This window comes from Schistocerca serialis, chromosome 7, assembly GCF_023864345.2.
Source record: "Schistocerca serialis cubense isolate TAMUIC-IGC-003099 chromosome 7, iqSchSeri2.2, whole genome shotgun sequence".
Taxonomy (NCBI): Eukaryota; Metazoa; Arthropoda; class Insecta; order Orthoptera; family Acrididae; genus Schistocerca; species Schistocerca serialis.
This window is the reverse complement of record NC_064644.1, coordinates 134,936,387-135,080,565: the sequence shown is the minus strand read 5'-3', so window position 1 is coordinate 135,080,565 and position 144,179 is coordinate 134,936,387. Positions and strand designations below refer to the sequence as shown.

At 39.5% G+C, this 144,179-nt stretch overlaps 1 protein-coding gene across 1 annotated transcript; it reads left to right on the top strand.

The window, feature by feature from the left end:
* The first annotated feature begins 40,094 nt into the window (after window positions 1-40,094).
* Window positions 40,095-142,841, top strand: LOC126412928 (beta-1,4-glucuronyltransferase 1-like). The gene is made up of 3 exons (XM_050082817.1): window positions 40,095-40,811; window positions 83,216-83,458; window positions 142,644-142,841. The coding sequence occupies exons 1-3, from the start codon at window positions 40,095-40,097 to the stop codon at window positions 142,839-142,841; spliced, it is 1,158 nt and encodes a 385-aa protein (XP_049938774.1).
* Window positions 142,842-144,179: the final 1,338 nt, after the last annotated feature.

The following is a 144,179-nucleotide window of genomic DNA, read 5'->3' as shown; positions in this document are numbered from 1 at the left end:
GGTCGGCCTCTACGGGGTCTATCGTCTAAACAACCCGTGGCTTCGAACTTCGAAATCATTCTCGCCACAGCTGCATTTGTCAACGGACCTTTACCCGTTCTAATCCCCTTCCTATGGCGATAGGATCGTAACGCTGAACTAGCACATTCCCCATTCTGATAACACAGCTTCACTAAAAGTGCCTTTTCAGGTAACGTCAACATCCTGCGACTGCTGGCGGAAGCCACCTGATTCTCTCTCTCATTACAGCTCCTTTTATACACGATTGTCATGCGCAGTCACTGACGTTTTGCTGTCCAGCGCCATCTGTCGAACATTTTGTGAACTTTGTTTTTGTTTTGGTTCTAATAAAACCCCATGTCATTCCAAGCATGTGTGTCAATTTTTACCTCTCTATCTACATTATTCCGTGGTTTATTAAGTTTTCAAATTTTTACTGACTTTTTGATCACCCGGTATACAGTTTTGTTGGGAGCTATTTTTAATTATTTTCTTTGCACCTGCTGTTTGTTTTCTGAAGGAGTTGCGTGCCTTTTGTCTCTGGTGCTGCTCTCGAGTTGGCTGACACTGCTACGAACAGGTCATCTGCATAAGCCATCACACCTCTTACACTGTCGTCACTGTCCAGGGTATTCAGCAAGGGTTCGATTGCGATATCCCATAATATAGCTCCCCAGATCGAGCCCTATGGACATCACTTTGCTATTATCTTGACAACCTTGCTTGTACCAGCCCTCCACTTCGCCACTGTGCCTTTGCAGTAGTCGAGGAGGCTATTGTAGAGGGAAGCTGATAGCCTCATTTTCCTTAACCTGGCAAAGAGGGACGGCCTCCACAAGTTGTCAAAAGCCGTGGCTATGTCGATTAGTATGGCGGCCATGTATTTGTCGTTGATGCTATTTGTAACTGCCAGTGCTTGGTTGACGGCGTCTTCTATTGATCTACCTTCCCTAAAGCCGAATTGATGGGGCGTTAGGCCGAGGAGGTGTCTGCGCGATTGTAAACAGTCACACAGGAGCCTTTCCTGTGCCTTGCCGAGACTTGTTTAAGAGAGATCGGTCGGTACGTTTTGGGGTCTGTTGGCTCTTTGTCTTGTGGTTTCCTAATTATTACTACATTAGCAGTTTTCCAGAGTTTTGGAATTCTGCCTGTTAGTGGTGCCTCGTTGAACATGTTAGTAAGAAAAGGTGTGATTTGTGTTACTGTTTGTTTTAATGTTTCTGAAAGTATTTTGTCTGGGCCATGTGCTTTTCGGTTTTTAAGCCTGCTGATTACCGTCGCGAGTTCTGCTTGCACGAATGGCATGGTTACACTTTCACTGATCTATGGTTGCCTCATGCTCTCTCTTAGGTCAGCGTGGTGTCGCTCGTCTTGTGTGGAGTCGTCATCTGGGAGGAGCCTGTTCAGAAGATGTTCTGCAGTGCTTCTCCATCCTCTGGTCATTGTGCCGTCAGCTTGTTTTGGTGTTGACAGAACTGTCGGTGTCTTAACTCGTTCTGTTTCTATCTTGAATGGTTGTCCCCAGATGTCGTTCTGTAGCTGGGTTTTTACAAAATTGGTCCAGTAGCCTAGCTTTGTTGTCTTTAGTTGTTTTTGGTATTTTTGTTTAGCCTCGCGATACAGATCGAGTCTTATCTGTCTTTCTGAAGCTGTCTTTGCTTGTTAGTAGTACTTTCTGCTGTCCAGTGAATCCTTCCTTAGTCTTGCCAGTTCAATCGACCAGGATTGTTTTTGTCCCCACCCAGTTTTTGCCCATGGTATAGCTGCTTCCTGTGCTCTTTGTATGATATCTGTCAGTACATGCGTTTTGTAATCTATACTGCCTTGAGCAGTGTGTAATGACGACGTCTCAACAATATCTCGAACTTTTTGCCAGTCGGCTCTTCCTATGAGTAAATGCTGATGTTCATGGTCCATGTTATGTGTATTGATATATCTGTCCGTGGTTATGACGATTGCTTGTGGTCGCTGCGTTTGGCTCTATCTAATACCCTCCATGTATTGACTAGTGGAAAAGACTTTGCGTTCCCTAGAGAAAGGTCTGTGTTACTTACACCACCGGCGTCTCCGCGGTAGGTAGGTGGCTGACCCTCCCTATTCAGTATGAAGAGGTTGCAGTCATTTACCACGTCAAGCACCAGTTGCCCTCTGTTGTAGGTTCTATCTGAGTTCCACAAGGGGGATTTTGCGTTGATATCAGTTACAATGAGCAGCCTTCTTCTTTCTGAGTGTCGTTCAGTGTCTTTTATTTCGTCTAAGAAAGGTTCTATATCATAGAAGTGCTGAGCGTAAATAGACGACATGACCCATACATCCTGTCCATCTGTTATAGGGACTATCTGAAGTTTTACTGTAGCAGATAGGTTCGAAAAAGATGACTCGTTTAGAGATACGATAGTGTCAGAAATATGATTCTCTAGTGGCTGTAATCATTAAAGGACTTCATCAGATACAGTGCAGGTATGTTGTTGAATGGAAAGACTTGATTCCAAATCATAGACATCATTTCTACCGAAAGCGTATCACTAGAGATCTGAAAAGCTAGTATCATTTCTAACGATCACAATTAGCACACCACCTACTGTTCGTGATCCTTCTCAATCAATCATCGCCTATAACCCAGTTGATATATCACTGAACCTCTGACATGGCATCGAGACATAATGCATTACAAATACTGGAGAAATATCTAGTGGTGGCATTATGGAGTTGCAAACACTGGTTTCATACCACATTCCTTAGCTGAATCACTTTCTAAATTCGGTAATTTAATTACAAGGATGCACCGTCGGCGACGTGTAACCGCACTTTTGGTCTGATAATATACACTCTGACGATCACCGTCTATACTCAGTGTCGCGGTATTTGTCTGAAAAAACCACTTCATTTGGAGGTAATGCCATACCTCGATTTATAAAGCTGGTATAGCTTTTAACATGGACACTTGTGTGCACCTGTAGAACCAAGACCGCTTGTGATAGTAATATGGTCGTGTTTTTTAACTTCTAGTGGCTTGCAAGACGATTGCGTCTTTCTAAGACACAGTGCTACCACTTGCAAGAAAAGCTTATGAGATATGTCCACCCATCGCTGATTTTCGGTCAGTATTATTTCGTATCGCTAGCAATCAGTTATTGGCCTAGTATTATACTTAGTAGTAGGGGATGCGTGATAGTTTTGCCTTGAGCTCAAATTGTTCAAATGGCCCTAAGCACTAAGGGACTTAACATCTGAGGTCATCAGTCCCATAGACTTAGAACTACTTAAACATAACTAACCTAAGAACATCACACACATCCATGCTCGAGGCAGGATTCGAAACTGCGACCAACAGCAGCGTGCCTCCGGACTGAAGCGCCTAGAACCGCTCGGCCACTGCGGCCGGCTTGCCTTGACCATCAGGCTTATAAAGTATGTGTGTGTGTTCTGACATGGGCAAAGGGAATGACTAAGTCCAGTCGTATGGAAGGTATCTATTTGACATGGAATGCTGTGATAGCAAAGGGGAAAGTATGTCAAGTAATAAGAATGGTACAGATACTTCTATTTCCAGAGCCACAGCCGTCAGCAGGGTGTACTTCCGATGCTTCGCTCATTGTCGAATGTCATCCAGTTGAGACTGTGATCGTAATATTTAATTGTAAGTACAGTGATAAAATACATATGTGGCCGGTTTCCTAGAATGATTCTGTATGCGCCAGTGGCCTGTGGCGAGAATGATTCACGTTTCCGACTAACAGTAGGAGCTGTCGCAATGGGGAGGCCTACTGGGATGCAGGAATGTATCTGACTAAACCGTGTCGTCCTGTAGACGGCCGAATAGCGAACTAATACTTAGTATGTGTTGGATAGCTTTCGTGATAGCGTGGAAATTTGACGTGTGTTTGCGCTGGACCATTATTCCCTCCCATGTAAATTGTCCGCTTGACTGCTTCTAAACGTTTCACGCCTTCATTTAGGTGAGAGAACATCGATTGTGGTATGTGCATCTAGCAGGTGAAAGACGGGTGGAAGACAGGATTGCTGGTTCTCTAGACATGAGAAACACCTTAGCTGACTTTGTAAATTATAGGAATGATTTGGAATCTGTTACATCACCGACATCGGTATTCGGGAGTGCAAATATGTTTCCTCTATTTTTTTCGAGTTTTCATGTAAATATCTTCGCAGACGGGATAAGTTTCTAGTTACTCAATGGGTTACAGCACGCTCCACCTCGCTAAAGTTTATAGAGAAATAATTTCGAATCTATATCTTCGAAGTTATGTCCGCAAGCAATCGGTAGCATACTGCTAAGTGCTTGATATCGAGAAGTATCGCGTAAATGGTATAATATTCTGGCAAACCATGTGAAAATACACATGTTCTTGTAATCACAGAGTCTGGAGATGTATGTATAAAGGAAGCAAGCAAGCAAATAGGTCGGTTCCAGAAACAGTGACGCCTTTGTGCCAAGGGGAACCAACCTAGCCTTTGTACAACAGTCTTTGCAGTATATGTACGAGTGTCTGGGGTCGCTACTGCGTGTCCTATGATGGGGGACGTATAGATTCAGCACACCCATAGCCACAAGGGAATGAAACATTTTTTTTTACTTGAAAAATTATGTGCGAGGAGACATATCGAGTACATTACTCAGTATCAGACTGTGGCAGCAATCCTAATGTTTACTTGCAGTTACACTGATAGATATGTGCCTGATTCCCAATATTCTTGTGAGTCTGGAGATGGCCGTAGAAAGCATAGCACCAAGCAATCACGTCAAGACTGGAAACAGCATCTCAGCGGACGCCTTTGTTCCGATATGGGACTTGCCCATCCATTGTACACCAGTTCAGAGGGTCCGAGAAAGCTTTCGGCTTATGACGGTTTCGCTCGTGGGTCCCCTGGTTGAGTGAATAGTGAACTAATACCCAATATTAATATACTAATACTAGTGAGCTAATGCCTTCGGGACTGCATGTGTCGCGTGTATACTCTGCGGAAATTTGAGAAGATTCAATATGACGAGTGTTTACACTGGGAGTATTGATAGCATTCGAACACCTATCGCTTAGGTCCTCCTGGGGTGGGCGCTATTCACGGCAAGTTGGCCTCTCTCTGGCTGACACGCGCTTCTGCGGCTGCGGTCATGGGCTGTATTACGGGGACAGTTTCCGCCGTCGGCGCTGCGCTGCGGCACAGTGAGTCTGTGGGATGTATTTGACGATATGTAGACCACTTTTGCAGGCTTTAATTGTCAGTGCAATACGGCGATCTGTACAAAATAGAGTTTTGCCGCTGAAAGTCTCGTCTGCAGAAAAAAAACGGCGGACAATGCTCCCACACTGGCAGCAGCCGCAGTTTGATGGGTAAATTCAGTAAGAGACGGACTGTCCCATTACGATCATCATGAAGAATGCATTCGGTGTTATTCTGGCTATTTTCGTAAACAGGTCCTGTTAGGATAAGAATTTCCATACAGGCAACCAGAATTTCATTGCAGACAAGCTGAGAAATCACGAAAGTTCCTACAAAAGCGACGTTAACTGTTTCTGCAGCACTTTACTATTTCCGAGAGGTAGACTTGGCTCTTATTTACCTACACATGTGATGTCAGTATAAAGTTGAGAACCTTTTGGCTGCGCCTGTGAGGGTGATCGCTATGCGAACATCCCTCTTAGTGCTGGACCTGCAGGTCTGCGTCATTGCGCCAGCAATGGTGCCTAGGTGAACACGTATTTTGACAGGTATTTCTCAGGTGTCATGTATGGAAGGGATGCTGCCGCCTCATTCTTGCGGGACCCTAACTGACCACTACGCGTGGTTCGGCAGCCGCGTCGTCACTTCGTGGAGGCCGCCGGTGCAACCGGACTCCTGGGAGCGTGTGCGGTAGCGTCCTGCGAGGTCCAGTGGGCAGGGGATGGTGGGCGGTGCGTGCTTCGCAATCTAAAGATTTTTAACTGTGTAATTACGTATGATATGTGTTTCGTGAGGTCCTTCCCCTCCACTGCAGAGCCGCCAATTTCCAGGTAGAGGAAGGGAAGGGAAGAGGAGAGCGGGCGGGGATGAGGTGGCGAGGATGGTAATCGATTTCCTGAAAAATTCTTTAAATAAATAATCAAACTCTATTCCATACACTGCCTTGAACCCCTAAATTGTTTAAATAAACAATATTCCACACAGAGTCTAAACTGTTTAAACGATATTCCATGCGCGACTGCTACGGTCGCAGGTTCGAATCCTGCCTCGGGCATGAATGTGTGTGATGTCCTTAGGTTAGTTAGGTTTAAGTAGTTCTAAGTTCTAGGGGACTGATGACCACAGAAGTTAAGTCCCATAGTGCTCAGAGCCATTTTTGAACCATATTCCATACACAGCAATCGATTTCCAAACAAATTCCTTAACTAAATAAATAAACTATCCATACACTGCCATAAATAGCTAAACAATATTCGATACATTGACTGAATTGTTTAAACAATATTCCATACACTACAATCGAATTCCCTCCAAATGACCGATCAACTGAGTCTTTTTCATACCTATTTTCGGGAGAGAGGGCGGAAGGGGAGGGGGTTTACCAGAGGGGAGAGGATAATTAATTGATCCATTTAATTAAGTAGTCAAATTGGTTAGAGTGAGAGCGGCTATCCAGTAACTCAGGCCTGAAAGTTTACCTGTAGCAGCGTGAGGGTTAGAGGTTAGCTGAGGGGGGAGAGTAGTGGGAGGGAGTGGGGGAACAATAGGTTAAGTGCCTGTCAATGAAAAGGAAGGATCCTTTTAGCAGAACAATAGGTTAAGGACCTGTCAATCAAAGGAGAACAATAGGTTAATGACCTATCAATCAAATGAGAAGAATAGGTTTGCCCCAGATTGCATTAATGAAGCAATGTTCCAGTTGCTTTTCCTGAATGCACGCCACTGCTGTCAGCCAAACTTAACTAACTCCATCAGATAGTGTTCCTTTGAAATCAAAGCGGCCTCAATTAGAAGTGGTAATTTGATCAGCCAGATGGACCAAAGAGTGTCATCTAGCACAATGGCGGGTAAAACAGCCTCACGTAGATGGCGCCATATTTGCGAAGGAGATCTGCCACCAATCCATTCTTCGTAAATGACCTGGCGCAGCTGTTGTATAGGTGTGTTGCAGACGTCTGCTATCCGTGGGTATGACCAGATACCATGAGATCTGAGTCGGGTCTACAGACGTCTGAATCGGATCTGTACCCAGAAGCTTAAACCCGACTCAGACCCACACTATTTTGTGGTTGAGTTCATTTCCCTCTAGTCGCAAGAAGGTTTGTTAATCATTTATAACGACATTAGAAACGCACGTAACACTTGTGAATCATGAACAAATAGGTACAAAACTTGAAGCAGATACGAGAAAATATCAGTGTACTGTGCAACAGCGTAAAAGCAAACAGATTCATAGGTGTTTACATGTGATGTATTTTTTATCGAATTAGAACAAACATGCACTATTTTGTGATTTCTTTTTACTTATAGAATTGAAATTAACACACGAGAAGCTGCATCGTAACACTAAACATTTAACAATTACCTTCTATCTACGCATTGTTTAAATTACGATTTATCACGAGTGTGAAATCAGTTATCTGTATGTTTATAGTAACTGTTAATGAACAAAAGTTCATGAACATATTGAGGATTTATTCGTGATTATTTTTCCTGAATAATGTTATGTCCATACTAAATGTCCTTTCACCCACAGCACTGGTAGAAGGAATAGCAAATATATTTTTTTCTACTTGTGATAGTTTGGGAGTGTTGAGGATTTTTTCTCCATCAATCAAGGAGTCGATCGTCGTCAAAGTCTGATTTGTGAATTACTTGATACACAGACACACTGTCACTTTGTGCTTCATCAGTGTCGTACGCTCACTGTCGTGAACAGTTCTGGTCCTCTGGAATTCTCTGTTCCTTGTCTCGTCTGGTTGCTGCATTTCGACTGTACTTTGTGGAATTCTCCTACAAAGATCTTTATCAGCTGATCGTTCTTCTTCTTTTTCTGCTGGAGAGGAAGGCATTCTCATATTTCGAAAAGGGGGTGTGAGGAACGTAGCGATCTTGTGATTCATCTCAAAATTAACTTTCTGATGCATGTACTGCGAAGCTCTCGTTGCCAGTTTTTTCATCATTCCAGACTCGTCCAAACCTCTGAGAATGCCAGACAAGTAACACATTATTTTCGTGTAAAGTAGGAGGCCATTCTCTATTGTAGGACATTCCTCCTATTGCTATTTGTCTGTTTGATTGTGAAACGGTTTTAAATAACCTATCAAATTTCAGAAGAGATGCTTGTCTGTTCCATCTGCTTTTACAGACTTGTTATTTCCCTGCACCATCTCCTTAATCTGTTCGAACCGAGACAAGAGTGACTCCATGGTTATTTTTGAGTTCCAACGTGTGTCACATTCCAGGTGCAGAGACTTCTCTAATTTTGACTTCAGTCCCGCACTTTTCATACATGGTATTAAGTTTTTGTAAATCGATATTTGTTCAATCGATTCACAACGATTTTCACCCAACCAATGATATGTATCGAATGTGCGGCGTGAGACTGTCGTGCATATACTGTATTTGTGCAAGACATAACTGCCTTTCGTATTCCTTTAACGCACTCACGATATTATACTACTGATCATTACGTACACTAGCTTCGACAAGTGTTCTTCGTCCATTCTGAATGGGGTAAATTTAAGAAGCAGCTCCTGTAAAATAGCTTCTTCTGCCTTGGGCTCGTCTATAAACTTTAGAGAAAGAAGTACTCTGTTCATTAGGGAGCATTCCTCATTGATGTTATTAACTGACACTGTAATATAATGTAGTTTTCTACAATCATTTGTTCGTACGCCCGTGCTGGCTAAACACCCACCTTGTCTAGTTGCTACAACAATTTTCGGAGGGACAGTTATTCTTGCAATTTCTGCACTGTTGGGAAATTCTCGAGCAAGTGTCGTAGGGTGAGGTAGAAATTCTTTGGCGTTTATCATTCCGACAGTTGCTCCCAGGGTGACAGCCTCCAGGATGAATTTATGAATTTATTAAATCCTCGCCCCTCCAAAGATTCGCACGTCTAGTGTCATATATTGCGCAGTGGCCTTCTTGAAACGATCGCTCACGTCCAGAGGTAAAGATATAAAACTGCAAAATGTGTAAAGGGTTCAGAATATCGGCGGTATTATTCACTGAGAAATGCAAGTCTATAATGATAGACAACAAGATCAAGATAAATAAGACGAAGTCTACGACAGTATATATAATATTATTTTTACCTGTTTTTAAAATCTCTTCTTCTGTCGGTACACTCTTATCTTCGCAGAATTTTTTAGTCAACGTACCTAATCAAATTCCTATTGCCCAGTGATGACTTATGATAATATGTGCTTGCATTTCACTCACTGAACAAATCCAGGAATACTAGCGCTATTTTGATTACTCAGTACGTAAAAATTATCTCAGACTTTGCGTTTTGCTCTTGGACTTGGGTATTTGATAGGTGTTAACTCCGCCTTCATAGTACTTTCTTTTATATATCCTCCACTTGCGAAATGGATAGGCCTAATTCAGCCATTGCTTCTCAGTACAGTCCGCAGTAAAAGATACAAAATTCCAGTTCACAGCAAGCAAATAGTCAAGGAAACTCCACGAGCGCTAACACACGACTATATAATTGTCAGTTGTTGAACTCCGGGTGAAATGGGTCATCGGCACTAAGGAACATATGTCCGTTACAGACCCGGTCCGATATGCAAATACACGACATGTCCGAATAGTTAAGCAGCGTGCACACTTGTTCAACACACGTTAACAGTCGCCAGACCCTCTCCACTCAGATCCGCTTATACCCGAGAGATCCGACTCGGTGGCATGATTTCCCTTACTGGCACAGGACCTTATATATGCCTAGTCTCCTTAGATCAAGGTTTTCTTTAACAGAGGTCAGCATCGCCTGCACTCGCGCTGGAGGGCGGGAGACACATTTTATGTGATGTTCCTTGAACAGCCTGCCGATCTTCAAGGACACACCACCAACATTGGAGTAGAAAAACCACACCACCTTCGTGGAGTTCTACGTTTCTTCTGGCTGTTCTTGAGGTTTTGTGTGCAGGTCGAAATGCATTACGAATCGGTTTACCAGAGAACCCGTTTTGTACAAACACAGAGCAAAAATGGCTAAGTTCCGCCGATAAACTCCCTGAATCAGAGTTAAGTCTAGCCCTATGAACGAGAGTTCATAATACGCCAGTGCGTTGAGATGGATTATGGCAGCTCGTAGTTCGTAGATACAGGTCAGTATGACTTGTTTTACGAAATACACTGTGACCCAAGGACTCATCTTCTTTTCTGCGGACGAAGACGTCTAAGAAAGCGAGTTCTCCATTTTCCTCCACTTCCATGGTGAAGCAAATCCTCAGATGGAGGGAGTTAAGGTGTTCCAGAAATGCAGGATGTGTTGCTGTCCCATGTGGCCATAATGCAAAGCTGTCTTCTACATACGAGGGTTGGAACTTTAATAGTGGCAACTATTTATTTACAGCTTGTACAAAATAGAAACGTGTTTCAAAGTTTCACTGACCTTCAAAGTAGTCACTAGCATTGTGTATAACCCGTTGCTAGCGATGTGGAAGTCGTAGGATACTGTTAGCAATGCCAGTTGTGTTGACAGTTCGAGCGGCGCGGTCTATTGCCCGACGAATTTGTAGCAGTTCTCAAGCGAATGCCATGAAGTGTTTCCTTCAGTTTAGAAATCGAGTTGAACTCACTAGGGCTTAGGTCAGAAGAGTGCAGTAGGTGGTATAGCACTTAGCAGCCCCATCAGTCAAACGAATCAGTAACAGCTTGCACTGTACGTCCTTGGGCATTGTTCTGCAAAATGATGGTCAGGTCCTGCAGATATTGTCATCACTTCTGTCTCTAAGCTAGTCGTACGTTGTGTTCCAAAAATGAACAGGTGTCTGTTGCAAACTGAGAGATGCAGATAAAACTACGATACAAATTTGACGCTAGTTCAGAATGTTTAAAAAACAAATATGCACTTAACTCAGAACCTACCGTCCTGCGATATGCGAGTAGTGTAAATATGTCATTTTCTTCTTTAGACAAATCCACAACTGAAGACTAATGCGGCAGTCGCGGCGATTCGTCTGCGCATGCGCAACGTTCCTTGCTGTCGCCATATGGGCGTTGCTTTCAAGGTGTAGAAGGCAGAGCGACAAACCGACGCCTCTGCGTAACGTGACTCTCCCAATGGGTCGCGAACCCTGTGCAGTAAGCGTCAAATTCCTGTAACTGTTCACGCTGATTTCCAGTCTATTTGTTTACAAGAACTGTAACTTACTAGTTTTAGTTATTCTAGAAGTAATCTAATTATACAATTTATGGTACTGTGCTTCTAGACCGCTATTATCACGAATATTAATATTTTTATGTTCTCAGTAACCGGTCGTTAAATGTTCCATTTCACCTCTTTCCTGGTATCAACAAATCGTCATTGAAAACTGCACGTGATATTTCTAATCCGCATTGCCGATGCACTGCTGACACATCTAAGAACAATTACGAAGATGGTTCAAATGGCTCTGAGCACTATGGGACTTAACTTCTGAGGTCATCAGTCCTCCAGAACTTAGAACTACTTAAATCTAACTAACCTAAGGACATCGCACACATCCATGCCCGAGGCAGGATTCGAACCTGCGACCGTAGCGGTCGCGCGGTTCCAGACTGTAGCGCCTAGAAGCGCTCGGCCACTGCGGCCGGCAATTACGAAGAAATAGACAACAAAGTCTAGATACATGAATGGTGACTTAGTTCTTGAACTTAATCTTCGCACATAATCACTAATATCGTCGCACCTACTTCATTTCACAAATGAGGGAGCATCACTCTTCAGCATACAGAAATGGTAGCGCATTGTTTATATCCTTAAAAAAAATTAAATCACAGTGTTTCCTACATTCCGCCCTTATATGTTTGGCTACATATTGTCATGCTCGAAAACCAGTACGTTGACTACTCCTCTATATTACTGGGTCACAGACGTACTGCAAGTGTAGCAGCAAAAAATCTGCTTCTCTATCATGCAAATAGTTGTACGGTGCGTCGAAGAAGATATTGTTTAGGTTTTATACACAGAGATGACAAAAGTCACGGTATAGCGAGATGCATGTATACAGCTGACGGTAGCACTGCATACACAAGGTAATTGGCGGAGATGTCATTTGTAGTCAGATGATTCGTGTGAAAAGGTTCCCGATGTGATGAAGGCCGCACAACAGGGATTAACAGACTTTGAACGCAGAATGGTAGTTGCAATTAGATGCATGCGACATTCCATTTCAGAAGCCGTCAGGGAATTCAACATTCTGAGATCCACAGTTTCAAAAGTGTGTCTAAAATACCAAATTTCAGGTATTACCTCTCACCAAGGACAATGCAATGGCCGACGGTCTTCACTTAACGACCGAGAGCAACGGTGCTTGTGTACTGTCGTCAGTGCTAACAGACAAGTAACACTGCATGAAACAATCGCAGAAATCAGTGTTGGGTGTACGAGGAATTGGACGTACGAGGAATGTATCCGTTAGGACAGTGTGGCGAAATTTGGCATTAATCGGCCATGGCAGCAGGCCACCAACGCGATTGCCTTTGCTAAAAGCACGACGTCGCCTGCAGCGGCTCTCCTGGACTCGTGACCATATCGGTTCTACCACAGTCGTCTGGAAAACCAAGACCTGGTCAGTTGAGTCCCGATTTCAGGTAGTTAGAGCTGATGTCAGGGTTTGAGTCTGACGCAGACCCCACGAAGCCACGGACCCATGTTGTTAACAAGGCACTGTGCAAGTTGGTGGTGGTTCCATAATGGCATGGGCCGTGTTTACATGGAATGGACTGGATTATCTAGTCCATGTGAACCGATCTTTGACTGGAAATGGTTATGTTCGGCTACTTGGAGACCATCTGTGGCCATTCACGGACTTCATGTTCCCAGACAACGATGGAATTTTTATGGATGACAATGTACCATTTCACTGGGCGACAGTTGTTCGCGATTGGTCCCGAAGAACATTCTGTGCAATTTGAGTGAATGATCTGGCCAGCCTGCCATAGAACATTTGTGGGACATAAACGAGAGGACTTTTCGTGTAAAAAATCCTATTCTGGCAACACTTTGGCCTTTATGGACGGCTACAGAAGAGCATGGCTCAATATTTTTGCAGAGCCGTTCCAACAACTTGTTGAATCTAAGCCACGTAGAGGTGCTGCGGTACGCCGGGCAAACGGAGTACCGACATGATATTAGGAGATATCCCATGACTTTTGTCACCTCAGTGCATTATGCTCCCTTTCCACTATCGCCAGAAGACTGATTGGTTGTTTGCAGCTGTGTCCACTATTGCTAGCGTAATTTTATCTTCATTGCTTCTAATGGGGTGGTATGTAGGGTACCGTAGAATATTCGTAGATTCCGTCCTGATATCACCTGCTTCATATTTTCAAAGAATTGTTTTCGCGAGATAGAATGAAGACCTAAAACATTATGACCAATACCAGGTGAGAGACTGAAGGCCATCTGATAGCATTGTGGGCACATTATGCGGTAAGGAAAGAGACGAATGGAGAACACCTATAAACTCTAAAAAGCATTGTAAAGCGTTCCATGGGGTCTCTGTGTACGACTCCACTCCCACGTATTCCATCTTAATCAACAAACCTCTTCATGACTACCTCACCAAAGCCAGCCTCTTCGCATCCTACCTGGAAGACACTTTCACCATCCCCCATGATTCTAAAATTATTAACTTTACGGATCCCTAAGTGTATGAATGTGCAAATGTAGATATAGCATACCTCACACCAGACTTCCTGTGCTTACACAACGCTTCACAAACAGGACTAAACAAGTCAGTAATAGCTGAAGAGATTACATAAACACTCACTAAAATGGAAACACTGCTACCAGTCACGATACAGCTAACTAAAAAAAATGGTTCAAATGGCTCTGAGCACTATGGGACTCAACTGCTGAGGTCATTAGTCCCCTAGAACTTAGAACTAGTTAAACCTAACTAACCTAAGGACATCACAAACATCCATGCCCGAGGCAGGATTCGAACCTGCGACCGTAGCGGTCTTGCGGTTCCAGACTGCAGCGCCTTTAACCGCACGGCCACTTCGGCCGGCTACAGCTAACTAATGCCACGTAAAGACTAGTCCTAGAGTCTGTCACGAAACCTTGACGTCCTCCGGGATACCATCATCTACACAGGTCATCACCCAGAAATAGCCACAGTCCTTGTTTTCTTGAAACCTGATAAACTGCTTTCGCAGACGCTATCAGCCTATCAGCCTGACCTGAGTTTTTAGCAAAATCCTTGAAACCATCCTTACCCAACGAATCCATCAGCACCTTACAGCCTATCTACGCATCGCCAACATCTATTGTGGCTTTCGTCCTAACTGTTACTTACTCTCCTCATCTCCCATCAACTAAATAAAAGGCATTGCTCCTTATTTGTCTCCCTTGACACCCAGAAAGCGATTGACAGGGTGTAGCATTCTGAACTGTTCTTCAAACTACAAACCTATGCTCTCCCTGTCAACTATGTCTGCCTTACAGCTCTATTCCTTCACCACCATCCTACATTTGTCACTATCAACCCCACTTGCTCCCATATACTCTACCTTTCATGCACCTTCATGCCTTATACACTCCCCACCCCCGCAGAATTTCAATCAACTTTCACTTGCCACTTCACAAGGATTAAATCCATCCTGAGATACAGCCCTCTTTCCAACCCTAGCGCCAATGGTCCACCTCACACATGCTTAAGTTTTACTCACTCCTCCTTCGTCTCCTCCACTTCACTGACCTTTAGTCGCCACCTGCGTTTCCACAGGACCCCAGAGTCATACTCAATATGCTACTTTCAGCATTGTCATTCTCATGCTCCAGCAGCATCACCATTACACCATAGCATCATTCACATTACCATCAATGATTCTACTTTAACTGCATTGTAAAATCATGTAAGAAGCCTTAAAAATCATAAGTATTGTTCACCAATGTGTTTATTTTAAATTGAAGATCACCTATTGCCATATGTTTTTCTGTAAAAGTCAAAAATATTCTCCATCAGTGTGTTTCTTTAAACACCATTTATTGCCATCTATTATTATGTATTTTAAAACATCTTTTCAGCATGTGTTACCTTTGGCTGAAAAGCGGTTTTGTTCACTGCCAGATCACCTCTTCCTGGCGAACTGCAATAAAAAAGAACAAAAGAATGACGAATCATTTTAGCGACTATATAAGCTGCATATGAGAAAATTCACTCACAGACGTCTCTGACACGTGGCAGTTTGTTATGATCTGGAACCTGGGAATGAGGATGTCTGGAATGAAGAAGCTGGTCAGCTGCCCACTTGCTGTTGTTGTGAGCATGTATAGATAGTACTTGAAGGATGGTCAAACTACAAGTAGGAGATAAAGTGTTGGACACCCATGCCTCATCACAGAACGTGGAGGTCTGATGTTGCCTGTTGTGTAAATCACAATAGGTGGTGGTCTGTGGGCGATATGATGACAGAGTACAAAGTTGGTACAGGCACAAGTGTTTCTAAACTCGCTGTTCGCTGCACATCGTTGAACATGGGGCTCTGTAGCAGACAACAGTAGTTGTGCAGTGGTGATACAAGCACAGATAATGATCTTATGTCAAGGACTCTGATAAGACTTCCAGGGGTAGCATGTTACACCTGAGGCAATTGGGCTTGTTATCTTCAAGATCACACACCACCTGATACCCCCAGGGACCCCCTACCCCACTGCTATTCACAATTTGTTGCAATGTCACCGATTTTCTCTCACTTTTCAAGAAGATGCAGACGTAAATATTGGACTAAACAATTGGTAAACTGTGAAAAATACATACCAAGTCATTACCATGCATTATTGTGTCTGACATCACTGTATGGATGCCTTAGAGGGGTCTTGCTACAGGATTATAATACACACATAAATAACAATGGACAAATCCAAATATGTACACTCACAACACATTGCTAGATGTACCCTGTACACAGTACCTAGTGGAGGCATAGGATGGGAATAGCAGCGAAAACACTTTATTAAAAAACTAAATAAAAATCGTGATTTTCAATCCTGCTCATAACCATTGTATCTGTTTTTTATGTTGTTCCTTTGTGTGGTGTTGTTATAAACTAAACTGGTTTCCTAGTCTTACACTTTTGTGTATGTCTATGTTGAATGTGAAGCTGAACAATGCAAGTGGTGTGATTACATAAACACTATTTAATAAAAGGAGTCGACAAATGTCTGAAATTGCGTAACTGTATTGAAATTAGCAGTTAACAAAAATAATTAGGAAACCTAAAACTATACATTAAATATATGTAAGATGTTCTGTGAAATTCTGTATTGTGCAGTGCAGTGAACAGTGCTACAATGCATGATATCACAGTACGTACTCGCATTTCCAATGTACAAAACTACAGAATAAAATTTCTACTAGTAAGAAAACGGATTTTGAAAGAATTACTGTCCAAAAAGCTTCTATTAATGTACTCATACTGCCCAAATAAAATTCCAAAGAAAAAATAAGCCATACTTGAATGTAGTACAGCACTGCAAGAACAAGAATGTCTGCATAAGAAATGAAATCTGAACTTAACCTAAACTGAACCTTATAATTTTGAAATGCCATGCTTATCTTTGAAAGATCTTATTATGTCCTAACTGATGTTAAATTGGTCCTGAACAATTTTCATGGCCTATCTTATGGCAATAGAAACTTGGTACTGCTCGAAAGTGGCGAATAGTAAAAATGCACTGCAGCAGCAAACCAGCTAAAGAAAAGAAATTTTTTCCAGTGCAACACAAGGAAGAGTAACTATGCTAAGCACTTCATGCTTTACTCATTAGCAACTATGTCCCACTAAGTGCAATGTGGCGACAAATAATTGCAAAATAAAATTTTCGTGAGAAGAGGATGGTAGAACCTCGACTTGTAAATGATTAAAAAGGAAACTAGTATTCAAAACTGTATTGTGAACCTCAGTCCTTAACGATTACAATCAATTTTACAAAAATTACTTCTTATAAAAAGCATGACTGCCATGAAATTACTTAAAAGAATAGTAAAGGAGTTGTGAACCTATACCTCTGGGTGCCAGATATGTGAGCAGGTAACTTTTATTGTTCATGTCTGGGCAGTCAGACTAACAAACCCAAATCAATAAAGAAAAATCACCGAAAATTTACCTTTCACAAACTTCTCATAAATTATGTAAGAGCAACCAACACAGTGACAAAATTATCTGAAAATCTTCACAATTCTCAAATGAAGCAATACAAGATCATATTTCTGGAAAGTAACATGCTCTGCATTTGCATCTCTGTGTTCTGCTAGTTATTTCTAGACTGCTTAGCAGCATAACCAACATCCGACTCCCTCACATACTTCTCACAGAATGTTACTAGCAATGACAATACTACTTACAACGAAAGACCACATTGCTTATACACTACTCGGAACAGGGGGGGCTCCTTTATAGGTTTGCAGGTTTGCGCTCCCCCAGGAATAATTTTGTTAAACTGAGTTAACTTTATGAGCTTTCTATACAAGTGAAGAAATAGTGTGCCATTACTCTCTTTTGAAATGCCTGGGCTCTGAGTGCCGAACACAGCCGAGTGGGACGAAAATGTGCCGACTGGTCTAGGGTTACGCAAACGCAGCCTTGGGTGTCTCAGGGGTTGCGCGGAGTGCAGGGGCAATGCTTGGCAACATTGTTCTCATATGCTGGCCTTGTGTGTATAAACACCCCAAGCGAGCCACCCGGGAGTGGAGGGGGAAGCCGGGTGCGAACAGAGCAACATCGCCCCCGACGCACCGACGGGACAACATCTCTTCCCCACGCCACAAGGATGACTGTGGCTGTGGACCCGAGCCGCAAAATCACTTCAAGACACAAGTAGCGCCTACCATGACTGGACTGACGGAGCAATTTACGGCCGCAATTTGTACGCTGTGGTGACTGTTTGAAGTGCAGCCATGTAGCAACCAATGGTGGCAACACCAGCAGTTCTGATCGAGTTTGTTGTCGGTTTCCTTCGTAGTGAGGCGAAGGTATAGGAACTGCCCCGTATAATACCCTCCAAATAATTTCGTAATTAGGAAATATAAAAATAAAGCTTCTTTATCTTTTACCACAGTAAATAAATAAACAGTGCCAAAACAGTATAACGTAGCTAGGACCTCAGGCGTGATAGAGCGGGTGTTGTCAGTCGCCTGCCAGCTACCGTCCTTCCGAAGACAAATGGTTCAAATGGCTCTGAGCACTATATGACTTAACATCTGAGGTCATCAGTCCCCTAGAACTTAGAACTACTTAAACCTAACTAACCTAAGGACATCCCACACATCCATGCCCAAGGCAGGATTCAAACCTGCGACTGTACCGGTCGCGCGGTTCCAGACTGAAGCGCCTAGAACCGCTCGGCCTCACCGGCCGGCCTTCCGAAGACAACCGGCGCGCTCAGATATTCGAACTAAGTGGGATTCTCGCGTCTCCTTACCAGTTCGTGTGCAGTTGCGAGCGAAGTAAATATTTCTTGTATGTTCTGTCCGTTATTTTAACGTGTGCTTTAGAGAATTTTGGGGCAACAAATGAATACGTGAAATAATGAATCACATAATTTCCTTGCTCTATGGACCCATCAACTTACACAAGTTTGGAAAAAAAGTATAAATTGACAGATTACCTAGGCTGAGTGCTTCTTTAACAATTTCGCAGACAGTTATAAGGAAAATGTCAGTTCCAATAGAAAATTTATCTCTGAACTGTAAAGCATGAATGATTGTGTGATTGTGATTTGGAAAACGCCTTATTTTGTTCTCCTTGTTTATTGTTTGGAGGAGAACTTTCGTGAACTAAACAAGGGGTCTGTGCATTCCATACCACCGTGACAAAATTAGGAAAGACGAACCTTCTTCGATCCATGTGAATAACGTGTTGAATCTGGCAAGTCTAGGCAATGTAAATATTAGAGTATTAGAGTGTGGTAGAAAAGGTCCGTATCAATACAAAACCAAAGAGCTATCGCTAACGGGTACATAAAAACTCTAATTATTAACTGCATTCGATTTTATGGTGTTTTGGAACTTGCCCTCAGATGGTTCAAATGGTTCAAATGGCTCTGAGCACTATGGGACTTAACATCTATGGTCATCAGTCCCCTAGAACTTAGAACTACTTAAACCTAACTAACCTAAGGACAGCACACAACACCCAGCCATCACGAGGCAGAGAAAATCCCTGACCCCGCCGGGAATCGAACCCGGGAACCCGGGCGTGGGAAGCGAGAACGCTACCGCACGACCACGAGATGCGGGCGAACCCTCAGATGAAATGATGGGACTAAATCAGTTTCAAATCCTGTCATTTTTCGTGCCTTGATAAATTTTAGTGTAGAATTAGATTGGTATTGGTATTAAAATTGTATTTCGGAAAAGAAACAGTTTTCAAAGGCACCTCTAGTACTATTCGGAATAAACACTTCTAATACCTCCTCGAAGGCTGCCAAGAGAAAATCAGAAAGAAAGTTAAGCCTGTGGCGTTTTTGGCTGTAATACATGACAAAACCATCGATGTAGCCTGCTTTTTCCTGATAGTTATAGTATGTACATACATCATTACTGGAAGACTATTTGAAAGATTTTAGGACGTCATAGCTCCTGAAAAGCCTGACGTCCAGATTTTGGCAACGTACATCATAGAACAGATAAATCATCACTTGGACAATTGTCCACACAAACTAATAGCACAAGTACATGGTTTTAAAGAAAAGTTTTATAAGCCACCACAGATTCATTGTTGTACTCACCAGTTGAACCTGATTATGCTTAGATCCATTAGGATTAATAGAAATGGGCAAATATTTTTTACCAAAGTTTGACGACTTTGTAGCTCCTTTACAACAGTTCCACAAAGAACAGCAGTTTTCAAGGAAACAGTACGAAAACGGGTGCCACGTTGCTTTTCTACGCGTTGGAATTTCCAGTCAAGGGATGTCAATGTCGTTTTCGAATGTGAGGAAGATATTTAAAATGCATGAATAATATGGCCAACAGGGAAAAACTATGTAATGAAAATACATCGTATAAGTCTGCAGTTCAGCAACGCTTCCGAAGGACAATGGTTCGTTTTCTGGCTCTCGCTTTTTCATAAAATTATGTTCCATGTGGATATTTTGTATACGAGTTACAGAAAAGGGATAGTGAACTGTTATAACGACGAATAACACAATGAATGTATGGTTAAACCATTGTCCAGGAAGAGCAAGTGAAATCACAAGACCATTGACGTACTAAGCCTAGAGAACGCTGAAGTCCAAGATCCAGTATAGCATACGAATTCTAAGTCCAGAGAGCACCCAAATCAACATCGCACATCAGGTCCACCACAGCGTATCACTTCCTAATCGTGGAGTAGAACTTAGTACGATGAGAACTGACTTCTAGGCGTCAGTAGCGGCGTTACATAAGACTCCGTAGTTAATGGAACCGGCGGCTTGGGTTGCTGTGTATTCTAGGCAGCCAGTTGCTGAGTTTAATGGGTGGCCAGTTGCTGCGGTTTGAAGCGCGCAAGCGCGAAGGAGGCCCGTGATGATGCTACGCGCGCTGATAAGTGCGGCCAACGATGCGTTTCTCAGCCGCGCGTGATAATGCTCCGCTGCTCGGTGCGGAGATTAAATAATGCTGGATACCACATGACCCAACTTAAGCACGAGATCAGCTAACAGCTTTTGAGCATAAAAGTACAAACATTAGGGAGGCGTGGCCAAAAATTCTACAGATTTTCACAAGTATTATAAACAAGCGAGAACTGAAGATGTGTAATGTACTGCAGGAGGCAAAAGAAATAAAGATGTTGTAAGGTCCGAGGCGAAGGAGAGATTTAAATTCACTGGACACCTAGTTGCATAGTTGCAGCCTCTCTCTTTCTACCACAGAAATTCACCTCTTACTCTTCCAGTTTTCTCTCGGAGCTGGAACTGAACGCTATTCTCTTTTGGGAGCAAAGAAGTGTCGAACAAAACTCTCTGTTGTGTATAGAAGAGAGGAGTACAAAAAATGTGTGGAGCTTCGAGCGTGATGGAATACATTGCTCTCCATGGGACGAGAACTCGTTTTAGTATTTTCTGAGTTCAAAGAGTGATTGAAAAATTTGAAAATATGAAGGAAAGCGTAATGGGATTCCTGTGCAAATGATCACTACAAACCAAACGGCTCTATACAGTCGAATGTAGTTAACATCGGTCCTGCAGAGAAAGGTTAATAAGGCAGGCCTAGTAGTTTCTGCGTACATAGAGTTGCAGTTTATCTTAATTTCTTTTATTCTGCAAAGAAATATTTGATTCTGTGCACATGTTTTGGTGTTATTACGAGTAGATGTCTCAGGACATGAGCGAACGGTCTGTTTACATCATGGATTACCAAAAAATGAGCACTACGCTCATCTTCTGTCCGTTGTTAATTGTTTTGTTGATAAGCAATGTGCAACACGATCATTTTTGGTTACGAGCCACCACAGACTCAGAGCCACTCTGGTGTCATATATCATACCATCGAAGACTTCGGTTGAAAAAGAGTGTCCAGTATGACACATCGAATAAAAAGAGGGCTCGCATGTCTTTCACTGCATACCAATAAGCTTTTAACTTAACACTGCCCATGCGCGACGTACCTGGTGGCTGGCTGAGGATACACTGCCGCCTCTGCACGCCGTCAGCCGGTAAGCTCCTTGTCACAACTAGAAGAACTGCAGCAGACGCCATTTGCCGCCACGCCCCAACACACGGACATCAAGGAGGCATCGTACGAGAGACAAATAGTAGCTCCATGACTGTTAAAAAACGAGAGCATTTGGAGAATACCCAGAGCATCTAGATGCCCGCAGCACCCATGATTATAATTATGTCAGACGCTAACTGCTGGGAGCTGGGGCTTGACAAGACAGGCAGGACACCACCAGTTGAAACACGAAGTAGAGTAAAACCCAGTCTGCATTAGCTACTCTAATAATAACTTTTATAACATGTCTCTCTAATTTCCGAAAATTGAAATACTAGTGGGACAACAATCGACATACATGACATCCCTAAATTTACACAGAAACGTTTTACCACAACCATAAGGTATGAAAGGTGTAGCCCTAGCACGCAGTCGGCACGCAGTCGTGTCCGTACTCTTCTTTATGAGTAATTGATCGATGGCCTGGGAATGTTACTAGGTTGGATTAATAAAAGAGCTGTGCTTTTTGTCATGGGATAGTGAAATTGTAGGATGGTCAACAACAATGAGAGACGAGTTGTGCATTATGGAGAGTCGTTTGTTCAGTGTATGGATGTGTCACTGTTTATCCGTCTCTAATTTCGTACATATTTGGTGCAGACGGTCCGTTTCATTACAGATCATTCTCTGTGAGTATAGAGTTGAAATGCTGAAAGCGTTTCGACGCCATATACATTAATATCTTCTTGTTTACTTCGTTAGAAACCTCCACACCTCTCCCCATCACAGAGACATGTATGTACATCATAGTAAATAGGAAACTTTTTCGGATTTTTGACTGGCTAGTGAATAAGAGAACCAAATATTCTCATTTAAAACCTTTATTAATTTCTACATTTACACTTACATGCAGAAAACAACTCTTTCTATGTGGTAGTTTCGTATAAAAGTACAAACAATTCAGTTCTACATTAGAATCATCTAATTGTTTCTCCAGCTAGTAATTTGGCAACTACAAATAACCTACGTTCTATAATTCCATCATGGATCTAATCTTCTGTCCTGTAAAATATCTTTTACAATGAGCTTCGTTTCTTTGTACAAATCTTCTTCTAGCTGAGTCAGTAACCCCAGCATAGTAAAGCGCTAATTATGCAGGATGTCCCATAAAAGCCGGCCGCGGTGGTCTAGCGATTCTAGGTGCTCAGTCCGGAACCGCGCGACTGCTACGGTCGCAGGTTCGAATCCTGCCTCGGGCATTGATGTGTGTGATGTCCTTAGGTTAGTTAGGTTTAAGTAGTTCTAAGTTCTAGGAGACTGATGACCACAGATGTTAAGTCCCATAGTGCTCAGAGCCATTTGAACCATTTTTTGTCCCATAAAAAACACTGACAACACTTAGTATGTTACGCAGGAAGGCACACTGGTTTTCAAGAAGGAATCTATATCTACAAACACACGACAGGGGCACTGGAGAGTGTCGAAGTCTGAGAACCGTTGTGACAGTTTGTTCCGACTCGTTTTGGTCTCTTAATACAGAAGGTATGAAACCATTTAGCCATCTGTGTACTGTGGCTGAACACTCTGAGCCTAATAACATTACCGTGCATGCGCTACATTCCACCACACAGCCCTTGCGCGCATCCTACTCTGGACTTGTGTGGTGTGCCAGTGCACTAACGTTGTTGACAGCAGTGCGGCATGAACCAGTACACAGCTGCAGAAATGACCCCGGCATGGTGCTTGCATATGGCAAAGCGGATTGCAGTGAGACAGCTGCTGCAAGATTGTGTGTGGAATGTTTTCAAAGCTGAAGTACTCAACACCATTCCACGTTTTCAAACATCGAGAGACGCCTCAGGGAAGCAAGAAAGTTGTACATATGTATTTTCTGCCTGAGGTGTGTCCATTCTACAGTAAAACACAAACACTTTGCGCTTGTTAGTTGCGAGTACTGCCCCCAGTCTAATGTTTGTCCTCTGGTAGGTACTGAAACGTGATGCACGTCGTCCACTATCGGTTTGAACGCTACAGTTGCAGGGGGATATAGTAGTGGGTCAATAGGTCTCTGGCTGCACTTTTTATGTGAAACTGATATCAAATTAGTTACGCAACTTAATTAAATTGATCAATTAATTGACCCCACCAACCCTCCAGTTGAAGTCATCGGTTTTCCCCAACTGGCATATGGACCAGCACCCTCCCCCTCCATTACTGTCCCCATCCCTCCCCCTCCCTCTTCCCCACCTGCCCTACTGGCGGTAATTTCGAATTTTGATGGGAAATTCAAAATATGGTGCGAGTTTCGAAAATGGTGCGAATTGCTACATCCCAGAGCTTTCTGACGTCCCAGCCCACCCCCAACCCGGGAATTAGCGTGAAATTTGAAATGGCAATGCCCTGAACCCTGACCCTTCTGGATGGAAAGCTCAAGGGCACCCCCCTACACAGGGAAACTCTCCAGATGAAGGAGAGGTAGGTTAGGTTGTTGTACTTATTTAGGATTGGGAAACTGAAGCAAAGATCGGTCCTAATTACACAACTATATGCAGATCGCTACACAGGAAGCGCCTAAAATCGCAATACATCTCAAAAATTGTCGACGTCAGACAGTAGGTGTTACCCTGCTGGGAAAAAATTCACAATATCATTCGAAGCTAGTAGCAGATATACTCGAAATAAACTCTACATAAGATGATCCCTTAACCTACAAGCTGGCGGGAAAAAGGCTGCAGTGGAATGTATTATTTTTATTCTTGGCGGGAAATGTATTCAACTGATGAGGTGCTGGTGTAGGATAGACTGGAGTTTAATAAGTGTACTTCCTATAAGTATACAGCTGAGGACTGTGTCTATCACTGTTTGATGTTGGTGTTCACTGCAGAAGCCTCCGATTGCATTGCTCAACAAACACCCTGGTGCTCAAAATTCAAATAAATGGTGCTCTCTTTATTTCTCGACAACGTCATCCTGATCCACTGCCCTGAGAGGTCACCTTGGTACAGCTGCTGGCGGACGTGCACATTATAAGAAGAGACAGGGGAACTAACCATCACCGAAGTGTAGGACGGCCAATACACACTAGCACAGCTGATGGAAAATTCTTCACTGTTTCAGTTACACATCGAAAGTATAGTGAAAAAAAAAACAAATAAAAACAGCACTCGTAAACAACAGGCCATAATGCAACACATACACCGAGGAATGAGAAAAATCATTGTAATAACACAACTACCACAAAAACCGACACCAAAAGATCGCATCAGGAGAAGGGGGCGGCAGCTTCATATGTGTCCTCCTTGATGTGCGGTCATGGACTAACCATCTTCGAGCCAGTCTTACCTCCCCCCTACCATACCTCATCCCTCACTCTCTTCCCTGTAGGTAGGGACACAGGCCTGTTCTATATTTTGCTGGTGGTACACGTAGACATCCATTGGTGGCAGTGATATACTGTCTCCAGTCTGCGGAAATCAGTCACAGATTGACAAAAGACTCAAGAGCACGCTGTTAAACATACAGGGTGAGCACGAAGTCTTGCCCCGATTATAAACATTTGTAACAGAATAACCGTTTGACACAATGAGTTACATTTGATGCCCATACATAGGTTAGTGTTACTAGTTTTTTGTAAGACTACTTACATAAGTAAACCTCAACGTCTGCTCCCTTGGTAGCTCAGAGAATGTCGAGGCAGTATTCCAGTTCCCGTCAGGTGTTTCGTAACGTGTGTTCTGTCACAGTGCCCATAGCAACTTGTATCCCATCCTTCAGTTCGTCGACGTCAGCAACTGGTGTGTCGAAGACTCTGTCCTTGGTATAGCCCCCCCCCCCCCAAAAAAAAAAAAAGTCATGGAATGTAATGTCTGGAGAGCGGGGTGGCCAGGGTGTTGGGCCGTTCCTTCCAATCCACCGATCCGGTCATTACTCCCTCTCCAGACATTACGCCCCTTGATTTTTTTTTATGGTGCTGTATCAAGAATCAGGTCTTCGTCACACCAGTTGCTGACGTCGACGAACTGAAGGCTAGGATACAAGCTGCTGTGGGTATTGTGACAGACATATGTTACGAAACACCTGGCGGGAACTGGAATACCGCCTCGACATTCTCCGAGCTACCAAGGGAGCACACGTTAGTGTTTACTAACGTAACACTAACCTATGTAATGGCATTAAATATAAACTATTATGACAAACTCCCCTCTCGTGGAACAACAACGAAATTCTGTATAATGCTTTTTTCAAATGTCTGCTGGTTAGGAAACAGGCAGCTGCCACCACCATCCACCACCTGCCACCAACTGCCGTAACTGATAGAACAGTCTTTGGACCACTGCTGCACAACCCACCCAGCAAGCAGAGCACCTGAAAAGCCGCAGATGGAGCATCCTCTTTACTGGAGCACGAGGCGGTTCGGATGGTCAGCACGCCAGAGAACAAAGTGAGATAAATGATGGCTATAGCAACTGCGTGTTGTTTATCTAAAAGTGCAGCTGCGCCCCACTCCCCCTGCTGCGACCGATTGCTTCCGCTGACACGCATCACTCTGTGAGGGAAGACATTTCAATGTAACAGTTGTGTTTAATGTCAACGCACTTAATGTAGGTGAGCATCTATTTAAAAAAACGCAATCGCAATGACAATTTAAAAAATTCTTGTTTCCATGAGAATAGGCGCAGTCCATTTTCTTTTAGTTTTATGAACATAATCGGTATAGTTTGAGAGTAGTCCTCCGGTTCAAATTATAAATTGTCGTGCATGAGAACATTATATTCTTTTCAGACGATTGAATTATCTGTGTGGGATGGCATCTATGCAGTCATTCTTTCACGTTTGACTGCAAGGTACAGTTGGCATCTCCCTCTCTCCCTGTGCATCCTGCAATTCTGTGACATCCAACAACGTGAAGAAAAAAACTACACCACTGCCACTGAATACAGATGAACAAACTGCAGAGGTTAGAGCTCTATAGCGATTCATTTGACAGATGTATTAACTTACCTGACACCTTCTATTCATGTGCACCCTGCATAAAATTGAAAAAAACTGCCACTATTTTGCAGTGAAAACTATCGAGCGCTACAGAATGTCCTCGTCATTTCGAAACTTTCATCAAAGTAAAGAAAATCGAAAATTTAAACTAATTCTCAACGAAACATCGTATGTTAAGCGATTTCTCTCAGTTTGATGGACAAAATTATATGGTTTCATAGCGCCCCTGGCATTCAAATCAGTGTCCTTAAATAAATCGTCCAGCATGTGTGTATTACAAACATTTCAGACATGCAGAATAACATTAAAGAATACAGTCGTTAATGCTATCTGCTCACATGTCGGAAGAAAAACAATCATTTTACGTTCAGCAACAACAAGGATAAATGAAGAGGAAGTTGTTGTTTTGCTACACTATGGCAGGTCCCGTTTTGCCAATGCGATGCTACATCATGCTGGTCTTTACGGAACATAAAAAAACAAGTGATGAATGTTCCGTAACTCGCCTCTACCGACCTGTGTGTAAGGTTTCTGTCACCGAGCAGACCATCATTCGCAATAGCAGCAGATTCTTGTGTTGTAGTTTTGTAAGCAATTTGGCTACTTTATAATTAGAGGTTATGAAGTACGAAATAACATAGGACTTGTGGTAATATACACTGAAGAACCAAAGAAACTGGTACACCTGCCTAATATCTTTTAGGGCCCCCGTCAGCACGCAGAAGTGCCACAACATAATGTGGCATGGACTCGACTAATATCTGAAGTAGTGCTGGAGGGAATTGACACCATGAATCCTGCAGGGCTGTCCATAAATCTGTAAAAGTGCGAGGTGGTGGAGATCTCTTCTGAACAGCACGTTGCAAGGCATCCCAGACATGCTCAATAATGTGTACGTCTAGGGATTTTGGTAGCCAGCGGATGTGTTTTAACTCAGAAGATTGTTCCAGGACCACTCTGTAGCAATTTTGGGTGTGTTTGGTGTCGCATTGTCCTGCTGGACTTGCCGAAGACTGTTGGAATGAACAATGGACATGAATGGATGCAGGTGATCAGACAGGTTGCTTACATACATATCACCTGTCAGAGTCATATCTAGATGTATCAGGGGTCCGATATCACTCCAACTGCACATGCCCCACCTATTACAGAGCCTCCATTAGCTTGACAGTTACCTGCTGCCATGCAGGGTCCATGGATTCATAAGGTGGTCTCTATACTCGTGCACATCCATCCACTCGATACAGTTTGAATCGAGACTCGTCCAACCAGGCAACATGTTTCCAGTCATCAACAGTCCAATGTCAGTGTTGACGGGCTCAGGCGAGGTTCCAATGTTTCAAATGGCTCTAAGCACTATAGGACTTAACACCTGGGGTCATCAGTCCCCTAGACTTAGAATTACTTAAACCTAACTAACCTAAGGACATCACACACATCCATAAACCAACCAACCAACCACATCCATGCCCGAGGCAGGATTCGAACCTGCGACCGTAGCGGTCGCGCGGTTCCAGACTGTAGCGCCTAGAACCGCTCGGCCATCCGGCCGGCCGAGGAAAAAACAACATGAATATTTTCGATAGTTGATACATTGAGGTACCACCCACACCCTGCTGCATTAAAATGCACATGAAGAAACAGCTGTCTGGTGTGTGAGTGAGTACCACGATCAGTAGCCAAAGGAGATGTAACAGTCTTACTGGCATTTACAGTAGCATCTCCACCGCCGTGGCAACCTTCCTCTTGCACACATAAGTCATGATCTGATGTTACGTAGACCATCACGGAGGAATTCCAAACTGCATCAGGATCCATTGCAAATACTATGAAAGTTAGGCGGGAGTGAGAAAACTAGGATTTCATGGTCCAGCGGCTGCTCAAAAGCCACAAATCTCGCCGGTAAATGCCAAACGACGCCTCGCTTGGTATAAGCAGCGTAAACATAGGACGATGGAACATTGTAAAAACGTTGTGTGGAGTGACGAATCACGGTACACAATGTGGCGATCCGATGACAGGGTATGAGTATGGCAAATGCCCGGAGAACGTCATCTGCCAGAGTGTATAGAGCCAACAAGATAATCAGAGGCGGTGGTGTTATGCTGTGGTCGTGTTTTTCATGGAGGGAGCTTGCACCCCTTGTGCGTGGCACTATCACGACACAGGCCTCCATTGATGTTTTAAGCACCTTCTTGCCTCCCTCTGTTGAAGAGCAAATCGGGGGTGACAATTACATATTTCAACACGATCGAGTACCTGCTCACATGCACGGCCTGTGGCGGAATGGTTACACGACAATAAGATCCCTGACATGGACTGGCCTGCACAGAGTCCTGACCTGAATCCTATAGAACACCTTTGGGATGTTTTGGAACGCCGACTTCGTGCCACGCCTCACCGACCGACTTCGGTACCTCTCCTCAGTGCAGCATTCCGTGAAGAATAGGCTGTCATTCCTCAAGAAACCCTCCAGCACCTCAATGAACGTGTGCCTGCGAAAGTGAAAGCTGTCATCAAGACTAAGGGTGGACCAACACCATATTGAATTCCAGCATTGCCGATGGAGGGCTCCACGAACTTTTAAGTCATTTTCAGCCAGGTGTTCGGATACTTTTGATCACTTAGTGTATTTATGGAATGACACTGCTACGGAGAACCAACCGTAATCGGTAATATCTATATTCAACTGCATGTGTGAGAACACTGTCTTGGAGTGGGATACATACAGGGTGTTACAAAAAGGTACGGCCAAACTTTCAGGAAACATTCCTCACACACAAATAAAGAAAAGATGTTATGTGGACATATGTCCGGAAACGCTTAATTTCCATGTTAGAGCTCATTTTAGTTTCGTCAGTATGAGGCTTCATTCCAACGTGATCAAATTGTAAATTTTCACAATCAGCATGTGTGGGCTGACGAGAATCCGCACGCAATTGTGAAATCACGTCGTCAACACAGATTTTCTGTGAACGTTTGGGCAGGCATTGTTGGTGATGTCTTGATTGGGCCCCATGTTCTTCCACCTACGCTCAATGGAGCACGTTATCATGATTTCATACGGGATACTCTACCTGTGCTGCTAGAACATGTGCCTTTACAAGTACGACACAACATGGGGTTCATGCACGATGGAGCTCCTGCACATTTCAGTCGAAGTGTTCGTACGCTTCTCAACAACAGATTCGGTGACCGATGGATTGGTAGAGGCGGACCAATTCCATGGCCTCCACGCTCTCCTGACCTTAACCCTCTTGACTTTCATTTATGGGGGCATTTGAAAGCTGTTGTCTATGCAACCCCGGTACCAAATGTAGAGACTCTTGGTGCTCGTATTGTGGACGGCTGTGATACAGTGCGCCATTCTCCAGGGCTGCATCAGCGCATCAGGGATTCCATGCGGCCTTTTTTCACTCTGCCGTCCACCGAGCCACCACCATACCACTTTCAACAGAAAAGTTTAATGAGGAGATTAATTTATTTAAAACCATAGCAGTCAATAATAAATATACGCCTAACATAGTGGACGATATTCTAAAAAAGAAAACTGCAAGAACTACCACGCTCAACACCTCATGCACTGAAATTAACCCAAAAAAACGTTTTTCTATTCCTTTCATAGGACCCATTTCCTATCAGATTCAGCGCATGCTTCGCAACAAATACAACTGCAATGTTGCCTTCTCTACTAATAATAATCTAAAGAGAAACTTCATTCATAATTTGAAATCCATTCGCTCCCCTACAGAAAGTTCTGGCGTTTATAAGATCATGTACGATACCTGCTCCTCCTATTATATAGGGCAAACTGGACGTGCTTTCACCATCTGATATAAAGAACATCTTTTGAGAAATAACGGCACCAGTCCCCTAAATTCATCCTTTGCCGATCATCTCTTAATTACTGGACACGTGCCTAAAGCCATAGGCGATAACAATATTCTGCATACCGAAAACAAGGGGCGTAGGTTGGATGTCTTCAAGGAATTGGAGATTTTCAAACATCTCTCTCGTCATGATGGCCTCATTCTCAACGAACAGCTGCAGCTGCGAAATAAAAACTTTTTCGACTGTATAAAGCCATTGCTTGATCTTTGATTCAGATTTCCTCATGCAGTTTACCGAAATGTTGTTTTCCTGTCACATCTTTGCTGTTTTCTTGTATGTCATAACTAACGTTTTTTACGTTACAAAATGTACCTCTATTTAAAGCTTATAAATATGTAACTTCATCCTATTATTTTTAGTGCTTACGTTATGCCTGAATCAGCTGCATCACAATTTCATGTGTCTAATTTTGAATGTACAGTAGCCTAGTTGTTTCTGCGGCTCATAGATGGCGCTCGTAGCAACACCATGTTTACTTGCCCACACTTTCTAAAGTGGGCACCTCAGTCTTGTTGCCTTCCTTGTTCACAGTACGAGCAGCCCTTAGCGGCTCGCCATCTCACAACTATTCATGACGTCGCCTCTCCGGATTAGATCTTTTTTAATATGTGACTTGTAAGTACTGCATCTTTTCCATTCAGTACAAACTTTAATTTTATTAATGTATTATATACCTAATATGTTTTAGAACAGTTAGTCTAATTCTGAAGACGACGCTCATAGTAGCGTCGAAACCTGGTCAATTTTGACTTAATATTTGTGATCGAGGGCTTATTTGTTCTAATATAATTCTGACACGGTCACTGAACCTTAGCAGCTATGTTCGAAGTTTTAATGAGGAGGTATTGAATAGAATTGGGGAGAGGAGGAGTTTGTGGCACAACTTGACAAGAAGAAGGGACAGGTTGGTAGGACATATTCTGAGGCATCAAGGGATCACAAATTTAGCATTGGAGGGCATCGTGGAGGGTAAAAACCGTAGAGGCAGACCAAGAGATGACTACACTAAGCAGATTCAGAAGGATGTAGGTTGCAGTAAGTACTGGGAGATGAAGAAGCTTGCACAGGATAGAGTAGCATGGAGAGATGCATCAAACCAGTCAAGGACTGAAGACCACAACACAACACAGCAACACACGTATACATGTACAGACTATGCTTGCATATTACCGATCACAAAATCTCGATTTTAGCAACTTGTACGTTATTTCCGACAGTGCTACAACCCTGCAAAAAACTCTACGGTTCTGCAGGGGACGTAAGCACAATTAAATTCCTCCTGCTAAAGATGATAATATCTTTGATGCAAGCTATATTACCAATATTTCGTAATAAGATTGTCTAGGTACTCCAATAAGAACAACAAACCCAGGCATCATGATGCGCCTATTGTACCTTTTTTTATGCTCTTGAAGATCTATGATGATGGCACATGATCATCCAAATTCCGCTATTTTGTGTGCTGGTTGTCCATTCAATAGAGGGGACAGTCCTTCGTGAGTATTACTCTCAAGTACGAGATAGAACAGCACATTAGTCGGGTGGTATAAAATAGCACTGTACTTAAATGCATCCAGTCACTTACAACCATATATTCTACAGATGAAGTACATTTGTTCTATATTCTGTATGTCCATGTGTGTGTCATGGATGGCTTCCATACGTTAAATACAACTATTATACTGAAATACCTTCCCTCCAAAACAGATGGACGCCGGCGGTAGCAGTTAGTCATGGCAGGGGTAGTATAGCACAGCTGCAGTTTTAGACAGACAACACATCGCTGGCATTGTCATTTATGTCACTTTATTCTGTGGTCCGCTGATCATCTGGACCACCTCGTGCTCCACTAGCAAGCATGCTCTGACCAAGGCTTCTTGAAGGTTTTGCTTGGTGGGCAGGTTGTGCAGTGGCAGTCCAAAGAATGTGCTCTGAGTTAAGGCAATTGGTGGCCACTGGTGGATGGTGGTGGCAGCAGAAATTTGAGAAAGCATTATACAGAATTTTGCTGTTGTTCCATGGGAGGGGGGAGCAGTCTTTCCGAGAAATATGTTTAACAGCTTGCAGGAAGCGTCCTGTTCTTGAGCTTTTGTCCATCTGTGAATAATTTCTGCAGATTGGAGACAGTATATCACTGCCACCCAATAGATGTCTTCATGGACCATCAACAAAAGATAGAACAGGCCTGTATCCCTACCTACAGAGAAGAAAGTGAGGGATGAGGTGTGGTAGATGGGAGGTAAGACTGACTCGAAGCTGGTTGGTCGGTTTTGTGGTAGTTGTGTTATTACAATGATTTTTCTGTGTAATTAGAACAATGAAGCTATTCCATCCGTTGAGGTAGTGTTCATTGGCGTTCCTACATTTCAGTAATGGTTTGCTGCCCTGCCACTTCTTACAATGTGCAAGTTACTCATCAGCTACACCAATTGGACCTCTCACGGCAATGAAACACAAGGAAGTTGTCAAGATATAAAGAGAGCACCATTTATTTGAATTTTAAGCTCCAGGGTGTTTGTCGTGCAATGCAGTGGGAGGCGTCTATAGTGAACTCCAACATCAAAAGGCGATAGACACAGTCTTCAGCAGTATACTTACAGGTAATACGCTTATTAAACTCCTGTCTATCCTACACCAACATTTCGTCAGTTGAACACGTTTCCCGCAAAAAAATAGGAGAAAACCTTCCGATGCACCTTTTTTCCCGTCAACTTATCATCATACTATGTAGAGTTTATTTCGAGTACGTCCGCTTCTGGTTTCGAGTCTTATTATGAATTTTTTCCCAACAGAGTGACACCAGTAAAATGACAGCATCAATTTTTGAGTTGTGATGCGATTTTAGGCGCTCCTTGTGTAGCACTATGCATCTAGTTGTGTAATTAGGACCGATCTTTACTCAGTTTCCCACCCAAAATAAATAAAGTACAATAGCCTAATCTTCCTCTCCTGCAGTCGGACAGTTTCCCTGTGTAGTGGGGTGGATTTAGGGTTCCTGCCCAGAAGGATAATGGTTAAAGCCCCACAAAGGGCACTCCCATTTTCAATTTCGCACCAACTCCATGGTGGGGGGTGGGATGGGACGTCAGCAAAGCCTTGGGATAAAGGAAGTTCCATAATTCTTGAAATTCCCGCCATTTTTTGAATTTCCTGTCGAAATTCGGAATTCCGCCAAAATTCGAAATTCCAATAGTGTAGGTGGGGGAGGGGGAGGTGGAGGGGAGCGGAGTGGAGGAAGATGGGGTAGGGGCCCACGTGCCAGTTGAGGAAAGCTCTTGTCATCATACAGAGGTGAGTTTGGGTTATTTAATTGATCAATTTAATTAATTTGCAAAAAAAAGTTGTATTAATTTCATATGAAAAGTGCACTTGGAACCCCATTACCCCATCACTGATGTGCTGACAATGTCCAATGAGGACACAGCCAGCAGCACTCAGCAGGTGGCACAGGCGCTGCACACAGGTAAAAGTGCCATGAGGGATACTGGCCATGAACATTGGCTCCATCCATACTGCCTGCAGAAAGTCCAGGTATTATGGGAGGAGTACTATCCATGACTGGTACAGTTTGCACAGTGGTATCTACAACAATGCATACTCAAGCCAGAATTCCAGAGCAAGGTGCTATTCACGGATGAAAGCACATTTACTGGAGATGAGATATTAAACCTGCACAACATGATTCAAAATCACCAAGCCGGCCGGAGTGGCCGAGCGGTTCTAGGCGCTATAGTCTGGAACCGCACGACCGTTACAGTCCCAGATTCGAATCCTGCCTTGGGCATGGATGTGTGTGATGTCTGTAGGTTAGCTAGACTTAATTAGTTCTAAATTATGGGGGCCTGATGACCTCAGAAGTTAAGTCCCATAGTGCTCAGAGCCATTTGAACCATTTGAAACAAAATCATCAACACATGGTCGCTATTAACATCTGGGTCAGGATAATTGGTGAAAATTTCATGGGTTGTTATCTGCTGCCAAACTGACTCACAGGACTGATGTACCTCACATTCATTAGAGATGTTTTGCCTACCCTATTGGATGTAGTACCACTAAATATTTGGATGAACATATGGCTGCAACACTGCAGAACTCCAGCACTCTTTGATGTTGATGTGTGGAATCGCCTGAACGTCGCATATCGAAAACGATGGATCGGTACAGATGGACCAGTTTCATGTCCAGCACAGTGACCAGATCTGACACCTCTCGACTGTTTTCTGTGGGGTGGTATGAAGAATATGGTGTATGGAACACCAGTAACATCAGCAGAGGAGCTTATTGCTCGAGTCCATGGAGTGACTGAAATACTTCCAAGACAACCACGCTTACTGGTTCATGTGCATGTAGCGCACTGCAGCTGATGTGGGCTCTGAACTGATGTAGGAGGTACACAGTCCGAAGCTCGTTTGTAATATTGACAGTGCAATGTGTTGCTCAAGGTTTCTTGATGTAATGTGGAATGCACACCTGCCTCAGACTTCGATGCTCTACAGCGCCCAAGCCAAGCGTTTCTGGATATGGATTCTTTCTTGAAAACCGATCAGTAAGTTCATAAAGAAAGAAGGTAGACATGGTTGTGTGGAAGCACTCCACCTTGCATCACCCTGTGGTTGTGATAAAACACCTACTGTGTATACCTAGGGAGGTCACGTGTGTCAGTTGTTTCTCCATCGTGATTTACATTCTCGTAATTAGAGAGACATGAAATAAAAGTTATTATTAGAGCAGATATTGCTCTTTCCTCTGTTCAGCAATTCAACTGGTGTCGTGCAGCCCGTCTTATCAAGCCCCTGCTCCCAGCGATTAGCATCTAACGTATGATCGTGGATGCTACGGGCACATGTGGGTGTTCTGGGTATTCCCCAGCTGCTCTCTCGTTTTTTAACGATTGTGGCTCATCATTCGTCTCTCACCCATTGCCTGCATGAGGAATGGCAGTTTTTCTAGCAGTGGCAAGGCGATTACTGGCAGACAGTGTTCAGTGGTGGCAGTGTGTCCTCAGCCAGCTACCAGGTCTGTCATGCATGGATGGTTACATATGGGACTGAGACTCACAATTTTTAGTTAGCTGTTTAATAAAGTGCTTGTGTATGCTATTCTCTTCCTATGCAACTGATAATTTTTGTTTTAGCGATGTGTTGTGAATGTACTTACTCGGATTTTTCAATCAGTATTTACGAGTGTGCTATAATCTCGTAGTAGCAGACGCCTCTAAGGAATTCTCTGGTGATGTCACGCTCTAATAATGCAGGGATATGACTTAGTATGTCTTTTTCGCAGTGTGCTAATTACTAGTCTTGTGTTTACGAGTGTGTCTTCTTGCAAAGTGGGAGAAAATCAGTAACATTGCAACAAATTACAAATAGCAATGGGAGGTGGATAAATATCGGTGTGCTTGCATTAGGTAGTGTATTTGTTGTTAAGTAATGCATTGCAGAAGTAGTTTAATATTTAAAAATCGCATGTATATTTATGAATAAAGTCGAGATAACAAAAAAATAAATAATGTGATGATTATGAAGTACTAACTGTACCTGATCACATGTTGCTATGGCTTAGTCTGATAACATGGAAAAGAAAGAAAAGAGAAAGCACACATTTCTAATATGTATAGGCATTGGATATATATCCTATTCTCCTTCTCTCCCTTCTCTGTCCTGATCTCTATGTCCATTTCGTCCCTACCCTCTGACTATCTCCTCTTCCCTCCTCTCTCTGACATTGAGCCTTGTTTGTTGTTATTGCAAATTCAAAATTCTGTAGTAGTAATCTAATCATAAGCCAATAAGCCATAGATACAACTTTGTTGTTTTCTGTGAAAATCATCTACGAGGAAGAATAAAAAAAAGCACATTGTTGTGTATGCAATTTATGTCTAAAATATGTATATATCATGAGAAAGAATATATATGGGGGAAACAATTTGTCGATAACCCACAGTCGTAGGTGAAACTGGTTGTGATAAGGAAAACAAAACTGCACATTTTTACATTAGAGTACTGCACAGTATGTTCTTTCTCACGGTCTGGTTTAACAAAAAACATGTACATTGTTGTTAGAAAACATTTTGTCTATGTCTGTCTGAATGGTTAACAGAGTATGTTTAAAATTTGATGTAAAATGGTCATAAATTTTTCGTTATTTTAGCTAATTATGTTTCACTATATGTATTTTATATTTTCACATAACCTATATTCGTCCAAACGTTTATTGGAATAATATGTAAATATTTGAAATAAATCAGTCAAGTATTTTTTGAAATCTTTGGTAACAATGTTACCTCTTTCTGTATTATGTATATTTCTTATATATTACATATATTTAAAAAATTATATAGAAATTGGTCATCTGAATGTTGATTAGAGTATCACGTAAAATTTTAAGTAATTAACGATTCGAGAATTTTCGTAACAATCTTCCCACTTTATATGTTACATATATATTTATATGCTGTGTATATTAAAAATATAATATATTAAATTACATTCTATTAAAATTATAATATTAAAAATATATAGCCCCTGCCTGTTCATATGTTCGTTAGAGTATTGTGTAAAAATATACAGTAAATCAGTGAAGAATTCTGGTTAACACCGTTTGCTCTTTATATATTACACATTTATTTATAGATCACACATATTTATAGATTACATATATTTTAAAAAATATGTATATAAATACAGATGTGTATTCAAACACAACTTTGCGTCAAAATTGCAAGTCAGTCGATGGACTCCTTTTTGAGTTTTGCGAGCATGAACATACACTGACGGAAAAAAAACCACAGCACCAGGAAGGAGTGGTTCGACATCAACAAAAGTTGGTGGGCGTGTTTCTACTTTTGAAAGATGATACCTGTTCAGATTTCACGCGAATTGCGTAAGAGTGGCAGCTATGAGGATGCAAATCAGGTTTGCTTTAAATACACGTGTACATCTATATCTACATCTACGTAATTACTCTGCTATTCACAATAAAGTGCTTGGCAGAGGGTTCAATGAACCACCTTCAAGCTGTCTCTCTATCGTTCCACTCTCGAACGGCACGCGGGAAAAACGAGCACTTAAATTTTTCTGTGTGAGCCAAGATTTCTCTTATTTTATCGTGATGATCATTTCTCCTTATGTAGGTGGGTGCCAACAGAATGTTTTTGCAGTCGGCGGAGAAAACTGGTGACTGAAATTTCATGAGAAGATCCCGTCGCAACGAAAAACGCCTTTGTTTTAATGATTGCCATTCCAATTCACGTATGACGTCTGTGGCACTATCTCCCCTATTTCACGATAATACAAAACGAGCTGGCCTTCTTTGTACTTTTTCGATGTCATCCGTCAGTCCCACCTGATGCGAGTCCCACACTGCACAGCAATACTCCAGAATAGGGCGGACAAGCGTGGTGTGAGCATTCTCCTTAGTATAACGGTTGTGAGTGTTAGTTACATTTGAGATTGAACGTGGTGAGTTGATGTCAGTCAAGAATGCCCTTAAGGTGACAAAGAAGCCATTATCAACACCTCACTAAGTTGGAATGAGGTCATGTAATAGGGCTGTGAGAACTGGATGTTCCTTCTGCGATATTGTAGAAAGACTTGGCAGGAATGTGGCCATCGTACATGATTGCTGGCAGCAGTGGTCGCAGGAATGCACGGTAGCAAGAAGACTAGGCTCCAGATGGCCCTGTGACACTCCTGAGAAGGAGACCATCATGTTTGGCGTATGACTCTGGCGCATCATACTGTATCGGCAGCAGCAATTTGTGCAGCTATTGCCATCACAGTGAAATAACAAACTGTTACAAATTGGTTACATCAAGTGTTGTAACGGCGACCGACACGGTCACGGGGTAGTAGTGATGGAAACGCGGCGGGACCCACAGAGCGGCCCGCGAACAACAACGCAACGGGAGAGGACAGACACGACCAACGGAGGACGTTATGACACAACAAAAACAAACAAGAAAGTAACGAACCAAACAAGACAACCACGTCCACTGGAATAGAAACATGAAAGTCAATACGCTGTCTGAGGCCTTATGTCCTGAGACGCATGTGATGTTAGACTGCTGGCTGAGCGCAAGGCAGGCGCTCTATCGGGGGCGCCGCTATTGGCCGCTGGGCCACGTGTTCCACTGTGGCGCCCTCACACTAAATGCAGGCCAGGAGGCGCGCGCTGCCACAGCTTACGGCACAATGGTGCAGAGACCTCTATGGGTCTTCAACGTCCATGACGTCTGGCGCAGATTCAAATTCTGCGGCGCTCGGTACCAGATCAAGAACAGCTCCTAGCCAGACACCCAGTAGCATGCATTCCATTGATCCCAAACCATCGCCATTTGCGACTGAAGTCGTGTCAAACGAGAGCTCATTGGAAGAGGGAGGGGGGGCTGTTTTGTATTCTGTTGATAGGTGGTTCTGCTTGGTGCCAGTGATGTCTGTGTGTTGGTTGGAAGGAGGCCAGTTGAGGACCTGCGGCCAACCGGTCTGTGTGTTAGACACACTAGACCCGCACATGGATTTATGGTCTGGGGTGCAATTTTGTATGACAGCAGGAGCACTTCGTTGTTATCCCACACACCCTGACTGCAAATCCGTATGTCAGTATAGTGATTCGACGTGTTGTGCTGCCATTCATGAGCAGCATTCCAGGATTTTTTTCCAACAGGATAACGCTCTCCACATACAGCTGTCGCAACCCAACAGTCTCTACAGAGTATCGATATGTTTCCGAGCACATATGGGACATCACCGGATGACAACTTCAGCGTCATCCTCAAACAGTTCTAACTGGCTCTTTACTGACTGACCAAGTGTAATAGGCATGGAATTCCATTCCACAAAGTGACATCCCACATCTCTAAAACGCCATGCATGTACATTTGCATTCAGCATTCTAGCAGTTGCACCAGTTATTAATGTACCAATATTTCAGATTTGCAATAGCTTATCTCGTGCTTATGTTAATCTATGATCTTGCAATGTTAATCACTTAATTATGTTAACTAAACGAATGTATGCACTAAATATCATTACCCAGCCAGTGTGGCCGAGCGGTTCTAGGCGCTTCAGTCTGGAACCGCGCGACCTCTACGGTCGCAGCTTCGAATCCTGCCTCGGGCATGGATTTGTGTGATGTCCTTAGGTTAGTTAGGTTTAAGTAGTTCTAAGTTCTAGGGGACTGATGACCTCAGATGTTAAGTCCCATACTAGGAATATATATATATATATATATATATATATATATATATATATATCATTACTCTCCATTAGTTACTTTTTGCTGTTGAGATTTGTTTCCGTCAGTGTATATAAGTACTGTGTTGTAGCGTTACAAGTAGTATCATTTTATTGTCCGCAGATGTCGAAGAAGATAGACGAGCTAAGCGACATGCACCTGGGGGAATCAGACGTGGGGGATGCATTCCTGCCAGGTGACGGACTAGCATCGTTGGCGGATCTGATAAAATGCTACGAAAAGCCGTGGGAGCCGCGGACGCAGCAGCGCGGTAGCCACTGGGTGCTGTACAACTACGTGCGCGCCAAGAAGCGCTTCCGCTGCTGGGAGACGGTGACGCTGACGACCCACGCCGACTTCCGGCGCTTGGGCAGCCTGCGCACGCTGGTGGCGCGCTGGCGGGGGCCCGTGTCGCTCGTCCTCTTCGTGCCGCCCGGCGACTTCGGCCACGCGCTCGACGCACTCCGCTGGGCGCGCGACTGCTGGTCGCAGGTGGTGGCGTACTACGTCACGTTCCACGTGCTCTTCTCGGAGGGCGGCGTGCCCGCCTACGTGCCGTGCCCCGCGCAGGCGGCCGTCCGCGGCCTGTCGGACTGCAGCGTCGAGCCGCCCTGGCAGTCGGCACCGCCGCGCTCTGGCGGCCTCTACCCCGTGAATGTGGCGCGCAACGTGGCGCGCGAAGCGGCCACCACGCACTACGTTCTGCCTGTCGATATCGAGCTGTTCCCCAGCCCCGGCTTGCTGCCTGACTTCCTGCACATGCTGAGGCGTCACGAAGCGCCGCTTCGAAGACCCAACCCCAGAGTCTTCACCCTGCCAGTCTTCGAAATAGAGGCAGGAGCTACTCCCCCAGAAAATAAAGCTTCACTCGTGAGTTTCCTTAAGATTATTTCACTCGAGTGACTTTCATTTTGTTAAATACCTCTACATCCCACATAACAAAACAACAGAAATGCATACAAGGACGTAGTCAGGATTTTGTGTAAAGGGTGGGTGGGGTCCGATTTATACAGGGTGTTACAAAAAGGTACGGCCAAACTTTCGGGAAGCATTCCTCACACACAAATAAAGAAAAGATGTTACGTGGACATGTGTCTGTAAACGCTTAATTTCCATGTTAGAGCTCATTTTAGTTTCGTCAGTATGTACTGTTCTTCCTCGATTCACCGCCAGTTGGCCCAATTGAAAGAAGGTAATGTTGACTTCGGTGCTTGTGTTCACATGCGACTCATTGCTCTACAGTACTAGCATCAAGCACATCAGTACGTTGCATCAACAGGTTAGTGTCCATCACGAACGTGGTTTTGCAGTCAGTGCAATGTTTACAAATGCGGAGTTGGCAGATGCCCATTTGATGTATGGATTAACACGGGGCAATAGCCGTGGCGCGGTACGATTGTATCGAGACAGATTTCCAGAACGAAGGTGTCCCGACAGGAAGACGTTCGAAGCAATTGATCGGCGTCTTAGGGAGCACGGAACATTCCAGCCTATGACTTGCGACTAGGGAAGACCTAGAACGACGAGGACACCTGCAATGGACGAGGCAATTCTTCGTGCAGTTGACGATAACCCTAATGTCAGCATCAGAGAAGTTGCTGCTGTTCAAGGTAACGTTGACCACGTCACTGTATGGACAGTGTTACGGGAGAACCAGTTGTTTCCGTACCATGTACAGCGTGTGCATTCACTATTAGCAGCTGATTGGCCTCCACGGGTACACTTCTGCGAATGTTTCATCCAATAATGTGTCAATCCTCATTTCAGTGCAAATGTTCTCTTTACGGATGAGGCTTCATTCCAACGTGATCAAATTGTAAATTTTCACAACCAACATGTGTGGGTTGACGAGAATCCGCAAGCAATTGTGCAATCACGTCATCAACACAGATTTTCTGTGAACGTTTGGGCAGGCATTGTTGGTGATGTTTTGATTGGGCCCATGTTCTTCCACCTACGCTCAATGGAGCACGTTATCATGATTTCATACGGGATACTCTACCTGTGCTGCTAGAACATGTGCCTTTACAAGTACGACACAACATGGGGTTCATGCACGATGGAGCTCCTGCACATTTCAGTCGAAGTGTTCGTACGCTTCTCAACAACAGATTCGTTGGCCGATGGATTGGTAGAGGCGGACCAATTCCATGGCCTCCACGCTCTCCTGACCTCAACCCTCTTGACTTTCATTTATGGGGGCATTTGAAAGCTGTTGTCTACGCAACCCCGGTACCAAATGTAGAGACTCTTGGTGCTCGTATTGTGGACGGTTGTGATACAATGCGCCATTCTCCAGGGCTGCATCAGCGCCATCAGGGATTCCATGCGACGGAGGGTGGATGCATGTATCCTCGCTAACGGAGAACATTTTGAATATTTCCTGTAACGAAGTGTTTGAAGTCACGCTGGTACGTTCTGTTGCTGTGTGTTTCCATTCTATGATTAATGTGATTTGAAGAGAAGTAATAAAATGAGCCTAACATGGAAAGTAAGCGTTTCCGGACTCATATCCACATAACATATTTTCTTTCTTTGTGTGTGAGGAATGTTTCCTGAAAGTTTGGCCGTACCTTTTTGTAACACCCTGTATATGAGAAATACCCAAATGCACAATTAAATATTTTTTCATTTGTTAGTATGATGACTTCACTCTATTGCCAAACGAATTAAAATACAGTCTTCGATGCTAATAAACTCCCGTCGACGATATACAACATACGTTGTCGGTTAATGACGTTTATTTACAAATACGTTAGAATTGTGGCGGTTGGACTCACTGTTCCGAGGGTATTACGGATAAGTTATTTCACAGTAGAACCACAGTCAAATACTACAGTCACGACACTCTGTTACCGTTTGACAACTGGAGCGACATTAGCCCAGCAAGCGGTGAGAAAGCAGACAGTCACATGCGCCGTAAGGATACTGTTTGTATTTAATTATTTTCTGCTTAATTAAGAAAATAGTTCTTAAATTTTTGTTTCCTTGCTTCAGTAAATGACAAAGAGACATAAATTGTCCTGAAATACAAGTAAGAACAGTAGAATCACACAGACTCAGTGACATAAGCTGACTTACTCATGAAGATATAGTTACCAATAAATGTATATTAGAAGCTTATTCCGCTAAAAGCAGGGGAACATAAAAACATATTTCATGCATGAGAAGCATATATTTCTGTTGTTGCATTTTTTTACGATCTTCGGCACTTCCCTTCACACATGAAATTTTTTTATGATGTCTAAGGATTCGTTCATTCCTACGTATCATTCAAGTTCCTATTACACGAATATTTTTGAAAATGTAATTACTTTTGCTTCAAAAGCGAATGTATTGAACATTCTTGTCGTTTGTCGTTCATCTTTAGTAACAATTGTGGAATGGGTTTCTACTGTGTTAATCGGTTTCTTGTGTGTTGGGAAACAGTTTTCTTGCTTTCGACGATTTATTATCACGTTGGTGTGGTCTTCCCTTACGGGGAGGTTTACTATCTTTTGGATCAAAAAATCGATTTTTTTAAAATTGCATTTTTGGATCCATAAAAGTGTTTAGAATCCACCCCTGAAACGGTTTTTTTCGAATACGAAAAGGAAATGTTTGTTATTCGTGGCTGAGTAAAAAAATGCACCGGCCTTTTTCATGCACCAGTTTGTTCCTTACGTAGGACGAGTTATTGAACCGGTGCTTGGGAAGAAACACATACAATTCAAATGAAAGTTTGAACGCGTGTGTTTGGAAGTTAGCCCCCAAGCACTTGCATTCTGGTGCGAAGACTGTGGAGATTACGACTTTCTTGGCAGTGAGCAGCTTCAACGAAGGGTATTCAGCAATTCTGAAGACCATGACAACGATGGACGTCACCCTGGGACTCTATTCGACGCAGTTCGCCAAGCATTCCGACGACTACCGGATCCAAACGACCGAAAACCGCTTGTCACCGGCCGTGCGAGCGGCTCTGGAGCAGCGCAGGATGGCCCAGATCGAGCCGAACGCCCTCTATGAGGAAAAGGAAGGACTAGTTTATGGACCCGGAGTAGCAAATTGAACGTACGTTGCATAATATTTCATTTATATGTAGTCAAAACTTCAAACGCGTTATCTCGAAATGGGGTTCTTTTTTTTCGCACGGTATGGTGGTAACTTCAAATCTACTGATCCGATTTGCATGATTCTATGTTTCCAACGAAGCTCACTAAATTGTCTAGGAATTGTGCCGATCCATCAACTATAAATATTTTTACTTGGCTGACGAAGTCGAAAAATCAATGAAGAAAATCCTATTTTTTTTCAAATGGCCGCCATTTTGTTTCCTATGGTCCAAATAACTTAAGCGAGGTACACCTCCTAAATTAAGTTATATTTTTCGCTAATGTCAACTCAATTTTGATTTCAGACGAGCCGGCTGACCTGTGACATATCGGGCGTGGAGGTCTACATCGAAATTTTGTTTCGTTCCGACGGCGCAACCGCCTTTGCTCTTCGACATTTCCGATTGAAATATTCCAGTTTGTAGAGGAAATATCAATAAACATTTTGACCACATTTGACACTGATGTCTATAACACATCCCGAGAAAAAAAATTATCAAAGAACATGCTTTTTTCGGACCCAAGATAGTAAACCTCCCCTTAAGCTACAGTTGTGGTGGCTTATTTGATACATTACATAATGTAGGTAGTACATTCCACACAAGTTTAATACGTTCCATACTCACTGATTTGACTGAAAGTGTAGCGAACAAAACTCTGCATCGTTGGGTAGATATATGACGTCTTTCTGCAAAGGGTGAGGTCTTCTCGTGTTTACTAGCAATTTTTTGTTGTTGCAGGAAAACGACATTATTCAGTCAATGTCTGCACGATACAAGAGAATCGTATATAAACTGTCCTATAATGTAACCCTTCATATCTCATACGGCCCTTAGGAAAGTAAATAATGCTAAATGTAGGGTCATTTTTAGTTATTGTTGATTGTTATGGTACTACATACATTCCCTATTGTAAAAACTATGTTACAAATCAATATAAACGTGAGTTTTCGCGCAGCATCTCGTAGTAAAACTTGAAGACATGATATAAGTGAACCATATTTATGCACAGATACAGAGTTCAAAATGGCGATCAGTAGCCACTTTCCACTGTAAATTGCGCTGAACTAAGCATATTGTCGAAATCTTACGCAAAACAACATTAAAAATAAATAAAATCTGCACGAGAAATAAATAACTATTCCTCTAATCAAGGCAAGTACTACTACCAAAGTAACGAAAAAATATTTTTTATGTAATTGTTTCTACTGTTGTAAACTATTAAAATTTGAAGATCATAATATATCTGAAAAAATTAAAACAACTAAACTAAAGTCTATGAGTAAAAATAATTATTCTGAATATTTTTGCATACATTAAAAATATTTCATACAAAGTTCAGCCACACAATTCGTTATGTGAGGGTCTTATATATCGTTTATTTTTACATGACAAAAACGTGCAAACTGCTGTAAAGTGAGTTGACCAGTCTGGTTAAAAATACAGTGTAAGACAGAAAGAAAGAACGACGCTCCACGAAGGAATTATCCGAATGGGATGGAAATCGGCAGATAATGATGTACATGAACAGACAAATAAATCATTATAATATCAGCAAAATTTATGATTTATTCAAGAGAAAGAGCTTCACAAAATGAGCAAGTCAATAACACGTTGGTCCACCTCTGCTCTTTATGCAAATAGCTATTCGGCTTGGCATTGATTGATAGTGTTACTGGACGTCCTCCTGAGGAAGAACGTGCCAAATTCTGTGCAACTGGCGCTTTAGATCGTCAAAATCTCTATCTGGTTGGAGGGCCCTTCTTATAACGCTCCAAATGTTCTCAACTGGGGAGAGATACCGTGACCTTGCTAGCCAAGGCAGGGTTTGACAAGCATGACGACAAACAGTAGAACCTCTCACTGTATGCGGGCAGACATTATCTTGCTGAAATTTAAGCCGAGGACGGCTTGGCATGAATGGCAACAAAACGGAGCAAAGAATGTGGTCGGTGTACCGCTGTGTTGTTAGGATGCCGCGGATGACAACCAGAAGGGTGCTGCTATGAAAAGAAATGGCCCCCAACCATCACTCCTGGTTGTCAGGCCATATGGCAGGCGACAGTTAGGTTGTATCCCACCGCTATCCGAGGCGTCTCCAGACAGGTCTTCACTGGTCACTGGGGCGCAGGTCGAAGCAGAACTCAGCCAAGCCAAAGACGTGTTTGGTGATGCCACGCACAAAAAAAAAGTTCAAATGTGTGTGAAATCTTATGGGACTTAACTGCTAAGGTCATCAGTCCCTAAGCTTACACACTACTTAACCTAAATTATCCTAAGGACAAACACACACACCCATGCCCGAGGGGAGGACTCGAACCTCCGCCGTGACCAGCCGCACAGTCCATGACTGCAGCGCCTCGACCGCTCGGCTAATCACGCGCCGCGATGCAACGCACAGTTGTGGACTAACGTGTTATTGACTTGCTCAAATTGAAAAGCTCTTTCTCTTGAATAAATCATCCCATATATCTGAAATTGTTATCATTTCTTTGTCTGTACATGTAAATCACATGTAGGCCTAATGATTTCTGTCCCATTCGGATTATTCATTTCGTGGTGCGTCTTTTCTTTTGTCGTATTATGTATTCTAATATTGCACAACGAAATGAAGATATTATTTCCTTACACTATAAACGTCATATAAAATCAGAGTATTGAAGATAACATACGTCTATCAACTAAACAATCATTTGTTACGTGAAAGATGGACTTCTTAGATAATTAATTATTTAAAAATGTCTTTGCTAAAATTGAAATTTTTCACAATTTTTTAAATAACATTAAATTTGTTTTTATGCACTTATAAATACCACAGAACTTGATTTGATAACTACAGTAACAGTCTTAGTATCCCTTCTCTTGCCATGACATTTATGACATCCTCTACTGTAGAAGAAGAGGACTATGTAATGACATTAAGACTAGTTCAGTCGACCTTTCATTGATCATTGTGTTCTGCAGCTAACTCTTCACTCGTTTCGTTGTGGAAAATGATCTCTCATTGTTAGCTCGAAATTTTGATACTGGTAGGTACTCAAGTACACGCAAAACATAAAAGATATCGTGTGCTTGGACAGAACTTCTTGTCACAAACACGATAACCCAACGTAAGTTTTGTAGGGAGGAGAAACTTCAGTTGATAACACCACTTCTCACACAGTTGTGTGTACTTTGCTTCAAGTTTGGTTTGCGATACCCTATTTTCAAACTAACTTTCAATTTGGTTAGCTTATCGAAATTCATATTATGGCAGTTAATGGGTAATGTTATTTCGATTGATGATAATAATCCTTGTTTCAATGAAATTCCTGCTCCAGATTTTAAATGAATCCTTCTATTGGTGGTAAAAGTAAGCTACTGCTCTTCTATAATACGTTTCAGGAGAGGTCGTGTAGATAGTTGTCCCTTTCAGTTTGTTTCTGTACCTGTCTAGGTACATTGATAACAGATTGAAACACTTCTTTGGGTAAGACTGATGACTTTGTGAAATATCTTGTGAAATTATTTTTTATCCTGTATTTTTGTCAGCGAATAAATTGTTGATTTTATCTTATCATTTACTTTTTGAATTGCAGATAGACCATTGCAAACAAATTTCAAAAATTAACGTATTTACCGTATATCATGCAATAAACCCTTTTGGTTTATTTATTATTAAAGTCGGAATCTCCATGAAAATGCATGTTTTTGTGTGTGTTGGTTACACTTATCATTATTCATTTCTATTCATCTTCATTATCCATTTAATGTCCTAGTAATACCATACACCGAAGTTTCTCTCTGGATGTTTTGACCTTATTGGAATTAAATTAATGCATACTGCATTTTTTGATTCTTTATACTTAATATGAAATACACCAAGTTGACAAAAGTCATGGGCTATTTCCTAATATTGTATCGGACCTCCTTTTGCTTGGTGTAATGCAGCAACTCGTCGTGGAATTGACTCAAAACATCGTTGGAAGTCCCTTACAGAAATATTGAGTAATGTTGCCTCCATAGCTATCCAAAATTGCGAAAGTGTTGCCGATGTAGGATTTTTTTTTTTTTCATGAACTGAACTCTCGATTATGTCCCAAAAATGTTTGATAGAATTCATGCCGAGCGATCTGGGTGGCCTGGTGACATAGCATATTGCCATCCATAAAAATTCCATCATTGTTTGGGAACATGAAGTCCATTAATGGCTGCAAATGGTCTCCAAGTAGCCGAACATAACCATTTCCAATCAATGATCGGTTCAGCTGGACCAGAGAATCCAGTCATTCCAGGTAAACACGACCCAAACCATTATGGAGCCACCACAAGCTTGCACCATGCATTGTTACAACTTGGGCCCGTAGGTTTGAGAGGTCCGCACCTCACTCAAACTCTACCATCAGCTCTTACCAATTGAAATTGGGACTCATCTGACCAGGCCATGGTCTTCCAGTCATATAAGGTCCAACTGATATGGTCACAAGCACAGGAGAGGCACTGCAGGCGATGTCATGCTGTTAGCAAAGGCACTCGTGTCGGTCGTCTGCTGCCATAGCCCATTAACTCCAAATTTCGCAGAACTGTCCTAATTGGTACGATTGTCGTACGTCCCAAATTGATTTCTGCGTTTGTTTCACGCATTGTTGCTTGTCTGTTAGCAGTGACAGCTCTACATAAACACTGCTGCTATTGGTCGTTAAGTGAAGACTGTCAGCCATTACACTGTCTGTGGTGAGAGATAATGCCTGAAATCTGGTATTCTCACCACACTTCTGACACTGTGGATTGCGGAATGTTGTACTCCTAACGATTTCCGAAATGGAATGTCCCTTGCATCTAGCTCCAACTACCATTGTAAGGAGTGTGTCAGAATTCTCCATAACATAAAACAATAAATCCAACTTAACGCTATTCTTTGCATTGTCTAAGCACTCAGATATTGATAGTAACAATCTGAGGGCGAAACATGGGAGCGCAATTCTAAGCATTGTTGCGAGACGGGATCTGTCTGTGAGAGTGGAAGAGCAGTGTTGGTCGAGAGCTCGGAGACAGAAGACATGTCACGCTGCCCTGACGTCAGTGATGGCAGATTTTACCACCCTCATTTCATCTTACCACACTGATTTCATATATATAGCCAGGAGAGATTTAGATGGCTTAACTACGCTTTAAAATGGAGTTCAAGGTAAAATTGCCGGCCAAAGTGGACAAGCGGTTCTAGGCGCTACAGTCACAGGTTCGAGCCCTGTCTCGGGCATGGATGTGTGTGATGTCCTTAGGTTAGTTCGGTTTAAATAGTTCTAAGTTCTAGGCAACTGATGACCTCAGAAGTTAAGCCCCACAGTGCTCAGAGCCAAGATAAAATTCGCAAGCATAGCACAAAAGCAATTCCACAGTTAGGCTTGTGATCGTTAGTCCTGATGAATACAACTCGTAAGTAACCATTATTCTAGTTTTGACGCTACTAAAACCTATGTAATACTGACTTTTAAGTCTCTTTCTTGAAGGACTGACTACACTATTTTTTTTTCCTTTCCCTGAGAGCTGGACCCCCCCCCCCTTCCCCCCACCCCCCACCCCCTTGCCCTCAGGTAGGGATGCCCTAGCTCAGAAAACTTCCTTTTCGATGGGCAGAAAAGCTGTGTAAGAAACACTTGTTTTCCCATGAAAACAAAGTAGAGACTGGTTGATTGTATTCAAAGCCAGACTTTCTCAGATAACCCTCGGAAGACCAGAACCTACAACTGTGATGTGAGCACCATTCAGCAAACCAGATGTTACTAAATTTTTCGATTTGTTGGCTTGACTAGCTGATAAAAACAAATTTACCACTGACAGAATGTATAATTTTGATGAGACTAGAGGAACTGTAGTGTCAGAGCATAAGTCAAAAATCCTGTCACTAAAAGATAGTAAACAAGTTGGGGGCTTATTACCTGCTGAAAGAGGCAACATTGTAATACAACAGAAGTGTGTTTAAATTCTGATTTGTCATACAGGCCTCCTACATTGATTTTCCACAAGTTTGCACTAACGATCAGTTAATGAATGACTGTCATCCTGGAGTCTGGGCAGCATATCACCCAGATGGTTGGATACAATCAGATTTTTCTTTTCAATAGTTGAAGAAATTTGTTGACTGGAGCTGAGCAACTAAGGAGAGGCCAGTTCTTTAACTTCTCGGTGGGCATTTTTCCCACACCAAAATTAACTCATTGGCTTTGCAAGGGAAAATGTAGTAGTATTGTTGTGCTTCCCACCCCATTCCAGTCATCACTTACAGCCTCTCAATATAAGCTTTATTAAGCCTTTGAGTGTATTTTATGTCCAAAAAATTTCATGCTGTATAAGGTCAGACCCAGGCAAGAAGTTTTCAGTGACCATGATTATGTTGCACCAGAAGCTACAGACTGGTCATTAGCTGTTACAGATAATGGACTCTCAACCCCTGGCACTACAAACATCCACTACCTTTCTCCTACTTTCAACTCATCACAACCTGCTGCTGCCTCCAGCTCACTTCAGTCTGCTGCTGAATCCAATATGACTCCTCCAGATATTGATTGCCTCCAACATTCTCCAGCCTGATCTTGCAGATAAAATATTCCAGCCTGCTGCTCCAATTGAGAAACAAAAGACTGTAACCCTTTCCAAATATCCAGCACCAGAAGATGTTCTTCCGGTTCCCTCTTGTAGTGGTCTCCATTTGAAAAAGAAGATGCAAAGCGTGTCAAAACAGCAGTTTTGACTGAATCTCTTTACAGAAATGATTTATAAGAAGAAGAGAAAAAGAAATGAAGAAAATAGAAAAAGTTAAGTAAAACCTGACAAAGGGACTTGTTCCATCTAAGAAAGATGATCTTAACACTAAAAGAGCATTGTGAAAGGAGTTGTGTAATAAGGATAAAATGCAAAGAAAAGGCAATGAAACTAACAAAATAATTCAAAATGTAAGTGGTTCAATTCTTCCTATTCTGAGTATCTTTACTTGTGTACTTGTACTCACACTCTACTGAAGGATGGATTCAGTGCTGCATATGCAAAAGATGGGCTCATTGCTCCTGTGCAGAAGAAGAAGATGAAGCAGTTTGTCTTTGTGAGCTATGCGAAGACTGACCCCATCATGTCCCACTAGTAATCGCACCTTGCTCCACTAAGTGTGGCAAGAAGACAAATTCACATTTTGTTAATAAATACACTTCCATACATAATTGACCAGATGTAACAGATCTGTTTATGTCTCACTCTAAACTGCATTAGTGTATAATTACATCTTAATTTTTTCGAAAACTTCTGACTATAATTGATCACTGACTGCAAAAGCAACCTAACTCACACGGACCTAATTTTAAGAAAAGTAAGAAAAATGATATAATTACTACATGGATTGTTAGAATCACGTGAAGCTTAAACTGAAGATTAAGTAGACGTCAACAAGTTTACTGTTAATATCTCACATTAACCTGCTATGTCATTTGTATTGTAAAAGATTCTTCCATACTGCAGATTTAGGTTGCTTTTGCAACCAATGCATTTGTTGACAAATAAATTTCAAGAAATATGAAAACAATTTAACTATATTTACTTAGAAAACAGTACACTGCTCCTATGTTTCTTGCAGTACTGCAATACAATATGTTTGATTGGTTTTGTGAATAAATATTGTTTGCAGAAAGAAAAAATACAACAAAATAAAATAGTGTTCAATTTTTACAGTGCAGTAGACCTACCTACATTTCTTGCATGTATGCAGTAGGCCAACTTAATATTTCATTCCAGAAGGATGACACAGTTTCACTATCGAGAACCAATCATACACATTTTTGTCTTCCATTTTCTTTGCCCCTATAGGTACCCTCACACCCTTGTAACACTTTTCATCTGGCAGTTGTGGTTTCTTCTAGTGGCTAAATTTCAAGGTGAAGTTACTGGTATGAAGCCCATTAATGAATTCTGCTGCTCCCACAACTCCTGCCACTGATTATTTATAATGATAATGATAAAATTTTGGAATATCTTGCGGTATGTTGTCGGCTGTTGGAATATCTCGTCTCGATGACTCAACTGAAAAGCGAGTTCTCTTATAAATTAATGACCACCACTTCCTGAAGGCCACTGTTTCATTTCCATCCACCAAGTGCACATTGAAATCACAGTTTGCAGTTACTACACACATAAAAAAAGTTTTGCATCACCTTGGTTCTGAGAGTTCTGGAACCTGTACAGAAAATTGGAATAGAGATCAACATAAACATCATTTACGCCTTTTTATTGCTCATGAAAACCACACATTGCATATGTTGTACCACCACATAGTAAGACCTTCAGAGGTGGTGGTCCAGATTGCTGTACACACCGGTACCTCTAATACCCAGTAGCACATCCTCTTGCATTGATGAATGCCTGTATTTGTCACGGCATACCATCCACAAGTTCATCAAGGCACTGTTGGTCCAGATTGTCCCACTCCTCAGTGGCAATTCAACGTAGATCCTCAGAGTGGTTAGTGGGTAATGTCATCCATAAACAGCCCTTCTCAATCAATCCCAGGCTATTTTGATAATGTTCATGTCTGGAGAACATGATGGCCCCTCTAGTTGAGCGATGTCGTTATCCCAAAGAGAGTCATTCACAGGATGTACATGATGGGGATGCGAACTGTCATCCATGAAGACGAATGCCTCACCAATATGGTTGTACTATCAGTTGGAGGATGGTATGTTGGGCCAACATATGCTGCTGGTGGTCATGGAAATCCTGTGGCTGCCCGAAAAGCATTATTCAACATGGTGGCATTCCTGTCATGGTTCCTCCAAGCCATAATCCATAGGCATGTCATCAACAGTTCCCACCTCTCTGTATCTCCTCCATGTCCAAACAACGTCGCTTTGGTTTACTCCAAGATGCCTGGGCACTTCCCTTGTTGAGATTCGTTCCTAGCACAAAGTAACAATATGGATGCAATCAAACTGTGCTATTGACTGTCTAGGCGTGGTTGAACTACAGACAACACAAGCTGTGTACCTCCTTCCTAGTGGAATGACTGGAACTGATCAGCTGTCAGACCCCCTCTGTCTAATGGGTGCTGCTTATGCATGGTTGTTTACATCTTTGGGCGGGTTTAGTGACATCTCTGAACAGCCAAAGGGACTGTGTCTGTGATACAATATCCGCAGTCATCGTCTATCTTCAGGAGTTCTGGGAGCCAGGCTAATACAAAACTTTTTTTGATGTGTGTATAAGCTCAGTTAATTCCTGGATTTTGTACATTCTCTTCACTTTCTTGAGAGCTCTTTTTATTACCCCAAGTACCCTATCACATGGCAGGAGTGAATGACCACAGACAGGGTAAAAATGTTCTATCATTTGATACCAGTCTTAACTCCGCAAGAGCTAATTGCAGATGGACCATTGTATTGTCTTGTTTTGTCCTGAGCAGTTATCACAAAACAGAAGTAACTTCTTTGCACGTGAAGCTATATTTTGATGTAGTTTTATAGAAAAAGACAAACTTCATTGGGTCCTTTCATCACACCCCCTTCATGATGGAGACAAAAAACAGATGCCCTCGTATTTAGATTATGTATACAAAGTACTCCAACTGTCAACTGGGACAAGTAGAACAGTTCTTACAGACGAACATCGGGAAGTTGAACATTTTGCATGTTGGTGAAACATAAAGCAGTAGCTTGTGAATCAGCCTCCAATTGTCTTTTCCCATTTTCTAGAGCAACATTAAACTTCTTAGATCTTTGGATATTGACAATCGTCTCTGCTATTGCTGCTTGCTTTGTGACCTCACTGAGATTTTTTTTCACTTAATCTTTAATATTAACCCGTCTCAGGTACAGAAAGTGTCTACTTTAGGGTATTCTGAAACCAAGTGAAAAGACTTCACAAAAACATTATTGTAGCAGTCATATTTCGCTGGTGAGTTATGATACTTAGCAATAAAAAAAGGTGCATTTTTTCCAGATAGCTCACAGTATAGGCAGTGTATAGTATGGCTCCCATAATGACTTTCCTTTATGAGGAATGATCTAATGGGATCTGTAATTTTGATAATTTCCTCTGGTGACATAACATTAACACTCTTAGATTTCCTCCTTCCTTGTTTTGGTGTGTACCCATTACACAGCAATTTTCAATTCCTTTTAACTCCCTCACCAGTTACTGCCTAAATATGTAGAAAGACTTTTCTACATACCTCACATCAATTGTCTCCATCCAGGACAAAGTAGCTAAAAGATTTTTCACATCTGTACTGCTTCTCAATTCTTTGGTGGTGTCTTTTTGCTTCACTGTCCTTGTAGAAAAACGTCCTGGCCATTCTTGCATTTCATATTCAGAAAATATGTTTAAGGAAGAGTTCTTATGTCTTCTGCAATAATACTATAACAGCCTCTTCAACAGTTGCAGTCTCCTCCTGTCACTTTTTTCAGATCTGCTTTGCCTCTATGATTCACATGTTCCTCTCCATGAATTTTAGCTTTCTTCAAAATATTCCTTCAATATTCCCAAAAATGTTTCACTCTTGATACAATTCTCTTACCCCACTTTCACAAGAATACTAACATCAACAATACCAATTTCTCCTATGCCGTTGTACCACAAATTACTGCAGAGCCAACAGTTGAGAAGCAAAACAACCAGAGTCCTGAGAATTGAGTTTTTCTGCATCCAGCTCAAACTTCTAACCTCTGTATAGCAGGAAAAGATGACTTTGTTACAGGCAGAGTATGTATTTCTGCTTTTTAACTCATTTTTCACCAAAAGTGGCCTTACAGGATTTTCACAATCAGTGATTCAATTGTTGACTTTATAACCTCCCATCTCATCCCAGTCTTCTCTATTATAGAGTGGAACAGTTATCTCACTGAGGCACTATTAATAATTATTCTCTGTTATACTTTCAGCAAGGAAACAAACTGACATTATTATTCTTTCCTACTAATGTTCTTCAAGCTTTAAACAATGGCACTTGGTCATTTAATAACAGGAAATGGTTTGGGCCCTATTTAGCTGACAATGGCTTAAGGTCATTGGAAATCTGAAGTTTTGACATGTAACTCTTATTACTAAATGTAATGTTCACTCAAAGTCATTGGACAATATTTCATAACATTTCAAATGTCATTGCTGCATGTACACTTTGAGTAGCAATGATCTCCGAGTTCCTGGAGGCTCATGCATCTACACACTCTTGTCATCCCCTTGTGCCTGTGTTGTTGTTGTTGTTGTAGTCTTCAGTCCTGAGACACTGGTTTGATGCAGCTCTCCATGCTACTCTATCCTGTGCAAGCTTCTTCATCTCCCAGTACCTACTGCAACCTACATCCTTCTGAATCTGTTTAGTGTATTCATCTCTTGGTCTCCCTCTATGATTTTTACCCTCTACGCTGCCCTCCAATACTAAATTTGTGATCCCTTGATGCCTCAGAACATGTCCTACCAACCGATCCCTTCTTCTAGTCAAGTTGTGCCACAAACTTCTCTCCTCCCCAATCCTATTCAATACCTCTTCATTAGTTATATGATCTACCCATCTAATCTTCAGCATTCTTCTGTAGCACCACATTTCGAAAGCTTCTATTCTCTTACTGTCCAAACTATTTATCGTCCATCTTTCACTTCCATACATGGATACACTCCATACAAATACTTTCAGAAATGACTTCCTAACACTTAAATCTATACTCGATCTTAACAAATTTCTCTTCTTCAGAAACGCTTTCCTTGCCATTGCCAGTCTACATTTGATATCCTCTCTACTTTGACCATCATCAGTTGTTTTGCTCCCCAGATAGCAAAACTCCTTTACTACTTTAAGTGTCTCATTTCCTAATCTAATTACCTCAGCATCACCCGACTTAATTCGACTACATTCCATTATCCTCATTTTGCTTTTGTTGATGTTCATCTTATATCCTCCTTTCATGACACTGTCCATTCCATTAAACTGCTCTTCCAAGTCCTTGTGCCTTGCCATTAACAAATTGGGCTTACATAGGCCTAACTTTTCACTTTACACTCACCTGACACCCCCTCTCACTCTTGTCTAACACTGCAGTAGACATGTGGCTATTTCCCAAACAATTAAGTCTTTCTGGGTGAAGATTCTCACTATTTCTATCAGACAAAGAGAGGTGACACTCAGTTCTGGAAGGCCTTTGCATCAATATCTGTGATAAAAAGCTTGCTGATTCAAGACATCATAAGGAAGGCATTCATGATTTTATGGAAGTGTCATCACTCACATGTTGGCCAAAACTTTGTATGTTTCAACAAATATAAAAGGTCACTCATCATCTGCACAAGAAAACCTTTATTTGGTTCACTTTACCAGTTTTGGCAGTTTCCATTGTCAGCATCAGAACTGCAGGGGCCCAAATCATTGTTACGCCTACATCAAAATGAGAATCAGATGGTAGTGTCCTTTGCTACAGAATCAATAAAATAGAGTGACATTGCTTAAAATACAGATATACAATGAGTGTGATGAGTAACAAACAATTAACTGTCAGATTGAACATCATGTGTGTTATGTGCAACAATAGCCAACACACTTTATATGTTTGTAATCTATAGCATAACCTTAGCTTAATAAATATTGTATAGAGTGCTGATGGAACTTTGGGTATGCACAATGGAAATGTGTTAACAAACAAGGCTTGAGTTTGATAAATCTCGAATCTAGTAACAGACTGATCTGTAGTGTATATGTCAATTGGAATGGAAGGTAGTAGTCTCAAGCCACTGAACATGACTGCAAATTATTAACTGACTGACAGTCTGATCTGTAGCATGTATTATGGCATAGATAATGAGCTTAAACAGAAAACTGATGGGTACACTGTAATTGCCTCCATTTCCTCAGAGCTCAGTCACTTATGAATAATTTATTTTTTAAAAATTCATAATTACAATCAAGAGAAAATACATGGTTATATAATTATAAAAAATGTTTCTCTGTTATTATCCTTTAATTATACCCATTTTCCATCTTTAGGAAAGTAAATGCAATTCAATACTGGTTCCTCAACTCACAACTCAATCTTTCAAGGTAACATAGACACTGAGTATGATACAGATCAGTACGCCACCACAATCTTGGCTTATTCACATTTGCCAGTGCCTTGAGCTCCATAAGAGATCAGGCTGGCACCATAACCTACATTATAAAAGTAAGAAAAAAATATTAAAAAATTTTCAGTATTCCGTCCTCTTCCTGTTTCCATGTGTATTGCATCACATGCTACAACATTATCACTGGGCAAATCCCACATCTGATATTGACAGATTCAGTTGAGCCTCATTTTGTGTACTTACATTCATACATGCATGGGTGTATGCTTATAAATGTACACATAATGAGGAAGCTGTAGTGAGATACAATATTCATGGTCCAGGAGTCACCAGCAGAAATTCATAGTAGTGCAGTGCTAAACTATGTTTTATGTTGTTAGATATTTAGTGCAAATGGTGTATGATGAAAAGAATATTCTAAAATATTGGCCCAACAAAATGATACTGTGCAGTTTTTAAGACACTGGCTGCATATTTGGGAGGACACATTTCACTCAGATTTGCCTTCCTGATTTGAGTTTCATCATGGGTCATGTCTACAACACTACAAAAGTTATCTCCATAAGGACACAGTTACAGTGTGGCTAATGGCTGTATAGTACTTTGTAGAGCTGGCCATGATGTCTCCTTTGTTGATGTTGCTGAGCCTGTGTTATCCATGTGGCTTCTCATTGTCTAGGCAATGATTCTGTTGCTGCTTTGGGTCCAAGAAAAGATGAGGGTTTTTAATTATCACTGGACTAATGAAATCATGACACTAGGCATGTTTTATTCAAGAGTTGGTGAGTCATCGATATTGCGTAGCATTGGTATGCAAAGTGTTTTGTCTATAATCCAATAATCTGGTCCATGTGCTAGGGGGTAACTGAGCTTTTAAAAGATCTTTCTCTGCTTAATCATTCATTCTTAAGATTTTCTTTCAGAAAATCGCTTTGTTTACTGAGGTAGGTGTTGTGACTCGCCGATCATTCAAAGTTCCGCCGCGCAATTACGCGCATCCTCTACATGTGGCGCTGTCTGCCAGCCATGCAGCAGACACGCCACCTTAGCGGCCAGTCGGCCAGCGTCCAACAAACTTGGACTCAGTACTCATTTGAATGTTACCGTGTTCACATGTCCTGCTTTGTCGACTTGCTCAGTGACTTACATGTGTTGTGTCGTTTTGAAATACATGTGTTCAACTTGACGTTATAACAATTGGCGACAAGGATGGGGTTTTCCTTTTTCATCGTTGACCCACAGGTTTCCATGGCTACTTTAGAGCAACTATTGCAAGGTCTCATTGAACAGCAAAGGCTTCTCACATCGGCGATTCGCGATTTCATCGCGGCATCCAATGCGGGCCGTTTCTCATCGTTTTCTATACCTCCTTATGACGAGATGGCAGAAGACTGGTCTGATTATGAAAAACATCTTCAACAGCACTTCTTGGCATTTCATGTCACGGACGAACAAACATGTAAGTCTCTGTTCCTTTCATGGTTTCCACCGCAAATGTATCGGTTGTTGTCGTAATTGGCTCCTTTGAAAGATCCTTCATCTTTGTCCTTTGTTGAAATGTGCTCACTTCCGTCCGTATATTTTCATAAGAAACCACATGTGGTAGCCTCTCATGTTGCCTTTTATCATTGTCAAAAACAACTGAATAAATCCTATTGCGCTTGGGCTGCGGAGCTTCACGGCCTCAGTCGAAAGTGTCAATTTGTTACTGACGTTCACAAAGAATCCTACGTGGATTCCTTGGTATGGGATGCTATTACCCAATCGGCGCCCAACAAAGAAGTGAGGCAACGTGAACTTCAGTTGGCAAATCCGGCTCTAGATGAAGTCCTATCCATCGCGCAGTCTTTTGAAATTTCTCACGCAGCTGGAGTGCAAATAGAGGCATGGGGTTATGTCAGGGAAATACAACCTCTGTGCGCTGTTGACGACGCGTGCGGCGCGTCCCCATCGGCCGACGTGGCCGCAGTATGCTCCCACACGTAGCCTCATGCTAATCGTAAACAACCCTCTCAGAAACTGCAGCAAAACCCCCGGCAACTTCCTTCATGTCCGCAGTGTTTTCCGAAACATTCACGTGAGGATTGTCCCCAACGTTGGGCAGTGTGTCACAATTGCAAAAAGAATGGTCATGTGTCTTCCGTTTGCAAATTCGACCGCATACGTGATGTTTATGACCGTGATGCTGATTCTGATTCTGTGTTGTCTGTCAATTGCACTTCTTCCCTTTCAGGGAAGTTATTCCTCACAGTCCAAATCCTTGGTCGGGATGTTCGCATGCAGGATACTGATTCTGCTGCCACTATCATTAATTCTCAGATGTATCTTCAGTTGGGTTCTCCAGTCCTATCACCTGTCACTCGGCAATTACGGACGTACAATAAACAGAAGATTTCTCTCTTGGGACAATTTAATGCTGAGGTATCTTACAAATCCGTTGTTCGCACTGTTCCCATATTTGTGGTCGACCATAGTAATGCAGAAAATCTTTTTGGTTTCGATGCCTTTCGCATTTTTGTGTTCTCCATAGATGACTCTGTCAATATTGTCACTGATGCCATTCCTTATGCTCAATTGGATTCCTTGTCGACGACATTTTTGTCCCTTTTTTCTCCTGGGTTAGGCCGTGCAAACGATTTTGAAGCTCATATCACGCTCAAACCCACTGCTCGGCCTCATTTTTTTTGGGCTCGGCCCATTCCTGTGGCCCTTCCTGTCGTTGTCGTTGCTAAGCCCAGTGGTGACATTCATCTCTGTGGTGATTTCAAAGCCACTGTAAATGCTCAATGCCTCATTGACACTTACCCTATGCCCCGACCTGAAGAATTGTTCACTAAACTTGTGGGAGGCCAGTATTTTTCTAAAATTGACCTGTCGGAAGCTTGTCATCAACTTCCTCTCAATGCTGCTTCCCGGCAGTTCCTGGTCCTTAACACGCCTTTTGGCCTCTATCAGTACCAATGATTGCCATTCAGGGTTGCCAGTGCCCCTGCTCTCTTTCAGCGATTCTTGGAACAATTATTGCTCCCTGTCCCTGGGTGTACCAATTACATGGACGACATTGTTGTCACTGGCTCTACCACTGAAGAACATCTTCAGAATCTCCACACACTTTTTCATGTCTTACAGACTGCCGGTCTTAAGTGTAATCTTCAGAAATCACAATTTTTTCAGGCATCTATAACGTACTTGGGGTTGCATCTCTCTCAGGATGGTATTCGTCCGCTTCAGCAAACTGTCGCTGAGGTCGATGCCTGTCCTCGCCCTACATCTGTTAAGGAACTGCAAGCTTTCTTGGGGAAAATAGCATACTATCACAGGTTTTTACCATCTGCGGCTTCGGTGGCTTAGCCGTTGCATCGCCTGTTGCATAAAAACGTGCCTTTTCACTGGTCCGCATCATGCGATGCGGCTTTCCAAAAATTGAAGACTATGCTGAAACAAACCTCATGCCTGGCTGCTTATTGACCTGGCCAACATCTCGTTCTTGCCACGGACGCCTCTTAATACAGGGTTGGTGCCGTCCTTGCGCACCGTTTTTCTGACGGTTCTGAACAACCCATTGCTTATGCTTCCAAAACGCTCACGAATGCCCAATGGAAATATTCTCAAATTGAAAAAGAAGCTTTGGCCATTATTTATGCTCTTCACAAGTTTGGTGTTTTTCTTTATGGATCCAAATTTCATCTTGTTACGGACCACAAACCACTTGTTTCCTTGTTTCATCCATCAACGTCGCTGCCTGACAAGGCTGCACACTGCCTCCAGCGTTTGGCTCTTTACTTGTCTTGTTTCAATTATGAGATTCATTTCTGGCCGACAGCTCAACATGTGAATCTGGCATTCGATAGGGACGAACTTTTGTGTTTCCACCTGGATGTTGCCGAGCGGCGGGTTGTGGATGGATTCCCCATCACCGGGTACCGGCTGGTGGCTGCTACGGGTTCTCACCCTACCCTCTCCCGGGTTTTACGCTGTATTCAGAAGGGATGGCCAGATTTTCCATCCGCTAAGACTTCCAATCCGTTGTGAAACTACTACGCTTTGCGCTACCGCCTCACGGCTAGGGATGGTGTTATCCTCCTTTCCACCGACAATGCTTCGCCGCGTATTGTGGTACCTGCATCTTTGCGTGCTTCGGTCTTGCGCCTCCTTCACCAAGGGCACTGGGGTGTCTCTCACACAAAATCTCTGGCACTCCGTCATGTGTACTGGCCTGGCATCGACTCTGAAATAGCACGTATGGTCACTGCCTGCGGCCCTTGTGCGTCACAGGTCGCTGCCTCAAAGTCATCTTTGTCACCGTGGCCTTCGCCTGAGAAGCCCTGGGAGTGCATTCATGCTGACTTGGCGGGACCTTTTTTAGGTACTTATTGGCTACTCATAATTGATGCCTACTCTAACTTTCCTTTCGTTGTCCATTGCACGTCGCCTACCACCGCGGCAACCACAAGTGCTCTCGCCTGCATTTTTTCTTTGGAAGGCCTTCCCTCTACTCCTGTTACTGATAATGGCCCGCAATTTGCCTCTTCCGAATTTGAAGATTTTTGTGCTCGTCACGGCGTCAACCATGTCACGGCCCCTCCGTTCCATCCACAATCAAACGGTGAGTCTGAATGACTGGTCCGCACATTTAAGGCTCAGATGAGGAAACTCCTGACTTCTTCTGCTGCTGATGATGCGCTTCTCCAATTTCTGGCTTCTTACCGTTTCACCCCCATGGGCAACCACAGCCCGGCTGAGCTCTTACATGGCCGACAGCCCCGCACGCTACTTCATCTTCTGTGGCCTTCCTCCTCACGGCCGCGGGTGCCTTCACTTGGCTGGTTCACCACCGGTGAGCTTTTATGGGTACGGGGATATGGCAGGTGGCCAAAATGGAGTCCGGGCCGCATCTTATGACACTGTGGCCAACGTCTGTATGAAATCCAGATGGACACGGGTGTTGCAGTGCGTCATTCGGACCAGCTTCGGACTCATGTGCCGGCAACGCCTGTTCCGAATGCTGCTACACCAACTTCAGCTCTACCTGACACTCGGGATCTTGGCATCTCTCATTACTCACAACGCAGTCCTCTCACCATCATCTCGGTGCCAGCACAAGAACGGACACCACCAGGAGACGTGCCCATGTAGGAACCGGATGACCATCATCTGTCGGAGCAACTCTACTCGCCTCCTTCTCCTACGGATGCCGACACATCACCCATGTCTCCTGTTATATCAACCGGACTTGCCGCAATGGGCAGATTGGTGCATGGGGCCTCAGCAGATTTGACCACTACGTCTCCTGTCATCTCGACCCGCTATCATTGGACACACTTCTGTCTGTACGGGAAGCCTCCTCCTCGAGACTTTACGGCCAGTCAAACCAAAACCTATGGACATTAGCAATCTACAGGCCACCTCCATCCAGACCAGTGCAAAAATTTCAAAGGGGGGAAAAGTGTTGTGACTCGCCGATCATTCAAAGTGCCACTGCGCAATTACACTTGTCCTCTACATGCGGCGCTGTCTGCCAGCCATGCAGCAGCCGTGCCACCTAAGCGGCCAGCCGGCCATCGTCTGCCAGACTTGGACTCAGTTCTCATTTGAATGTTACCGTGTTCACATGTCCTGCTTTGTCAACTTGCTCAGTGACTTACATGTGTTGTGTCGTTTTGAAATACATGTGTTCAACTTGACGTTATAACAGTAGATAGTATACAGAGAAGGACATCTGGTGAGTAGACCCTGCTGGATCAGCATAATCTCTTCATCCCAGGGTGACAAAATCTATAAAAATATGCTTTAAGTCACCTGGAAGTGTCAGCAAACATTTTGTCTCTAACATGTTGTTGCCCATGATGTGATTTATCATCCTCAAACGCTTGATACAAAGATTTTGAAACACACCTGCCATAGCTGTCATCCATGTGGTTAAAATGTTGCCAACTGCCTTTCCTTGTTGTCCATTTTCTGCCTAATTTGCCAACTCTGAACTAAATGTTACGTCATGTAACTTCATTGAATACATTGCAGGCACACTGCAAAGTCTGTTCAATGTCTACAGTTTAGCGTTAGAATAATCGAGTGTAAAAGTTCATTTCCAGGCATATGCATATTGTTTTATTTTTATTTTACAATTTTCATCTGCCCAATAATGTTGCAGTACAGTATTTCCTGAGCGATTCATATCTTACAACTATGAGTGTTTTTAACACGTTTTTATTTGGTCACTTTCTTGTCTATCTGTCTGTTTGGTACAAACTTTATTATGGGTTTTAAACTAACTTCCAAATCAGCCAGAGATTTGAAATTTTAAACATAGCTCAGAACAATATTAACTCACTTTCTCATCTATCTGCTACACCTAGCTTCCATGAGGGTGGAGGCTGAGGTGAAAAGGGCAGGTAGCACCTGACATCTCAGCTGCACTGCAGGACCAGTGGTGTCCAGCTGGTATGTGTGGAACTCGATTACAATCACCATATGGCACTTCTGCATCTGTCAGCACTATTTTTGCCTCTGCAATGTTGCGTTCGGAGTGTTGCAGAGTCACGCCCACCTTGTCAGCCAATTAAGTGCTGACAGCCGCACTATAAGACTAGCTACACTGCAGATTTTCTTCAGTTGTGTATTGGCTGCACTCTAGTATCATTCTCGTTATAAACCATTGATTTTCTCACAGATTTTGCTATGCCATACTCTTGGATTACTCATCTGAACATTTTTTATTCTGTTGTCCGTTTTCCTCTTCTTCTTGTCTCATGTTCCTGCTTGGGTAACCGCTGTTGATGGCGTCTGGTCGGTCAGCCAGTCTTTGCTAATTCTGTAACTCATTTGTGGCCCTTGTCATATATCACTTACAATAGTTTGTTTAAAACAAAAACACATATTTATTGCTGGAACTTGAAAATGACTACACTTGTCCGCGGCCAAAACTCAAGTGGCTGAAAACCCATTGATGACCAGAGATCACCATCAAAGCTGCAAAGAACATACAATTTCAATATTGATTATTGATCATAACACCCAATCTAATATCATATTAAGCAAATTCTTTTTAACAGAACTGTAACTAGTGTACAATATTTCAAAATGAGGCCTATTTTTCAGTTCCATTACAGTTTCTGTCAGTCATTTCAGGTAAATTCTGGGATGGTTCCTTCAGCAAGGTCTCAGCCAACCACTTGTCTTATCCTTATATGTATATTAGCGTTATGTATTTTCTGTGATTCCTGGATGAATAAATGAATAAATTACTGTCACAATATAATGTGTTTGTGAAACAATACACTACATACATACAAACATACAACATAAATCAAACAATATTAGTGTTGACTATCATTTTGGGGGCACATTTTAAATACTTCTATTGATTAAAATGCCATTTGTCAAAGTCAGTTTAGAGTGGTGTTTCTTAACACACTAAGAGTCACACCTTGAGCCTGTGCTGGCAACTTGTTAAATACCAGCAATTATTAACACAGATGTTTTTAACTGGCTTGGATTTTTTTAAGCCTGGCACCTGGGATGTCAGCTGCTGTTGAGGGTTAATCATGCTGATGAAGAGACTGTCACAGTTTATGGTCCTGTGATTTTCCTTTGTGCATATTGAATATTATTATATTTAGAATAAAGAGGGACATGACTGTTAGTATTTTCAGTTTTTTTTTACATGTAATATGGTCTACAAGACAATTTCGTTTTGGCTCCAGAAACTCAGCTGACTGCTTTTTCTACCAATTAAGAATGTTTTCCAAGAAGAATTGCCATATAACAGAACTCCATGTATCAGCTGGTTGTAGAAAAAGCTGCAGTAGATGTTAACTGTTACCACTAACATTATCACTAACACAGGGCCTGAGTTTACTTAATAAATATGTGAAATATGCTAACTTCGTATAGAGATATTCCACATGACTTTTCAAAGTTCACTTTTAGTCAAGAGGAATCCCAAGAAGTTCAGCAGAAGCACTGTCATTGTCATATTTATTATATAAATTGAAGAGAACATTTTCAGTTTTTTCATAACTAAAATTCGGTTCATTGATTCCAAACCACGTATTGGCTGCTCTAAACTGATTTTTACTTTGATACTTTAGTGCAAAGTCTTTTCCAGCTGTAACAAATGTGGTAGCATCAGAATGCAGTGTGGACTTATGCAACATATACTTGGCAAGTCATTTACATAGATTATGAATAGTAAAGGTCCAAACACAGAACTTTGCAGCACACTGCCTGTGACATTTAAAACATTAGTTCTGTTGCTGAACTGTAGTACCTGTTTTCTCTCACCCAGATATCAACTAGGCAGATATTTTTTATCATTATCACGTCACTGACACATTCAGGTGTCTTGCTGAGATCTATAGTACCTACAGTTTTTTATTTACAACAATACACAAGAAATATAATGATGAGCAGAGTACCAGAATTACACAGGTAAGCAAGAACATTAATAGAGGAATAGTAGTTCAGGTAGAGTCCAATAATATACAATATTTGTCATTCAAAATTATGGAACTGTCATAGTTTATAAGAGGATCCTTCCTCAAGCATGGCTGTAGCAAGACAAGTATAAATGAAACAAACTCCTTTCTCCATTGACAAACCAACCCTGAAACCATACTTTCAGTCATTTTGAAGGGATGGATACAAGAGAGAGTGGACGATAACTATTAGGTTGTGACTTGTCACCATTTTTAGTAGACATTTAACAACTATCATGTTTAAGAGTAGAAGGTAACAAATAATTCTAAATATTCAATGAATTTGTTAACACAGAATGCAAAATAAGAGAGACCATAAATGCCACCTGACCTTTAGTGACTTAATTTTGCTACTTCTGTGGTAATTTATTTTAACCTCCTTGCATTTAAAGGCAAGGACAATGAGTTCAGAATGTTTTGGTACGTTGTTAATATTATTTGAGTTCTGGATATTGCCAGATTTAGTTTCTTATTTGCAACAATATTAATGAAAAAACTGAAATCATCTGGAGTGATACCAACTTCAGAGAAAGTATTTTTGGTATTCTTCCATCTTAGCAACATTTCATGCAGCTTTAATCCTCCAAGTACCACTGGGGTCAATATGATCGATAATCACATTCGAAATATATATCTCCCTTGTTTTCAAGCCGATTATTTTCAAAATATATGACTTTGTCTCTCTAAGGTGCTTGTATGCAGTGAAATATCGTTCAGTTTTACATTATAACACATTAAAATTTATTCATGGGCTATGCACTGAGTACCACTGGGGTCAGCATTACCCCAATCTAAATTTTTGTTTTGTTTCTTATGTGTAACATTATGAAAACTGAATGATGAATGTTACATTGAGCAGATGTTTTATGAAACACTTGCAACAATGAAACCAACATTTCCCACTTATTATTCATACCCATTGTTGCCGTTTCTTGCCTAAGCCACTGTTGTGAATTGCCTCAGTTGTTACTAGCGTTTTGCCTCAGAGTGAGCAAGAACTACATTATGACTAGAAAACATCAGAGTAGTGCTGAAATACAAGCAATTTTGAATGAAGAAGAGGAATTAGGAGATATACCATTTGCTGACGATGAAGAGATTGATGCCATTATTTCTGGAGGTAGTGAATCAATTAAAGATTCTGGTGAAGACATTGAAGATTTGGAAACTACTTTCTGAAGTTGCTGACATGTCAAATCAGACTGTTTTCAAGTAAGTATATATAATCCATCATATGTTTGAAAAAACTTTAACTATAGTACTGCTACTACTACTATTACTACTACTACTACTATTACTATTACTAATAATTATAATAACAATAATAATGATAATAATATGTAAGTACATATGTAAAATAGTAATCCCACATTTTTCAGGTTGAGAAATGGAAATGTAACAATAATAATGATAATAATATGTAAGTACATATGTAAAATAGTAATCCCACATTTTTCAGGTTGAGAAATGGAAATGTAACATGGGGAAAAAATCCTGTACTGCTACTATTACTACTACTACTACTACTACTACTACTACTACTAACAATAATAATAATGATAATAATATGTAAGTACATATGTAAAATAGTAATCCCACATTTTTCAGGTTGAGAAATGGAAATGTAACATGGGGAAAAAATCCTGTACTGCTACTATTACTACTACTACTACTACTACTACTACTACTACTACTACTAACAATAATAATAATGATAATAATATGTAAGTACATATGTAAAATAGTAATCCCATATTTTTCAGGTTGAGAAATGGAAATGTAACATGGGGAAAAAATCCTGTTAGATTACACCAGAGACAGCCAGCACGAGATATATTAAAGATGGCTCTAGGTCCCACAAGGAATACTGTAAGGAACATAAATACTGTGCAGTCAGCATTTGAATTATTCATGAAGTCCAGCATTTTCCAGGCTATTTTGAAGTGGATCAACAAAGAACATAACATTACTTTTGGTAACAAGTGGACAGATCTTGATAGAGAAGAATTTGAATGCTTTCTTGGCCTGCTTATTCTTGCAGGAGTGTTCAAAGGCCACAATGAGGGCATAGTGAATTTATGGAACAAAGAGCATGACTGACCTATTTCCAATAGTTCTATGCGTAGGAACAGCTTTACAGAAATATCACACTGTATTCGGTTTGATGATGCTCAGCACCAGTGACAGAATCATAGCCCTGATAAATTGGCTCCTATAAGGGATTCATTTGACAACAGGTAAGCACATTACATGATGCATATGAACCACACCAGAATGTTACAGTTGATGAACAACTGTTAACTTTTAGGGGTAGGTGTTCATTTCACCAGTACATCCCCTCAAAACCTGGAAAGTGTATAAAGATGTGGGCTCATGTGACAGAACTAAATACTATGTCACACACCGGCAGAAAAACACAGGAAAAGGTGAATGCCAGCCTAGAAAAATAAATCATGGAAAAAGAGAATTGAAAGAATATTTATCTGGGAGTGGTATAAATATCACAACAGATAATTTCTTTACAAGTTTGGAGTTGCCAAAGAAAGTAGAACAAATGACTCTAAGAAAAAGTTGTCATGCCCTACCTGCAGAATTTATCAAAGCAAGGGGAAGAACTGCAGCTTCATGTCTCTTCGAATTCCAGGAATCAGCTACAATAGTCTCATATTTCCCAAAAATGGGTTAGATAGTGACACTGCTGAGTACTATGCATTTCAGAGACAAAATAGGTGATGGTGAAGCAGCAAAACCTATTATAATCCTAGGCTATACTGCAACTAAATCAGGCGTAGACACAATGGACAAGTTAGTCAGCACCTACACCACAAAATGTATGACAAGAAGATGGCCCATGTTTATTTTTTATAATATGTTGGATATTAGTGCCCTAAATGCTTTCATAATTGGGCTTGACTTAAATCCTAACTGGAATAAAAAAATCAACTACAAAAGAAGAGAATTTCTTCTGGAACTGGGAAAAAGTCTAGTACAGAAAAATAGAAGCTGGCACAGCAAAGCTTCTCTTCCTCATCCTCCTCCTTCAGCAGACATGTAAAACATGGACAATGCTCCCTATGCAAACGTTCATTGGGTAGAAAACATTCAAAAACGTGCAGAAGATGCTTTCCTTTTGTCTGTAAACAAAATTCAGAGATTCTTTGTTTTAAATGTAAAGAGTTGCTATGTTTTAGATGTAAGGAGCTATAAGATCAAGGATTAAGGCAAGATCTGTAAGTGCTTGTATACATAGTTTACCTGGTTTCAATCAGTAATGTAAGCTTGTATGTCAGTTGATTAAAATAAATAAAATACTGTGAATATATCCCATGTTCATTACTTGGAGTCATATTGACCCCAGTGGTACTCAGTGTAACAAAAAATTCTGATAGTAGGAGGGTTAAACTGTTTTAAGAGCTATTGATGTACTTATCATTCACCTCGCATCTGGCCAATCTGATTTCTGCCCAGTATTTGCTTTTTAATCTTATAAATAGAGAGATGCACAATGAAACATGTTTGGCTGTCAAGAGAGCAAGACATGAAACCTTCAATGGCTACCATAGCACAATTTTGTCATATAATCTTTCATAAAACCGTAAGAAATTCTGGTCACATGTAAAAGCTGTTAATGGCACCGAAGTTAGTATCCAGTCTCACAGATGAGACACAATGTGAAATTGAGGGTAGTAAAGCAAAAGCAAAAATGCTTAAATCTGGTTTCAAATGTTCCTTTTCAAAGGAAAACCAAGGAGAATTCTCCAACCCCTGTATAACTGAAAAATGAGTGAAATAATTGTTAGTGTCAGTGGTGTTGCAAATCAACTGAAATTAAAACAGAACAAAGCTCCATGGTCCTATGGAATCCCTATCACATTCTATACTGAATTTGTGGTTGAGTTAGCCCTTCTTCTAAGTATAATCTATTGTAGACCTCTTGAACAAAAACTGTGGGAGAAAGCACAGGTCACATCAGGTTATAGGAAGGGTGGTAGAGTGATTCACAAAACTGCTGTCCAGTATCCCAGACATCGATTTATTGTTAGAATCTTAGAACATATTTTGGTCTCAAACATAATAAGGTATGTCAAATAGAATGACCTCCTCCATGCCAACCAGCATGGATGTCAAATAACATTGATCATGTGAAACCCAACCTACAGTTTTCTCACGTGATGTAATGAAAGCTTTGCATCAAGCCAGTCAGGTAAATGTAGTATTCTTGGTTTCTGAGAAACATTTCACCCAGTACCACATGTTTTTATTGTCAAAAGTAAGATAATGTGGTAAGAGAGCACAGCTTGTTATCTCGGGTGGAGAGTCATTGGCAGATGTAGAAGCAACTTTAGGTGTGCCCCAGAAAAGTTTAGTGGGTCCTCTGTTGTTTATGTTGTATATTAATAATCTTGAGAACAATGTTAATAGTAATTTCAGACTTTTGCAGATGATGCAGTCATCTGTAATGAAGTACCGTCTGAAAGAAGCTGCATAAATATTCAGTCAGACCTTAAGACTTCAAAGTGGTGCAAAGATTGAATGTTTGCTTTGAACGTTCAGAAATATAAAATTGTGCACTTCCCAAAATCAAATAATGTATTATTCTATGTCAATAATATCAATGAGTCACAGTTGGAAGCAGCCAACTCATACAAACACCTGGGTGTAACACTTTGTAGGGATATGAAATGGAATGATCTCATAGGCTTGCCATCAGTCAATGAGTAAGGCAGGTGGTAAACTTTAAGCAATCATTCTTCCTGTACTCTGTACATGAATGGAATGGGGAGACACCCTAATAACTGGTATAAAGGGACATACCCTCTGCCATGTACTTCACAGTGGTTTGTAGACTGTAGATGTCAATGCACATATTTGACTTGGATTTGATTCTATTTTGTTGTCTTTAACTGTGTCCTTTAATTTTCAGTGTTCCCGTGATTCAGAAGTTTAATACACATTTTTTGCAATATTATGTAGACATTTTAGTTTTTAATTTTAGCAACATACCTTTAAGTTCCACAATGGAGCCCCCTTACATTCACAAGAAAACTGTTGTCTTCCAAGCAAACCTAGACTTTTGGATGCACTACAGATCAGTCTCTTATCAAAACCTAGATATCGAGGGGGTGGAGGGGGGGGGGGGGGGCGGAGGAGGGAGAGAGAGGTAAGAGATTCACCTACTATCAGTCACACTCTAGTGACCTTTATGGAACAACTGAAGTTCCTGCTGATTTTTCTGAATATTGGTGGTTCATCATCAAGACAGGAAAATTGCGCACTTGAATTATTAGCGCAGTATAGGTCATGCAATCTTACAGTTAACATATTGAGAAAATTAAACTGCTTGGGTGTTTTTAGACTTACGCCAACATCTAGGTCTCCAACATGTAATATCCTGTATGTAGAACATTTGTCAAAATATAAGATAATTTTCTCCAAACTCTGTGTGAGAGGTACTGTTGTACGTTATGTGCACTGTATTGCACATCTATGGCAGTACTAATATACAACAGCCCCTCCCCTCCATTCATTTGTGTTCACTGTTTGGATACAAGATATGTATATACTCCAAAGCACACAGGTATTTGTATACTATCTAATATGGGCTTTCAACTTACCTTGTAGTTTTGTAATGTAAATACAATACAAATGTATGTATGAGACTTTGTTATAGATCAGTTTGTTTCTACAACTTTTATTTCACATACTTTCATTTGCTGTGTCAACTTACAAACAAACTGTCACTTTTCAGCCTACCCTTGAGTCAGTGCTATAGTATCACTATTACCAAATGCATTTTTGATCTTCTTATGCTGTTGTTCATTTAGATAGGTAAGACAGTTGGTCACAGAATCTGAAACTTCATTGATTCTTGAAATGGGTAAGAAAATAGCTTTTGAAATATACTGTTATAGAAGAATGTTGTAGACTATATGGGTAGATCAGATAACTGTGGGGAAAGGGGGGGGGGGGGGATGAGATAAAAATTGTAGAGAGAGATCAAGACTTGAAAACCGTAAGTAGATTCAATAGGATGCAGTTGCAGTTGTGATATAGATATGATGAGGCTTGCACAGTATAGACTGGCATGGAGAGCTGCATTAAATCAGTATATGGACTGAAGAAGAAAATAGCCATAAGACTTGGAAATTCTGCAGTTTACACTTATATTCCAATGCCATGACAGTTTTTTTCTATGTGATTTGCAGGTACATATTTACTCCAGTTATACATTGTACTTTAAGTAGACACTTTTGGTTCTTGATCCCAATTACTTTCTCTCAGCATTTTATTGTTTTAAGAATGTCAACAGGCAGTTTAAGACTCATCAAGCCTAACCTACTTAAATATAAGCCATCCTTCCTACACTGCCTCCCAAAATATGTTAGGACCAAAGGATACTGCAGCCTAGTCTCTTAAAATGAATGTAATGCCAAAATTTATGTGTCTGAATGAAATAATTTGCTGTCTCATTCAGACAGTGCATCTTTCACATAACTGTCATATATTAGTGTGCTTTATAATAAAATGTATCAAGTGCTTTGAGGAAATTACTTGTAACTACACATAATGCTTGTAAGTGTGACACACTCATGGGTGCCTGTGGCAATTATTGTCAGTCAACTTTCATTCCTTAAGGAACTGTTGTGCTCAGCAACTGTAGATTGTTATAAGGAAGGAGCAATCAGTCTCAATCCCAAATCCCACAGATTTTTTATTATTCTTGGATATTCATATTTCAGCTATAAACAACCATTTTCAATGCTTAAATCAATGAAATTACAGAATCAGATATGATTAATATGAAACAATAAGTAAAACATTGCATTACCCAGTAGCAATGATCCATTATAGTCAACATACCATTTGAATGAGTTATAATCCAACAAACCTGCAGGAGTACATGTCACCATATGACTTTACTGGCGCATAGGCAGATGGAAACTGAGGTGGTTGTTTCCAGCAAGTAGAGCAGCATCAGTTTACATTATGTATTGTAAGTAATGCCCTCTATATTTCAAACTAACTATCCTTGTTTTTTTCTGATGTAGTGTGTTAGGACCAAAGGATGCTGCTACCTAGTCTGTTAAAATGAATGTAATGCCATAGTTTATGTGTCTGAATGAAATAATTTGCTGTCTCATTCAGACAGTGCATCTTTCAAGTAACTGTCTTATAGTAGTGTGCTTTATAATAAAATTGATCCAAGGTATAAAGCTTACTGCAGTCCACCAATGACAACAAAAACAGTAATTTTAATTTAAATAGGGTATGCTGAAATCATGTCTTTACCAGAAATAAATGTTATTCATATTTTTACTTTTACGCTGTGTTAGACACACAGAAAGCACTTCTATGTTTGGGTGTGTATAATGTGCCACATGAGTTTGGAGGATGTATTGCGAATTGTGGTTTATTTGTCTCATAATGTACATAATATAACTCATTTGATTCGGGTGCAGGAGACACATCAAATTTTGGTAATATTTCACCATAAACAAAGAACAGCTGATATTAACAAACAGCATCATATTAATGATTATACAATTTTGTTATACATACATATAATAAAATGTAACACTGAATTACCCCTTGCTCGAATTATCACTTCATCCTCTATAAATCTTTCCATTAAATAGTTGCATTTCTGCCATAGAATCTCCGGTAGCCTCATTTTTAAAATTTCTGGCTCTGTATTAAATGTGTTTCTGCCCATTAACTTGTTATATACTGTCATCCACATATACTGTGGAGTCCATGCATATAGCTTCAACTGGTGAGTGGATAACATAAAATTATTTTTATTTTTTGTGTTATATGGATCATTAAAATGATTCTCCTCAAATAATTTTTGTCTGCTGTGTAGGAAGATTATAATTTCATATATGTATGTGGAGGGAACAGTAATAATTTGTAGTTTCCAAAATAAAGGGTGACAGGACTCTGTTTGATTTAGAGTCCACATATATTGGACAATTATCTTTTGCAGTTTCAGTATTTGAGATACACTACTGAACTTGCCCAGAAAAATAATCCATATCTAATGACAGATTCAAAATAACCATGAGAAGCAATTTTTCATGTATTCAAGTCAGTGGAATTTGCTAGTATTTTTATTGCAGATGCAAAACTGCTTAGTTTATCTGATAGGAAGTCAATATGTGTATTCCAGCTTAAGTTCTTGTCCACATTTTGTCCCAGGAATTTGACTGTGTCAATGTCTTTCAAAGGTTGATTGTTATGTTGTATTTTAAGTTCCACACATTTTGAATGTTTCCCTTTGAAACGTACCATATGAGTTTTTGCAATATTCACTTTCAACCCGTTTAACTGGAACCAGTTTTCTGTGGTATCCAGTGTGCTTATGATGGAGCTTGGAGTTTTACTGCATCATCATCTTCAATTAAAACAAAAGTATCATTAAAAACAGAACTGATGGGGAATTTTTATTTATGGGTAAGTCATTTATGTAGAATAATAGCTGATTTGGCCCCAAAGTGGAGCCTTGAGGCACACCTTGTGATATTGTACTCCATTTAGAATAATAATTCATTGCATCTGAGTTGATAGTTACCCCTTGTTTTCCGTTGTGTAAATATGATATTAGCCAGTTTAGAGCATTATCCTTAATCTTGTATTTGTCTAATATGTGGATAATGCATTAACAAAATTTGTCTACTGAGCTACTACTGCTAAGAACATAGACTAGAGTAATATACTTCATCTGCTACGGGTGAACACTATGTGGAAGAAAAGTATGATATTAGTTGCGGGCAGGAAAATTATTATAGCATAACTTAAATAAAACTATCTTGACAGGCATTTCTTGGTAACAATTTGACAATATTTGACATCAACAGTGGCGATTTTTGGCATGTTCTGTTCATTAACTTTGTTAATTATTTTGTTTCAGCCTCAAGTATGTTCCATTGCAATTTTATTACGGCCAGTCTGTATCACCTCACATTTTATGCAGACAAAAGTACTTGACAATGATTTTACTAGCCATTCATTAATCAATACTTAAGAGGAAGGGCACACTGTAACAAAATGATAGCAGCTTTCTTTGCAAATTATGTTTTGAATGAACTTAAATGTCCTTATAAGTCACTGCCTAGTTAAAGTTGTAATTTTGAACTTTAAAATGTTTTAGTGTGCACATGAAAGCTTTTTTGAAAGTAAATATTAGAGCCATATTAACTTTAGAATACAGTGAGTACTGTTTGTAATCAACAAGAATAAACAGTACACTGACAATCATGGATAAGGGTGTTTGTGACTTCTCTGAAGAATCAAAGCAAGCTTTTCAGAGACTAGGCCATTAATACAAAGCAATATCTTTATGAATGCAATGAAATAAACTTTGATTAAAAGTAAATCAAAATATACTAAGAAACTTATTACTGTTTTTACCAAGTTGATGGGACAAATAAAACTACCACAAAAGTGTGTGTATCATAAATTGATTATCATATGAAGTTATTTATTTTCTTATGACTGTAATACAATCATTTGTTTGAACTTTGCAATAACATGATCTTCCTACACAGGTAATCCCAAATTAGCAAAATCGCTACAGTCGTCTTTGCAATCATCATTGTGAGTGATATTGTTATACTTTATACATGTTGCTCAAACAGGCATATGAACTCTCAGCATAAATTAATTATAACAACAATTGGAGTGCAAAGTGTACATGATCAAATTTGCCGTTACAAGTTTAAATGATTACTAGGCTGCTACAGAACTTCTGCAGCTGCAAAGCTATTCATTGGCTGATAGCATAGCGAATTTCATTGGTGGGAAATAATTTTATGCTCAGGATACAAGAATTCATCTGCAGCAGTTGTGATAACTCCTGATAACTAACATGGAAGCCACATCTACTAACTATTCAGTAGAAAGCCCACAATAGACTAAAATTACTAAAACTACTAAATTGCCAGATATTGCACCCTTCCATGGACCTCCACACCTATGAATTGCTGATCCAGTCCACCCTTTGCTATACAAATGTGGACTTCTGTTCCTCCCCGCCTTTTATTACGCTCTGCAAATTCTCAAATGTTCTGCACTCTGCCTAACTTTTTGGATCTGTTTACCTACCCCCCCTTTTATTACGCTCTGCAAATTCTCAAATGTTCTGCACTCTGCCTAACTTTTTGGATCTGTTTACCAACCCAACCTGCATTCTACATCAACTTATAATGTTTCTCCACCTAGTCTCTCATCTTGAACACCTCCGAGTATTCTACATTACCTGTAAACTTGACAGTAGCTACTCGCTAGTTCCTCCCCCCCCCCCCCCCCCCCCCCCCCCCGACCCCCGACCATGATGTTGATTCATTGCCATGCCACTATCACCATGTTCTACCAACACTATACCTCCACACTCTCCACATCCTCTCCCAATAAAATTAGTCAGCTTTCCTTACATGACCATGAAATCTGTCCTGATATATACCCATCCTATTAGATCTAGGAGATCCCTACCACCTTCCCCCTGCCAGGGCTCCCTTCCCCTTCACTTATTTCCATCAACTTCCTTAGTCTTGGCCTGGAATCACATCCCTCTTCGATCTTCCTAAATCCCTCCCCCAAACATCTATCCACACAAACACCTTCCTCCATACTCCTCTGAATATTACATTCCCATGATACTCTTATCCCTGGTAGTTTACACTCACTCATCACTTCACTCATCAGTGTAACTATTTTAATCAGTCAACTCATCGGTCTTTTACCTTTTAACACAGGCATCTGTCCATCTGTTTTCATATATTTGAGTGCAACACTCATTTTCCATTTATCTGTGCCTATATTTTAATTTATTAACAAATCAGACTTTTATATTTTAACTTATGCAGCTGACTGTGTGTCTTTGCATTGTGTGAAGCTCTCATTTTTTTTTTTTTAACGCCATGTCCATTTTTTTAATGTTATGTTTCAAAATTTTTATGCTAATGTGGCTGAAGAGCAGCAAATTGGCTGAAGAGCAGCAAATTTTATCTGCTGACAGCCCCCTCCCCCCCCTCCCCACCTTATGGGACAAACGGGGCAAAATAACAATAAAAAAAGTATAAAGTCTGTTCAAAAAATTCCAGAATTTTGTCCACAAAATTTTTCTACACTTACCTTTTATTTGAAGTGCATCGTCTCGTTAGTAACACTCTTCTACACAATTGATACAACACTCCCAACGCCGTTTCCACTACCAGAAGAAGTCTTTCTACAGCTTTTGTTGGATCATGCAAAGCACCATCTGTAAATTTTCTTTCAACTTGTGTATCTTTGTTCTTTCAAAGGTGTTTTCAAAGTTGGAAAATAAATGTCTGCAGGGGCCACATCTGGAGGGTACAGAGGATGACGTAGCACAGTGATTTCATTTTTTGTGCTATAATCACACACCAACAGGGATGACTATTTGGGTGCATTATCATGATGCAAGAGCTGTGAATTGTCTTGCTACATTTCAGACCGTTTCCTTCTTACATTTTCTAGCAGGCATCACAACACATCCTGGTAGTATCATCAATCCACATTTTGTCCTTGTGGCATGAATTCATAATTAACTAATTGTTCAGAGTCAAAGAAAACTACCAGCATGGCTTTGAAATTTGACCTGACCTGACCACATGAGCTTTTTTTGGTCATGGAGAACCTTTCTGGACCCATTGTGAAGACTGAACTGTGGTCTAAGCATCATAACCATAGAACTACATCTCATCACCAATTATGATTCTCTTAATGAACATCTCATTCTCATTTATGTGATCCAAAAGCTCTTCACAGATTGCGACACAAAGGCCTTTTGAGGCTTGACCCCTAAGCCATGAAACGTACTTGGTGGCTACATGATGTGTTCCAAGATGCTGTGTCAGGGTTTCATGACATGATTCAACTGAGATGTTACATTCTTCTGCACTATCTTGGAAGTCAGTCTTCAATTGGCATGCACAATTTCGTTAACGTTCCTGCCATGAGCATTGTCAGTAGACATGTTGAACAAGTGTCATCTTTAACTAACTTCCATTCCAGCCATTTTTAAACCATGTGAACCATTCATAACCCCAAGTATAGCTTAAGCGCTCATCTTCATAGGCTTCTTGCGTGATTTGGTGTGGCTCTATAAAGGTTTTATTGAGTTCCATGCAAAATTTAATGCAGACATGTTGCTCCTCCAACTCTGCCATCTCAAAATTCACAAACTGTGTGATACAATATTCTACTCAATACAGCACTGAACAATAACGAACAGACATATAACAGTGAAACATCTGGCAGTTACACATTATACACAGGTGTATGCAGGGATGCCAACCGCATTTTGCTCCAACACCCATTGGTGTGAAAATACAAATGTACTGGAATTTCTTGAACAGACCTCATAGTTGTGCCATACACTCACTCTGAAGGAGTAGCATTACTCACATATCTGTATCCTCAGTGGAGACATCAAAATGATGTGTACAAATCAGCCAAGTGTGTTTTGACAGCTGTTGAATTTCATGGTCAAATCGAGTGAGCTGTGACTCCATGAGTGTCGTGGAATGTTTGCATTCACGCTGTAGTGATGAGTTGGAAACATGCATATAGCTTGTGAAGCAGTGAATAAGTCAAATGGTGTCTCATGTTACTGGATTTTACCTGTTTCTTGACCCTGCTTTGACTGATCTGTTTATTCCTTCAAGGAACATATGTGTAGCTTAATGTGTATTTTACGTATACAAAATTACATGTCCTTTGTACAACTAAAGAATAAATGCAGAAATGCAGGATTATCTTACCACATTCCAGAAACCATTATTTAGAACCATAAAAAAGGAGAGTAAATAATGTCATTGCATAAGAGAAATGGCAGTTTGTTGTTGAACACAGAGTACATCTTCAGAAGCTTTTAAGAAGAGTTACTTGTGTTAACATATATATATATATATATATATATATATATATATATATATATATATATATATATATATCTATGAATATAATAGAAGGAAACATTCCACTTGGGAAAAAATATATCTAAAAAACAAAGATGATGTGACTTACCAAACGAAAGCACTGGCACGTCGATAGACACACAAACAAACACAAACATACACACAAAATTCTAGCTTTCGCAACCAATGGTTGCCTCGTCAGGAAAGAGGGAAGGAGAGGGAAAGACGAAAGGATTAGGGTTTTAAGGGAGAGGGTAAGGAGTCATTCCAATCCCGGGAGCGGAAAGACTTACCTTAGGGGGAAAAAGGACGGGTATACACTCGCACACACACATATCCATCCACACATATACAGACACAAGCAGACATATACAGAGGCTTGGAATGACTCCTTACCCTCTCCCTTAAAACCCAAATCCTTTCGTCTTTCCCTCTCCTTCCCTCTTTCCTGACGAGGCAACCGTTGGTTGCGAAAGCTAGAATTTTGTGTGTATGTTTGTGTTTGTTTGTGTGTCTATCGACGTGCCAGCACTTTCGTTTGGTAAGTCACATCATCTTTGTTTTTTTTATATATATATATATATATATATATATATATATATATATATATATATATATATATATATATGTGTGTGTGTGTGTGTGTGTGTGTGTGTGTGTGTTTTCTAATTCACGCCTGACATGAGGTTACTTAACCCTTAACCCCTCTCGCAGTGTTCTCAGTCAATTACTAAACCACTTTTTGGGAGGAGGAGCTTTTGTTACACAATTAAGTTGTGGTTATTTGGGTACACACAGGACAATTTCTTTTCCACTTTTATACTAATTGTTGCTATGAGGGTGGTTTGAAAAGTTCTTGGAATCACCACGAGAGGTCAGCACTAGTGCAACGAGTAGTTAACGTGATATTCATTGGACTGTTGCCTCTAAACATGTGACATGTCAGTGCTCTCAGAAGAGAGCTGTGGTGGTGATGTGGCTCTGTTGTTGTCTCCACATAGTGATTTGCAAAGATGAAAAAAAATCGAGATTTGAGCAGTGATTAAGTACATCGTAAAGAAAGGTATGAAAGCAAAGGACATTTGTGTTGATTTCCAGAATACACTGAGAGACTGTGCTCCTTCATATTCAATTGTTGCCAAGTAGAGAAATGAATTTAAATTTGGTCTGGAGTGCTTAGATGATGATCCACACAGTGGTCGGCCAAGATGTGTCACTACTCAAGAAATCATTGCAAAAGTGCATAAAATGGTCATGAAGGATCACCGATTGAAAGTGCATTAAATTTCTAATGCTTGCCAGATGTCATCTGAAAGGGTATATCATGCTTCAACTGAAGAATTAGAAATGAAAAATTATCTGCAAGATGGATGCCATAACTTTTAATGCTGGATCAGAAACAAATGAGAATGGACATATTTGAATAATGTTTAGCCTGTTTTTGGAGAAATGAACAAGCTTTTTGCTCCAGTTTGTGACCATAGATAAAACTTGAGGACACTACTACACTCCAGAGACAAAACAACAGTCAGAGCAGTGGAAACATGCTGATTATCTGCCACCAAAGAAAGCAAAGACAATTCCTTCGACGGGAAAGGTCGTGGCATCAGTGTTCTTGGATGCAAAGGGGATTCTGTTTGTAGATTATCTCCCCACTGGGCACACAATTACTGGAGAATACTATGCTAACCTCCTGGACAAATTGCAACAAGAGATACACAAAAGAAGGCCAGATTTAGCAAGGAAGACAGTCATCTTCCATCAATACAATGCGTGCCTGCAAACATGTGCCATTGTCATAGCAAAATTACATGAACTCAGTTATGATTTGTTGCTACACCCACCTTTTTCCCCTATATGGCTCCATCAGACTTACACCTCTTCCGAAACCTGAAAATTTCTCATGGTGAATGAAGATTCACTTCAAACGAAGAATTGATAACTGGAATTGACAATTATTCTGCAGGCTTGGAGGAAACTCATTTTCGAGATGGGATCAAGGCACTGGAACATCACTGAACCAAGTACATTAATCTACAAGGAGACTACACCGAACAATAAAAATAAAGTTTCAGTGCCGTAAGCACTTTTTTCTATTCCGTTCCGAGAACTTTTCAAACCACCCTCGTATGGTGACATAGGCGAATTTTGATCGTGCAAAAATGGGTTTTAAAGAAGCCCCACAATGATACCAAAAAATTCTTTAAAAATTGTGTCCTTCCTGTGCTCATTCTGCTACAGTCCAATTAGTAAAAATAATTGCATGTTACATCTGAATTATGAAAATCAGTGTCATGACACAAACACTATAAATATATGTAAAAAGAAAGGGGGCATCTTGATGGGGCAAGCAACAAGGCAGTTTGCTACAGGGTGCACAGCTCTCTCTCAGCAGGAAAATGAAGGATTACTTACACAGTTTTTTCTGGCTGTGGGGCCAGATGACAAATGTGTCATCCACATATCTGAAGAAACATGTTAGCTGGTAAGTGGCAGCTATAAGGGCCTCATCCTCGAACATCTCTGTGAAAAGACTGGCCATAAGTGGAGACAAGGGCCTACCCATCACCACTCCTTCAGTCTGCTTGTAGAACTGGCCTACACATTGGAAATAAGTTGATGTTAAAATATGCTTGGAAAGATACAGCAAAAACTCCCTCAAATCTCCCACTGATCAAATTGAATGTGAACTGGAGTGTTCACCTAGTGAACAGAGGTAGTACTTCAGAATTGACCATGATGTCTGCATCTCAGATACGTAAGCTTTTGAGATGTTCCAAAAAGTCTGCTGAGTTGTGGACATGGTGGCTGCACTTTTCCACATAACATATTATCCTTGTGATCTCACTAGTTCTGGTCATGTGAGCATCTTCTCACACTGTCTTGTAGTGGTTGAAGAAGTCTGTGGCAGCTCTGAAATCAGCCTGTCAATCTCACAGTCTGAAGACATAAATATAGCAAGAGTCACAGTGAATCAGAAATTGCTACAGCAATCATCCTAGAGCAAAAAGCCTGAACATAACACAGCAGAATGAACCATTGTGTTGAACCCAGCAGTGGTTGCTGTGGTACTACTGCACACCTTATTGTAAGTAGTGGTTGGGCACATAACCCTAGTGATCCAAAGTAATTCCAACTTTTACAAGTTAAGAAAAAGGAGCCTGGGTATTAAGTGAATAATCTGGGAATATACTACAGCTATGGAGCATGTAGACAAGATTAGATTAATTGCAGTGCACACAGAAGTATTTAAGCAGTCATTCTTCCTGTTCTCCATCTGAAAGAAATGGGACAAGATATGTGGCACAATGGAAAGTACCTTGTGCCACGCACTTAACAATGGTGTCCAAAATTTGAATTTATATGAAGATTTAATGCTCAAATAAAAGTTTACCAACTATATTTTCTTATCTTGAAGAGAACACTGATCAGTTTGGTGCTCTTTGGATTTGTTAAACATTTAAAAGCCATTGGCAGTATCTAATGTTCACTGCAGAAGAAGTATTGGCATTCAGGAACATGATAACTATTCATCAGTTTCTTTTCTTGACACTATTTAAGATGCTAAATTTATTGAGAAAACACAGTGACTATATTCAAGTAATCCTATAATGCCCACCCAGTTAGCCGTGCAGTCTAATGCACTGGGAAGGAGTGCTTGGTCCCCGGCACGAATCCGCCTGGTGGACTTGTGTCGAGGTCCGGTGAGCTGACCAGTCTGTGGATGGTTTTTAGGTGGTTTTCCATCTGCCTCGGCAAATGTGGGCTGGTTTCCCATATTTCACCTCAGCTACACTATGTCGGTGATTGCTGCGCAAAGAAGTTTTCCACATAAGTATACACCACCGTTACTCTACGAAGCAAACATAGAGGTTACACTTAAACCACAACTCCCTTGCTTCCCTTCCCACCCCTCTCTCTCTTTTCCATTAGCAAATAGTAGTCTTCTTGCTTCAGATTACTTCATTAGAGTTTTTCCTTCATGCCAAGGCTGCTGTGCAACAGCTTATCACTAGGAATAAATTATCAGTACACCACTTATCATGCAACTTAAATGTCTTTTTAACAAGGAAGGTTTTACAGTGTGTTCATTTCATGTTTGAGCAAATACACACCATTGTTTTACACTTTTGCTCTGATGCACAGCACAATCATAATCCATAAGTAAATGGGCACTACATTTGACAGACAACCATTCTAGCTCATAAGCAGAATGAATTACATGAGGAAATGCAACATAAAGTATTTTAGTCTGATGACAGATGGAACATATTTCAATACTGGCATTTTAAGTGAAGTAAAGGTAGTGTATTGATAATATATTCCAGTTGAAAATATTTATTCCATTGCTTTGAAATGCATCATAACAATCTTAACATCATCTCAACTCCTGTGCCAACAACTGCTTTCACACAATGGCTATAAAGTATCACTGTTTCAAATTAACAGTTGCTGTTTTCCTAGTGTCTTAGAAACAGAAATCTACATCTTGAATTCTAATCATTAAAACCATAACCTGGTCAGAGATAAAGTTGTTCATTATTTTGCAGCCAAAAAAAATTACAAATTTTGATTCATGTTATCATATATATATTTGTTGTGCTAATTTTGTCGCAATATCATTAAATAATAACTTATAATAATATAAACCAGTATTAATTAATGTTAATTATTTAACAAGAATCATGCTTATTGCAGCTTTCAATGTTAAACAATGGGTCTGCCATCATATTCCATCAGGAATTGTGTGGAAAGTGTCACAGATTTCCAGGGTATGAAGTTTGGAAAACTATGAACGTAACAGAAGGGCTCAGTGTATTTCATATTGGAAAGCGAGTTAATTACTTTCGTCATTGGGAACCTATATTTATAGGCACACAAGATGATCCTCTCTATGATGAACGTTTCAGCTGGGAAGGAAAGAGTGATAAAATGACCCAGGTAAATTATAGATGCTTCCTAATTTTGACTGATGTCACGTATTTTTCATACATTAAGTGAAAACCAGTTTATTCATTTATTCATTAATCATATTCCATAAAGCCCATCATGCAGGACAATCAGTGAGATAGAATGAATCAAGTTATACATTAACAGACAGAAGCACAGCAACTCCACACTGATAATTAGGGGAAAAACAAACAATGTAAAGTCCAGCATGGAATAACAACACTGTGGAAAGGATAGATTACTGCTCACCATGTAGAGAAGTGGCATTGTGTCTTAGAAAGGCAAAATGAAAAATAATGCAAGAAATATTTCTGCTTTCAGACAAAGCTGTTCTTCAGACAATGAAAAATGAAAACATTCTCACAAGCACAGCTCACACACACACATGGCCTGAGTGACTGGAGACGATTTTGGCAATGTGTGTGTGAGTTGAGTTTGTGTGAATGTATGTGAGTTTTCTACTTCTGAAGAAAAACTTTGTCCAAAAGCTGAAATATTTCTAGCATTCCTTTTCATTGCATCTGTCTGGCTCAACTCCTCCTCCTGTGTGGTGAGTAAAATATATCATTTCCAGATTATTGATAGTTATGACATGTTTATTTACATATAGTGGGAGGAAATAAGCTACTTTGAGAAAATCCAATGCACCTTCTCTTACAGTACTCAGTTGCTTTTTTCATCTACTACTTCAATGAAGCATTTTCTTCTCAGGGACCATTATCAGTTCTGAGTATACTGACATATTTGTTAATTAGAATTATGTCATAATATTCTGATAAATTGTGGGAATGTATAATAAGGTGTTCTTTTACTTTGTTTTGGAACATCTGAGAATTTTCAGCTTCCTCCCACATGTTACTGGTGACCTGTTATAGACTTTTGTACCTGAGTATTATAAATTATTCATTATAAATTCATTTTTGTTACTAATATTATTATAGAGTGTATGTAGTGCCAAGTAAGTGTAAGGACCTCTATGTCCCTGAAGAGGCATCTTGACACTGTTTATTATCAATCTTATACTGTATTCTCATCGCAAGCTTCTGCAGGTAAAGATTTTTTTACCTTAGCTGCGCTGCTCATGAAGAATATGCTATATAGCAGTGTTGTTGTGGTCTTCAGTCCTGAGACAGGTTTGATACAGCTCTCCATGCTACTCTATCCTGTGCAAGCTTCTTCACCTCCCAGTACTTACTGCAACCTACATCCTTCTGAGTGCATATATACAAATTACGTTTCCTGTCTGCACATTAACACAAAGAGAGAGATTTCTAAGCGCAAAACAATACTAACAATAATATTAATTCATCATGCAGTAATTTGGACAAGTCACTTCAAAGAGATATACCCATGCTCTTACAATATAGTGTCTGGCCTTGTGCTTGTGTTTGTAATGTGATATCTTCGCAAATATGCATCTTACAATGGTATGGTATTGTAGGTATATTCAGTGGTATATGAGGATACAATCTGAAACATTTATTGTGAATAGATTTAGTAGCAAAGAAGTAATAAATTTCAACATAATGCATGATGCAGCAAATTTTCTACCACCTCATTGTTGATGATGTCTTATCTCCTGAACTATGTGTCATATGATGATATAATTTTGCATTTACATTCAGTGACATATGTGCATACAGTCCATAAAATGTCTTGCAAACACAATTAGTAGTAAAGACGTAATAAATTACAACACCATGCCTCATGCAGTAAAAATACCACATGAAGAGTGGAAAAGTAGTGAGCAATAAACATTTTTCCTTTCATCATTTTGTAGGGGGATGCCAGTTAAAAAGCAAATTTATTAAATGTTTCAAATTATGTGCAAAATTTGTTGCAATTCTCAACTACTGGATGAACATTCTGGGAATCCATGTGTCATTTGCTATGCTTCTTTTTCACCCCAACACTCGCCATGCAGACGTGCATGATTGTGCATGCACACACACACACACACACACACACACACACACACACATATTTTTATAATATGTATGGATTTATGCAGGCAAAATATTGAAGATTGTTTATATAATGTATGTGTGTTACAACAAAAAGTAGTCACAGGAATAAAAATTTTTTACAACACGGACTTTTGGTCTCTTTTTTTCCTCTTGTTCTAAAACATTTATTAATTTTCGCCACGGTTTCTTAAAATAAGCTTTATGTGAATTGTTATTAATCTGCTTAATATCATGCCACAGCACTAAGGATATTTTCCTGATGAGTTAAAACTGTCTAGGATTGTCCCAGTATACAAAAAGGGAGATAAAGACTCTCCATCTAGTTACAGGCCTATTTCAATAGTACCCACATTCTCCAAGGTAATAGAATGGATCATGTACCAACAATTATCATCTCACTTTGAGAACCTAGGAATAATTAATGCTACACAATACGGGTTTAGGAAGAATGTGTCGACCATTGATGCAATCAACATGGTAGTCAGTTACATCCTCAAAGTTTTTGAGAACAAACGCTTTGTTCAGGTCTCATTCTGTGACCTAAACAAGGCCTTTGACTGTGTTGAGCAAACGCCACTACTAGAGAAACTAGAATTCTACGGCATCAAAGGAAACAGTCTCAGACTATTAAAAGCTTATCTCAATAACCATAAACAGGTAGTTTGTGTTGGTAAGGAAATGTCAAACATAGAAAAAGTTAAAGTAGGTGTGTCTCAGGGATCTGTACTGGGCCCCTTCCTGTTTCTGATAATGGTCAATGACCTCCCCTTGTTTATTAGATCCACCACTGTATTGTATGCAGATGATACAACTTTTCTTCATAGCAGTAACAATCTTAATGATCTTAAAACCTGTGCTGAAAATACACTCACACACACAGCATATTGGTTCAGAGCAAATGGCTTCCTGCTAAATGAAAATAAAACTCAGCAGATAATCTTCACTCTAAGAGACAAGCCACTATCTGATAAACCTAGTTCTGTTAAATTCCTGGCAGTTTATTTAGACGAAAAGTTATCCTGGGGCAAATATGTAAACTATATTAGTTGTAAGCTATCTAGAGTAATTTATTTACTAAGACAACTCAGAAATTGTGTACCTGAAACATACATCAGATCATCTTATTTTGCATTTTTCCAAAGTATAATATCCTATGCCACTATCTTGTGGGGTAACTGTAGTCATATACATGACATCCTATTATTGCAGAAGAAAGCCAGTAGGATAATTACAAATTCTTCACATAAGGCTCACTGCAAACCCTTATTTACTAAACAAAAAATTATGACAGTAATAAACCTCTATATATACAATGTCTTAATCTTTATGAAGAAGAACCTACAAGATGTGAAACGTAGAGAAAATGTACATTGTTACAACACAAGAAGCATCAAACTCATATACACGCCTTACCACAGATTATCAAAATCAATAAATAGCTATGAAGTCACAGGGCACAAACTATTTAATAAGCTGCCACATGCTATACAGGATCTTCCTGAACATACATGCCAAGAAAGACTGCATGAATGGTTTATTGCCCACCCATTCTATGATATCAATGAATTCTTCAACTGTAAAATGCAGTAGTCCAACAGATGTCCCACAGTACATTTATTGTAATATAAGCTAAAATATTTCAGTAGTCAATACCTTATCACACTGTATTATAAATTGTATCTTCATTTGACATTGTCAATTGCTGTAATGGCCTAAAGACAATAAAATCTTTATTATTATTATTATTATTATTATTATTATTAATGTACAGGGGGAAGCATCAAAATTTTAAAGCTTTTCCGATGTCAGAGAAGATGTTTCCCAAATGTTTTGATATATCAACAACAGTTATTTCAGTTGAATTCTGTTTATTGAGCCACAATATCCACTAGTTTTTCATTTATTTTTTACATTTAAAGTTGTGGGTGGATTTCAGGCTTTTGTTATTTTTTCCACTGCTGGGCAATATAATCCAAACAATCAAAACAGTTTAAGACAGCACAAGCAGGGCCGGTATTAGGGTTAAGGGGGGGCTAGTGTGGCAAAAGTACACCAGGCGCAAGTCCCTGAAGGGTACTTGTCAGCTCAGGTGCTTAAACAAATACACAGAAATGTATATGATTTTGAACCAATTTGAACCAATTTTGGATTACAATAAAACATTTTTTAGCCACTATACAGAAATACACTCCTGGAAATTGAAATAAGAACACCGTGAATTCATTGTCCCAGGAAGGGGAAACTTTATTGACACATTCCTGGGGTCAGATACATCACATGATCACACTGACAGAACCACAGGCACATAGACACAGGCAACAGAGCATGCACAATGTCGGCACTAGTACAGTGTATATCCACCTTTCGTAGCAATGCAGGCTGCTATTCTCCCATGGAGACGATCGTAGAGATGCTGGATGTAGTCCTGTGGAACGGCTTGCCATGCCATTTCCACCTGGCGCCTCAGTTGGACCAGCATTCGTGCTGGACATGCAGACCGCGTGAGACGACGCTTCATCCAGTCCCAAACATGCTCAATGGGGGACAGATCTGGAGATCTTGCTGGCCAGGGTAGTTGACTTACACCTTCTAGAGCACGTTGGGTGGCACGGGATACATGCGGACGTGCATTGTCCTGTTGGAACAGCAAGTTCCCTTGCCGGTCTAGGAATGGTAGAACGATGGGTTCGATGACGGTTTGGATGTACCGTGCACTATTCAGTGTCCCCTCGACGATCACCAGTGGTGTACGCCCAGTGTAGGAGATCGTTCCCCACACCATGATGCCGGGTGTTGGCCCTGTGTGCCTCGGTCGTAAGCAGTCCTGATTGTGGCGCTCACCTGCACGGCGCCAAACACGCATACGACCATCATTGGCACCAAGGCAGAAGCGACTCTCATCGCTGAAGACGACACGTCTCCATTCGTCCCTCCATTCACGCCTGTCGCGACACCACTGGAGGCGGGCTGCACGATGTTGGGGCGCGAGCGGAAGACGGCCTAACGGTGTGCGGGACCGTAGCCCAGCTTCATGGAGACGGTTGCGAATGGTCCTCGCCGATACCCCAGGAGCAACACTGTCCCTAATTTGCTGGGAAGTGGCGGTGCGGTCCCCTACGGCACTGCGTAGGATCCTACGGTCTTGGCGTGCATCCGTGCGTCGCTGAGGTCCGGTCCCAGGTTGACGGGCACGTGCACCTTCCGCCGACCACTGGCGACAACATCGATGTACTGTGGAGACCTCACGCCTCACGTGTTGAGCAATTCGGCGGTACGTCCACCCGGCCTCCCGCATGCCCACTATACGCCCTCGCTCAAAGTCCGTCAACTGCACATATGGTTCACGTCCACGCTGTCGCGGCATGCTACCAGTGTTAAAGACTGCGATGGAGCTCCGTATGCCACGGCAAACTGGCTGACACTGACGGCGGCGGTGCACAAATGCTGTGCAGCTAGCGCCATTCGACGGCCAACACCGTGGTTCCTGGTGTGTCCGCTATGCCGTGCGTGTGATCATTGCTTGTACAGCCCTCTCGCAGTGTCCGGAGCAAGTATGGTGGGTCTGACACACCGGTGTCAATGTGTTCTTTTTTCCATTTCCAGGAGTGTACATTGTTTGATTTTTTGCATTAAAATTTACTGACTTTATCCGAAAAAAAAAAAGTTTAAAATGAAAAAGTTTGGGAAGGGGACCAAGAACATATCCCTGGGGCCCATAGGTCCTAGCACCAGCCATGAGCACAAGGGCATCACCAGCCAATACGTTAGGAGAATAGCACGAGAAAGAGGAGGAGGAAATGGATAAATTCTTGTACAGTGATTCAAGTAGGAAATTGTTTATTAACAGTTAATATTGCTAACAATTAAAATGAATATTTTAAACAACTTATATTTAAGGGAATTTATTTAAAACACAATCTTTGTGGTTTTTTTGTAAATTCCTGCAACACTTTGTTGATGAAAACTTCTTTAGTGTCAAAGATTAATTTTCTGTGGATGCTCATCATTGCTAGGCCATTGAGACAACTTTCTGCCATTGTGCTTTTCAAAAACGTTTTTATTCGTCTTAAACTGCTAAAAGGCCATTCGACTGTGAATGTTGTACAAGGGAGGGAAATCAAAATTTTCAAAGGTTTTTGGGTTTCTGGAAAGAAGTTTTTTGTTTCTTTAAGTATATCACAGATAGCTCTCCTTGATTCTGTGTATTATGCCACAATTTTTTCCAAAGTTCAGTTTCACTTTTAATGTTTGAAAAATCATAAAATTGGGTGAAGGTTTCACAAGCTCCTATCAGCTGACCAATTGATATAGTTTTCATTTGTGCTGGATGTAATTTAGATAAAGTGAATGCTGGAGTGTTTTCATAAGCGAAATGCACTTTGAGAGAGATAATAATGGAGTCCAAATAATTACAAATGACCACCTCCAAAATTCCTATGGATTTCCCGCTGAAGGGTTGCTTCGATGTTTCTTAACTTTCAGCAACGAGCGGCACTGTTTTTGTTTTTTTTTTTTTTTTTTTTTTTTTTTTTTTTCCTTCCCCCCCCCCCCCCCCCCCCCCTCAATACCGATTTTTTTCTGCTGTGGCTATAGCTTCTTTCAAAATGTCGTCCATTACTTTTTATGCAGTGTCTCAGTGAGTTTTCAGCAATTGCAAAATTAATTTTGTGTGTTGTGAGGCCTTGACTGTGCCTAAAGTTATGGACTGCAGAAAATTAACCACAGGTTCCCTCAAAGCAGGATATTTGGCAATTAAAATTATGCTCACAATGAAAAAAAAGCCAGCAGGAGCTGCATGGAGATGAAAAGCCTGTTTTCTGGTTGAACCATTTCTAAGGCTTCCATTATAATGGGAACATACTCTTTGAAAAGTCTGATGTTTTTGTGTCTTTCTCTCAATTTTGGGTATAAGTTTCCTCCTGAGTACTGATTCACTAAAAAAATTAATAATGTCTGTGATGGCTCCCATGGTGTTCTGAATCTCAGGAAGTTTTTAGATCATTGATCACTAGATTAAGTTTCAGTGAAGAGCAGTGAAAGAATAAAGCTTTCATGTATTTTTTGTGCAAGATTTCTTGAACACCCACATCTTTACCAGCCTTGTCAAACAGTCGATGGTCTGTGCAATGGATTTAGCATCTAGAGCTTTCATCTCGATGAAGCCAAGAAACATTTCTTTGATTTTATTTGATTCTTCACCAAAATACCGAATACCAATAGACAACTGTCCGCTTCCAGAAATATCAGCTGTTTCATGTGCTAATATACTGAACGATTCAGCCTTTTGCACATTCGCTTTTAATATTAGCCTTAAGAACATCCCTATATATCCCGATAATTTCATTTTTGATATGGACGAATCGATAGATGCATTTTTTTTTTCCTTTATCAGTATGCTGTTGCAAACTATGTATCCTGCTTCAATCCATTCCTCGTATAACCCTTCAATAACTCCTTCACCATAATGCTTACCTCTAACAGCTATGTCATAAATCTAACAAAATGTAAAGCAAGAAGTAATTGAGTTAATAATTTTCCTGTTTTCTTCTAAGATTTTCTGGGAGTATTTGTGGATTTGCACAACCACTGACACACTTACAGCCAATGCAATAACAGCTTCCAGAGCTGCCTTGTGGAAGTGACTTTCTACATGCTTTTTGCACTGCTTGCGTACATCTTTAAACTTATAGAATGGGCTTACAATAGAAAATCCCAATATGCCCCTGACACAATTAGGATTTGGAGGAAACAATACACAGTATTTGCAGAAGGCTCCTTTTGTGTAATGGGAGTATGCAAACCATGATGAGTAAGTCTCCAAGCAAGAATAATTGAATATCCATTTTAGATACATCACATTGTTCATGAAGTCATAAGACACGGGAGGGCTCCAATAATTATCAAGCAGTTCTCTCTTCAGTTCAGTCAACGTGACTGACGCTTGATTGACATATCGCCCAATGTCATTTTGGTTGCAGTCATTCATTCTAAAATTGGCATCTTGGTCCATCTCCAAAGCTGTAAAACAGATATTTATATTACAGAACGGCAATGAGTTGCATAGGATAAGTACATTAGGCTAATTCTTTTGTGAATTTTAGAGATGTTATTGAATAGTAACTGGCTATCAGATTGTGGGGAAACAGGAAGAGTCAACAGTTTCCAAAATTTTCCCCCTAGACTCTATTAAAAACATGCCTTCGGAAGCACTGGATTTTGACAAGGTGACATCCAGATAATCTTTACAAGGTAGAGCATCACTTCCAGGCTTTTGAGATAGTTTCCTAGATTGAGAATCTCCTGCTGTGAAATCCAGGTCTTTCTCGTTCTCTACTCCTTCATCCTGCTGATCGCTTTCTTTATCCAGCTCTTCGCTATCAGTGTTTCTGTCTTTTTCTCCTTAAACTTACAGCAAAATTGTAATAGAAACATACTATATCACTGAATTTTTTTTTACCTATTGATAAAATTTGTTAGCTTGCTTACCACAGAGACAATATACACTCCTGGAAATGGAAAAAAGAACACATTGACACCGGTGTGTCAGACCCACCATACTTGCTCCGGACACTGCGAGAGGGCTGCACAAGCAATGATCACACGCACGGCACAGCGGACACACCAGGAACCGCGGTGTTGGCCGTCGAATGGCGCTAGCTGCGCAGCATTTGTGCACCGCCGCCGTCAGTGTCAGCCAGTTTGCCGTGGCATACGGAGCTCCATCGCAGTCTTTAACACTGGTAGCATGCCGCGACAGCGTGGACGTGAACCGTATGTGCAGTTGACGGACTTTGAGCGAGGGCGTATAGTGGGCATGCGGGAGGCCGGGTGGACGTACCGGCGAATTGCTCAACACGTGGGGCGTGAGGTCTCCACAGTACATCGATGTTGTCGCCAGTGGTCGGCGGAAGGTGCACGTGCCCGTCGGCCTGGGACCGGACCGCAGCGACGCACGGATGCACGCCAAGACCGTAGGATCCTACGCAGTGCCGTAGGGGACCGCACCGCCACTTCCCAGCAAATTAGGGACACTGTTGCTCCTGGGGTATCGGCGAGGACCATTCGCAACCGTCTCCATGAAGCTGGGCTACGGTCCCGCACACCGTTAGGCCGTCTTCCGCTCACGCCCCAACATCGTGCAGCCCGCCTCCAGTGGTGTCGCGACAGGCGTGAATGGAGGGACGAATGGAGACGTGTCGTCTTCAGCGATGAGAGTCGCTTCTGCCTTGGTGCCAATGATGGTCGTATGCGTGTTTGGCGCCGTGCAGGTGAGCGCCACAATCAGGACTGCATACGACCGAGGCACACAGGGCCAACACCCGGCATCATGGTGTGGGGAGCGATCTCCTACACTGGCCGTACACCACTGGTGATCGTCGAGGGGACACTGAATAGTGCACGGTACATCCAAACCGTCATCGAACCCATCGTTCTACCATTCCTAGACCGGCAAGGGAACTTGCTGTTCCAACAGGACAATGCACGTCCGCATGTATCCCGTGCCACCCAACGTGCTCTAGAAGGTGTAAGTCAACTACCCTGGCCAGCAAGGTCTCCGGATCTGTCCCCCATTGAGCATGTTTGGGACTGGATGAAGCGTCGTCTCACGCGGTCTGCACGTCCAGCACGAACGCTGGTGCAACTGAGGCGCCAGGTGGAAATGGCATGGCAAGCCGTTCCACAGGACTACATCCAGCATCTCTACGATCGTCTCCATGGGAGAATAGCAGCCTGCATTGCTGCGAAAGGTGGATATACACTGTACTAGTGCCGACATTGTGCATGCTCTGTTGCCTGTGTCTATGTGCCTGTGGTTCTGTCAGTGTGATCATGTGATGTATCTGACCCCAGGAATGTGTCAATAAAGTTTCCCCTTCCTGGGACAATGAATTCACGGTGTTCTTATTTCAATTTCCAGGAGTGTATTTTTTAACTAGTTTTTATTCAAAATATCTAACAATGTTAATCTATCATAGCAAAAGTAAAAAAATTTAAAAAAAAAACAGTTTTCTTAGAGGTGTAAAACCATCTTCTTTGCAAAGAAGTTTGTTTGAAAGCAGTTACAGGTAACAGTTCTGTGAACAATCATGTTAAAGTTAACACATCTTTTATCTTTATACACCGTCATATGTAAAAGGTTTTTTAGATTTATTGTCAATTACTAAACACAAAAACTGTAAATCATAGGTTAGTATTGTTGAGATACTATGAAAAATAATTCAAACATGTAAGTTTTCCCACAGTCATACAAGAATAGATAAGCACTTCTTGAGACACTATCTACTTCAGGGAAGTTGTCATGAATTTGTTTGTACTATGTATAGCAGCCAGTATGTTGAGGAAGTTTAATGAAATAAATACAAAAGTCACAACTCACAAATTGATAACCAAACCAAAGTGAAATTCAGAATGCAAAAAAGTGAAGAAGAAAATACTAGCATTAAATTTATCATTGTATGGGTTGCTAAGAAGTTATTTTTAGATTAGTTGCAGAAAATTGTACTGCCAATAGAATCAGAATCAGTTATAGTTTTTTTTATTTATGAGACTTTTGAGTAGTCTTTTTTATTTTATATCTTAAATTTAACATTTATTTATTTTCATAAGAGTGAATGGAGGAAGCTAGTAACAAAAGGTGTCATCAACTTGATTATTGATGTCCCTACTTCATCCAAAGGGCTGGCCTTCAGATTTGCATATCCTTAACTGTTGATCCAAGAACAACTTTGTCGAAGACGGATAAGCATATCCTTAAATGACAATTTTCAAACAACTGTTGAAATGTGGAATCGTTAGCAATAAATATGCAGATTCTTTTTCCCGGTATCTCATCTATACATATAACTAAAATCATTATTGGCCAATGTCTATACAAAGGAGATGTTCATTATAACAGAATTAGACAACAAAACAATTATTTTTTAGACTTGTTGTCTGTCTGTCAGTATGCTGATAGGTGCATGATGCAAAAACTAAAAAAAATCTGGTACATGTTCCATCTTGGACACGGTCAAGAAGCCAAGTTCACACATTTTTGCAATAAAAGCACGCACAGTTGCACACCACAGGGCATTGTTGCCTTATGTGAACAATGAAATGTGCCCACACTGCAAAGCTTTGTTAGCTGCAGGCCACGCCGGCATTTTACAAGCATGGAAGGTCACAAGAAAAAGCTAGTTAATAACAAATTGCTTGAATAAAACCTTTCATCAACAATACCAGTAAGCCTATTTATAGTGTTCTGTTCGACAAGAGAAAGTCTGTACTGGAAACAATAGCTTAAAAACAATCATGTAGGCCTACTGAGGACCATGCAGTTCTTTTAGAAACACAGGTGAGATAATATTAATCTATTCAAAATTCGAAGATATTTCTGGTATCGACTACTTATCTTGAGGAAAAGTAATGCTAGAGGAGGGTGGCACTTACAATATCCCCCTCACAACATTTGGAAGCAATATGTTCACAATATTTTGTGTGATAGATAATATTTGCAAAATGGTGTACAAAATCTACATCTACATCTACATCTACATCCATACTCCGCAAGACACCTGACGGTGTGTGACAGAGGCTACCCTGAGTACCTTTATCAGTTCTCCCTTCTATGGTGCCGAAAGATAGATTAGAGATGTATAGAAGTATCTGATACATAACATATTACAGAAGACATAAAAAATATCTACTATAAAAGTCAGAATTTATACATCGGGACATGGCATTCAGATTTTCAGATGTGTGGAACATTCTGTTAACAGACAAATGATACAAACTCAAAACTACAACATTATAACACTAAACTACAGAAATAAGTGTAGCAACGATGTAAATTACTAGAATTACAAATTGCAAGTTTACATCCATAAAATCACACCTTCAAAATCTTCAAAAGAGAAGAGAAAACATTCAGAGGCTAAGTGTACGAGTGAGTCAGCTCGAAAAACTCACAACAACGGATACAGACAAGACTCAGTCATGAGTAGGAATATAACACAAAATCAATCAGCCTAATAACTCAGAGTATTTAATGATATGTTGACTCATGAAAGAAAAAAATAATGAAAAAATATTAGGGCCTATGCATACAATGTGGAGACCAACTCGTGAATCCAAACCACACCAGGTACACACCAGCAAAAAATGTTTCGACACAACAAAATGAATAAAGTTCACAATCATATATCAATAAGCTCACTTATGTGTAAAGAGTAATTATAGGAAGCTTGTAGCCTCAATCAATAGTTGCACGCTCTCCTTGAGTAAACACACACACACACACACACACACACACACACAGACACAGACACACACACACAGACACACACATACAAACACACACACACACACACACACACACACACACACACAATCGTGATGACCATGAGTACAAATGGTTCAAATGGCTCTGAGCACTATGGGACTTAACATCGGAGGTCATCAGTCCCCTAGAACTTAGAACTACTTAAACCTAAATAACCTAAGGACATCACACACATCCATGGCCAAGGCAGGATTCGAACCTGCGACCGTAAGCGGTCGCATGATTCCAGACTGTAGCGCCTAGAACCGCTCAGCCACACCGGCCGGCGACCATGAGTACCCAAAACAGAGTTAAGCATGAGTTTGCACACAACTCAAGCTCCAATGAGATACAATATTGCAGTACTCAGGATAAATACAGATAATCAGAGTAATAAATAGCTCTGTATAATGACATAATCGAGTAGCTTGAGGACCTAAATCAGTGTATGAAATCAGACATGTATACATCTTGATATACTGTCTATACTAGTAAATGTCTTTCACATCGTTTGCTAACTGTTCATACAAACTAACCTACGAACATAGAGGTCTAGAAGACTGTTTACAATTAATAACAAAATATACAGATTTAAAGTTACAAAATATATTGGAAAGTCAATTCCCCTACTTGAAAAAACGTACATTTACGTGGATTAACATGGTCCATGCTAGTGACTATTTTTTCTAAACAAATAGTTCCATGAATTCTTCATGTAGGCTAATTTCTTGGCTAAAGATTTACAAGTCTCAGTCACAACACTGATGTAGTTGAGAGATGCTTGAGTACATTAACCAGCACCTATGATCTCTTGTAAGTTGGGTGGACCAACAAGGGTACAGCCATACACCAGTGTGGGAATGGATCTACCCACATCTTTCAGTTTCTTCCCAAGATTTCTCTTCATACAGTCCAACAGATAGGGAACATCATGTCTAGCATTCATATCAAATCCTAAAACATTGTTTTGTGTAGTAAACATGCTGTTCAATACCTTCCTCACATCACATATACTCTGCCTATTCATATAGTGCAAAAAGTAAGTATACAGGCTTTACTTCAGATAGGATTCAAAATGTTAACATTTGAAACTTAAATAAACAGAGTTAACTGCAATGAAAAATGAACTAATAAGGTGATGCACACTGATACATTAAGACATTATTCCTAAGTTTTACAGTACAGGATATGAGAATCCATTACTAGACGGGTGTATACGACCCAGGACAACCGGGAGATCCAGGAAAAACGCGGGAATTTTTTCATCCGAGAATAAACTGGGAAAAACCCAGGAATTTTTTAGAATTCCAGGAAGTTTTCATTGTTTTAGTTTTCAGTTAAATTTTTGTAACTTTTTTACTGGTAAGCACCAATACTCTAATGATGAATATTGCTGTATCTTGCTACTGCAGAATAATACTGCAGCAATAAAACACGAACGAGAGGAAAAAAAAATGAATATAAAACTTAAGTTGCAAAGGAAATGCACCATATACAACAACAATACACAGTCCTCATACAAACGTTTGCCAACAGCAACATGTGTCAAAGGCTTTAGGAAGACTATGCAATGTTTCATAACAACAAATTGCCTCTGATGAGCGTGACGTCACAACTGTTTACCTCAGATTTGTTTGAGTGGTTGCGAGCTAGCCTATGTGCATGTGCAGTTGAGTCACGCATGAGTAGTACATTCTCCCACTTCTGGCTACAGAAGTGTGACAGTTAGCTGTATAAGCAATAGCAGCAAGCAGCTAGATGCTATCTGGAAAAATTTTACTGGGGCGCCTAAGCTTCCAGATTCATGTATGTGCAACAGTCCCGGAACTAGGGGTAGGGGTCGAGGGCTAAGGGCGAGGGTCGGGTGGGGGTGTGGGGGGTGTGGGGGGTGCAAATTCATATTATTGAGGAAAAAGACCTTGTTTCGCAAAGCGCCAGCATCCAGCACACGTTGGTCTATCGATTACTCATATGATTTTTAACGCATCCCTGTTGGTTTTTTATCATTTTTGATCAAATTCTAAGTTGATTTCTCAATGAATTGTAAGTTGATTTTTGAATGCATGCATAGTTTATGTGATGTCTCTGCCAGAGGAATCCCTGTCACATCTAGAAATTAACTTTCCTGCAGATAAAAGAGGACGGGGCTATACGAGCTGAGCAAATAGAGCCGAACGGGTGAATGGCAATCACTGTTTATGTGGTTGAGTGGGTTTGCAAATGATCAGCATTGTTATAATTACTAGTGAATTCCATAGATTCAGACTACCAGAGTGGAAATAAATGACTAACAGGAATAACAGGCAACAAAGAATATGTCTTGTCTTCTCTGAGTATCCAAGGAAATGAAATTTTGGCAGAACATTTTTGGCCAGGCCACTACACTACTAAGGGCCAGTTATATAGTCCCCAGCTAGCAGCTGCTAAAGTTCTGTTCTGGGAGTCATGCGGAAAACGCATTGTACCAACATGTAATAATGCCTAACCGGAGAATAAATGCAGGATAACTAAACCGGTGATTGTGGCAGAAATAGTGAAGTTAACCAGAGAATAAGTTTGTACACTGGCAGGAATAGTTACAGAGTTAGTGATGACAAGATTGTTTGTTAGAACAAGGAAGGAGAAGGAAAGGGGACTCACACAAATTACAGAAAAATATGATGATTCAAAATGTATATAAAAATTTCTTAGCACTACTTCTCGATCTCATGCTTCAGAAACTAGAGAGTATGAATGAAATGTGAAACTATTTGCTAACATAAAACGTTTTGCTTGTAGTAGGCCTAATAGGCATTTGATATTGGTACTTCATGAACTATATTCTGTCATGTTATAAAAATGACCATTTATGCCAAAAAAGTCTTGTTTATTTGGTGTGTGTAACAATTTCTGCAATATTAGCGAGGCCTATTTTGTTTTATCTAGCAGACAGTGACAAAATACACGTAATCAGATCAAGAAACCACACCAGTCTTGGGTACAATTTGTATTAACAGAGTTTCTAGTATTAGACAACGTCATTTCATTTTTTCATGTAGCAAAATTTTGACAAACTTTGATGAGGTAATAGGTTCTTTCCCAGAAAGGAAAGTATGCTACATAAAGCTGTGGCAAGATTAGAGAGAAAAAAAGCTAGGACTTAAGGATTGAAGAAATGTGTACTGTCTTGCTTGTCTCCTGTTTTTACTCGTTTTATGTATCTAATATTTAATTTTATATCACACAAAACAGTTATTAGCTAACTGGCAGTAAAGACTGCAAATTTTCTGAAGAGCTCTTGTTCTGCTGGTTGCAAATAATCCCACCCATTATTAATTGCAAATTTTTTTTAAAGAGGGGCAGGATGTCAAACCAGCCAACTGGGAGCAGAAGAGGCACCACAGGACATTTTAATTTCCAATTGCCTGAATATAATTTGATGGCCCCTTTACAAAATATTGCACGTTTGAATTCCACAGAGCGAAATACAGAGACGTGCGATGGAAGAATGCTGTGTGAAGAGGAGTGGCACTGCACTTCGGCACACTTAAGACCAAATAACATGTATTACATTCCCTCTAACATATATGTTTTATGTAACAGACTCTTCAGAAAAATGAGTGCTACAAAATGAAGATGTCTTTGAAAAGTCAATTTTTTAAATTTTTGGCGTCCTACCTCAAACGCTCGAGGCAGGGGAGTGCCACTATGTAATATTGCCCTGGTTCGAAAATATTGTTGATCTGGACCTGATGCACAGAGCAATCTGAGTTGTAGTGGGGAGGTGGTAGTTTCCATGTGATTTTGCTGTTTCCTCTTCCTTTATTGCTCTCACATCAATTGGAAACAGAATGGATTTCTGTGGCCGGGAGCTATCAAGTGAATTAAAATACATTCACATAATTACAGAAGGTTAAAATATGTTATTAGTTTCAGATTGTATTTTGTTTCCACCTGACAGTCAAGTGTTAATTGCCTTGCAGACCGGTGAAGTTATTTTTGTCAGTATGTTAAAGAAATTTGACGTTTGTTAATCTTTTCTGCTGAGACAGTCAATTTATTTGAAATGAAGTGTTTAATTCAGCACTATTGGCTAGTTTCAACTGTACGCTGCATTTCAAGCTCACATTTTCATCTTCTAGCATGTATGGCATTATGCCATAATAAAGAACCAAACATGAGATAATACAGTACTGGTACTCCAAGAAAATTTACATCTGAATCTGTACATACAAATGTACGCTTTAAGCCAAATTATGCATTTTAGTATCATTCACAAAATTCCCATGTCTTGTTTCTTTTATGACATAATGTAAATTCTTTTAATGTTTTGTACATATGGATGTATGGACTTCCTGGTGTCATCGTAGCTGCGCAAGCGTGGCGACGCCTGTTATCTGGCGCTCTCTGGCAACTGCTGAAATGAATCTATTTCTAACAGGTCGCGGGAAAATATTCCAAATAGTTGTTTGAAAAGCGTTACTTTCAAAGTAAATTTCCTCTTTCGCAAAATGAACTCTATGCTTGAATGTCCAATGAATTTCTAAAATCACGGAGCATTTGACTCTCATTCAAAAATCAGATCTTTGAGGTTGACCATTCAGAACATTTTCGAGCCCAAAAGATCAGACATTTATGTCATTATTAAAAATTTTACTGGCACATTTGTATGAACTATCTTAGAGTGTAACTTGTGCAAAAAAGATCAACTTTATGTGTGACAGCATAGCTTCTCTTGCAGCTTATTAATCTTAGAGACCAATATTATACATGAAAGTTTTTCTTTTCTTGTAGCAACACTATGTGTATTAATTTGAACCATTACCTTTTCCTATTTATGTGTTCGCAGTTCTTAACGGTGATGTTGCTATTGGCTGACTACATCTCATGTCCTATGCTGTGAATATCCACTGTCATCAGCTGGTGAGATCACTTGACATGAGCTACGACTGGCTTACAAAAGCATATTGCAATCTTGATTTCAATCCTTCAGAAAGTAACATGCAGTGTTTGGTGGAATTCGAATTTATACTTTCGTAATACGAAAATATACAGTGTACATGTTGCTGCACATCAGAGATCTTTCCAAAACGTGTTTTTTCCCTGAGTTTCGTTTTTTAAAGTGCCAGGAAATTCTATGCCGGTGTATAAAACCACTACCATTGAAAGGATTGATAAGTTTAACAGTTCCAAGGAAAAGTATACTGTTACTTAACACAGAAAAAATGTATTTTCATCCGGGAAATCCGGGAAAAATCTGCGAATTTTTTTTCCTCGTCCACGTAGATATTTAATAGCATTGTTTCATTTCAAATTTGCAAAAGGATCTATTAATTTAATATGAAGGTGTAGATGTATCAAATTCTAAAGCACAAATCTGTTACAAAACATAATTATATAGTTGTATGAATCTGCAAATATTGTGTATCATAGATTTAAATTCAGTCAATAGATAAGACAGAGCTATAGAAATCACATCATCTTACATATAAGACAGAGCTATAGAAATCACATCATCTTACATACTAAATCCCTTAAAAACGAAACACAAGTACATAGTCTTATGAATCTGCAAACAAAGTGTATATTTTCCTCCAGACTAGGGATCATTATGCATCCATGTGCAAAGGTTTTGTCTTCTATTCTAAATGTTAAAAGTACTTGAGATCTTAACAATTTGCTTTGCTTATCAGTAGCTCCTCATATGTTTACACGTACAATGGACATTTTCACAAAATTCTTGCTGAACTTCATCTTGTCTCTAAATTGTTCGGATATACCACAAATTGGGCTACCTGTATCAGACAAACAGTTCCCTTCCCATTGATCAATCTTAATGTAAGGACAACCAAAATCTGAATCATCTTTCCATTGTTACACACGTCATGCAAAAGATCACTTTCAAATTCATCAAAGGCTAAATCCACTGTGTAATTACAGAATTTTATCAACTGTACTGGTGTCATAGCATTTGTTTTCTTACCCTCCCACACATCAACATTAAATTTCTCTTAGTCTCTTCACTATTTTCAAAAGCTTCGAGAGGCATAAGATATACAGAAGAAAAACGTTTTGCTGATCTTCACTTTCTCTTACTGTTGGCTCCACTTCTCATGTCTAGGAGTACATTCTTGCAGCTGAAGTTTCGATTTAATGTTGTGGATTCCTGATGACTAAATAACTGATTTGCCTGAATATTTCTTGAGTTTTATTCTTTGTCACATTGTTAAATACCTCACCGTTTTTACAATTTCCACTTCTATCACACCACAAATTACTTTATTAGTGACACAATGAAAAACACATTATGATCCCGTCAGAGGTGTGTTCACTACTACTCACATTCTGCGGTACTCACAATATTACAAAGAGTTTACAAAGCAAGGAGTTTACATACTTTCTTGACGAAATAAGAATCATCACCAAGTTATAACATTATGTTATAAATGAATCCATAAATAAATTTAATAATTAGCATTAGATTGTGCAATTAATAACACGAGTTTTAAGTATGCTAGACATTTCTAATAGAAAAATAATTTTAAAAGAAGAATAATTTTAACTGTATGTACAGAGTACCAGCAAATTAATTTCTTTTTCTACATTTTAGCCTGAAATATAAAACATTTTACACAAAATCAAATGAAATTCTTTCAGTGAAACAGCTGAGAATGTTCACAAGATTCATGATTAATCGTGATATCGGCTACTTATATATATAAAAAAAAGGTTATGTTAGAAAAGGGTGTCCCATTACAACTTCAATAAATAAATCTAGGAAAAGCAGTGGGTACCTGATAGTTTTGTGAGTAACTCATCAGGGTGGGGCAATGGAGTGTGCATTAATTGTGACAGTGAAGTCACCACAGAGGCAAAGCTTACCCATTTTCTTCTTAATGATGACCAGTAGTGTAGCCCATTCACAAGAAGAAATAGGCCAAACAACACTGAGTGATGTCAAGTGGTCTAATAGAGCCTTCACAGAGTCATGCAATGTGACAGACACAACCCCCCCCCCCCCCCCCCCCAAAAGAGAGAGAGAGAGAGAGAGAGGGGGGGGGGGGGGGGGGGGGAGGGGCAGGACACTTTCATGCTAATGTGGGCAAGAAAACTTGTAGCACAACCGAGCCCAGCGGAAAACAGTGAGAAACACTTAGAGCAGAGGGGTTCAAGTTGTGGATTCAGAACTAGTTCTGACACTAAATTTACCTCATCAGCAACAGAGAAACCGAAAGCATTAAATGCATCTAATCCAAACAGGTCTGTGGTTTGGAAATTATACACAACAAGGAAGGTGAGAGGGCAACAACATATTTGTATGAGACAGGAGTGGAGAGCAGATCTAGGATTGGTATCTGCATTTACTATAGTCATTGCAGTTCCTATGTCCACTTGCATTTTTAGAGATTATTAAACATACACAAGACAATAAACAATTTGTTTGTGGAGACAGTCATTATGGAGATACAGTTCATGTCCATTGGTGCTGTTGTGTCCAATACATTTGAAAAGGAGTTACACACTGATGCAGTGTGGACTTTCTTTTGACACTTGTTGCAAACAGCCCAAAGCTCATGGCATGCAGCATGCTCATGTTGGACAAAGCAGTATGGGCAAGATGGAAGGGAGGCACACAGCTGCTGTTGTGACATGGCCTGTTGCTGCTGCAGCCATAACCAACACTGCACCATGTAATGCTGAGTTGGAGGTTGTACTGCTGCAATGTCTTCCTCATTGTCCTGAAAATGTGCAGTTTGCCTAACAGGGTTTGACTGAGAAACTTCCAATACTTCCCCCCATGGAGCAATCTGATCACCTGCAACTCATGACACTTCAAAGGACTGTGCTATATTGAGCATGTCCACAAGCATTGGATTCTCGCATTGACGTGCTTTAGTGCAGACTTTCCTACCCCGCGCAAAACTAATAATAACAGTACACACCATGTGATCATCATAAGATTTGTGATGAGTACTAGTGACAAACTTACAACAATGACTCAACCTATGTAACTATGCAATCCAGGATTTGTAAGATTGGTTTGGGTGTTTCTGACAGTGGCAAATTTCTGCATGCATCACAGTGACATGCACTCTGTCACAGTAATAGGTTGAGAGAAGCTTACACATTTCATTGAATGATAAGTTTGCCAGTTCTTGCTAAGGCCCAACTTGGCATAGCATCTGACGCACATGCAGTGAAAGCCAGGAAAGATAGATATTCCTACACAGGTTTGCATTGCCCACATGCAAAACCTGAGAATGTTGGTGTACCCATGTCTCATAGGAGTCCCAATCTTCAGCTGATTCATCATGTGCTGGAAAGGGTGGCAACTGCACAGACAGAAGAGTAATCTGCCACAAACCTGTAGATGCCACTTAATAGAGAGCAGTGGTGTGATTCTACAGTTGTTCTGTGAAAGTTTGATGCTGGGCAATAATATGTTGCAGTATTTATTCCATCAGGATGAATCTCAGGTGGCTGAGCACTGACACTAACACACAGTGAAAATGTAACCCTCACTCATCACCAAGTTTGTTATAGCTAGAACAAACATGATTTATGAAACATGAAATTTTATAGAAGCAATGTAAGATACAATGAAGTCCAGGTTGCATGTAGCACTGAAAACATTGAATGAACAACAGTGGAAGCTCACCAGATCACACCAAGGGGCTGACACAGGTGGCCTCTGTGCATAGGTCTGTGTACTGTATGGGCACGCGATCTCTGAAATCATGTGCGTCATGATTGAAGGTACATCAGGGAAAGGACTGTGTAGGTATGTTGATGGACTAGATGGCATGTGTGTACTGGAGCGGAAGCAAGGAAGGGGTGATAGTTGGGTGGAGGACAGAGAGTACCAAAAGTTGAGGCCAGAGGGTTGTGGGAATGAAGGATATGTTGCATGGGGAGTTACCAAAGGTGCAGTTCAGAAAAGCTATTATTGGTAGGATGAATCCAGATGTGAAGCAGTCATTAAAGTAAAGCCCATCATGTTGGATGTCATTTTTAGCAACAGGGTGGCCCAGCTGTCTCTTGGCCTAAGTTTGGCAGTGGCCATTCATGCAGACAAATAGTTTGTTAGTTGTCATACCCACAGAGAATGCAGAATAGTTGTTGCATCTTATTTGATAGATCACATGTCTGCTTTCACAGGTGGTCCTGCCTTTGATGGTGTAGGGTATGCCAGTGACAGGACTAGAGTAGGTGGTAGTGGGAGCATGTATTGGACAAGTCTTGCATCTAGTTATATTGCAAATATATGAGGCAAATGGTTGGGAGCAGGGACAAACAAGGATTTTACATGGGTTAGGCTGGCAGTGAAAGGGTGGGGAGGATATTTCTCATTTCAGGGCACATTGATTGGTAGGTGTAATGGGTCACCCTCCTCTAACACTACCTTTTTTTTATAAAGATAACTGATACCATGTATACTATCAATTCTTGTGTAGGCGAACATTCTCAGCTGTTTAACTGCATGAACTTCTTATGATTTTGTATATGATGTGTTATGTTTCAGTCTAAAAGGTATAAAAAGAAACTAATTTGTTACACATTGTACGTACAGTTAAAATTACTCTTCTCTTAAAAATATTAGAAATTAGAAATTCTGGCATACTTAAAATTATTATTATTAATTGCACAATCTAATGCTAATTATTAAATTTGTTTCCAGACTCATTTATAAAATAATGATTTATCTTGCTGATGATTCTCCTTTTATCGAGAAAGTTTGTAAACTCTTTTGCTCTGTAAACTCTTTCAAATAGTGTGAGTACCACAGAATGCCTCTAATGAAAATACACATATATTTCTGGCTTTGTCAACAACAATTTGAATCAGTGTTCTGAAATGAAGATTATGAAGTCAGTGAGATATAAAAGTATGGGATAAAATAAAAAAAATATTTATAGCAACAGGCAAATCTTCATCAGTTATTCAGTTCAAAAAGAACCCTCAACATTATAAAAATTACAGCCTTAGGAATATACCCTAGATGCAAGACTTGGAGCCAACAACAATAAGATAATGAAGATAAGTAAAAAGTTTTTCTTTTGTATATCTTAAACCTCTCGAAGCTTTTGAAAATTGTGAACAGACTAAGAGGAATTTAATGGTGATGTGGGAGGGTAAGATCACATAGTCAAAACCTTGTTGGATAATGTTATCCATTTGCTCCAGTCCTTGGGGTTACTGAGTTACTAGAGGAGTGTCCCTCTTTGACCAAACAGTGGGTTTGTGGGACGTGGTAGGTAACTAGTGGGATAAGGTATGGGAGACCTGTTTCTGGAAAAGGTTGGAAGTGTAATTTTGGTCTGTGAAGGCCTCAGTAAGATGCTTCGTATATTTGAGAATGGCTGCTAGTCCTTATAGATGCAGTGACTGTCGGTGGCTAGGCTGTATGGAAGGGAGTTCTTGGTGTGTAAGAGGTGGTAGCTGTCAAAGTTGCAGATAGTGTTGGCAGTTGATAGAATTGCTGTTGATGGAGGTACTGATGTAGCCATCCATCAGTCACTGGTCAGTATTGAGGAAGGTGGTCTGTTGGGTTTAGGAAGACTAGGTGAAATGAATGGTGGAGAAGGTGTTAAGGTTCTGGAGATATGTGGATAGATTGTGGAACACCCCAAATATTGAACCCCTAATGAAAGCCCTTTGGTAGTAAAAGAAATAGCAAAATTAGTTATCCTGACATGAACAGGAGCTACTGACAACAAAATTAACACTATTTCAAGTTTGACTAACAGGAATACTATCTAACTAATAATGTTTATTGTTAAAGAAAGGACTACATGAAAGACTATCAGATGATACAAAACCTGAAACTTTAAATAAATAATTCAAAATATAGTCTTTATGAAGGTTAAAGCCCAGACCATAAATAGATCAGAGATAACATTTATCCAAGAAGAGAGTTGCAGCCACATTGAGCATCGAGCTGTAAGTTTGCTGCGACTACAATGTAACACTGCAATGGAGATGCTAATTCAGTCTCTCTTGTAGACATCACAATAGTAGTAAGCCTATTGAATGCTACTAGATTGTTTCAAACTGATCTAAAATTTTTAAAAGTTTTCTAGTATCGACATGATGTACTAGTCAGAATTTAGAACTGAAGTAAAATAACATTTACGGTTTATCCAGACAATGGAGCAGTTAGTATATGTGAAAAAAGAAGTATATTATACCTGATTATCACTGGGACTTAGCCTTCATGATCTGTGATTGTCACGAACATCGAAGGACACAGCAATGTACCAACCGCCGACATGAACTCTATTATTAGCCTTGAGTAGGAAACAGCTACACATGATCATGAAGATCTTACAGTTATGCCGTGTTGTCGGAAGCTGTAGTCAATGTCAGAATTGCTGATGCAAATAGATTCAAGACCCTGGATGACAGATCGGTGTATTTTCAGTGCAGGTTTAAATAATTACGAAGTTCAATAAACTTCAATATAACCTTATTTCTTCATGTTGGCTACGTTATTTAATGGAAATTTACTGCATAATTGTGAAATTATTTCTTGAGAGTATGCAGAAGTTAAACGCAATTTAGTGATTTTATTAACAGTGAACAGCAAGTTTACAACAAGATACGACACTTTCTGTACGTTGTCCGAAGAGTATTTTATCCCTGGAATTATATTGCATTAGTTGTCGAATTAACACCATAGCAATGCCTTGACAATTTTATATTAATTAATAAATCAGCATCCTCACAAAACTATGATGTGGCATCGGCTTGAGTGATGGACTTTATAATTCAGGATATCCTATTGCTGCATTTGAACACTTAATTGCAAACCGGGCATGAGAACTACAGTTATCAAGTTCGTGCAAGCTTATCAGCCTGTTGCAAACACGTGACGCATATTTGGTTAATTGTTTCAGATCAAGGGAGTTGTTGTGGTACCAAGTGGTGCAGTCACTGTGGGTTCAAAGTAAAGAAGACCGACAGACTTCGAACACCAGCGCTTCAAGTTTAAACAAGGGCTGCTTACACATTCCAGCATGCTGCTCCATTGGTACACTGATATCAGTCTAAGGTAGATTAGTGTCTGAAACTAATCAACCAAGTGAGGAGTTTGTTTTTAACAGTTACAGATTGGAGTCATCGCGATCGACGGACACTGTTCCATGTCAACCAGACTGGGACAACCACGACCATCGAGCTGATACAAATAAAATGCCACAATTGGCAAAGGTAGAGTTCAGTAGTAACATGGCCATGGCCATTGGGGCTGTCAGTGTAGAGGGAGATGACATTGACAGTTATGAGTGGGGTGCTGGGTCGTAGGAGGAAATTGTTGCTGTCTCACACTCATTTCGGAGCAGAAATATGTCATCTATGAAAGTTAACCAGATGAAAGGTTGGGATTATGGGTGGTTAGGAAGGATTCCTCTAGGTGGCACACGAATAGAATGGTACAAGATTATGTTGACACGTGAATAGGATTGCGTATGATTGTGCTATGCAGACTGCCATTGCTGTGCAACAGATTTGCTTGTAAGTGATGCATTCAAAGGAGAAGTAATTGTGTGTGTGAGGATAAAGTTGGTCATGCTGATGAGGAAGGAGGTTATATATTTGCAGTCAGTCAGGCATTGGCAAAGGTAAAGTTCAGTGGTAGTGTGGCCATGGGCATTGGAGATGTTAGTGTAGAGGGAGATGGCATTAAGAGTTATGAGTAGAGTACTAAGTGGTAGGAGGAAATTGTTGTTGTCTTTTATATATGAATGTAGGTTACGGGCTATAGGCTGGAAATGTTAATGTTGGTCAATGAGAGCAGAGATTCTCTCTGTCGGGGAGTAGGAACCGACAACAATGGCACATCCTGGATGGTTAGATTTATGAACTTTAAGTAGAATGTAGAAGATAGCAATATGGGAAGTGTTGGGTTTGAGGAGAGAGCTAGACTGAGGAATGGGCCTAAGTATTTGAGGAGGGTGTGGAGCCTGCTGCATTTCTGGAATGAGGTTTCAGTGGCAAGGTTTGTAGGTGGATATATCTGATAGCTGGTGGAGTCCCTCCACCATGTAATCCCTGCAGTTCATGGTCATAGTAGTGGTGTCAGGTAGGATTTTTAGTTCTGGCTCAGTTTTTAGGTGATGGATTATGGCTCTTTCTACAGTTGTAACATTAGTTTCCATGTTGAGGGATTTGGAGAATGATGAGGAGACATGGTTTGAGGTCAGGAAATTCTGTAAAGTTAATAGGGAGGATCTGGAGCCAGTAAGAGTGGACAACAGCTGGATGGAAATTAAGTCAAACAGGGTTCAGTTTGAATTTGGATTAGGTCTGATTGGTAGGGTTGGTGGTGAAACTGTGTTTCCAATGCAGGGACCATTGGGAAAAAGATCTTTAAAGGGCCCAGCATGACTGAATTTATGAGTGATGCAAAAGGCCTTCTGAGGGACTAAGGCTTTTGGAGGATAGGTTTATGAATGTATTTTGGATCTGTTTAGGGTCTGGGTTCTGTATAGTGGTGGAAGGGAATTTCTGAGAGTATTGAAAATGTGGTATGTGTGCAGGGCAAGGTTGGGTGGCTATGATGGGATGCAGGGAGGTCAGATGGAGTCTCTGGTAGAGGTGGTGGATTGTATTAGTTGAAGGTTGTATTATGAGGTGAACAGATTGGACAGTTTTTTGTGTGTGTTAGCATTGTGCATGCTGCTCTAGTTTCTGGAGGGTAAGAGTTTCAGTCTGGTAGAAGGGATACAAGATTTTTGTGTTACAGAGCAGGGGAATGTTATGGATGTAGAAGAGCTGGTGCAAGGAGATTTGTGCCTGATTTATAGGGTTTTGCAAGACTAAAATGGTGAGGGCTGTGGACTGACAGAATTTGAACAGAGAGATGTCACTGTAGAAGGAATGACCACAGCTGGAGATGGCTAATTTTATGCTCAATCTGTTTGGGGAGATTCTATGAGCTGGGCAACAAATCAAAAATGGTATGTAGGACTAAGTTCTGACTAGGGATAAGGACACTTTTCTGTACTGATGTAGGTGGAAGGAGCAGAGACGCTAGTGAAGGATCAAAAGTCTTCAGAAATAGGTAAAAATGCTTGGAAAAAATAAAAAGAACAAGCGGATGGTATATACTGAAAAAAGGTGAAACCTGAGTGAGCAGGGCCTATAGTGAGAAACAACAATGAACTAAATAGATGTGACAACATGAAGAGGTCAATGAGAAAAAATTAAATAGAAAGACAAAATTTTCACTAATGTTTATTTACTATAATATTGGTAGCTGAAATCTGTTGTTTACACAGAACAGTCACAAACGAAATCCAATGACTATTGAGCCTGTGAGCTTATTTATAAAGAAATTAAAAATTTGTATACACTAACTATACCATCTCTAATAAAGAGGACAAACACTGATAGTAGAAGATAATTTGAAATGATAGACAGGTGGATAGTAGAAAGTGTGCAGCATGAAGCGTGAAAGATCCCAAACAAAGACACCACTTGCAACTTTGCTTGCCCTTTCCCTTGCCGAAACATTAACAACTTTCAAACCTTTATAAACATGTAAGTTTCCAAAGTCGTATAAGCTTATCACAAATTGAATATAACAGAACAGAGATAATATTGAAAACTTTCCATTGCTGTCTCTCAAACTTTTTCACTACATGTATTTGCTATTTTTTCACATTGATTTATAAAAACCTTTTTGTAACTGTTCTTTAATTTTGTTCAATACTTTCTTCTTTTTGGTAACAGGTAAGTCTATATTCTGTATTGTTTTCTCAACATCATTGTTATTTTGATTAAGCTTAGCACCATTATTCAAAATTTCTTTGTTGGCTCTTACAAAATACTTTGGGAGTCTCAAACTGATTCTCGATTTTAGCCCTTGAAGGCTTACCATTGTTTATTTGAGTTTTCCACTAATCTGGCCTCTAGTCATTCAATATTAAATTTCAATTCTAACTTTAGTTCTCATTTTAATTCTTTGCTGCTATCCTTCAACTTTCACCTGCTGAAAAGAAATTGTTTGAACATGTCTGCTAATCTTGTCATTCTTTATCCCTTCTAGGCCATATACTATTTGGTTCAGTTCTTATCACCTCCTACCCCCATTCTCACTTGCCCATCCACCCTCCTCTTCATCACTCAACTGTTCCTCAGTGTTTGTCACATTTATTGAGTTCAATAACCAACTAAATCAAAAAGAATAAGTTCTACTACTTTTGTTGTACTTTTCTATTCTTTTCGTCTGGAATTCAACTTGTAGATCTAATGCTGATCTTTTCATTCCCATTATCTAGTGGTAATGGTTTCTGGACTGAATCTATCCAAGTTATTCTGGTCTCAGAGGTTGTGTTCAGTTTATCTTCTGTCCTTTTATTCCATGTTTGATCCCCTCATTGCTGTTTTTTATTGTATTGTATTTTACATACACTTTCTTCTGGAAAAAATAACTCAGTATGAGTACCTTCATCATTTACTTAAGTTCCCAGAAAGAGCACCCATCTGAGGTATAATAGTCCTCCTTCCTGTGTATCTAATGATGATACATTTCTTTCATAGTATTGTACAGTATTCTAACTAATGTTGATGCTTTATAAGTGCAACTAGATTTTTTATAAAAGATAATTATTAGATATTTCAATTATTTAGTTAGTAGAACAAAGTAAATATTCATCTTATCTTCAATTAAATGTCACCGTCATTATCTAGTGCATATGAATATATTCTCAGGCGTTAATATCAGGAAAAAACACTATTTTTGAACATTCATTATTTAATTTATTTCACAGTCAGTTCTCAAGTAAAAAAAAAAAAGAATAAAAAATAAAAAAATAAAATAAAATAAAAAATTCATGCATCTTTTTCTTCAACAGTAAAATTAGCCACAACATGCTTTTCTCTGTCAGAAAAAACTTCTTTTGCATGCAGTGTCTGATAACAAAAGATATGCTAAATACTATTTGCTCATTCGAATGTGAAACAAAAACTGTGTCAACCATGAGTATCCTGTGTTTGGTGGGTAGCTTTTCTCTACCACCAAGAATTTCATTCACATGCAATATTTGATGATAGAAGACATGTTAAGTGCAATATGTCTCATTCAAATGTCAAATACAAACTGTGTGAACTATGAGTAAGACCTACCCAATTTGCGAAATGTATTTAGTGACTTTTATAGCTTTCGCATACTTCCAGATTATTGTAGAAGTTTCTTTGTCAAATTAATTATTGTTTTGACATCTGGTTTTTACATACAGTCAAAATATAAATACAAATATATCTTTTTACAGTTAGAAAAATCTGAGAATCAAAATAGTTTCAAAAGATCTTTTATATAGTCCTGAATCAAAACTAGAACTTCCAAAATATTTCACATGAAAAAGGTTGTTTACATTTGAAAATACTGTATTTTTGTATCAAGAAAAATTGTTTGGTGAAGTTAGCTGTCTTTTCAGAAGGAATGAAGATCATTTATCTGATTAGTAACAAATTACAATTTTCCACAATTTATAGAAAATTTGGCAACTTAGTAAATATACGGGGCATTTGTTACGAACTGTATGAATTAAATGAGAGCAAATTATATCTTTTATCAATATAAATTCCTCTGTTTTAAGTTATATGTTTGGTTACTTAACAGCTGAAATCTATAGGAAGACTAACATTTCACAATTTTACATATTCCCTAGTAAATGACAACAAACATTTTTATGCATTATAGAGAAATTTGGAAAGTGAAAACCTCAAAAGTACACCAATGTATTGCAAACTTACATAAAGATAATGAATTGTGTACTTTATGATCAAGACCAGAACAAATTATACCATAGTTAAAGTGGTACCACAAGGTTCCCTTGATTCAAAACACCTTAATCTTGATTTGCTACAAGGAGAGATGCCATCGAACACTGGGACATGTAAATTTTAACTATCTGAATACAATTCAGTTAGCAAATGGATTGCCAATAGATCTAGAATCATAATTTATGAAGTTAAAATTTTTATTGGAAATAAAATGTACAGTTTCCCTTCTGAAAACAATAGGAGTAAAGCAAAAGAAACATTAAAGATTATTTTTAGTGATTTAAACAGACCCCACTCAGCACGTGGTTTTCATGAGGAGAGGCATTTTCTTAGTTTTATTGATAATTACAGTAAAGCAGATAGAGTATACATTATCAAATCTAAAAGTCAAGTTTATTATAGTTTTGTCGAATGTGTTAATGAAACTGAACATTTAACTGGTAACCTGTTAAGAAACTGAGATGTAAAAATGGGAAATAATACATAAATTCAGATGTTTATCAAATTATAAGGCAGAAAGCATATGCACCTTATGTTCATGAAGTAAATGGCACAGCTTGTAAAATGCCTTACCTGTGCTGCTGCTTGGAGTCTCATGGGAGGAAGTTTAATTAGTTGCTGAAAACTGGTTGTTATGTATAAGTATCCATTAATATGTGCAACACAGCTTCAAATGTTTTTGACTTATTCTCACTTTTATTGTCACTTTAGTCACTACAACAACCAGTCCCATACCTCACATAAAATTTCATCATAGGCAGATAGTTATCTAACCTTACTAAACAGTACAACAGTGGCAAAACAATTACAGTGCACTTTGAATGATGTCCTGAAAATGGCTTCAGTTTTTACAGGCACTGAAAAACAATATTCTTTGTAATATGGAATGCAATGATACCAAAGATGCATAACACTAGTAAAAGAGAACTTACCTTGTTGGAGAAGGTAGGAGACGAGATACTGGCAGAAGTAAAGCTATGGGTACCGGGCGTGAGTCGTGCTTCGGTAGCTCAGTTGGTAGAGCACTTGCCCGCGAAATGCAAAGGTCCCGAGTTCGAGTCTCGGTCGGGCACACAGTTTTAATCTGCCAGGAAGTTTCATATCAGCGCACACTCTGCTGCAGAGTGAAAATCTCATTCTGGAAACATCCCCCAGGCTGTGGCTAAGCCATGTCTCCGCTATATCCTTTCTTTCAGGACTGCTAGCTCTGTAAGGTTCGCAGGAGAACTTCTGTAAAGTTTGGAAGGTAGGAGACAAGATACTGGCAGAAGTAAAGCTGTTGGTACCGGGTGTGAGTCGTGCTTTGGTAGCTCAGTTGGTAGAGCACTTGCCCGCAAAAGGCAAAGGTCCCGAGTTCGAGTCTCGGTCGGGCACACAGTTTTAATCTGCCAGGAAGTTTCATATCAGTGCACACTCCGCTGCAGAGTGAAAATCTCATTCTGGAAACATCCCCCAGGCTGTGGCTAAGCCATGTCTCCACTATATCCTTCCTTTCAGGAGTGTTAGTTCTGCAAGGTTTGCAGGAGAACTTCTGTAAAGTTTGGAAGGTAGGAGATGAGATACTGGTAGAAGTAAAGCTGTGGGTACCGGGCGTGAGTCGTGCTTCGGTAGCTCAGTTGGTAGAGCACTTGCCCGCAAAAGGTAAAGGTCCCGAGTTCGAGTCTTGGTCGGGCACACAGTTTTAATCTGCCAGGAAGTTTCAACTTACCATATTATTTGCAAATATATGTGTTAGAATATTGATAATAATGTTTACAACACATCACTTTACAGCAACTTCAGATTATATTTCTAATGTAATCATGAAATTAGAAGATAATGACACTGAGCATTGTAAGGGCATAAACATTGCTGATATTTAATCCTGTAATGTTTTGACCGTAAAAATCAATTGGTCAGTGAAAGGTATTTTATAGGGTGGTTGGAAATTCACATCATAAACTTGTACAACTTATAGAGGGGAGTGAGTAATATTTTGAATAGGAACCCCTGTCAGGAAATGTACTGTTTCCATTCTAAGATTGTTTCAATTCAGATGTTTAACTCATCCACTTCTGTTTGATGAACTGAATTAGGTGTGACACAGTACAATTATTAGGTAATGGTTTGAAAGGAAACACATCAAAACATCCATTTATCACTTAAAACATTTACCTGTATTAACATTTAAACATTACATTCTGTATGTACAGTATGCTGGGTTGTTTTTTGTTTTGGAATAATGTAAGCATGTAATGTTTAAGTGTTATTACAAAAATCTGAGCTTAAGTGGTAAATAGATGTTTTGTTATGTTTTATTTTGAAATGTTTCCTAATAATTGTACTGTGTCATGCCTAATTCACTTCCTCAAGCAGAAGTGAATGAATTAATCATCTGAACTGAAATCGTCATAGAATGGAAAATGTACATTCCAGGACATGGGTTCCTATTCAGAATATTTGATCTCCCCTCTACAAGTCCTATATGTTGTAATGGGAATTTCCTGACACCTCTGTATGAATGTTACAAATTATTTTTAGCATTCTTTTAGATTCTACACTTTAGCTAGACTCTTAAAATTACAAGTCATTATTAACAAATGTAATTTTATATAATTTTGGATAATATACAGGGTGGTCCATTGATAGTAAGTGGGCCAAATATCTCATGAAATAAGCATCAAATGAAAAAACTACAAAGAACGAAACTCATCTATCTTGAAGGGGGAAACCAGATGGCGTGAGATATTTGGCCCGGTCACAATTAATGGAACACCCTGTATATACACACCCTACAACTAATGAAATTATTAGTGCCAATCTTGGATTTGAAATATTATTAATTAATACTTGCTTGATTTTCACAAATTTAAAAATCATTAATTGTCAGTTAATAAACATCTTCTGTGTACTGTATTGTTAAGATGTTATTTAAAGTAGGTGGCTGAAGCCATGTGAGTGGCAGTACTAGAATGGGTTTGTCATGTATACACTGTGGATGTCTTATTCATGATTCAAATGTAATAAATAGTCCAAGGCAAGCTGTGGTGTGTGGACTGTGTTACTTAGTAATTACCGAAAATTTTATTTTTCCTACAAGAGATCCCTTTTCATTCTCTGTCTCAAGTACAGCTTACACTGAGCCCGTTCTGAGCCAGTTTTGTATATTTCAAAATGTATGTACAATGCCTGGCTGATACAAGTGTGTTCAAACAAATTCACACTAGAAGTAGAAGCAAATGATTTTGAAGACAATGATGACTGATGTGCACCGTAGTTTCATGTCTTCAGGGGTTGCACTTTCATTTGTATGCTATGTGATTGGCAATCACAGGGCCCTAATGTGGTAATTTTTTTCAAAATGTTTGCTTTTCGTTTTCCACATTCATTCTCTGGGAAATCTGTAAATCTTTCTAGTTATTTTCTGACGTCATGCTATCTTCCTTCATCAGGTAGTAGGTGGAAATAGTAAATATTTTCAAGTGTAGTTTCACAGAATATGAATGAAAAGTTTATCTACTGTCTTGTCTAAGAGATGAACAAATTTTCTTTAAGGTACTTTACATTGTTATGATGGAAAAACCTATTTACACTTACACTAAAATAATGAAGAAATTGTGTTGCATTTTGGAAAAGGACACATTATGCTGGTTTTTAAGGAAAGTATATTCAATGAAATGACATCTGATATACTTTAGTTCTCTGTGCTGTCTGGTTTAATGGAAATGCATATACACAAAACTTTGAGTTGCAGACAGGCACGATTAAAAGACACTCACATGTGGCTTTCATCCACAGCCTTTTTCAGTGAAGAGAGGAGCCATACAACATTCACACACCCACACAAGTAAGCACACCTCACGTGCATAAAACTCCAGCAACTTGAGCCAGAATGCAGCATCACATGGGATGCAAACAGCAATCGGGAGGGGTTTGAGAAGGGGAAGGGATAGTAACATATGGGTGGAGAGAGAGCCAAACACTGCCTGGTGAAGTGTGCAGGGACTAGACTCCAACAGGTGCAACGTCAGGATGTTGTGGGGCAGGGCGGTGGGGAAAACAGGAACAAAAAAGGAGAGGAGCGGGGAAAATGGGCAGATGGGTTGGCAGAGGGCTGCAAATAAACAGGGTGGGAGATAAGAATGGGGAGGAGATGATAGAACATAGGGGGTGGAAACTGTTGGGTGGAGGGTGTGGGAACAGTATGTTACTTTATTACCGTAGGTTGAGGTTAGGATAATTACGGGAGCACAGAATGTATTGTAAGGATAACTGCCACCTGCACAGTTCAGAAAAGCTAGTGATGGAAGGGAGGATCCAGGTAGCTCAGGTAATGAAGCAGCCATTGAAATCAAGTGTGTTATGCTTAGCTGCATGTTGTGCCATGGGTGGTCTCCTTGCTCTTGGTCATAGTTTGGCAGTGTGCCCCAGGGAAGTTCCACAGGATGATCTACTTTGCTCTTGTACTCCTGTAAGGGATTGGATACTTCTGTGCATCCAAACTGAAGTATCATTTTTCCATCTGGCATACACGTATTATATGGGTATGGATTCAGACATGCATGTCTGAAAGAACAGACTCCATATCCACATAACATATCAATGCCAGATGGCATTACAATACTTCAGTGTGGATGCACAACAGTATCTGAAAACATATGGGAATTCAGTTAGTCCATGAGCAAGGGGATTAATGGGTAGGGGGCACTACACTGTAGCATGCAGCCTATGGAGATATGGGTTGGATAGTCAAGGCAGTTAAGGCAACTGCTTGCATAAAGTGGAAAATCCAGATTTGACTCACAGTCTGGCACAAATTTTCATCTGTCACCATTGACTTCACTCATCGCCCCATTACTGTGAAATGTCAGATATTCCTTTTATCAGGTAAGAATTCTGTTGTGAGTTGAGGACATTAAGCTGAAATTTCAAACCTTAACAAGTTTTGTCACTTGACCCAAGTTCACATAGAGAGAAGAGATCATTTTTCAGACCACACATGTAATTTTTGTAAAAAACCTTAATGAATTGGAACTATGCCACATATGAGTAATTTTGTGAGTAAACTGGATTAATTTTAGTGATATGATGGCAAGAGGTGGAAAGTGTTGGACATATGCTGGATGATTGTAATTTGGAAATCAATATAATATGGTCAGAATATTTTAGGTAGGATAATGAATTACGTTGTACTACGGGAACTGGCTATGAATAATGTGATGTCATGTTGAGTCATTCTAAATATGCTGTCATGATGATATGTTAGGATTTTCTTCAGTTATGACAGGACATTTGAGAGGTACAGGTTACACTTTATTAAGGTCTGTGTTAAGAAACTTTATTCTGAGATGCACTGTGTCATGATCAGTTGTATCACACAGTATTTATATGTATCAGAGAGTAAGATGAAAGTCTATAATGTTTTTAATGTTACACTGATGGTCATATGAAAAAATATATTGATTACATCTAATGGATTTCTGATATAACATGTTTTGGGACAATGGAAATACTAACCACAGTTAATTGTGGAAAGTGTTTGGAATAAAGTGATGTTGCTGACTAGTACTTTGTAACAGCTGGGTGTTTCTTGCAGCAAGAGTAGACTATTTAAGAGAGTAATTAGGGGATTGTGAAACTGGAGAAAATTGTTTGTGAATTAGATAAGGTGTGGGGAGATGTAGTGTCTGATTATATGATGACAGGTTTACTGTTACAAAATAATTTTGTGAAAAGGTAAGAAATGTATCAAAACATTAGTGTCCAGAAGTGCACTCTGTCATAGGGATTTGATACTGCTGTGGGAGTACACTCAGAATTTTATACTATTTGTTGTAAGAAATGTAAATTAGTTATCAGGCTGTATTTCAAATTTTACTAAGAAAACGGATTTTGTTCATATCTCATATTGTGTAGTTACACTTTGCCATATATGAGGTATACATAAAGTTGAGCTTTTGCATATTCTAAAGTGTTTTGAAGTCATAGAACTTATTTGTGTTAGTATCAAAAGTTGACACGTGGCACATGAACTCAACATTACCTTATTCATTCTGTTGTCATATGTGAAACATGGTTATTTAACAATTGCTCCTGTATGCAAGATTTTATCATATTTTTGTTGTTCTCTTAATACTATATGCAAATGCTAATTAGATATTTCAAGTGACATGCATTGATAATCTATATTTATATGAATTCTCTTTGATGCAATGAAACATTTCAGTTTGGTGGAGACAGTTTATATTACTTGCCTGTTATTATAATTATGAAACACATCATTGCCTTGTTATTGCAATAGTAAGCAAAACATTGCCATTTATAATACACACAGTATGGCAGATTACTTGCAGATACAGTGTTAAGTCAGAATTGAAGAGGTGTTTGTGCTAGGAGGAAATCGTCCTCGCTAAGATTGTTTTGTCAATATATATTTTGTCCTAACTAGAGCACAGTTGTTATTACTAAACACCATGACCTCTAATGATTATAAAATTTTGTAAATACTAACATGTCCATATTATTTGCTACTATACTAGTTTTGGCCATTCCGTGATTTGCTGAAGCTAAAGAGGAACTCACTTACTTACTTTCTTACTGCGTTGGCCACACAAACTGCAGTCGGTCTTTGGCCTCACCAATCAGCCTCCTCCAGTGTCCTCGGTCCCTGTATTCTTCTTCAGACAGCCCTAGCGTACTCATATCCTCTCTGAGCTGATCAGTCAATTGGAATTACGGGCTTTCCCAAGGTCTTTTGCCTCTTAATATCTTCCTCCACTACCTGCATGATGATCTGGCCTTCTCAACACATTACGTGTCCATACCACTACAGTCTTCTTTCTTTGATCACTGCCATGATGTCAATTGACTTGTATAGCTCCTGCAATTCACAGTTCTTTCTTTTCCTCCATTCATCTCAGTCCTTCACTGGCTCAAAAATCTGTGTGAAGATGGCACTCTCAAATGTCAGGAGTTTTCTTTCCATCTTTTGGGTGATGGTCCATGACTCTGCTCCATATAAGACTACAGGTTACATTATTGTGTTTTAGATCTCAGTCTTTGAGGAGTTTGATAGAAGCCAGGACTTTACAGCTTTCCTAGAGCAAACCTTGACCTGTTTCGTGCTTGTATTCAGGAGATAATTTCCTTGTCTATTTCATTCCTTTCATTGAGTATAGCCCCAAGATACTTAAAGTCTCTTACCCTTTTGAAGACTGTGTCCTCCACCTTCAGGGGTCTGTCATCATTTTGTCTGCTGACTATGAAGTATTTTGTCTTATCCATATTCAATTTCAGGCCTTCTCTCATTGCTTCTTCCATTAATGTTCTTCTCATCTGAACCAGGTGTTGCTCTTTCTCTGCTATTAAAACTACATTATCCGCATAGGCCAGGTTGTTGATCCTTCTTCGCAGCTGTATTCCTGTCTCTGGGCTTGCCAGGAACTTGAAAACTGATTTATATTTTTGAATTGTTTGTGACTTATGCTGAGAAAACATGATGCTAAAGACTGATTCTGCACCAATTCTCCGTATGATTAGTGAAGCAAAAGAATGTTCTCACTCTCTGAAGTTTTGCAGAATCAAAATGAGTATTGAGATACAACTCACATTGTCAAGTTGTTCAACTAACATTGTGATTGCTAAATACTGTGATGCCCAAGTACAAATAAAGTTACAACTTGTTAATTTCTATATAATCTAACTTGCATGCTTTTATGAAAGAAGTAGTAGATCATGTTGCTCAATATGCACACTTATTTGCAAACCAGACTCAGAGAGCTAACTCTTTATGAGGAATTTAGTCTTGCCCCAGATGATTTGACAATGTAGATGCTCTTGTATGTATACAAACTTACATTACCTTCTGCTTTTATTTAGCTGGAACAAAAATTTACAAATATTATGATATGATGACTAGAGGGATAGACAGAAGATTACTAGTATTTCTTGTTTTTCAATGATTTATGTACAATTTGATTGTACATATTTTAATTAATTGAATTTAATTACATTTTCTTGTTACCAAAATGCATAGTTTTTGTGATATTCATCTGCCTAAACAATTAAACAACAAAAAAAACTGAGGATGGAATAGTGACAATATTGTGAAAAGGATGATGTGTGTGCATGTGCACATATGTGTGTGTGTATATGTGTGTGTGTGTGTGTGTGTGTGTGTGTGTGTGTGTGTTGGGGGGGGGGGGGGGGAGGGCTGTTGTCTATTCTGATGAAGCCCTATTTGGCTGAATGCTTTGTTTCACATGCTTTTTGTTGTACGTATCTGCAACTCAGCATCTCCACTGTATGGTGAGTAGCAACTATCCTTTTCATAATATTGGCTATACAACTAGCTATTAGCAACTATTATTTTCTGTTATGGCATACACATCTGTGTAATATTGTTTCTTGTAAATACTAATTTTCTGTTTTCATAAACTTCAATTCATGCAGATATGTGGCATCAGAAATTTTATCATGTTTGAGTTTGACATATAAAAAGAGTAATAAGCTTACCTGTATAATTGATTGTTTAATAATCTTCTAAATCAACTTCTGATTGCATTGTGACTACACTCTTGTAATGAGGAGAATGCAGTATTTCAAAGACTACCTGATGGGTTTAGGTGTGAAGCAACTGAACAAAATGGATGAGTAGTGGGATACTAAATGGTGACACTTCTTATTCTTGAGGTTTGGACATGTTCGCAAAACTGCACAATGGAAAGTGAACCTGTGTGAGATATTTATGAAAATCTTATTATAATATGTTAAATCACATACACTGCAAAATATGAACATGAACAAATGTTCCTTGTAAAATTTCATTAATATTATTTACTGTCTGTACGTATTGTATTTGTGTTAATCTATTTATAAACACACAATACTTTTATGTTGTCGTATTTGTGAGGCCTCATTAAGAACTGTATTTTATGTTTCATAGTACATCATGTTATTGGCATGATTCTATCTGTTAGCTGATGTGTTTAGCTTCCTTTTAGTTCTACAATAAATTTTGACTCTCTTAGTGATCCACAGACTAGAGTCTGATTTATACAGGTCTTCTCTCACTGCCTTTTTAGGTGATAATTCTTCCATCTTGTAACTTTAGCTAAGGATGTATTAAATTAATATTAACTGCAGCATATACAGGACACCAGGCTACAAGCTGTAGTTGCTGAATAGTTTTCCAGGGTTTATCTACTTATAAATTTCAAACTTTTTCAAAATTAATCTGTTTTTCTGTCTCTACTGTTTTAACTTGTGACTTGGAGTTACCCATTATGGACAATGATGCCACTTAGAACATGATGATGAAGACCTTTCTTTGAAACCTCATATTATTATGCAATACACATATCTATATAATATGACTGATAAAGTAATTGTTGTCACTATTTTGTCACACACTAAACTTACACTTTGTAACAAATATCCCATTCTGCTCCATCGATGACCTGGCAGAGTCTTCTGCATAAGTGACAGAATGGGACAACATATTCTTGACTGCTTCATGTGCTTTGGAATGGCTGTATAGTGTGTACTGATAAATGTGTGAACATAATAAGTTACTTTGATCGTTTAACGAGCTTAAGTTAAACATTTTATGGTGTGTATATGTGGATTAGTAATTGTTCTTGGTGAGTAACTAAAAATACGGCGATCTGTTGAAAGAACAGGGACATATTGTGCTTTGAAACTAACTAGTGCACAATGGCCACGACCAGTTCAGAAAATTTGAATTCTATTTACGAAATAAGTGAGGAAGCGTGGAATAAACCGTGTTCCTGTAACAAAACAGCAAGAAAAGGCATGTGTTGTGTAAAGTGTAACAGGAAATTCCATTACTCGTGTGTAAATTCAACGAATAGAGTGAAAAGCTGGAAATGCAGTGATTGTTTTCGTACTGACGGTGACAATATGGACGAAATCAAAACAGACCCGTTAAAAACGTGTGTGTGCGAAAAGTTACAGAATGAACTCAGAATAGTAAGAAAGGAGCTTAAGTATTCGAAAACAATTATATGTTTGCTAATAAACGAACTACAGAAGTGAGAATCAGGCAAGATAGAAATGTGCAAAAACTACAGATTTGATGCACCCAACATAAATCACGATTCACAACACAGTGTGCATACCACAACACCGAAGGCAGTTCAAAAAGGAAATAAATCTATGGGTGCAGCAATGAAAATGCAAACCTTTGCTCCTGAGAGTCAGTCAGTGAATAGGAGACCCAAAATATTCGTTGCCTCAGATAGCCATGGCAGAGACTGTGCAAGAAACATTTTAAACTTAGCTTCAAATAAATATGATGTTGAAGGGAATGTGATACCAGGTGCCCCCACTAGTGTAATACTAAAAAAAATGCAATGACCTCCATAAGCTGACAAGTGAAGATTTTGCAGTTAACTGGGCAGGGGTTAACAATGTAGCAAAGAATGAAACCAAAACCAAGTTGGCAATTCGTTCACTACATAAAGCCTTGTCAGCATTACAAAATACAAATACAAAAGTGACTGTAGTTGGTGTACCACATAGACATGACCTACCTGAATGGTCTTGTGTAAACCAAGAAATTCAATCTGCAAACAGAAAACTAAAAAAAACAGTGAAAGGCTTCCATAACACTTGTTTTATTGATACTCCTAGTAACAAGGAGCTTTATACAGCACATGGACAACACCGTAATGCATCTGGTAAAGAACTAATTGCCACAAGGATTTATGAATCAGTGGAAACAAACAGGAAAGTGTACAAAACAGCAATAGAACTTAAATGGAAGGATACTGAAGTCTCAGATAAAGAATCAGTGAGAATTGTTATTGACACAACTCCAGCACAAATAACAACAGAATCCTTAAAAGTGAACTCTGTTTGTGGGGAGAGGACAATTACTCAAGCAATAAACTTACCCAAGAGGACAGTGCAAAAGTTTGAAGAGGCAGCAAATAAGGTGGCAGGAAAAAAGACACCATATAAGAAGAGAGACCTACTTGCAAAAAGAAGAACAGCAAATCAAGCTCAAGGGATGAGAATACCAACATGTGGAGTATGGCAGTCAACCCGAAAAAAGAAACCACAACTGAGGGACCAGGATTTTTGGTGGGATCAGCAGTGGTTTCACAGACAAAAGCAGTTAACAAAGTGAGTCATCAAGTGGATGAACAGGTATGTGACTATCATAACACACATGATCACAGTGCATCAAGATTAAAGACATTAACGGAACCTACAACTTCAAATATAAAGTCAAATTGCTCTCAGAGGAATACAGACAGAGACAAACTACTTACTTTTCTACAAGTTAACATACGATGTATTAGAAATAAAATTTTAGAATTAGAACATTTATGTAACACTGAGCATGTAGATGTTATATGTGTATCTGAGCACTGGTTAACACAAGAACAAGTAAATATGTTCATTCCCCAAGGGTATGTTGGGGGAGACATGATATGTAGAAAACAGAGAAAGAATGGTGGGGCGGGAATTTTTGTCAAAGAAGGAATAATGTTTTCCAGAATTGATGTATCTACATACTCCTCAGAGCTAGATGGGGAGTTTAGTTGCGTAAAACTAATGAATGAAAATATAGTGGTAGTTAGTCTATATAGGTTGCGAGATGGTGATGTAAATTTGTTTATTGAAAAATGTGAATTAATAATTAAAAAAATATTGAAGAGTAAAACGAGAATTGCTATATGTGGTGATTTCAACATAGAAATGGTAAACACACAGAGACCAGTTGCTAGGACATTTTTGAATATGCTAAGATCATTAGACCTCTATTGTACAAATAACTGTGCCACACGTAAGAATGCCTGTATAGACAATATTATTGTGAATTTCCATAGGGAGGATTTTACAGTTAGACTTGCAGGAAGTGGACTTGCAGATCATGAGCCACTACTCCTTACCCTCTGTAAGAGGCAGCCAATTAAAACTGAAGAATCTAAAGTAGTAGTGGTACGAAGAAAGAAGGAAGAGTACATAAATATGTTTGTTGATAGATTAGGAAGTGCAGATTGGGACTTTATATATAATTGTCAATCTGGAAAAAGGGAAGCTGAAATTAGCTTTGGCAACTTCTTTAAAAAGTACACAGATTTATGGTATTCTTGATCACCAGTAAAAAACATTAGATATCCAAATGAAATGAAAAAGAAAAGTCTGAACTGGTTCACACAAGAGCTAGTAGAAATTAGAGGAAATTTGCATATGCTCACCAGATGCATAAACAAGCCTCTGACCAAGGGGCAGAACAGAGTGTGAACATTCATAGGTCATATCTGAAATGCAAAAAATACTATAAAGCTAAACTACTTCTGGCAAAAAAGCAAGCAGTGGAGAACTGTATAGAAAGAGCTCCCAATAAATGCAAGGCAGCCTGGCAAATAATAAAACAAGAGAATACACCGAAACGCACAGAAACAGCTCTGCTTGATCCTGAAGAATTAAATGAGTACTTTTTAAACTCAGTTAAAGAAATAAGTAACAGTATCAAAGCAACAAATTCATCTGCAATGAACCTTGTTGGAACACCACTGCCTGTTAACCTGGCATTTCAATGGAGGGCTGTCACACCTGCTGATGTTATAAAAGCTGTATCCAAATTTTCAGGTTCTAAAAGTATGGACTGTTATTGGTTATCAAATAACATAATTAAAAAGACAATACACTCAATCGCCAAACTATTAGCTTATATTTTTAATAAATGTGTAGAATTTGGAGTTTTTCCGGATGCACTCAAGGTATCAAAAGTTGTCCCAGTTTTTTAAAAAGGAGACAAACATCTCCCCCAAAGCTACAGACCAGTCTCCATTGTTCCAATATTCTCAAAGGTATTTGAGGCGCTGATACACACACAAATAAGTAACTTCTTTGAAAAACACAATATCCTATGTAACAAACAGTTTGGATTTCGAAAGGGGCAGAACACAACAGGGGCCATCTTGGAAATCATTGACCAAACCTTAACAGCTTTTGAAAATAATAACATGGTATCACTGGTATTATGTGACCTAAGCAAAGCTTTCGATTGCATTCCTTTTGACATACTACTGGGGAAACTAGAGTTTTATGTGGTGAGAGGGAGCACTTTATCTGTGATAAATTCTTATTTAAGTAACCGAAAACAATTTGTTTCAGTCAGAAATTTAAATTCTTCCATCATGGAAATCTGCACAGGTGTACCACAAGGGTCTATCCTTGGACCCTTCTTCTTCATTGCCGCTATTAATGATTTACCTAAAAATATAGCTCACCCTGTTGTGTGTTATGCTGATGATACAACACTACTTACCACACATCAGAACATTTCAGATCTGAATAACCTAACAAAAGAAACACTAGATAAGGCCCTGGACTGGTTTGCAGCCAATAAGCTCCTATGCAACCCTGACAAAACACAACAACTTTTAATGGGAACATCAAATGAAGTAGGCAATAAGTCGGTAAAACTCTTAGGTATTCACATTGACTCAAAACTATATTGGGAGGAACATGTCAATCATGTATCTGAAAAAATATCTCGGGTGGCATACCTTCTCTTGAAACTAAGGGAGGTAGTGAGCTTGGAGTACCTCGGGGTGACATACTTTGGGCTATTCCAGTCGCATATTTCATATGGTCTTATTATTTGGGGCACTCCCCTCACATCAAAAACATATTGAAATTACAAAAAAAAGTCATACGTATAATTTGTAAAAGAGGTCATAGGGAGCACTGTCGTCCTCTTTTCTCCAGACTCAGAATACTTACAATTATAAATTTATACATCTATGTGTCTGTACTCTATATTAAAAATAATATTTCAGAATTTATTGCCAGAAAGGAAATACACGAACACAACACCAGGGCGAATGGTAATTTAGACATACCGTGCCACAGATTAGCGAGAACAGGAAATTCCCACAAAGTTAACCCACTCAAAATGTTCAATAAACTGCCAATTCATGTTCAGTCTATGGATACAAATTCTTTTAAAATTAAGTGGTACAGCTGGCTGTCAGATCATCCATTCTATGACATTAAATAATTCTTTGAGATGCCTGAGGAGAATATAAGCATTTAAAAGTTGTCTGTAGTTAAACATATTATTTTGTGCTGTGGTTAATCATGTGTAATTACAAAGTTTATACTATAAACAACAAAATACCTTATTATATTAGATTATAAGATAGCTTGTTGCGTTAGCTTTTAAAAGCTATCCTTTGTAATTTGGTACACTGCCATGCTTCAAATGTATTTATAATGTATTGACAGAAGTTTATTTTGTTATTCTGTATGTACTAGTACATCTTGTATGACGAAGCCAATATCATTGTAAAATGATCTATGGTGAATAAAATTCTTGAAATTCTTGAAAAATACATCAGTACCAAGCCAACTCAAGAATACTATACCAACGATGTGATTAGTAAACAGTATAGTAGACAGTTTTTAATGTTATTTGCAAATGTGTCAGGTACTAAGTTGATAATCATGTTCGGATCAAGTCATGTTAAAGTAATTTCAGATCATACTGTTAATGTAATTAGAAATTAAATGATGATGAAGACATGTGAGTATTGTACGGGCACAAACATTGGTGTTATTTAGTCCTGTAATGTTTGGACTATAAAAAACAATTGTTCAGAGAAAGGTATTTTGTATGAATATTACATATTATTGTTATCATTCTTTTAGAAGTTGTAAATTACCTACATTCTTAAAATTTATCACAAGTCATTATTAACAAATGTAATTTCATATAGTTTTGTGTTACATGTATATACACCCTACAACTGATGAAATTGATAACACAAAACCTTGGATTTCTAATATTATTAATTATCACTTGGTTGATTTCACTGATTTAAAAATTGTAATTGTAAATTTTGTAAAAGTTATGTTCCCTGTAGTGAAGCCTATACGCTGAGGTGAAAAAAATCATGGGCTAGCCATATAAACATACACAGATGGTGGTAGTATCATATACACAAGGTATAAAAGGGCAGTGCATTGGCAGATTGGTCATTTTTACTCAGATGCTTCATGTTAAAAGGTTTCGGAGGTGATAGTGGCCACATGACAGGAATTAACAGGCTTTGAATGAGGAATGGTTATTGGAGCTAGACACATGGGACATTCCACTTCATAAATCATTAGTGAATTCAGTATTACAAGATATATAGAGACAAGAGCGTGCTGAGAATAACAATTTTCAGGCAGTATCTCTCACCATGAACAAACGCAGTGATCAACGGCCTTCACTTAATGACTGATAGCAGCAGCATTTGCTTAGAGTTGTTACAACTAACAGACTAGCAACACAACATGAAACAACCACAGAAATTAAGTGGCACATATGACAAACATATTTGTTAGGATAGTGTGGTGAAATATGGTGTTAATTGGCTATGACAGGTGACAATCTATGTGAATGCCTTTGCTAACAACACAACAACACCTGTGTTGTCTCTCCTGGGCGCATGACCATATGAGTTGGACCCTAGATGACTGTAAAACTGTTGTCTGGTCAGATGAGTCTTGATCCCAGCTGGTAAGAGCTGATGATAGGGTTCAAGTGTGGCACAGACCCCACAAAGCCATGGACCCAATTTGTCAACAAGGTACTGTGAAAGCTGGTGGTGGCTCCATAACAGTTTGGGCTGTGTTTCCATGGAATGTAAAGGGATCTCTGGTTCAACTTAACTGATCATTGACTGGAATCCATTATGTTCAGCTACTTGGAGATCATTTTCAGCCATTCATGGACTTTGTGTTCCTAAACAACTATGGAATTTTTGAGGATGACAAAGTGCCATGTCAACGAGGCCACAGCTGTTTGCAACTGATTTGAAAAGCATTCTGGACAGTTTGAATGAATTATTTGGCTACCCATATTGCCCGACATGAATCCCATTGAACATTTGTGGGACATAATCAAGAGGTCAGTTCATGTACAAAATTCTGCACCAGCAACACTTCAACAATTATGGATGGCTATGAGGCAGCATGGCTCAATATTTCCACAGGGGCTTCTGCCTGTTGAGCTTCTGTACTATACTAGACAAAATGATGTCCAACACAATATTAGGAGGTATTCCATAATTTTTGTTGCCTCAGCATGTATTGTGTTCTTAAGACGTTATTTAAAGCTAGTGGTTGAAAATATGTGAGTGACAGTGCTGGAACATTATTTATGATGTAAACTATTTGCATGGCTTATTCACAATTTGAGTGTTGTAATAAATATTTAAACTTTGATGTGTGGACTACAGTTTTTAGAAATTAGTAGCTCACAAAGCAGGCCATGGAATACAGTGAATGTTAGGCATGTTTTAATGGAAAATAAATTATTTTACAGCATGAGCACCTTAATTTTGGAACACTTTGAATTTGCTGTGTGATTTTTTTCTTCTTAAATCAACTGGAGACTTACCAGCTATAACAATTCTCTTACATGATCAAGTGCTCTGTCACCCTTAGGTATATGGAATGCTATAAATGCATTATTGCAGTCCTCCTTTCTTTATCACTGAGTATGATGAAGTACATAGAACTGTGACTAACCTTAATGGATGACCTATTTTTAGACAGATGAGGTCTTTGCACATTGTTAAAAGTGATGAGACTTTGTAAGTCCTGTTCATCTTTGCTCTTGAAGTTGTTAAAGCTATCTAACAAAGATGTTTGAAAAGCACACCAACATCAGCAAATCATGCTTTCATACAGTTGCATTTCTCACCTGTTTTTCTTTCTGGAACTGTTTGCCTTGCATAGTTTGTGTATTCACTTCCCTGAACATGTGCTCTTTTAATTACCTCACTCTTGCATTCATCTTCATTCCTCACACACCTGTTTTCTTTTGTGAAGTTTTCCATTTTGCAGCTCCTCAGAGAATGTAAAAACAAAAAATCTGCTGGATGGGATGAAATTTCTCCATTTTTACTTAAAGAGTGTGAAAACAATCTAGCGTATCCTTTGGTGCATCTGATAAATAGTGTCTTAAAAGAAGGAGTGTTCCCTGACATACTAAAATTAGCCATTGTTAAACCTGTCTACAAAAAAAGGTGATAAACAACTAGTAGAAAATTACAGACCACATGCCTTAACTTCCGTTTTTGGCAAGTTAATTGAAAACATAATTCTGAAATATATGTTAGAGCATTATAATAAGCACAACATGCTATATTCTCTTTTCTCTGTGAGGTTTTGGACGGATTAAATAAAAGGTTGCGAACGCTAGGTGTTTTCTTTGATTTAACGAAGGCTTTTGACTGTGTTGACCACAAAATATTACTGCAGAAGTTGGATCATTATGGAGTAAGGGGAGCAGCTTACAATTGGTTAAGAACAGAAAGCAGAAGGTAATTCTCTGAAGTATTGAGAGTAGTAGTGATGTTCAGTCTCAATGGGGCACTGTTAAGTGGGGTGTTCCCCAAGGTTCGGTGCTGCGGCCACTGCATTCATCTGAAATAAGTGACAGTTCAACGTGAAAAGTAGTCTACTTTGCATATTTTCATACGCTTATGTCATATGGTATTATTTTTTGGGGTAATTCTTCTGATTCAAAAAGGGTATTTTTGGCTCAAAAACGGGCTGTTCGAGCTATATGTGGTGTAAGTTCAAGAACCTCTTGTCGACCCCTATTCAATAGTCTGGGAATTCTGACATTGCCCTCACAGTATATATTTTCTTTAATGTCATTTGTTGTTAGCAATATTAGCCTATTCCCAAGAGTTAGCAGCATTCACTCAGTTAATACTAGGCAGAAATCCAATCTGCATGTGGAATGCACTTCCTTGACTCTTGTGCAGAAAGGAGTGCAGTATTCTGCTGCATCCATTTTCAATAAGCTACCACAAGAACTCAAAAATCTTAGCAGTAGCCCAAACTCTTTTAAGTCCAAACTGAGGAGTTTCCTCATGGCTCACTCTTTCTATTCTGTCGAGGAGCTCCTGGAAGAGCTAAAAAATTAAGCAAATTCCAGTGTTACATTGTTGATTTTCTTTATTTAAACTTACGAATTGTTGCCTGAATACGTTTTTTTTTTTTATATTTCATTTTATCTGTTTCTACTATCGTGTTATAATTTCATGTATTGACTTGTTCCATGACCATGGAGGCTTCTCCTTAATTTGGTCCCATGGAACAATAAATAAATAAATAACATCCTGGAAGATTTTCATTGTGGCTTCAGAAGTGGTCATAGCACCACAACTGCAACACTTCAATTTATGCTGAAAGCTCTTGACAAAATTGATGAAGGCATGCAAGTAGCTGGAGTTTTCCTAGACCTATCAAAGGCTTTTGATAGGGTTGATCATAAGGTACTTCTGTCAAAACTGGCCAGGGATGGCATAAGTGGAAATTTATTGCACCTCATCACATCATATTTATAAAAACAGAAGACAGTGTACCTCAATCTCACACAGTAGTGGAGAAACATTAAAAAGCTATACATCAAGGGTCAGGAGTATTAAATTTGGTGTGCCTCAGGGATCGATAATTGGTCCCCTCCTTTTTATATGTTACGTCAGAGACTTCCCAAAGATAGTAAAAAATGATACCTTCATTACAATGTATGCAGATGACACTTCAGGCCTTTGTTGGGGAAATTATATTCTTAATCTCGGCATAGAGGTAAAAAAAATTATAGGTATTGCAAAGGAAAAGTTTGAAAATGACAATCTAAAAGTCAACTTACAAAAAACAAATATAATTCCCTTCAATGTTGGTGATTTGCAAACTTGGTTTGATTCTCAAGATAGGAATATCGCAGGGAAAATCTCCAGTGAGTGCAAATTCCTAGGTATATGCGTAGATAGCAAACTACTATCAACACAACAAATTGACAGTGCATGTGCAAGGCTATCATCTATCTTGTATGTTTTAAGAAGAATAGCACCATACATCAATACCCAAACAATGAGGATGATGTATTTTGGTTTAATACATCCATTTCTAGCATATGGTCTTGCACTCTGGGGTGGGGCTTCCAAAACTCATGTAGATCGAATATTTAAACTCCAGAAAAGAGCCTTGAGAATATTAGGCAAAAAAGATGCTAGAACATCATGTAAGGAATTGTTTATAGAATTAAAAATTCTGACTATCTATTCAATGTATATGTTTGAAACAATAGTATTAACTGTAGAAGATAAGAAATATACTTGTCGTAATGCAGAAATTCATGATCACAATACTAGACAAGTACAAAGTTACCACATGATATACAGAAAACTGAAAAAACTGCAAACAGTCCATATATTAATGAAGCAAAAAACTTCAATGCACTGCCAACTGAACTAAAGGTAATAACCGGAGAGACATTCAAAAAACATCTAGAATCGTGGCTCATTGAGGAGTACTTCTATAGCCTACTGTAAAAACTAAAATCTAAAGTATTATTATGTCAAATAATTTGGACTACATTCTTAAGTTTCTATTATAAAGTAAAATTAGATTGTATACTGTTACATTGTACTACCAACTGCTATGTAATTACGTGTTTCATGCAAATAAAATACAAAAATACAAAATTATCTCAGAAGTTTAAAATGAAACTGCTATCAAAGTGCACCTTGTAATCATACAAAATAGCCAAGGCCAAGAATGTTCTATTCCATCCAAAGGACAACCAACTCTTCGACAATGATAAATCTAAACAGATAACACAGTGTAGCCAACAGAATCAATAGTGCTGCCACATTAAGATTAGAAACAGCAGAACTCCAGGAGGTTTGTTGTTTCTAAACATAACACAAACTTACCAGATACAAGACACATACACAGGTGCATGGAAAATACATCATTTCTATACAGAACACTGTGACTACAGTTAAAGAAGGCCTGGACACAAATAACTCATTTTGCTTACAATGTGGAGTTACGGTGTTTCTAAAATGACTGATTCAGTTGGCTGAAGGGCCTAAGGTGGTTGCATTCCTTCCATGTTGTGGAGCAATGAGTAGTAACATAGGACGTGCACTGGAGAGACATGGACTGACACACCAGTGTTGAGGCCCACCCCCAAAATAAGAGATTGTTATGTCCCATTGAAGACAACATAGGTTTTTGATTTACTGGTGTGAATGGCATTTCCTGCAAATGTGGCAGCATTTACATAGGACAAACTAATCACACTGTTGCAGAGCTTAGTGCAGCATTTTTGATGTATTAAACAAAAGAAACTTGATGAGTCAGCCATGGGTAAACATTACATAGAAAATGGGCATAAAAAACAGTTTGAAAAGATGTTTGTTGGGAGGTGGGAGTGTAAGTTTCAAATGTGGTGCCCACCCATTGCATCATATGACACCACTGAGTCCTAGAATGAAACAAAGCTGCTGTGAGCTGCCCAACTTACCTTCCATGCATGTGTCACATCAGCCCGCTCTTGAATGTTCCCAGTGCTCCCTTTGCATCTATACATGCATAACATAGTGCCAGCCCAGCCATGAGTGATCTTAACTCTTAATAACAACAGCAGATACAGCTATCAAAATCCCATGTATTTTATTCAAAGTGATGCAGCTTGTACACAGAGAAGAGTTGGTTGAAATATGTCACTGTGAAAGTCTCCAAGGGATTTAAAGGTAATATTAGTTTATCAGATCCATCATTTGAATACATATTTTCTACAAAAATGTACACTGAGTAACAACACTTTTCTTCACAGTTCCACTGCAAGCTTCAAACATTCTATAGTGCAAAATTAATTTGTCACACAGAGAAATAAAGCAAGCAGTGAAAATGGATCACAGTTGTTAGATTACCAGCTACAAGCATCATCTGCAACTGGCCAGTAGCTAATGCACATAACATCTGAACAATTTGTCAATAGTAGATGTCATTTTGATCCAAGTATACAGTATACAAGTCCAAATGGTTGTAAACTGTATGTAGTAGACCCACAGAGAGGCTGTATAATCCTACATGGCTGAGCAACCAATGTATTGTTTCTCTCGGGTGCCAGATGTGTGGAGTCATTGAGATCCTCTATGGCATTGAGTATATGCCTCTGGAATCTGTTGTTTCCACATCTGGATGACAGTCCTGAGCAATGCAGCAAGCAACATTGTGGAACAATAAACCACAATCTACATAGGCCATGACCTTTCCATTGTCAAATTCCAACACGTGTTTGTATATACACCTCTTGTCTGAAGCTTAACATGATCTTCTCACAAACAAACAACATTGGAAGAAAATTCCTGAATGAGAAATGTGAAGCATGATCATATCTTATGTATAAAATGTAAACTTTATGGAGCTGCGCTGATATGCTAATCATTTTCAAATACTAACATATAGTACACTTTGATGTTCATTGCATGCCACCTTCAAGATGCAGTAATTTCAATTATCTGTAGTGTTTTTGTTTGCTTGCAGGTAATATCTGTGCTCTATGCACATGTTGAAAATCTCATGCCACATAGCAGCAACATATTTTCTGAAGCACCAAAACAAAATAGTGCAGTTCATTGATGGAGCAGAGATGTATGGGATGATTCATTTTCGTCAACAATGGAATTCTCGCAGCTGAAAATGAATTACCACATGTTACTTCATATCACCAATCACCAGCACCATTTGGCTGTGCTTTGTCTAGTCGCATGCTGCAACAATATGTCACAGGGATTTTGATGTGTACCTGCCAACAAACAAAGAATTAATTACATAACTTCATTTTTTGAGGTGATAATTAAGTTTTATGACTATCCTTTTTAACTCCCATACATCAAATATCACTAATTCATGCATTAATTTGACAAAAACTATTAAACCTTACTAGGTGCTTTTCGTTTTGGTGTATCTGTAAAATGTGAGTTGCATTGTATGCATATAGTGGGGAGCAAATCTCATATTAAAAATTACATCACAGGTTCTTGTATTTATCAGCTGAAGAATCAGAAACTTTTCTTTTCATACATATGCTCATTATGACAAGATCCAGTCAACCATAACTCTGCAAATGATGTTCAAAACCACAAAGCCACTGTACTGCATATATTACATATTTCCAAAAATTAGTACATTTTACTTCTTTCTTATATCAGTTAGAATTAATGTTGTTGTACATAAACCATGGACCTTGGACCTTATTGTTGGTGGGGAGGCTTGCGTGCCTCAGTGATACAGATAGCCATACCATAGGTGCAACCACAACGGAGGGGTATCTGTTGTGAGGCCAGACAAACATTTGGTTCCTGAAGAGGGGCAGCAGCCGTTTCAGTAGTTGCAGGGGCAACAGTCTGGATGATTGACTGACCTGGCCTTGTAACACTAACCAAAATGGATTTTCTGTACTGGTACTGTCAACAGCTGAAAGCAAGGGGAAACTACAGCCATAATTTTTCCTGATGGCATGCAGCTTTACTGTATGGTTAAATGATGATGGCGTCCTCTTGGGTAAAATATACTGGAGGTAAAATAGTCCCCCATTCAGATCTCCAGGCGAGGACTACTCAGGAGGACCGTCGCTATCAGGAGAAAGAAAACTGGCGTTCTACGGATCTGAGCATGGAATGTCAGATCCCTTAATTGGGCTGGTGGGTTAGAATATTTAAAAAGAGAGATGGGCAGGTTAAAGTTAGATATAGTGGGAATTAGTGAAGTTCGCTGGCAGGAGGAACAAGACTTTCGGTCCAGTGAATACAGGGTTATAAAAACAAAATCAAATAGGGGTAATTCAGGAGTAGGTTTAACAATGAATAAAAAAATAGGAGTGTATAGTGAATGGATTATTGTGTCCAAGATAGACACGAAGCCCATGCTTACCACAGTACTACAAGTTTATATGCCAACTAGCTCCGCAGATGATAAAGAGATTGATGAAATGTATGATGAGATAAAAGGAAGTATTCAGATAGTGAAGGGAGATGAAAATTTAATAGTCACGTGTGACTGGAATTCGATAGTAGGAAAAGGAAGAGAAGGAAATGTAGTAGGTGAATATGGAATGGGGGTAAGAAATGAAAGAGGAAGCCAACTGGTAGAATTTTGCACAGAGCATAACTTTATCATAGCTAGCACTTGGTTCAAGAATCATGAAAGAAGGTTGTATACATGGAAGAGGCCTGGAGATACTGGAAGGTTTCAGATAGATTATATAATGGTAAGACAGAGATTTAGGAACCAGGTTTTAAATTTTAAGACATTTCCAGGGGCAGATGTGGACTCTGACCACAATCTATTGGTTATGAACTGTAGATTAAAACTGAAGAAACTGCAAAAAAGGTGGGAATTTAAGAATATTGAACCTGGATAACTGACAGAACCAGAGGTTGTAGAGAGTTTCAGGGAGAGCATAAGGGAACAATTGACAGGAATGGGGGAAAGAAATACAGTAGAAGAAGAATGGGTAGCTCTGAGGGATTAAGTAGTGAAGGTGGCAGAGGATCAAGTAGGTAAAAAGACAAGGGCTAGTAGAAATCCTTGGATAACAGAAGATATATTGAATGTAATTGATGAAAGGAGAAAATATAAAAACACAGTAGATGAAGCAGGCAAAAAGGGATACAAACATCTCAAAAATGAAATCGACAGGAAGTGCAAAATGGCCAAGCGATGATGTAGAGGCATATCTCACTAGGGGTAAGATAGATACTGCCTACAGGAAAATTAAAGAGGCCTTTGGAGAAAAGAGAACCACTTGTATGAATATCAAGAGCTCAAATGGAAACCCAGTTCTAAGCAAAGAAGGTAAACCAGAAAGGTGGAAGGAGTATATAGAGGGTCTATACAAGGGTGATGTACATGAGGACAATATTACGGAAATGGAAGAGGATGTAGATGAAGATGAAGTTGCAGATATGATACTGTGAGAATAGCTTGACAGAGCACTGAAAGACCTAAGTTGAAACAAAGCCCCAGGACTAGACAACATTTCATTACAACTAATGACAGCCTTGGGAGACCCAGCCCTGGCAAAACACTACAATCTGGTGAGCAAGATGTATGAGATGGGTGAAATACACACAGACTTCATGAAGAATATAGTAATTCCAATCCCAAAAAAAACAGGTGTTGACAGATGTGAAAATTACCAAACTATCAGTTTAATAAGTTATGGCTGCGATATACCAAAGCAAATTCTGTACACATGAATAGAAAAACTGTTAGAAGCCAACCTCGGGGAAGATCAGTTTCAATTCCATAGAAATGTTGGAACACGTGAGGCAATACTGACCCTATGACTTATCTTAGAAGATAGATTAAGGAAAGGCAAACCCACATTTCTAGCATTTGTAGACTTAGAGAAAGCTTTAGACAATGTTGACTGGAATACTCTCTTTCAAATTCTGAAGTTGGCAGGGATAAAATACAGGGAGCAAAAGGCTACTTACAATTTGTACAGAAATAAGATGGCAGTTACAAGAGTCAAGGGGCATGAAAGGGAAGCAGTGGTTGGGAAGGGAGTGAGACAGGGTTGTAGCCTATCCCTGATGTTATTCAATCTGTATATTGAGCAAGCAGTAAAGGAAACAAATGAAAAATTTGGAGTAGGAATTAAAATCCATGGAAGAAGAAATAAAAACTTTGAGGTTCCCTGATGACATTGTAATTCTGTCAGAGACAGCAAAGGACCTGGAAGAGCAGTTGTACCAAATGGACAGTGTCTGAAAGGGGGATATAAGATGAACATCAACAAAAGCAAGATGAGGATAAAGGAATGTAGTCAAATTAAGTCGGGTGTTGCTGAGGGAATTAGATAAGGAAATAAGACACTTAAAGTACTAGATAAGTTTTGCTATTTGGGGAGCAAAATAACTGATGATGGTCGAAGTAGAGAGGATAAGAAATGTAGACTGGCAATGGCAAGGAATGCATTTCTGAAGAAGAGAAATTTGTTAACATCGAGTATAGATTTAAATGTCAGGAAGTCGTTTCTGAAAGTATTTGTATGGAGTGTAGCCATGTATAGAAATGAAACATGGATGATAAATAGTTTGGACAAGAAGAGAATAGAAGCTTTCAAAATGTGGTGCTACAGAAGAATGCTGAAGATTAGATGGATAGATCACATAACTAATGAGGAAATACTGAATAGAACTGGTGAGAAGAGAAATTTGTGGCACAACTTGACTAGAAGAAGGGATTGGTTGATAGGACATGTTCTGAAGCATCAAGGGATCACCAATTTAGTATTGGAAGGCAGTATGGAGGGTAAAAATTGTAGAGGGAGACCAAGAGATGAATACACTAAGCAGACTCAGAAGGATGTAGATTGCAGTAGGTACTGGGAGATGAAGAAGCTTGCACAGAATAGAGTAGCATGGAGAGCTGCATCAAACTAGTCTCTCGACTGAAGACCATGACACAACATACAGAACAACCAATTTTACAAAAGTTTTCATTTGACTAATTATTTAACTTTTCCACCTATATATAATAACATTTCAATCTTGTATGAAATTTTATTTTTCTTATATAAAAACATTACATTCTATATTATCTCTCTTTCTTTTGGTGTTCCAAATTTTCCACTTTGAAAAGGTTCCAAAACACATTACATTTTCGTTGCATTTTTTTTTTTTTTATTGTAGTCGGTCTTGTAAGATTTTAGTTTTCGTGCCATAGACTCTATTTCATGCTGTAATTGAAAATTTATGTAACCTAAACAATCATCTGGCAACGGCCTTGCCGCAGTGGATGCACCGGTACCCGTGAGATCACTGAAGTTTAGCACTGTCGGGCGTGGTCGGCACTTGGATGGATGACCATCCAGGCCGCCATGAGCTGTTGACATTTTTCGGGGTGCACTAAGTTTTGTGATGCCAATTGAGGAGCTACTTGACCAAATAGTAGCGGCTTCAGTCAAGAATGCCATCATAATGACCAGGAGAGCGGTGTGCTGACACCACGCCCCTCCTATCCACATCCTCCACTGAGGATGACACAGCAGTCGGATGGTCTCGGTAGGCCACTCGTGGCCTGAAGATGGAGTGCTAAACAATCATTTACACAGCATCTGCTTAATTTCTGCATTAAATTATTAACTAGCACATTTATGAAAAATAATTTTAAAAGGAAGTATGACCCCCTGATTTACATCCAAAAATATTATCTCGCAATGTAACAGCTCATTAAAATACCAAATTTCCAAAATTAAAAACCCCTGATCTCATACAGTAATACTTTACTAGTCCAAGGTATCAATATTTGAAATCTCTCTAGTTGTATCAGTTACATTTCAACACACAAAAGGATTTGAAAATAAATCTAAGTTACTAGTACATACATATTGCACATTAGGTTCAGGAACACTTCTATGCCATAAAATGATGTGACAACAGAAAATGTTTAAAGCTATCACTATCCTGTGAAGAGAAGACATTAAACAACCTGCAGCCATGAACTGGGTCTCCTTCTGCACAATATACAGTTTGTAATACCAACGCTGGAATCATCTTTTCCTTTAGTGTCACTATTAGGTTTACAGGGGGGCTTTTTTCTTATTAAGTGTCATGGACGATAGATATCATGCGTAATTGTGAAGATTTTGAATTCACCAAAAGTTTTCTCCATGTATGAAAGGGATTATAAATTGCAGATTAACAAGTTTCTATGAGGGTAATCAATGTGTCAATTGCAGAACAACCTTTTGAAAATATGCAGAATGTGGCTTGACCAGTGAAGTTTCATTTTTATATCTAAACATTGGTATTTCGTTGTACCATCTTGCTATCAGTGCATCATCCAGTTTTACTACATTATTTATATTATTAAAAGTTGTGTGAAGCTATATAAAACCTGTTTGACTAACATTAACAGAAAGGCCATTTTACGACTAACATTAACAGAAAGACCATTTTACAACATCTATTAAAACAGTATTTACTGAGATCGAAAGTTTGTATTTTCTGTTCTTAATAACTATGCCATGCCATCAGCAAAGATGGTAAACTATAACACTCTGCACAAATAGGTATGTCATTAGCACAAACAATAAAAAGTATTGGACCCAGAACCTGATACTGAGGCAAAACACAATTCATGGTATAAATTATGATGATGATTAAATGTCTTTTGCTCTATCCAACACCTTCCTGCTTTTTGTTAGAAAGACCTGAATTGATCCACTTCATGTAACACTAATTTTACCCACACACACATCAAAAAAAGCTTTGTATCATCTCAATTCCAAGAGTTCCGAAACGTGTACAGAAAATTGGAATAGAGATCAACACAAACATCATTTCTCCCTATTTATTGCTCATGAGAAACCACACGTAGCATGTTGTACCACCATACAGCGAGACCTTCAGAGGTTGTGGTCCAGACTGCTGTACACACTGGTACCTCTAATACCCAGTACAACATTCTCTTGCATTGATGCATACCTGTATTTGTCATGGCATACTATCCACAAGTTCATCAAGGCACTGTTGGTCCAGATTGTCCCACTCCTCAACGGCGATTTGGCGTAGATCCCTCAGGTTGGTTGGTGGATCACATCATCCATAAGCAGCTCTTTTCTACCTACCCCAGGCATTTTCAATAGGAACTTTTTTTATATGTACACTTAGCTTTTGTTAAAAGCATTTTAAATCTAAAAAAGCCTCAGCAGAACATATTTAACATCTTCTGCCAACAATCCTTTTTGAAACCCAAACTGGCTTCTGACGATGATGTTATGGCCTCCACAAAGTTTATAATTCTGTCATACATAATTTTCTTCAAAGCCTTAGAAAAATTTGTGAGATTTATGGCTGGTAAAAAATTAATAGCACCTGGATTATCTTGTTTGTTAGACAGTGTTGTACAACTACTTACTTGAGATGTTTAGAAGTTACTCACATCAAAAGTATGGCAAAAGATTTCAGTGACATGGCTGCACCAGTATAGCAACAATTTACTGAATATGTTTCCAAGTGAAGCTTTTTGTTATGTTACTGTTATAAAATATTCTTTACATAGGGCTATAAAAGCTACTGTGTTTGAATCAATAAACTCAAATATTCCTAATTACTTATTTTGATTTTTTCTCTACACACTGCAGCTTTTTTTTTTTTCTTTCTTTAAAAAGCTGCATTTAGTTTTCATTTCATTTCACAGTCCAACAGTTCTTGCCTTCATGAACATGTTTTTCAGCATTTTTGAGGCCTCATTAAGAACTATATTATACATTACATAGTATCTCATGTTGCTGGCATGATTCTATCTGCTGGCTTACATGTTTAGCTTCCTTTTAGTTTTACAAGAAATTTTGATTCTCTTAGTGATACACAGACTAGAGTCAGATTTATCCAGGTCTTTTCTCCCTGCCTTTTTAGGTAATAATTCTTCCATCTTGTAACTTTAGTTAAGAATGTATTAAATTGATATTAACTGCAGCATATACAGGGTTGCATTGTTTTAGGGAAGGAGACCAGACGGCGAGGTCATCGGTCTCATCAGATTAGGGAAGGATGGGGAAGGAAGTCAGCCTTGCCCTTTCAAAGGAACCATCCCGGCATTTGCCTGGAGTGATTTAGGGAAATCACGGAAAACGTAAATCAGGATGGCCAGACCGTCATCCTCCAGAATGCAAATCCAGTGTGCTAGCCACTGTGCCACCTCGCTCAGTCACCATATACAGGAGACCAGTCTACAAACTGTAGTTGCTGAATAGTTTTCCAGGGTTTATCTATTTATAAACCTCAAAATATTCCAAAATTAATCTATTTTTCTGTCTCTACTGTTTTGATTTATGACCTGGAGCTACCCATTATTGACAGAGAGTCCATTTAGAACTCTTTTGCCAGTTCATTCCTTGTATCTAACCACTGTATAAGAAGGGAGATAAGACAGATGCTGATAACTATTGGCCAATATCACTACTGACAAAATTGTCAAAGATTTTAGAGAACCTAATGCATGCCATGATAGTTAAGCATCTCAGGGATCAAAATATCCTCAGTGAAAGTCAGTTTGCATTTTCTGGCAAAGTCACCTGTGTACAGAATATTGTAGATTCACCATTTTTGCTCATGACACTACACTACTTATTGATAATTCAGTAGATAAACTTGAGGAAACAGCAAATAAGTGAATCAGTGAACTGGTATAACATTAATGGCCCTTCGTTAAATCACACTAAAACAAACTACATTCAGTTCCACACAACATTCAAAGATGAGGAATAGTAGTAAAAATAGGTGAGTAGGTGATAACCAGGGTGGATACCTCAAAATACCCAGGCTTGCATATTGACAGCAAACTGAATTGGTTAAACAACAACCTGGATCTGTGCAAAAGATTGAGTTCAGCAACTTACGCATTACGCATTGTTTATCCTTATAGAAGTATGGAAACTGTGAAGTCAACCTATTATGGTTATTTTCATGCCATTATGGCATATGGAATTACATTTTTGGGTTATCAGTCACTGGTTAAAAAAGTACTGTGTGCACAAAAATGAGCCATAAGGATCACGTGTGGAGTCCATCCTAGAGCCACATGCAGGAATCTTTTTAAGAAACTTGGAATCCTTACATCCACTGGGCAATATATATTCTTTTTGATGTGCTTCATAAGGGGGAAAAAAATCCGTGTTTAAACTGAATGATGAGTATCATAGTCACGAGACAAGAAGAAATATGATATCTGCTATGAACAGGCAAATCTAAGTATGGTGCAGAAAGGTTCACTGGCTGTAAGATTTTTAACGCTGCCCCCCCCCCCCCCCTTTCAAGAATTAAGTGTTTGGTAGAAGATGAGCTCTTGTTTAAAAAAGATTAAGGCAGTTTCTATTACAATGATCATTTTAAACAATAGAAGAGTTACTGAACTACAATGTTTAGCATTTCTTTTATTGTTAAATGCAAATATGTGCCCAAATCTACATTCATAATTCTGGCTATTCTTTATTGTAAACACATATTTTGCAATATTTATTGTCTGTAACACTTATTATTTTGTAATATTTATTTATCTCTCGAAACTGCTTTTCTGTAGTAGAAACTAAGTTACTGTTTAATATGAAATCATTTTGTTTTGTTTTTATGTGCTACCATAGATCTCTGAAGTTCCATAGCCTGTGATACTGTCACAGCATGGATCAACAGAACAAGAGATAAATAAATAAATAAAATTATCTACAAATATATAATCTAATGGAAGCACTGGATTTGGCTGTTATACTTGTCACTTTATGATTGTAATGAAATTTCCATCACTATTTCAGGGATATATCATGTGTGTAATGGACTATGATTTTGACATTTTGGACAATGCCTTCTTGATCCATGAACCTGGGATAAAGACTAAGGAGATGAACCACAGCAGACTCGTTGTTATAAGAAAATCAAATGCTCTTAAGAGAGATGTAGCTATATCTGAATTCAAAGTTTTATTTGGAGAAAAGTATGGTTGTGTTCTGTAACATTTGAGTTCAAAAGACTGAGACAGGTAATTCATAGTGATGACAAAGACTGACATTGAATGTTAAGTAGCAGAAACTATCCTAGCTTTGATATATTTTTTGTTGCTGCTGAAAAAAAATTCTCATTAAAAACTCAGTACTGAAGTGATAAATAAATCAGACAGCATGTTACATAATGCAAAAATGGTCTCCAATGTTATTCTCATAACATAAAAAGAATGAACATTCTTATAAAAGTTACAGACAGAGACATAACAAAAAAGTAATACATCACTATATACTGAATATTTATAGGCACTGATCTGATGAGTTCTCACCATAAATAGCAGCTTGCATTCTAACATGTTCTGCAAGCAGGGAGACTCTTATTGATCAAGAAGAAATGTTTAAGCCTAAATAAAATGGTTTCTATCACACATATCTTCTGTTGCCTACAAAAATACTTTTCACCTGTTTAGATCAGTTTATTATACATTATTTTAGTTAATTAGTTAGTTAGTTCCATGGATAATTTGTACAATTAATCACAATTATGTGAAATGAGTCATTTAACATTCACAGTAGCCTTTCTTAGGTAAAAAATGGCTAAGTTCTGACTATTAACAACTTTTTAAAGCAGATTACAGAAATAGTAATTCCCCTATGCAATAGCAGGAGTTGTCAAGTAAAATCCATTTTAGTACTTTTTGAACTGTCAGGCATTTTATATCACTGGGTATGTGATCAAAAATTTTGGATGCAACAATGTGCATCCATTTTGTGCTAAAGACAACCTTAATGTGGAGTAACGAATATAATTTTTATTTCTGGTACTGTAATTACATACATCATTGTTCCTTTTGAACTGTGGTAAGTTATTTATAACAAGCTCCATGAGAGAATATAAATTCCATCCTGGATTTTCCATTGTTTAATTTTTTCCATGAGAGAATAAATGTACAATCAAGTAGTATGGTAGTCAAAATCCTTATCTTCTTAAAGAGACGTCTAAAAGATGATCATGGGTGAGCACTGCTTATTATTGATACTATTTTGTTAGCTGTGATGGGATCCTGTTGGGTCAGATGAAACTATTATATTTCAATCTTTGGAGTTCCCAAGCTGCTTTCATGCCTTCTCCATGGATTCTTCTTCTTTTTTCATTTCAACTTAGTCCCTGGTCTGGAGGTGACTTCATTATTTGCATCTTTTTGCTTGTATAAGTTTCTGTCAATATTATCTGATGGACTTAAATGAGAAGTATTATGAAAGGGACAGATTGTTACTCACCATCAAAGTCAGGCACAACAAAAGGACTGCTACACACACACACACACACACACACACACACACACACAC

What these genes read in the sequence shown, in the direction of transcription:
- LOC126412928 (XM_050082817.1), top strand. Translation starts at nt 40,095, where the DNA reads ATGCACCTGGGGGAATCAGACGTGGGGGATGCATTCCTGCCAGGTGAC. An exon ending in CAGAAAATAAAGCTTCACTC is followed by an intron (nt 40,812 to 83,215) that starts GTGAGTTTCCTT and finishes TGCTTATTGCAG; the next exon opens with CTTTCAATGTTAAACAATGG. An exon ending in AGAGTGATAAAATGACCCAG is followed by an intron (nt 83,459 to 142,643) that starts GTAAATTATAGA and finishes TCACTATTTCAG; the next exon opens with GGATATATCATGTGTGTAAT.